This window comes from Oncorhynchus masou, chromosome 9 (genome assembly GCF_036934945.1).
Source record: "Oncorhynchus masou masou isolate Uvic2021 chromosome 9, UVic_Omas_1.1, whole genome shotgun sequence".
In the NCBI taxonomy this organism is placed as follows: Eukaryota; Metazoa; Chordata; class Actinopteri; order Salmoniformes; family Salmonidae; genus Oncorhynchus; species Oncorhynchus masou.
This window is the reverse complement of record NC_088220.1, coordinates 42463857-42587330: the sequence shown is the minus strand read 5'-3', so window position 1 is coordinate 42587330 and position 123474 is coordinate 42463857. Positions and strand designations below refer to the sequence as shown.

Sequence of the window (123474 nt, the reverse complement as noted above, 5' to 3'; positions counted from 1 at the left end):
TAACATGTATTGACCCTGCATGTGTAACGGCCGACTCAAGACCCCCAGCAGCCCACTGGTCAACATGGAGGGTCCTGTTCATATAGACAAAGAGGTTATCTGCATTCAAAATGCAGGGGTGGAAAGAGTAGTGAAATATCCTACTCAAGTAGGACTATTGTTTCTTTAATGACATTTTACTCAAGTAGAGGTAAAATTACTGGTGTCAATTTATTTATTTTTTAAATACATTCAAATTAAAAAGTAGCTCATTTAAAAGTACTCAGAGCAAAAGTAATTTAAAATAAAAACAGTGACCTTGATAATTAGCTAATTTCGCGAAGGTTACCTGAACGTCGTTACACATGAGAGAAAATGTATGTACAGTAAGAACTACGTTTTCATTTATTTTATGAGTTGCAGCAAGGAGAGTGAAAACGAAGGATTTGTCAAAAATATACTAAAAATATACATTTGTCAACTTAAACATTCAAAGCAATGAAGATGTATTGGTAAAAAATATATACAAAATAAAGTTAATAAACAAAGTTGCCAGACTTCTATATACAGTATATATACAGACTCCATAAATAAACATGTCAAATTTTTTCACTTATTCAATCCCTCATTCCCCCCTCTGTTACTTGTTACTTGTCCAGGGTCCTTTCCAATATTCACTCACTCCCCCATTCACACTCTTTCCTTCACTCACTCAGTCCCTCACTCACAAAATGTATCTTTTAAGAGTACTAAAATATCCTACTCAACTAGAAGTACTGTTACTATAATGCAATTTTCCTCAAGTATAAGTAAAATTACTGACTTTCAAAAATATTCAAAGTATAAGTACTTGGAAAAGCTAGTCAATTACAGTAACGAGAGTAGCTGTAATTAGTTAGTTCACACCTCTGTCCAAATGGAACCCTAATCCCTTTATACTGCACTACTTGTAATGAGTCTTGGTCAAAATTAGTGCACTACATAGGCAGCAGGGTGCCATTTGGGACTTCCTCAAAGAGGTGGTTTTCCAGAGGGGCTCACTTCCAGATGATGTGTGTCTAATGGAGATATGGCTAGTCTGTCTCCCTGAGATAGGCCTTTTCTTTCCCTCTGCTCCGTGGAAGGGGAAGAGGGAGGTCAATGGCAAGTAACACATTTCCAGCCAGCTCTGCTTTTCCAGTAACACTCCAGATATCACACATATTTGTCACAATGTTTATGTTAATACTTGTATCATTGCTCCATAGGTTTGTGACATATCTGTTGTTTCCATTTTTTCTTATCCTGGTCCAAAAAAATGATTTACTAGGAAAGGTACATTACCCGAAGAAAGGTTGTGTGCTTGCTTCAGCTGTTCAAATGTAAGAAAGGATAAAAGTAAATAGTAAGTAGTATATCAAATAACAGTAGTGTTGCAAACACATTAATGAACAAATAGTATTTTTACGAGACAGGTTTATTCAAGGCAACTGAAATGCATGCCTGTATCACAGGAGGTTGGTGGCACCTTAATTCCATTCGCTCCGTGTCAGGACCCGGTTTTGAACCTGGGTCTCCGGAGTGAGAAACAGTCACTTAACCAACTGAGCCACGAATAGACAGCAGAACCCAGAAGATGAGGCAGACACAGCAGTACTTAAGACGGTGAATTTAATAAAGAAAAAATCCAAAAATACAAAAATGGCAAATCCAAAAAGGTGGTAGGAAAAACACAAAAGAACTCAAAAGAAACTCACCAAAAATAAACAAAAACAAAAAAACAGAATACCACAAGAACGTCACCCGGAATCGACAAGAGCACACAGAACACTAGGGCAGGGTGCTAACATACAAACACAGAGCACAGAACTGAGGGAAACAAAGGGTTTAAATACAATCAGGGTAAACGAGACACAGGTGCAAACAATAATGGGGATCAAGGGAAAAACACAGGGACAAAAAGCACAATGGGGACATCTACTGACAAAAACCCGGAACAACCCTGGCCAAATCCTGACAGAATCCCCCCTAGGAACGGCTCCTGACGTTCCTACCAGCTCTCTCAGGGTGGAGGACCCTGAACTGACGAATGAGGTCAGGGTCCAGGATGTCTTTGGCAGGAACCCAGGAGCGCTCCTCAGGACCGTAGCCTTCCCAGTCCACCAGATACTGCCAGGACCGCTGCACCCGGCGGGAATCCAGTATCCGGTGGACGGTATAAGCCGGCTGGCCTCCAATGACACGAGGCGGAGGGGAGGTCTGTCTGCCGGGACAAGGGGAGAAAAAACAACAGGTTTTAACAATGACACATGAAATGTGGGATTAATCTTAAGGGATCTGGGTAAGTGTAGGCGATAAGAAACTGGGTTAACTCTCCTGGCAACCTTGAAGGGACCGATGTATTTTTGGGACAGCTTGCGAGACTCCACCCGTAGAGGTAAGTCTCTTGTGGAAAGCCAGACTCTCTGGCCGGGGCGCAGGGTAGGCCCGGGACGGCGACGTCTGTTGGCTTGTTGTTGATACCTCTGTGAGGAACGCATCAGATTAAGACGGGTCTTCCTCCACATAAGCCGACAGCGTCTGACGAACCTCAAGGCTGAAGGCACTCTGACTTCTGCCTCCTGGTCCGGGAACAATGGAGGAGCATAGCCAAACTGACACTCGTGCGGGGACATACCAGTGGAGGAGGAGCGCAAGGTGTTGTGCGCGTATTCGGCCCAAATAATAAAGGATGACCATGTGGACGGGTTGTCACGAGTCATACATCGGAGGATGGTTTCCAGCTCTTGATTCATCCTCTCTGTTTGGCCGTTGGACTCCGGATGGTACCCTGAAGATAGACTGGCAGAAGCCCCCATGAGTTGGCAGAAGGCCTTCCAAAACCTTGAGGCGAACTGGGGACCTCTGTCAGAAACCACATCTTGAGGAATGCCGAAGACTCGGAACACATGATTAATTACCAACTCAGCCGTTTCCTTGGCAGAAGGTAACTTAGTCAGAGGGACGAACCTGGCCGCCTTTGAAAACCTGTCGATTATGACTAGGATAGTAGTATTGCCATGGGATGGAGGAAGTCCAGTAATAAAGTCCAATGAGATATGGGACCAGGGTCTGTGGGGAACAGGTAAAGGATGAAGGAGTCCTTGAGGGCGGAGGTGAGAAGATTTGCCCTGGCAGCACACGGGGCAGGCATTGACGAAAGTGGCAACGTCTTCTCTTATGGTAGGCCACCAGAACTTACGCTGGATGAACTCCAAGGTGCGACCTACGCCCGGATGACAGGTGAGGCGAGAGGAGTGCCCCCACAGAAGGACCTGAGTCCTCACTGCCTTGGGGACAAACAACCGATTGGCAGGGCCTCCTTTAGGGTCCGGTTCGCTAGCTTGAGCACGTCTCACGGTATCCTCAACTTGCCACGAGATCGGAGCCACAATCTTAGCAGCAGGAAGGACAGGCATGTCCGTGTCATCTCGAATGGCAGGAGCGTAGACTCGGGACAGGGCATCCGGTTTGAGATTCTTCGACCCGGGCCGATAGGTGAGGATAAACTGGAATCGATTGAAGAAAAGAGACCATCTAGCTTGTCTAGAGTTCAATCGCTTCGCCTGCTGGATATACTCCAGATTTTTGTGGTCCGTAAGCACTTGAAACGGGTGAGAAGCCCCCTCGAGCCAGTGTCTCCATTCCTTCAATGCCATCTTAACCGCTAGGAGTTCACGATCCCCCACATCGTAGTTCCTCTCAGTCGGGGTAAGCCGGTGTGAGAAGAAAGCGCACGGATGAAGCTTCTTGTCTTCACCCCTCTGAGACAGGACAGCTCCAACACCAACCTCTGATGCGTCTACCTCCACCACAAATGGTTCATCCGTAGTCGGTAGTATCAGGATGGGAGCAGAGAGGATGCGCTGCTTGAGTCCTTGGAAGGCCGTCTCAGCTTCTCTTCCCCAAAAAAACCTTGCATTGCCACCTTTGGTTAAAGCTGAGAGAGGAGCTGCCACCAAACTGAAGTTCTTGATGAACTTGCGGTAAAAGTTTGTGAAGCCCAGGAAACGCTGAACATCCTTAACGGATTTGGGGGTGGGCCAATCCGCTACCGCCCCTACCTTCCTAGGGTCCATTTGGATTCGACCGGGTTCCACTACAAATCCCAGGAATTGTACTCGGGATGAATGGAATTCACATTTTTCCGGCTTAACGTACAGATGGCTGTCCAGGAGGCGTTTGAGTACTTGTCTGACATGCTTAGTGTGTTCTTGAAGGGAGCTCGAAAAGATGAGGATGTCATCCAAGTAAACGAACACAAATATGTTAAGCATATCCCTAAGCACATCGTTTATGAGCGCTTGGAACACCGCTGGGGCGTTGGTCAGGCCGAAGGGCATCACCAAGTATTCATAGTGACCAGTAGGCGTGTTGAAAGCGGTCTTCCACTCGTCACCAGGTCTGATCCGCACAAGATGGTATGCGTTCCGCAGGTCAAGCTTAGTGAAAACAACTGCTTCCTGGAGCAGCTCGAAGGCTGTGGCCATAAGGGGTAGCGGGTAACGGTTACGGACGGTTATGTCATTGAGTCCCCGGTAGTCGATGCAAGGACGTAACCCACCATCTTTCTTGGCCACAAAGAAAAACCCTGCTCCCGCCGGGGAGGTTGATGGACGCATGAGGCCTGCTTCCAGAGAGTCCTTGATGTAGGTATCCATAGCAGCTCGTTCGGGTGGAGATAGGGAAAAGATCCGACCCCTGGGGGGCAAGTGCCCGGAAACAGGTCGATGGGGCAATCGTAAGATCTATGGGGTGGTAGCATGGTGGCCCTCTGTTTGCTAAACACCAGTTTGAGGTCATGGTAACACTCGGGAACTCGGGTCAGGTCGATGGATTCTAAAGACTCGGGAGTAGAACTCGGGGAATTCTGGAAAATACAAGTAGCTTGGCACGTAGGACCCCACTGCTTGATAGTGCCCACAGACCAGTCGATGTGAGGGTTATGACTGTGAAGCCAGGGGTATCCAAGGACGAGAGGGAACTCGGAACAGGAGATCAAATGAAAGTTCATCAATTCCTGGTGTTGTGAAACTGAAAGTCTCAAGGAGGTAGTGACATGAGTGACAAGTCCAGATCCCAAAGGGCTTCCATCCAATGTAGTAACCCTCATGGGGTCACTTAGAAGTTCAGAGGGAACGCCATTCTCCTTCGCCCAGACACCATCCATGAAGTTACCTGCGGCTCCAGAGTCTACCAAGGCTTGAAGGTGAAGCTTGTGGTTGTCCCAGGAGAGGGTGACTGGAATGAGCAGACGGGAGTTGGACGGATGGGAGGAGGTTATGTTTCCCGTTACAGTTCCCCCCGGTCTGTACGGGACAGAGCGTTTCCCTGGAGCCCGGGACACGTGGAACGGAAATGGCCCGGTTTGCCGCAATATAGACAGCGTCGCTCCCTCATCCGGCGGTCTCTCTCAGCCTGGGAGATGCGTCCAATCTGCATGGGTTCCTTTGGAGCCAGTGATGATAAAGGTGGGGACTCGGAGCTGGGACTGATAGGAGCTAGAGGTCTACGGTTGAGTTCTCTCTCTCTCAGACGCTGGTCAATGCGTGAGGCCAACTTGATCAGGGACTCGAGATTGTCCGGTGGTTCCCGAGTGGCCAGTTCATCTTGGATAGTGTCGGAAAGGCCTTTCAGAAAGCACACCGTGAGCGCCTCGTTGTTCCAGCCACTCGCTGCTGCCACCGTGCGGAACTGGATGGCATAGTCCGTCACGCTGCGCCAACCTTGATGGAGAGTCAGGAGCTGCTTGGCTGAGTCAGAACCACTGCTTGGGCCTTGAAACACTCGTTTGAATTCCTCAGCAAAGGCAGAGTAGCTGGCACAGCAGGAACTATGGGCATCCCACACAGCAGTAGCCCAGGCCAGGGCTTTTTCCGACAGCAGGGTGATGATATATGCGATCTTAGACCGGTCGGTGGGAAACGACGAGGGTTGCAGCTCAAAGGAGAGAGAACATTGAGTGAGAAACCCTTTACAAGCACTTGGATCACCTGAGAACCGTTGGGGAGGTGGAAGACGAGGTTCAGCCAGGGGGTTAACTGCCATGGGTACGTGAACTTGAGGTACTGGGACGGGAACTGTTGCCGGGGTAAGTCGATCAGATATTTGCTTAATGGAAGTCAGCATCTCCGACAGAAGATGAGAATGTCTAGCCATTAAGGCCTCTTGCTGAACCAGGGCGGCTTCGTGGCGTTGGACAGTCTCCTGGTGGTGGGACAGCGTGGCAAAAAGGTCCTGGGAACTGGCTGCCTCTGGGTTCATTTTTGGCTCTGTGTTTCTGTCAGGACCCGGTTTTGAACCTGGGTCTCCGGAGTGAGAAACAGTCACTTAACCAACTGAGCCACGAATAGACAGCAGAACCCAGAAGATGAGGCAGACACAGCAGTACTTAAGACGGTGAATTTAATAAAGAAAAAATCCAAAAATACAAAAATGGCAAATCCAAAAAGGTGGTAGGAAAAACACAAAAGAACTCAAAAGAAACTCACCAAAAATAAACAAAAACAAAAAAACAGAATACCACAAGAACGTCACCCGGAATCGACAAGAGCACACAGAACACTAGGGCAGGGTGCTAACATACAAACACAGAGCACAGAACTGAGGGAAACAAAGGGTTTAAATACAATCAGGGTAAACGAGACACAGGTGCAAACAATAATGGGGATCAAGGGAAAAACACAGGGACAAAAAGCACAATGGGGACATCTACTGACAAAAACCCGGAACAACCCTGGCCAAATCCTGACACTCCGTTCCAACCATTATTGTGAGCCGTCGTCCCCTCAGCCGCCTCCACTGACCTGTATGTTTAAAAGATGTGATGCACATGGGAACCAAACCCATCATGCTTCAACTGAGCTATCAGCGCCACTCGGTGCAGTTGTCATAGCAACCAAACATTGATCAATTAATAAAACTGGTGAACTCAGTTGGTACGTAGGTTCACAATTGCGCCAACTAGAGTGAGGATCAGTGAGAGTTGATTGGCTTCTCTCGGATAAGATCAGATAGTTGTTTATCGTGTAGGAGATCTCATAGTCAAACACTGGATGCCATTCAGAAATTACTATCAGCCCTGCCCTCCCAAACACAAACTCCGTCCATAACTCTAGAGCAGTGATTATTAAGAGAGGATGGTCAGGGGGCCGGAACAGAATTACAAATCATTTCTAAACTGCAAATTGACTGCAAGAAACCCAAACCGATTTAATGTTTGACTAAAACATAATCATTTCAAACGTTGCTTACATTTGTATACGATCACGTCTCTCTATTATGCGTGGGAATAATTGAAACAGATTTCATTCATTTAATTAAAATCATCCTGGTGTTTTATGTCCAACAACGAAAATGTAAAAATCTTCTTTTTTTTTGCTCAGAAAACTTGGGAGGACAAAATTAAACCATCCCTGGCCCAAATTCGGCCCACTGGCCGCCAGTTGGGGAATCCTGCTCTTTTTTTTACACCTTTATTTAACCAGGTAGGCTAGTTGAGAACAAGTTCTCATTTGCAACTGCGACCTGGCCAAGATAAAGCATAGCAGTGTGAACAGACAACACAGAGTTACACATGGAGTAAACAATTAACAAGTCAATAACACAGTAGAAAAAAAAAAAAAAAAAAAGAGAGTGTGCAATACATTGTGTGCAAAAGGCATGAGGAGGTAGGCGAATAATTGCAATTTTGCAGATTAACACTGGAGTGATATTTGATCAGATGGTCAAGTACAGGTAGAGATATAGGTGTGCAAAAGAGCAGAAAAGTAAATAAATAAAAACAGTATGGGGATGAGGTAGGTAAAAATGGGTGGGCTATTTACAGATAGACTATGTACAGCTGCAGCGATCGGTTAGCTGCTCAGATAGCAGATGTTTGAAGTTGGTGAGGGAGATAAAAGTCTCCAACTTCAGCGATTTTTGCAATTCGTTCCAGTCACAGGCAACAGAGAACTGGAACGAAAGGCGGCCAAATGAGGTGTTGGCTTTAGGGATGATCAGTGAGATACACCTGCTGGAGCGCGTGCTACGGGTGGGTGTTGCCATCGTGACCAGTGAACTGAGATAAGGCGGAGCTTTACCTAGCATGGACTTGTAGATGACCTGGAGCCAGTGGGTCTGGCGACGAATATGAAGCGAGGGCCAGCCGACTAGAGCATACAGGTTGCAGTGGTGGGTGGTATAAGGTGCTTTAGTGACAAAACGGATGGCACTGTGATAAACTGCATCCAGTTTGCTGAGTAGAGTGTTGGAAGCTATTTTGTAGATGACATCGCCGAAGTCGAGGATTGGTAGGATAGTCAGTTTTACTAGGGTAAGTTTGGCGGCGTGAGTGAAGGAGGCTTTGTTGCGGAATAGAAAGCCGACTCTAGATTTGATTTTCGTTTGGAGATGTTTGATATGAGTCTGGAAGGAGAGTTTACAGTCTAGTCAGACACCTAGGTACTTATAGATGTCCACATATTCAAGGTAGGAACCATCCAGGGTGGTGATGCTCTAAAGGTCAACCAATTCTGAGATGAGTCACACTCTTGGACACTCTTGGAGCGATACAGTAATTCAGATGGAATTCATAGGGGCTTGGATAGCTACACATCCCTGCTTTTTGATCCTATTGAGAAAACCTATTGATCCCACATTTCCAACTTTCCCTTTAAGTTATTTTTACTTGACAAGTGATCCAACATACGCCCCGTTGAAATCCAGAACACCTCCCAATGAGTGTCAAGGCGGTGACTAAGTCCTGTAGGGGAACTCCGCCTATGTCTATCACAGGAGGTTGGTGGCATCTTAATTGGGGAGGACACGCTCGTGTTAATGGCTGGAGCGGAAGGAGTGGAATGGTATCAAATACATCAAACACATGATTTGGTGCCATTCCATTCGCTCCGTTCCAGACATTATTATGAGCCGTCCTCTCCTCCGCAGCCTTTACTGATGTCTATGGCATGACCTCCTATTCTTTCTTCATTGGTAGAGGAAGCTTTGTTACTCTCCATGCTGGCTAATTTCCTGTTCTGGCTGCGGGTTATTTGTCTCATTTCCAGGATTTGTTGGGAGTTTCCATGTCGAGTGTTTGCTTTTTATCCTCCCCCCTCTGTGATGGAAATACCCATCAGACCCTGGGGCGGCAGATACTATATATCTGAGACTAGAAGTACACTGAGCAGAGGTCCATATTGTTCAGTCATTTGTCCCTGGACTACTTGTCTTATCAAGGTTTTAGCCCCTCGGAAGGCATGTGTTTCATGAGCCGTCTCCACACGGCTGAAAGATGTCAGAAATCGGTGAACTCCCTCCCTAGACTTATTTATACTGGGTTTACATATGTACAGCTGGAGCAACTAAATTCCCCGGCAGATGTTGCAACTGTCAACTGATTTCTCACAGATGCACACACTTCAGTGAACAGTGGAACTAAAACCTGGTCTCCAGGGAGGTGTAAAGTGGCAATCATATCAAATTAATTCAATGAATTTGCATCTAGAATATGATGTACTGTAGATATAATAATATAACACCCCGCAGTTTTAATGCTTTATTTGTTATAAGAATGTACGGGCCTGATTAAAAGAGAACAGATCATACATGCTTATGATAACTGCATTATAATGGATTGTCATTGATAACGTGCTGACTGGTTCGTTCATATTTACCTATGTCCTCACAAATAATCAGCATCTCTTTTACGCTTCTGCTGCTCTCTGTTCATCATATATGCATAGTCACTTTAACCATATCTACATGTCTACATATCTACTACCTCAATCAGCCTGACTAACCGGTGTCTGTATGTTGCCTCGCTACCTTTATAGCCTCGCTTTTTACTTTACTCTTTTTACTGTTGTTTTGTTTCTTTACTCACCTATTGTTCACCTAATACCTTTTTTGCAATATTGGTTAGAGCCTGTAAGTAAGCATTTCACTGTAAGGTGAATGCACCTGTTGTATTTGGCGCACGTGACAAATAAACTTTGATTTGATCATTGCTTTATTCAATGAGCTACGGACTTGTGCCTATTTATGGATTATGGACAAACCCTTTTGGTTTTCTTAAAGTTCCCCCCTCCACCACTATACCCTCAGATGGTAACTGAAAGTAAAACTAATCTGCTCCATTCCCTCTACCCAAGGGATGTAGGCTGGGGGTTCTCCCATCATGACACAATGACCCGTGCCTCCACCTCCCCTGTGACTCACCAAGTACCAACATTAACCACAAACACCCATGTGATTTCACTAAAATCATGCCAGCCAGTTTCTACTGCTGGCAAGATATCATGCATTCCTGACATGTTAAAAAGTGTAATTAAATAAACGCTTCATCACAGATGTATTTTTACAGGGATAACAGTTGTAGATCTTAGTTTTATATTAAAGTATCTAACCGTGTAGTCTTAAAGTGTAAGGGGTGCGTAACTGGTGGCATGGAAGTCAGACGCAGGGGAGCAGAACTAGGTAATAGCCTAAGCAGTTTAATTGTAAAACCAACGACATAACGAAATAAACAGACATGGGTACAAAACCCGACGCGCACCAGTAACATGTGCACAAACACTTACTAATAAACAATTCCACACAAAGACGTGGGGGGAACAGAGGGTTGAATACACAACAATAAATTAGGAATATTGAAACCAGGTGTGTAGGAAAACAAGACAAAACAAATGGAAAATGAAAAATGGATCGAAGGTGGCTAGAAGACCGGTGACACTGACCACCGAACACCGCCCGAACAAGGAGAGGAAACGACTTCGGTGGAAGATGTGACATAAAGGTTACTGGCAATTCTGCGCAAATGTCTGAATTTTTCTCCAGAAATCCTTACCATAACACGGCATCAAAAATTTGTGATATATATATTTGTTTCTCATGCGCAATTGGGTCTCATCACAAAATATCCTCATCTGGAAGTCCAGTTACCAAAGCAATCACTTGCTCAAACAGATGAGAGCCACTTGTATGTTAACATTTCCAAATCAAATGAGGTGTTAATGGTTCCCAGTATATTCCAACACAGTACATGCTTTGTCAGGAGCGAGCCAAAAAGTAGAAAGTGTACACTAGTTACTAGTGTGACAAATTATCAAAACAGTGTATTCAATATGGCTATACTGTCAGTATGGGGAATATGATGGCTGTCAGCTTTTTTGTCACATGGTGAAACTATATGTCTACATTGTTTGATTAACCGTTATCAACTGACAAATAATAAGACCTATTTTAGGCTCTCCTCATAGAGAGAGCTTGGCACTGTTTATATAAGGGAGGACCACGCCCATCCTCTGGACCCACCCCCTCCTCTGACTTTTCACAGTGATAGCCTCATGAAGCCCTCAGACAAAGCATGCCAGCCACAAGGGTCTTACACTGCCTCCTAAGATCCATATATAAACCAGCACACTAGAGTAGAACAGATATATAGCAGACTCAAGGGCATAGTGAGGTTTTACTTCAGGGAACTTGGAGTCTTCAGCGTTAAGAGGTTTTGGTTGGGTCTGAGGACACTTGTTGGAAAAACGTTTCTGAACTTGGCACCACACAACACAGCTTTTGGACAAAATGGCACTACGACAGAACTCCGACAAAGACCCGTCTATTGAACTCTTCATAAAGGTCAGTATTGTGTTTAGTTTAGTATTGTGTTTCCTTTAGTTTAGAATAAATATAATAAGAATTTGTATTAATTCTAACATACCGCCTATGAATGTCTATTATTTCAACAATATGTAAAAAGATGTCAATTATGTGATGATTGAAATACAGAAAAACATACCTCAAAAGTGTTTCATGTGAAAGCAAATGAAATGTACAAAATCAAGCTGTAATGTAAGCTTCAGCTACTTCAGCCATAGCATCTGTTTCAAATAAGGGCTCAATACTTGTAGTGTTGTGTTCAGGATTGGTAAAAACTGGAATGTGACCAAGATTTATAGTTCACTTATCAGCCCTCAGCATTGTAGAGGATCAGAGATCTTCATTATGGGCGCCATCAATCCAATGGTTGGCACTCCATGAACGGTCGTCATCTAGGGTTACGTAAAGCCTTGGAGGCTGGTGTGTGTGTGTGTGTGTGTGTGTGTGTGTGTGTGTGTGTGTGTGTGTGTGTGTGTGTGTGTGTGTGTGTGTGTGTGTGTGTGTGTGTGTGTGTGTGTGTGTGTGTGTGTGTGTGTGTGTCTGAGCATACACTCCTCAGTGACAGTGAGAGTGGCCTCTATCCCTGGGTAATGACGCCAGATACTGGAGGCCACCTTATCACCACACGCCCAGGAGGTGCTGGCAGGACGCTGGAGACCCCTGGCCCCCGATGAGACAGACACGCCCACACACTGACAAATATACACATGCTCTATTACACATACGCACATTCACACAAAAATATCAAATAAGAAGACACATACAAACGTATGTTTCTATGTGAAGTCATATCCCAGAAACGTAATCCAACCCTTCGGCGCCAGATCCCCCCTTTTCCTCGTGAGGGGACACGTCAAATCTCAGGGTGTTTGTTCCGCAACTCTGGGCATGTCCATGTATCCCTACTTCCTTTGGAGGGGGAGCCGAAGGGTGTCTGTGAGACAACAATTTTTGGTAAAAGGGAGGTGAAGCCACGGTGCACTCGGAAAGCATTCAGACCCCTTGACCTTTTCCACGTTTTGTTACGTTACGGCCTTATTGTAAAATGGATTACTTTATATATATATATATATATATATCCCATAACGACAAAGCAAAAACGTTTTTTTTATATTTCATATTTACATAAGTGTTCATATCCTTTACTCAGTACTTTGTTGAAGCAACTTTGGCAGTGATTAAAGCCTCGAGTCTTCTTTGGTACAACGCTACAAGCTTGGCATACCTGTATTTGGGGAGTTTCTCGCCTTCTTCTCTGCAGATCCTCTCAAACTCTGTCAGGTTGTGTGGGGAGCGTTGCTTAAAACACACACACGCACACAAAATCAAATTGCGTACAACAGTGAGTGAACAATTCAATTTGTTTCTCAATACCAGAGGCCGTTATCTACCGTTATCTTCCTCTCCAACACAATGTCTGCTTTTTCTATCAAGTAGCAGCTCCTAAAATACCCCAGCCACTCCCACCACTACAAGTGTGTATATTTGTGTCTTTTGTCATGACATGAGATTAATATGAATTGCATGATAGGGTTGGAGATCAGGACTTACTGTAATGGATAACATGGACAATGTCAACATAAAGCTATTGGAATTTGGAAAAAGCACTTTCTTACATGTGACCATGAGTCTTCTGTGTTTGAGGCAGTTATCGTTGTATATTGCTGTCTATGAAATATACTACTGGTAAACTAGCCTGGTCCGAGATATGTTAATATTGTCTTGCCAGCTTTTTTATTTTACCTTTATCTAACTAGGCAAGTCAGTTAAGAACAAATTCTTATTTTCAATGACGGCCTAGGAACAGTGGGTTAACTGCCTTATTCAGGGGCAGAATGACAGATTTTTAACTTGTCAGCTCGGGGATTCAATCTTGCAACCTTTCGGTTACTAGTCCAACACTCTAACCACTAGGCTACCCTACCGCCCCAACTCCTTTGGTATGACAATGACCAAAGGAGTTGGCAATACAGCACAAACAGAACCAGGCTATAACCAAACCTAAACCCAATTATTAATGCTGCTTGTCCTTCAGGCTGGCCACGATGGAGAGAACGTGGGCAACTGCCCATTCTGCCAGAGGCTCTTCATGGTCCTGTGGCTGAAAGGAGTCAAGTTCACCGTTACCACCGTCGACATGAGGAAGTAAGCCCCCCGCCTCCCACCCTTCCACTTCCTGTGCATCTGTTTAAAGATCCCCTTACACAGGGTCATGTCTAGATTATGTAAAATTGACTTCAAAAATGTAATTATTTAGCATTTTAGCTAACCTTAACCCCAACCGTTTCCCTAATCTTAACCTAATTCTCCTAACCAACTGCATGAGTTGTCCTAACCTGCTACGAAAAGTCCATTTTGACATAAACAGTATCCCTTCTAGACAAAACCCTCACTCACGCAGGGCTCTATTAAGAGTTGAGGGAGAACAAGGATGTTTTTCAGAAACCAAACCGTTTAATAGGGGAAAAGTAACACTCAATGGGGTGTGATACAGAGAGGGGATAGAGGGCGGTGCTTGCAAGGCTAAAGCAATAGCAGAATGGTCCGTGTGTAATTGAACAAACATATTTTCTTAATCTAACCCGTGTGAATTTCTCAGGCCCATTATCAGTGAGCTAATAAGATCAGGAAACGTTGAAAGGATGCTGATAACTGATGTCACGACTTCTGCCGAAGTCGTTGCCTCTCCTTGTTCGGGCGGTGCTCGACATTCGACGTCAGCGGTCTTCTAGCCATCATTGATCCATTTTTCATTTTCCATTGGTTTAGTCTTGTCTTCCCACACACCTGTTTTCAATCCCATTCATTACCTGTTGTGTATTTAACCCTCTGTTTCCCCTCATGTCTTTGTCAGAGATTGTTTATTGTCAGTGTAGTGTTTTTGTATAGGTGCACGTCGGGTCTTCGTACCCATATTTATTTTATTGTTCATTTGTCTATTTAGTGTTATGGAGCATGTTACTTGGACTTTATTAAAAGACTCAATTTTACACTCCGTTTGACTCTCCTGCTCCTGACTTCCCTGCCACCTATACACATATGCCTGACAACTAAGTGATTAAGAAAACACACAACATGCACCCTTTGAGCTAGCCACTCCCATGCCAGTGTGTTTTACTTACTGAATCATGGGCATTGTTGGAATCATTCATCAAGAATGCCAACACTGGATTTTTGACATGGCTTGATAACCATTGTGTTCATTGTGATTGTGTCGCTGAATGATCGACATCGTATCTATTGCTATAAAGCTGGAAGGATCACATATATGACCCTGTCTACTCCCTTTCTCCCTCCCCTTTACCCACCTCTCCACCCAACCCTGCCCTGGTACACTCTAGGAAGCCAGCAGAGCTGAAGGATTTGGCACCAGGGACTAACCCTCCGTTCCTCCTGTACAATGGAACCCTCAAGACAGACTTTATCAAGATCGAGGAGTTTCTGGAGCAAACACTGTCCCCTCCCAGGTATAGTGTTATTATATTAAAGAAAGTGAAATGCACTGACCTTCTTCAAAACAAATTCATACTCAGACTCATCTCATATCCCTTCCTTCAGGTATCCACACCTTAGCCCAGTCAACAAAGAGTCCTTTGACGTGGGTGCGGACATTTTCGCCAAGTTCTCCGCTTTCATCAAGAACAACCCAGCCAACACTACTTGTATGTGAAGTTACAGTCAGTCCACATGAATCTATTAGACCATGTCTTATGAGGCAATGGAAAATACGTACTCAACAGAATACACGCTATGGGCGTATGCCTTCATGAAATGTTGGTTTGATGCGAATGTTAGGGACCAGACCATGCCTAATCCTGGCCATGAAAAGCAGGCTCAATGGAGAATCTCAATTGAAAGTGCTTTTTCAACCCAATATATAAACTTAATCTGGGTCTGTGAAAGGTGCCCATAAGGAACACCTCTAAAGCTATAGATATATAATATATGTCTGATATACATACCTGTGTTTCTCTCAATCCATAGTCCAAGAGAAGGCACTGCTCCGGGAGTTCAAGCGGCTGGATCTCTACCTGAACTCCCCCGTCCCAGAAGAGATTGACCACAACTCCAGAGAAAGCATCACCCTCTCCAAGAGAAAGTTCCTGGATGGCAACCATCTCACCCTGGCAGATTGCAACCTGCTGCCCAAGCTGCATGTCATCAAGGTGGGACAAATAGGTCCATACATAAACGGTTTACAATACGAATTTGATTATTTTCTGGTATTAGGCATGTCTTATGAAGTGTAGAACACAACCTACGCAATGACAGGGCCCGTCCTTACTTTCTAATCCTGAGAGAAGTGTAACTTCATTTTTAACCATCGGGAATAAACATTCTCCGTCCTTGTTCTCCAGTCTTCATTATTTAAATAGTGTAACATGACTATTATGGTTTATAGTGTCTCACAATTCAACAGTTTTCCCATGTATTCTGTTTTATATGATAGATTGCTGCCAAGAAGTACTGTGACTTTGACATCCCGGCGCAGTTCACCGGTGTTTGGAGGTACCTGAACAATGCCTACGAGAGGGAGGAGTTCAGTCAGACCTGCCCTGCCAACATCGAGATCGAGAAGGCTTACCTGGACGTGACCAATAAGAGGCTGTAAACCTATAACCAACCTTTATCCAACCATTACACAACATGTCCTCTTTTACTATTACCTTACATGGAAATGGTAACTCATTCACCCCCAAAAAATATAACACATTTCTGGGAGGCCACAGCAATCATTATCAAAGTATCTCAAGTCAATCCTGCATCAGGATGCCTTTGAAATCGATAGGCATTCTAGGAATCAAATCAGTACAGAAGTTCACACCCGCTTAATTAAGGTGCATTATTATTTACAAAATGCCTTGTGTTTTACAGACAATTGACTAATAGGCTGCTACAGTAACTAAGGTCTATGTATGATGTTAATTTCAAGTAATTATACTGCCAATTCCCATTATATGCCACACTAAATAGGCAAAGTGTGCAATTTGACTGTATCTAATTATGTGTTTCTTTGTCCATAGTGTAAATATATATATATTTTTCACATTTAGTTTTTTCACCTGAACACCCATAAAATTAGAATGTATAAGACCATAAGAGTGTATTCTAATTATGTTTGTGTGATTGAATGTAGTGATATACAATCTATTTTAGCAGTTGCTCATGATAACCATAAAGAATAGTCAATTATCATGTAAATAAGTTTAGGTCAAATGTTTTACCATAATACATTACACCTGCCTGATTCTAGTTTTTTCAAACTATGATTTGAACTAAAATAAAATCTATTTCATGAGTCTGACCCGAGAGTGTGTGTGTGTGTAAATCTCTAGGACTGCTGCTCCCTTGTGGGTGTAAAAAGGAAACACAGAAACCATTGCTGATCATGTCAAAGAAATCCATATATACTGTATGTAGTCATATCTGATTTATGTTGCATGATTAACCTAAATATTTATCTACTGTGCATTTCTAAATTTGTCAATTTAAATAAGTTGACAGCTAATTTGTGTTTAATCCTTAAATCTATTGACACACCCGTGCGGCAATCGAAGTAACATAATTACTAACATAAATATCCCCATCAAAATGGGTCTGTTCAATAAGCTAGAGATCTCTTTTTGCATGGGCTGCGTCTCAATCCCCCGATATCGGCCTTCCACATCTGCGGTGGAAGGTGGCCGAGCTACTGTACAGCAGTTTGTCAGACCATAAGACCTCCCGAAAAAACGGTCTTCTTGTGAAATCGTCTGCAGCATCCGACCGGTTTGGCCTATAAAACTATTATGACCACTGTAGAGAAAGGGGAGACACTCACAAAGGGGTTTTACATTTTGCTCTACGACCTCCGTGTCACTGGACTCATCTGAATTCGGTAACACTGAGGTGCCAACTTCTGTCTGTTGCGTCCGATCCGTTTAAGCTACAAACTAATATGACACCACTTTGAAAAGAGGAGACTCTCAAGATAGTTGTAAGGTACAAATGGAAGTATTGTTGTAGTTTGTTCCCAAACAAATAAGGGGTTAAATATGTATATGTATCCTGAGCTTTTTAATATCTCCTAGACATACGACAGACACAAAACCTCATTCCTTATGATTTTTTTTACTGTCTTAGTCTTAGACTAATGTTGTTGACTTCTTTTCGCTTCCAAGCAAAAAGGCATGTTCTAGGCATGTACGCCATGTATTTGTGTAGAAATGTATATGCAATCTGACACAGTGTTGGTCTCAAAAACCAAGTTGTTCCATTCAATCCACATTATACTGTATATTTCATTTTATTGTCAGCCAGCCTCAATGCAAGGCCATTTTCAACTGGATTAAAAAATATATTTCCTACCAATCATTTACTCTAGGTTTCTATGTATGAACAATGTACCCATTGTCTTGGGGCTGTAATTTGAATATTTAATAAGGGACACAGCTTGGGGTGAGGGTGGTGAGAAGGTGTTCTTGTCCAGGTATCGTCAAAAATTATCTTATTCTCCTCCAGCACACAGCTTCTAGTTTGTCACACAGTATTTCCAGAAGCAAGCTATCCAGGGAAGAAAGAGAAAGACAAATGTCAAGATTATGTGCATCAGTTCTGCTTTCATGAGTCCTATCATATCCTGTTTGTATCCTGCAATGCTATAGTTACTCCATCTGACCTTCCACAGAACAATCCTTAGTTAAACATCCTTACCAAACACTTCATTGCATTGCAAATATGCCGGCATATATTATTTCTCTTCTGTTGTTGACGCAACACTGTGTTTTTGATTGTCCTCAGCAAACATCTGTTCTTACTATGTACATAAGGAACATAAAGAAAGGTATGGCAACGGAGTCGGTCCAGGATAACGTTCTTCTTTTATTCACCTCTCTTGTTGGTTTTCGGCAAATTCTGCTCAGACCGAAGGAAGCCCTGAGAGCGAAGCTTGTCGGCTGCAGCGAGCTTCAAGACCACCGCCTTCAGATCATCAACCTACAAAAAGCACAATACATTTTATGAACAGGACAGAATAGAATGGCTTTTCCTAGAGGGTTCTTCTGTATTACATATTCAATAAAAATGTCTAACACTTACCATGTTGACAAATTTATCCTGCTGCACAGAATCTTTAGCTCCTGATGGAAAATTGAGAACATAAACCCAATTCAATATAGAACTAATCATGTTACATGGGTGACTAGCTGTTGAGAATAAAACCAATTGTGCTTTTTGATTAACATATAGCAAAGAGTTATGGGATATCAGAACATTCATGTCCAATCCATGGTGTCTTGATTCTAGGTTTCTCCTCACCTGCTTTATTCCATGTACCCCTGGCGCCACTGCGCTGCATCAGGAGAGGGTAGAGATTCTTCACCTCTCTCTGGTCAGTCAGCTCAGCGTTCTCTCCATCCTCCACCTCCGCCACCAACTTCTGGATCAGCTCTGCTCAGGCATAACAGCTCTCAATTATCAAACCGTATTATCACCATCATCAATACTGAGACCCACGCCATTGCTGAAAGTTCCAGTGAACCCAATGATGTCACCCTAATCCAGACTCGAACTCTGAATTTAACAGTCAAAATAGCTATTGCCTTCAATGTTCTCAGAGACCTACATGGTTATAGAAAACTCTGTCAACAGACAAAGAATTTCAGAGTTCAACATTGCCTTCACAGCATTATGCATAGAGATCTAAGAATGAATATCAGAAACCTGAACACTATCAATTCCACCAAGAAAAGATGAGACCTTAATTGTCTCATAAGGTTCAGCAAGACATGCCCTAAAATAGAACATTATAGACAGACTATTCAGAAATGATCAAATCAAGGGAAATTTTCCCTACACCACAGATTCTCTTGCATACCTTCTTGAGGTTCCAAGCTTGTGTCTGGATACAGTGGTAGAGCATGCGTCCGTCTGGCAGAGCAAATAACAGCCAAAATGTAGAACAGTGCTAAGGACAGCATGATGACAATAGCTTAGGTGGCTCTGGACTGTACTATCTTGCCCTGACTGGGAACTTCACTTTTATATCTTCCTCAACCATCCATCATGACGGGATCGATACGTTATCATGTCACCCAGTCTCAGTCTAAATGGTTTTGATGTAATGGCCCCATCGTCATAGACACAATTCGGGGATTCTGTCAATGTATCTAGGGCCTATCTCTGCTTGTTCAGAGGGCCCTAACAAATGTTTACTCTCCAATAGCAATCAGAGGCCAGTCAGCATCCTCAGATTCTATATGTCTGACTAACACCATTTTCTTGTTCTAATGGGTTGTTCATCCCATCACAGACAACATGATTCACTGTTCTAATCACAGCCCCTTCTACGCACAGAGACTGTTTCTTTTCTTCTCTTAGCCTTGTAGTCATACACTCTCAGAAAAAAAGGCTGTGGTTAGGGTACAGTATTGTTCCTTGAGGTACAAATAGATCAGAATACACAATGTACCTTCAGAGATACACATAATCTTGTACTGTTTGGTACCTTTTAGGGTAGGCCTACATATTTATTTATTTTTATTTTTTTATTTTACCTTTATTTAACCAGGCAAGTCAGTTAAGAAAAAATTCTTATTTTCAATGACGGCCTAGAAACAGTGGGTTAACTGCCTGTTCAGGGGCAGAACGACAGATTTGTACCTTGTCAGCTCGGGGGTTTGAACTCGCAACCTTCCGGTTACTAGTCCAACGCTCTAACCACTAGGCTACCCTCACGCCATTATACTAGATTATGTGAGTAATCTAGTATAATGGTACATTTCTGTACAATCATAACACACACAAAAAACAAATTGATCATTATCATATGTCCCAGCATGCTCTATTGCAGGTTGATTTTTAGAATGTTGTGTTTTTGCATGCACATTGATTGATCTTATGCTACATAAAATTAACTAACCCAATATGAAAGTAGTTCCTCCTGTTTAAAGTGTTTAGGAAGTCTCATTTATACATTGTCCCTATCTTGGCAGTCATTCTAAATGCAGGCTGCTGTTATGTTTACTTCCGCTCCCCGGCGCTCGATGTTGCTAGTTTACTCATTATTACCTACACCTGCCACCATCTTTATGAGCGCCTGAGACTCACCTGGACTCCATCACTTTCCCGATTACCTCCCCTATATCTGTCTCTCCCTTTGGCTCTTTCCCATTTTGGGATATCCTAACTCTGGTTGAAATCCAATAGGAACCATTAATACACATGAGAAACTGTTGAGCATGAAACATTCAGCAGCATTGCAGTTCTTGAAGCACCTGGCACCTAAACTTTTTCAGGACCCTGTCTTTCAAAGATAATTTGTAAAAATCCAAATAACTTCACAGATCTTCATTGTAAAGGGTTTAAACACTGTTTCTCATGCTTGTTCAATGAACCATAAACAATCAATGAACATGCACCTGTGGAACGGTCGTTAAGACACTAACAGCATACAGACGGTAGGCAATTAAGGTCACAGTTATGAAAACTTAGGCCTCTTTAGTGTCCTTTCTACCGACTCTGAAAAACACCAAAAGAAAGATGCCCATGGTCCCTGCTCATCTGTGTGAATGTGCCTTAGGCATGCTGTAAGGAGGCATGAGGACTGCAGATGTGGCCAGGGAAATAAATTGCAATATCCATACTGTGAGAAGCCTGAGACAGCGTTACAGGGAGACGGGAGGGACAGCTGATCGTCCTCGCAGTGGCAGACCATGTGTAACAACACCTGCACAGGATCGGTACATCCGAACATCACACCTGCAGGACAGGTACAGGATCTCAACAACTGCCTGAGTTAAAACAGGAATGTACAATCCCTCCATCAGTGCTCAGACTGTCTGCAATAGGCTGAGAGAGGCTGGACTGAGGGCTTGTAGGCTCACCAGACATCACCGGCAACAACGTCGCCTATGGGCACAAACCCACTGTCGCTGGACCAGACAGGACTGGCAAAAAGTGCTCTTCACTGATAAGTCGAGTTTTGTCTCACCAGGTGTGATAGTCAGATTTGCGTTTATCGTCAAAGAATGAGTGTTACACCGAGGCCTGTACTCTGGAGCGGGATCGATTTGGAGGTGGAGGGTCCATCATGGTCTGGGGCGGTGTGTCACACCATCACCGGACTGAGCTTGTGGTCATTGCAGGCAATCTCAATGCTGTGCGGTACAGGGAAGACATCCTCCTCCCTCATGTGGTACCCTTCCTGCAGGCTCATACTGACATGACCTTCCAGCATGACAATGCCACCAGCCATACTGCTCATTCTGTGCGTGATTTTCTGCAAGACAGGAATGTCAGTGTCCTGCCACGGCCAGCGAAGAGCCCGGTCTCAATCCCATTGAGCATGCCTGGGACCTGTTTGATCGGAGGGTGAGGGCTAGGGCCATTCCCCACAGAAATGTCAGGGAACTTACAATACCTTGGTGGAAGAGTGGGGTAACATCTCACAGCAAGAACTGGAAAATCTGGTGCAGTCCATGAGGAGATGCACTGCAGCACTTAATGCAGCTTGATACCGACTGTTACTTTTGATTTTGACCCCCCATTTGTTTAGGGACACATTATACCATTTGTTAGTCACGTCTGTGGAACTTGTTCAGTTTGTCTCAGTTGTTGAATCTTGTTATCTTCTTACAAAAATTTACACATGTTAAGTTTGCTGAAAATAAACGCAGTTGACAGTGAGAGGACGTTTCTTTTTTTGCTGAGTTTACTACCATACCCCGTTGAAAGGAACGTATTTGTCTTGCCCATTCACCCTCTGAATGGCACACACACAAGCCATATCTCAAGTGTCTGAAAACTTTTTTAAAAATCCTTTAACTGGTGTCCTCCACTTTATCTACACTGCTTGAAGTGGATTTAACCATTGACATCAATAAACGATCAAGCCTTCACCTGGTCAGTCACGAAAAAACAGGTGCTCGTAAGTCTTTGTATACTCAGCATATGTAATATATTGTCAAAAAGACTTACTGAGACACTCACTTGATGAATGTTACACGACTAGGTGCCCTTGAATGCAAAAACCATGTCTCTGTCACTAGCAAACACAGTCATGGGTGGTACTCAAAATGTCACTTGAAATGCACCCTGGGAAATATGCAAATACGGCTTTGCAAACATTTTTAGGGGTACATTTTTGCCACTTAAAAGAAACGGATTTGTAACTCTGGTGGTACCCTAAAATGGCAAATTGTACATTTTCTAAAGGTTCTCTTTTGCACCCTTGGACTATATGTAAGAAAGGTAGCCTACTAACTCATTCCTTAAGGTACACTATTTGCTCTTCCACGGTATGAACTGCAAGGGTATAATTATGTACCTATAACTAAAGGTACAATGGGCGTACCACACAGGGTGCCACTACAGTGACAAATGTTTGTACCCCTTTAAGTACAATTCTAAACCAAGAATACATAATGTTGTGTTTAGAGACCATCATTAGGCAAGCTTCAGGGAAATTACTTATTGGGTGGTCTTCAGCCATTTCTCATTGTCCGAACATGAAGCTACTGACAAAGAAAATTGTGTGCCCTGCTTTCCTAATGTCAGTTTATACGGGAAGCCTGTTGAATGTTATACATAACAAATTAAGTATTATTGTATATGTACTTTCAAAACCATCCTATCATTTACATTTCACACAACCTTGATCATATATAACCTTAGTGATTGTTGAAAAAAAGATCAGAGAAAAGTTCAATAGGGTACAAAGTATGACGTAGTGTGTGGTGTGTCAATGCTCTAGGTTTTAAGGTCTCTTTGTCAAAATGAAAGGTTTTTAATAACAGGAAATAGGAGTATGATCAAAAGGCCCAGACTGTTGTAAGTGATTTATAAGGTTGTCATATGGTTGTCTACAGGTTTCAGAAATTGCTGTTGAAAACAATCTGGTGTCTTGATCTTCCCTCTATACATCATCTCATCTGCTCATTCTTAGGTGAAAAATAGTGATGAAAACAAGCAGGACGAGACTTCCATCATAGAATATTGTATTACTCAATTTCAAAATGAAAAAACAATTATGATGTGTCAAAATCTAATTTCAACATTAGGCTATACAAAATAAAATATTATATGATGAGTTATGGTGATGATATCCATTTCAAAGTGTGTACAATGGCATTGTATCTGGTTCGTGTCAAAATAAGTGAAATTTACTATAGTCACACAAATAGTTTAAAGCGGTAATCAGCAGTTGAAACAATAACTAAGCTTTCTCCCTGCCCCCGTTTCGGTAAAAAGCTGAGGGATGGGGCTGGAGAAATGCAACCACTCTCAAATTCATAGACAGAGCAATAGGAAGCAAGGACTGACCATCCATGATATCTAAATGATAGCTTTAACCATCTTTTGAGGCTATATAGTGTTTGTTCACATTTACTTTGATACAAACACTAGAGTAAATCAAGCTTATATTTTAGGTTCTGATGAGGTACAGTTCAACTAAGCTCATGAGTTATATTTTTCATGAATCAATGGTCCCCCCAAGCCACAGATGTGAGCTATCAAGAGGATTCCAAGAGCAGGATGAACTGAATTCTCAGAGTGAGTATGGAGTGGAGGACTAAATCAAATCAAATCAAATTGTATTGGTCAAATGCATCAAATACAACAGGTGTAGACTTTACAATGAAATGCTTACGAGCATAAATATTAGAGGGGGTCAGTGTAAAGTAAATTGTCCAGGTAGCCATTTGATTAAGCAGTCTTATGGCTTGAGGGTAGGAGCTGCTCAGGTGCCTTCTGGTCACAGACTTGGTGCTCCGGTATCGCTTGCCGTGCGGTAGCAGAGAGAACAGTCTATGACATGGGTGGTTGGAGTCTGACAATTTTTAGGGTCTTCCTCTGACACCGCCTGGTATAGAGGTCCTGGATGGCAGGTAGTTCGGCCCCGAGCAGTTACCATTTCAAGCGACGATGCAGCCAGTCAAGATGCTCAATGGTGCAGTTGTAGAACTTTTTGAGGATATTATCAGCCTCCTGGAAGACTATGGAAGGTGGATGGACTCCAGGACGATGGCGGAAGCGGATGCTGAACTTGAATCTGATGGCAGTGGAAGCAAGGAGAAATTGGCTATTGTCCAAAAGAATGGGAAAATAAGCTAAATTGCTAGTCTTGATAATATCCCAGTGTATCTGTATCTGAGATTTATAGAAAACAGATACACAGAACCAGTCAAAAGTTTGGACACATTCAAGGCTTTTCTTTATTTTTTACTATTTCCTACATTGTGGAATAATAGTGAATAAATCAAAACTATGAAATAACATATATAGAATCATGTAGACACCAAAAAAGTGTTAAACAAATAAAAATATATTTGACATATGACATTCTTCAAAGCAGCCACCCTTTGCCTTGATGACAGCTTTGCACACTCTTGGCATTCTCTCAATCAGCTACATGAGGTAGTCACCTGGAATGCATTTCAATTAACAGGTGTGCATTGTTAAAAGTACATTTGTGGAATTTCTTTCCTTCTTAATGCAATTGAGCCAATCAGTTGTGTTGTGACAAGGTAGGGGTGATATACAGAAGATAGCCAGCCCTATTTGGTAGAATACCAAGTTCATATTATGGCCAGAACAGCTCAAATAAGCAAAGAGAAACAACAGTCCATTGTTACTTTAATGTCAGTAAATACGGAACATTTCAAGAACTTTGAAAGTTTCTTCAAGTGCAGTCACAAAAACCATCAAGCGCTATGATGAAACTGGCTCTCATGAGGAACACCAGAGGAGAGGAAAACCCAAAGTTACCTCTGCTGCAGGGGATAAGTTAATTAGATGAGGCGCGATTTCGCCTGGCATAGAAAATGTGCTCACTCGTCAGGAACAACACATCTTCAAACTGAAGCTGGAAAGAATGAAAATTAGCTGCGTTTTGTTTTTAAAAAAAAACAATTGATTTTTTTGTTGCATATATCCGTAAAATTATGCCAACTGATTCATGATTTCGACTGGCTGAGAAACGCTGCCTGTCTGTCTCGTCCCGACTCCCGACACTATGGGACAGTATGAGATCGAATTTGAATATTGAAACAATGTTGCAAATGTCCGAGAGACAGACAGAAAGGTTTATACAAATCTCCGCTGTTGAAAACGTAATGTTATTCTAAAATAAATATGAGATAATGTTATTGTAAAATACGTGAGATAATGTCTAGATGCTTTTTATAGTGGAGATCAAGACCGATGTGTCATGTTAGACAAGTCAGATTTCAAAATTCCTATGTGGGAATTGTCTTTCTGGACCGAGCGTCAGTTAGACTGCAGTACCGAAGCAAAACTGTAGGAGCAATCGAAACTGTGCTTCTCGACCGGAACCCAGGCCCCTTCATCTGCCACAGCACACCTGACACCGCTCTCGACAGGAGTGGAAACTAAAAAGAAGGGAGGGAATTCTTCGCCAGCGGCAGTCGTTTGTAGGTAAGTGTTTTCTTGATGTTTTGGTTTAAACGTTTGTCTTAATGAGATATTTTGCCATGTTGTGATTATAGCTAAGGTAGCTAGCTATCTGTAATGTTACCTAACAAGCAAGCTAACAAGATTGTACTGACGGTAGTTCGACAGCTTCATTAAGCGTAAATCATAGTCTAGACGCCGAGACGTAAATTAAGCGTAAATCATAGACGCCGAGACGTAAATTAAGCGTAAATCATAGACGCCGAGACGCGATAGTACGGCGTCCCTTTGTAACATGACTACGCGGCTCATAGACCACCATTCTCGGGGGATGCACAGTCCGAGCGCGCACCTCCCCACAATGCCCAACCAACGCGTCTCCCGGTACACTTCCTCTATTCATTTGAATGTGTCGACAGTTTGATTAACTGCTTGAGCTGCTCCGAGAAATTGGTACATTATTTTAGAACACTGCAGTGTTTACGCGTTCGTATACGTTTAGCACTCTGATACACCCTTTACTTGTAAACCTGTTTGTCAAGTTTCATAGCCAGTTAGCAATGAAATAGTTTGATACGTTTTGCACTGACAGTTTATGTCCTTTGCTAGTGTAACGGATGTGAAACGGCTAGCTTAGTTAGCGGTGCGCGCTAAATAGCGTTTCAATCGGTGACGCCACTTGCTCTGAGACCTTGAAGTAGTAGTTCCCCTTGCTCTGCAAGGGCCGCGGCTTTTGTGGAGCGATGGGTAACGATGCTTCGAGGGTGACTGTTGTTGATGTGTGCAGAGGGTCCCTGGTCATTACATTACCCTTGTGCTGGGGACAATAAAAGGCCACTCTAAATTGTGCCGTTTTGTCACACAACACAATATCTCTCAAGTTGATGAAATGTGCAATTGGCATGCTAAGGAATGCCCACCAGAGCTGTTGCCAGATAATTTGTCAGAACGTCCAACTGGCCTGACAACCGTAGAGCACGTGTAACAACGCCAGCCCAGAACCTCCTCATCTGGCTTATTCACCTGCTGATGGAACTGAGTAGTATTTCTGTCTGTATAAAGCCTTTTTGTAAGGAAAAACTCCTTCTGATAGGCTAGGCCTTGCTCCCAAGTGGGTGGGCCAGTCTCAAGTGTTAGGCCTATGCCCTCCCAGGCCCACCCATGGCTGAGACCTTGCCCAGTCATGTGAAATCCATAGATTAGTGCCTCATTTATTTCAATTGACAGATTTCATTATATGAACTGTAACTCAGTAAAATCGTTGAAATTGTTGCATGTTGCGTTTTAATATTTTTGTTCAGTGTAGTTGTTTTTTTACACTCAACTAACATGAAATGACAGTCACTTGTTATGTAGCTAGATAGCCAGCTTCTTTATTTTGAGCCTTTTACCACCATGACTATCCATTTGATTAGTAATAGGGCAAATTAATGTGTGTTTCCTACTTTCACAGTGTGTGCTGCTGACAAACTAACATGTTGTCGGAAGGCAGCTCCTTCATGAAGGGGATGGCCCTGGGAGGCATATTCTGTCTGTTGTTGTCCCTGTTAGGGAGCTTCACACCAGGCATGCAGTCTAGCCCAGAGGACCAGCACCACCACCACCACATCAAGGCTCCCACCAACGACGAGCTACAGAGCCTGTCCGAGCCCCAGATGGTGGAGCTGAGCCAGAAGGTGCGAGTCTATTGCGTCATCATGGTTCAGCCTAAGGTCCTAGTGTATTGGGCCACAGCCAAGGACACCTGGGGTAAACACTGCGACCAGGCTGTATTCTACAGCTCCGAGTCAGCCAAAGCTCTGGAAGCGGTGGACCTTAACGAACAGGACGAGTGGGCCAAGCTGCACAAGGCCCTGAAGCACGCGTACGACAATTCCGGTGACCTGCGCTGGTTCTTTGTGGCGCGGCCTACCACCTTTGCCATTATTGAGAACCTCAAGTACCTCGTTCTGGCCAAAGACCCCAACGAGCCCTTTTACATCGGCCACACCGTGAAATCGGGCGAACTGGAGTACGTTGAGTACGAGAGCGGCATCGTGCTGAGCTACGAGGCCCTCAGAAGGCTGGTGAATGTGTTCAAAGACGGGGAGAAGTGTCCAGAGCGAGGCAGGTCCCTTTGGAAGCTAAGCGAGGAGAAACAGCTGGCTATATGTCTGAAGTACACTGGGGTGTTTGCAGAGAACGGTGAGGACACACAGGGCAAGGGGCTGTTCAACAGTAAGAGTGTGGGTTCACTCATCGAAGACAGCATGTCCAAAAACTCTTTGGATGTGGTGGAGGGCTGTTGCTCTGACTTAGCCATCACCTTTAGCGGAATGTCACCAAACCAGATGCAGGTCATGATGTTTGGGGTTTACAGACTACGCCCGTATGGGCATAACTTCCATGATTCCTTGATATTCCTGCCACCCGAGGGCTCTGACAATGACTAAAGTGCAAGGCTTCCCCCTTTGGGCCAGACATGGAATTAAAAAGACTGCTGCTGTGTGATGTCAAGTCGAACTGTTGAACTGTTGAACGGTTTTCTTATTCAGTTTGTATACATGCGAGAGGGTGGCAAATCTTTAGTCTTTTATACCTTTTGAAATTTGCACTCCGCACAATACAATTGTGGTTGTGAAGAATGAATGAACAGATGTAGGCTAATGCAGTGCTATGAAGAAATATATCTAATTCTTTCACACAATTAATTAATTTACTTTCATTGGTATGTGTGGCTAATTTGGTTTAATTAGGCAAATACAAGGCCACACAGAGTGAACATTTGGTGAAATTGATCAAGTATTGAGATGACTGTAAAAGTCTGTAAACAAATAGTTTGCTCCACATGATTGTTGTCATTGTAATGAAATTAATGTTGGTGGATTTGTTTTGTTTTTTGTTTATTTTGTAACTATTTTACCCACTTGGAAAACCAGGTAAAATAAAAATGGACTGAAATTGACAGCCATGTTTATCCTTATAATACCAACAGCTAAATGAAATGACTGTTCTGTTGCTGCATTCAGAGTGGCAAGTCATAGTTCTTAATTATAAAAAGTGCTAAACCAAATATAGAGCACTGTAAAGCAAAATAGGCCTAGCTCATAGTGAAGCATTTTCATCTTACCCCTTGTTATTGATAAGCAACTATATATATATATATATATTAGACACACACACTTAGGGACTAATGTAATATGGCTAAAATAGACAAGTTTCTGACTAGTAATTACCAGTTGTAGCGCCTTTCGAATAGATTTGTCCCAGGCATATGTGGTAAACAAAGAGAATGATAGCAATACAGTATCAACTTTATACACAGTGTACAAAACATTAGGAACACATGCTCTTTCCATGACAGACTGACCAAGAGAAAGTAGTGATCCCTTTTTTTGTATACCCCCCCCACCACCCATTTTAATCATGGAATCATGTAATAACCAAAAGTTTTAAATCAAAATATATTTGAGTTTCTTCAAAGTAGCCACCCTTTGTATTGAGAGCTTTGCACACTCTTGGCATTATCTCAACTATCTTCATGAGGTAGTCACCTGGAATGCATTTCAATTAACAGGTGTGTCTTGAAAAATAATTTGTGGAATTTATTTTCTTCTTAATGGGTTTGAGCAAACAAGTTGTGTCGTGACAAGGTAGGGGTGGTATACAGAAGATAGCCCTATTTGGTAAAAGACCAAGTCCATATTATGGCAAGAACAGCTCAAATAAGCAAACAGTCCATCATTACTTTAAGACATGAAGGTCAGTCAATCTGTACAATTTCAAGAACTTTGAAAGTTTCTTCAAGTGCAGTTGCAAAAACCATTAAGTGCTATGATGAAACTGGCTATCATGAGGACCGCCACAGGAAAGAAAGACCCAGAGTTACCTCTGGTGCAGAGGATAAGTTAATTAGAGTTACCAGCCTCAGAAATTGCACCCCAAATAAATGCTTCACAGAGTTCAAGTAACAGAACCATCTCAACATCAACTGTTCAGAGGAGACTGTGTGAATCAGGCCTTCATGGTCGAATTGCTGCAAAGAAACCACTAAAGGACACCAATAAGAAGACTTGCTTTGGCCAAGAAACACAAGCAGTGGACATTAGACCGGTGGGAATCTGGCCTTTGGCCTGATGAGTCCTAATTGGAGATTTTTGGTTCCAACTGCCGTGTCTTTGTGAGAAGCAGAGTAGGTGAATGGAGGATCTGCGCATGTGTGGTTGCCAGTGTGGAGCATGGAGGAGAAGGTCTGATCGTGTGGATGAGCTTAGCTAGTGACACGGTCTGATTTTATTTAGAATTCAAGGCACATTTAACCAGCATGGCTAGCACAGCATTTTGCAGCGATACCGAGTGGTGAAAAAAGTACAATTGTCATACTTGAGTAAAAGAAAAGATACCTTAATAGAAAATGACTCAAGTAAAAGTGAAAGTCACCCAGTAAAATACTACTTGAGTAAAAGTCAAAGTACTTGGTTTTAAATATACTTAAGTATCAAAAGTAAATGGAATTTCTAAAATGTACTTAAGTATAAAAAGTAAAAGTATAAAGAATTAAGTAACTTATATTAAGCAAACCAGAATACACAATTTTGTATTTATTTTTGACGGACAGCCAGAGGCACACTACAACACTCAGACCATAATTTACAAACTAAGCATTTGTGTTTAGTGAGTCTGCCAGATCAGAGTCAGTCGGGATGACAAGAGATGTTCTATTGAGAAGTGTGTGAATTGGACCATTTTCCTGTCAAAATGTAATGAGTACTTTTGGGTGTCAGGGAAAATGAAATTGCAACCAGTTTTGTATGGCATGTTTAAGAAAGGACGATAATTCCATCACTTCCCTGATTACCTTCCCTATACAGTGGGGAGAACAAGTATTTGATACACTGCCGATTTTGCAGGTTTTCCGACTTACAAAGCATGTACATTTACATTTAAGTCATTTGGCAGACGCTCCTATCCAGAGCGACTTACAAATTGGTGAATTCACCTTATGACATCCAGTGGAACAGCCACTTTACAATAGTGCATCTAAATCATTTAAGGGGGGGGGTGAGAAGGATTACTTTATCCTATCCTAGGTATTCCTTAAAGAGGTGGGGTTTCAGGTGTCTCCGGAAGGTGGTGATTGACTCCGCTGTCCTGGCATCGTGAGGGAGTTTGTTCCACCATTGGGGGGCCAGAGCAGCGAACAGTTTTGACTGGGCTGAGCGGGAACTGTACTTCCTCAGTGGTAGGGAGGCGAGCAGGCCAGAGGTGGATGAACGCAGTGCCCTTGTTTGGGTGTAGGGCCTGATCAGAGCCTGGAGGTACTGCGGTGCCATTCCCCTCACAGCTCCGTAGGCAAGCACCATGTTCTTGTAGCGGATGCGAGCTTCAACTGGAAGCCAGTGGAGAGAGCGGAGGAGCGGGGTGACGAGAGAACTTGGGAAGGTTGAACACCAGACGGGCTGCGGCTTTCTGGATGAGTTGTAGGGGTTTAATGGCACAGGCAGGGAGCCCAGCCAACAGCGAGTTGCAGTAATCCAGACGGGAGATGACAAGTGCCTGGATTAGGACCTTCTCCGCTTCCTGTGTGAGGCAGGGTCGTACTCTGCGGATGTTGTAGAGCATGAACCTACAGGAACGGGCCACCGCCTTGATGTTAGTTGAGAACGACAGGGTGTTGTCCAGGATCACGCCAAGGTTCTTAGCGCTCTGGGAGGAGGACACAATGGAGTTGTCAACCGTGATGGCGAGATCATGGAACGGGCAGTCCTTCCCCGGGAGGAAGAGCAGCTCCGTCTTGCCCAGGTTCAGCTTGAGGTGGTGATCCGTCATCCACACTGATATGTCTGCCAGACATGCAGAGATGCGATACGCCACCTGGTCATCAGAAGGGGGAAAGGAGAAGATTAATTGTGTGTCGTCTGCATAGCAATGATAGGAGAGACCGTGAGGTTATGACAGAGCCAAGTGACTTGGTGTATAGCGAGAATAGGAGAGGGCCTAGAACAGAGCCCTGGGGGACACCAGTGGTGAGAGCGCGTGGCGAGGAGACAGATTCTCGCTACGCCACCTGGTAGGAGCGACCTGTCAGGTAGGACGCAATCCAAGCGTGGGCCGCACCGGAGATGCCCAACTCGGAGAGGGTGGAGAGGAGGATCTGATGGTTCACAGTATCGAAGGCAGCCGATAAGTCTAGAAGGATGAGAGCAGAGGAGAGAGAGTTAGCTTTAGCAGTGCGGAGCGCCTCCGTGATACAGAGAAGAGCCGTCTCAGTTGAATGACTAGTCTTGAAACCTGACTGATTTGGATCAAGAAGGTCATTCTGAGAGAGATAGCGGGAGAGCTGGCCAAGGACGGCACGTTCAAGAGTTTTGGAGAGAAAAGAAAGAAGGGATACTGGTCTGTAGTTGTTGACATCAGAGGGATCGAGTGTAGGTTTTTTCAGAAGGGGTGCAACTCTCGCTCTCTTGAAGACGGAAGGGACGTAGCCAGCGGTCAGGGATGAGTTGATGAGCGAGGTGAGGTAAGGGAGAAGGTCTCCGGAAATGGTCTGGAGAAGAGAGGAGGGGATAGGGTCAAGCGGGCAGGTTGTTGGGCCGGCCGTCACAAGAAGCGAGATTTCATCTGGAGAGAGAGGGGAGAAAGAGGTCAGAGCACAGGGTAGGGCAGTGTGAGCAGTGTAGAGGTCTATAATTTTTATCAAAGGTACACTTCAACTGTGAGAGACGGAATCTAAAACAAAAATCCAGAAAATCACATTGTATGATTTTTAAAGTAATTAATTTGCATTTTATTGCATGACATAAGTATTTGATATGTCAGAAAAGCAGAACTTAATATTTGGTACAGAAACCTTTGTTTGCAATTACAAAGATCATACGTTTCCTGTTCTTGACCAGGTTTGCACAGACTGCAGGAGGGATTTTGGCCCACTCCTCCATACAGAACTTCTCCAGATCCTTCAGGTTTTGGGGCTGTCTCTGGGCAATACGGAATTTCAGCTCCATCCAAAGATTTTCTATTGGGTTCAGGTCTTGAGACTGGCTAGGCCACTCCAGGACCTTGAGATGCTTCTACGGAGCCACTCCTTAGTTGCCCTGTCTGTGTTTCGGGTCATTGTCATGCTAGAAGACCCAGCCACGACCCATCTACAATGCTCTTACTGAGGGAAGGAGGTTGTTGGCCAAGATCTCGAGATTCATGGCCCCATCCATCCTCCCCTCAATACGGTGCAGTCGTCCTGTCCCCTTTGCAGAAAAGCATCCCCAAAGAATGATGTTTCCACCTCCATACTTCACAGTTGGGATGGTGTTCTTGGGGTTGTACTCATACATCCTCCAAACATGGCGAGTGGAGTTTAGACCAAAAAGCTCTATTTTTGTCTCATCAGACCACATGACCTTCTCCCATTCCTCCTCTGGATCATCCAGATGGTCATTGGCAAACTTCAGACGGGCCTGGACATGCGCTGGCTTGAGCAGGGGGACCTTGCGTACGCTGCAGGATTTTAATCCATGACGGCGTAGTGTGTTACTAATGGTTTTCTTTGAGACTGTGGTCCCAGCTCTCTTCAGGTCATTGACCAGGCCCTGCCGTGTAGTTCTGGGCTGATCCCTCCCCTTCCTCATGATCATTGATGCCCCACGAGGTGAGATCTTACATGGATACCCAGACCGAGGGTGATTGACTGTCATCTTGAACTTCTTCCATTTTCTAATAATTGCGCCAACAGTTGTTGCCTTCTCACTAAGCTGCTTGCCTATTGTCTTGTAGCCCATCCCAGCCTTGTGCAGGTCTACAATTTAACCCCTGATGTCCTTACACAGCTCTCTGGTCTTGGCCATTGTGGAGAGGTTGGAGTCTGTTCGATTGAGTGTGCGGACAGGTGTCTTTTATACAGGTAATGAGTTCAAACAGGTGCAGTTAATACAGGTAATGAGTGGAGAACAGGAGGGCTTCTTAAAGAAAAACTAACAGGTCTGTGAGAGCCAGAATTCTTACTGGTTGGTAGGTGATCAAATACTTATGTCATGCAATAACATGCAAATTAATTACTTAAACATGTGATTTTCTAGATTTTTGTTTTAGATTCCGTCTCTCAGAGTTGAAGTGTACCTATGATGAAAATTACAGACCTCTACATCCTTTGTAAGTAGGAAACACTGCCTATTTTGCAGGTTATCAAATACTTGTTCTCCCCACTGTATATGTCACTCCCTTTGGTTCCTTCCCCAGGTGTCATTGTTTCTGTTTCCTGTCTTGTGTGTTGTCCGTGTGTCTGGTTTCATTTATTTATTAAAACTCTCACTCAATGTGATTACACATTAGTAAGTAAGTACACTGTGATAGGACCAAATAGTTAATCAATGTGATTTTTCCAAAAATAGACAAGTATTTACCTCTCCATGGCTGCAGAATCTTATCTATTTTTTTGCAAACTTTAATTTGAAATTGTTTGTGGAGCCCCCCCGAGTGGCGCAGTGGTCTAAGGTTACGTGGGCACGATTACATTTTGATTGCATTTCAACTCACGTTGTTGTTTGAGCGCCCTCCACTTCTTTCCATTATCAATATTTATATACAGACACAGTAGTAAACTACAGTCTAATCATATTTAAGTTAATTTCAAATTCAAGTTAACTGCCACGTGATTCTCCGTCCATGTCGGCAACCTACTCTATTTCAAAGAGATCACACATACTTGGCGCACTTGAACGCTCACGCCCAAATAGGAGAGGTAGGCTTCTGAAGTTGAAGCTGCGAATTCTGTGTGAATAATGCAAAACAAAAAGTGTTTTTAATACAATAGGGAGGCCAACGCATACAATGCAGATAGAGGATAGTTTCCAAATATTCTGTGGGACACCAAAAAAAAGAATCCCAACATCGTCTGTCTGACTGCCCCTAGCATGAAACGCAGGTCCCGCAAGGGTAACAGATGTTAATCGTACTCTCCTTGCGTTGTGTTTTGTCCAAATAAATCACCCCAGCCAGTGGTCCCAGTTGAGCATTATTTGTAATCTGTTGTTAAATAGGAAACAGCACATTAGTTGTGCAGGGCTTAATGATGTTGATGGCTGTCGATGGTAAAATCTGTAGCATGAAAGCAACTGTGTTAGCAGTGAGCTTATGTGACCATTACATCGGTGCATGCTAGCTAACAGACTTATATACAGCAATCATATACCAAAGCACATCCCAGAAAGCCCCTCAATCCCTAACAGGTGCCATATGTATAAATCAGCAATGGACAGCAAACTTGTACGCAATGGACAGCAAACTTGTACACATTGTAAAATAGTATTCAGAACGTGACCTACCCCTTGCATCACATATTCATACTGGGGAGACCTGACATTCGATCTCCCCCTTTCTGCAAGCAAGCCAATAACAACAGGCCTTATTGTCATCGTGAATTGAACCAACCAACCAATTTTTTTATTTACTTTTTACTTCACCTTTATTTAACCAGGTAAGCCAGTTGAGAACAAGTTCTCATTTACAACTGCGACCTGGCCAAGATAAAGCAAAGCAGTGCGACACAAACAACAACACAGCATTACATATGGAATAAACAAGCGTACAGTCAATAACACAATAGAAGAAAATGAAGTCTATATACAGTGTGTGCAAATGGTGTGAGGAGGTTAGGCAATAAATAGGCCATAGTAGCGAAGTAATTACAATTTAGCAGATTCACACTGGAGTGATAGATGAGCAGATGATGATGTGCAAGCAGTGATTCTGATGTGCAAAAGAGCAGAAAAGTAAATTAAAAATAATCTGGGGGTCAGGTAGGTAGATTGGGTGGGCTATTTACAGATGAACTATGTACAGCTGCAGCGATCGATTAGCTGCTCAGATAGCTGATGTTTAAAGTTAGTGAGGGAAATGTAAGTCTCCAGCTTCAGAGATTTTTGCAATTCGTTCCAGTCACTGGCAGCAGAGAACTGGAAGGAAAGGCGCCAAAGGAGGTGCTGGCTTGGGGGATGACCAGTGAGATATACATGCTGGAGTGCGTGCTACGTGTGGGTGTTGTTATCGTGACCAGTGAGCTGAGGTAAGGCGGAGCTTTACCTAGCATAGACTCATAGATGACCTGGAGCTACTGGGTCTGACAACGAATATGTAGCGTGGGCCAGCTGACTAGAGCATACAGGTCGCAGTGGTGGGTGGTATAAGGGGCTTTGGGAACAAAACGGATGGCACTGTGATAGACCGCATCCAGTTTGCTGAGTAGAATATTGGAAGCTATTTTGTAGATGACATCGCTAAAGTCGGGGATTGGTAGGATAATCAAGGTAAGTTTGGCAGCGTGAGTGGAAGCTTTGTTGCAAAATATAAAGCCGATTCTAGATTTGATTTTGGATTGAAGATGTTTGATATGAGTCTGGAAGGAAAGTTTACAGTCTAGCCAGACATCTAGGTATTTGTAGTTGTCCACATATTCTAGGTCAGAACCGTCCAGAGTAGTGATGCTAATTGGCGGGCGGGTGAGGGCAGCGAATGGTTGAAAAGCATGCATTTGGTTTTACTAGCGTTTTAGAGCAGTTGGAGGCCACGGAAGGAGTGTTCTATGGCATTGAAGCTCATTTGGAGGTTAGTTAACACAGTGTCCAAAGAAGGGCCAGATGTATACAGAATGGTGTCGTCTGCGTAGAGGTGGATCAGGGAATCACCCACAGCAAGAGCGACATCGTTGATATATATACAGAGAAAAGAGTCGGCCCGAGAATTGAACCCTGTGGTACCGCCATAGAGACTGCCAGAAGTTCGGACAACAAGCCCTCCGATTTGACACACTGAAGTCTGTCTGCGAGAAACCAAGGCTGTTGAGTCTGCCAATAAGAATACAGTGATTGACAGAGTCGAAAGCCTTGGCCAGGTCGATGAAGACGGCTGCCCAGTACTGTCTTATATCTATTGTTTAGTACTTTGAGCGTGGCTGAGGTGCACCCATGACCAGCTCGGTAACTGGATTGCACAGTGGAGAAGAATAAGAATGCAATAAGAATGCTTGAACATTAAACACACCTTTCTTTTCAGGCAAGTGGAAACAACCAACCCTGTTACACAAGCATCCCATGGGAAGGCAGCCCTCTTGTGCAGTCAGTACACAAAACTATGCTCATCGTGTCTTAGCAGGATCAGATGGTGACTGGGGTCTCAGCATGCTCAGACAGCCAGGGAAGTCCAGTCTGCAGAGCACAAGTGAATTTTGCAGTATATTAACAATATCAGCGAATGATACAAAGTTCCAACTTGATGGGTAGACCTACAGTAGCTACAGGGCAGTGGATTAAGTTTAAAGCTACAGTGTGGGATTTGGGAATAATGGTCATTTCCATTATTCAACCATTGGTTCAATTCTTGGATAATATAATGTATAAATGTACACCAAGGCAATTCCTTGTCATGCCTCATTTTAGGAAGATCAGATGGTGACAGGGGTCTCAGCAGGGTCAGGCAGTCAGGGAAGACCAGTCTGTGACAGAGGTGAGATACAGTTTTGCAGATACAAACCTTTATTCTCTCTGCGCAGTAAACTCTGGACAAGGACAGGCCAGATGCTATTTTAAGGCAGTATGACAAACCTCCAAACTTGATTTCCAAACTATCAAGGGTTGATAGAAGCTTTTATCGATGACACAAAACATGTAAAACAAAGATGTGAGGAAGACCTGCTAGAAGCTATTGATGATGATGAATGGATACAGATGTGTTTGAATGTCCAGTCGTGTTCGTATCATCTCAGACCTAAATGACTGCAGTTTAAGGCCATCCATAGAATGTACTATATGCCAGTGAAACTGAATTCCATGCACTCAGAAATGTCATTCCTCTACCGGAGGTGTAAAACACAAAAGGGGACATATTTGCATATGTTTTGGTCGTACGAAGGCTGGCTAAATTCTGCCTAATAGTGTGTTCTTTTATCTCAGCAAGTCTACAGAATCTCCCTTCTCCCTGTTTTGTTTGCTTGGAAATGTTGATACTGGAGACTTATCTGAAGAAACTGTGTAACCAAGCATTTATAGCAGCTAAGAAATGCATTGCAATTAATTGGAGGGTTGGTTATCCTCCCAAAATGTCAAGTTATGTATTACTATATTAAGGGTATATTGGGCAACTTTCATAAGGTCTGAATGCCTTATATGGAATACAGTATGACTAAAGATATCTGTATTGAAAACGTGCTCACGTCAGGGGAGATGCCTGTTTAGGCTATCCCTAGCTGCTGGGCTGCTCAGTTCTGGCCCTGGTGGTCTTCCGTCCTGTGGGTTGTCACTCTGGGATTGGCCTAACACACCCAAAACCAATAACGAATGTTTAACTAAGATCCTAAAGCGGGGGTGGGGTGTTGGGGAGCTGTAGGGTGTTAGACCCCTAGGGACAGAATGAGGCGACAGTTATATTGTATGCAACTAAAAAGAGCTCTACACTACTATTAGTCCTATGAGATTAATTATATGGAGGATTTGCAGTTTCTGTGTGTTAATATATATTTGAAGGTGTATGTGTTTTTTTCTTTCTCCAAACCTTTCCCGTGGGAATTTTAAAAAATGGTGTGAACTGGGAATTAAATTGTGTCGAGAGTTGAGTTATTGACAAGACTGGTGGGAGTTGGGCGTGCAGGTGGCTCGGGCTGGCTGGTTGAAATTTGATACAGAGGATGTCTTAATAAAGACAATGTAGTCTGTATTTTTTTCAAGAGTGGAGCATTTGTTAGGCTACTGATTAACAGTGCAACACTTTGTTATTGAATTACCTTTTATCTAGTTCAGTCTTATTAATCACTTAAACATTTTTAATAATGAGCTCTTACTTAGCTTGATGACAATGGGTATTTTTCCTTACTTTTTGTTCTAAATGGAGGAAACATATTGGATTGTGTAAAAATTCAGGAAATTAGCTTTAGTTGCACCCAAAAAATCTGGGGGATGACACCCAGTCCCCCACCAGGTTATGTCCCCCCACTTCTAAAAACCAAAGTGAATAATAGTGACATTGAATGAAAATAAAAGTGAATAAGTCCTGTACAACGTATTTCCATAGCTGGTAAATGACTATAGCACGATACTACACTATTTCTGAAAGATGCCAGTCAGATTTCCATATCAATCAATGTGATAGACCAGATGCTTTGGAAAGGATTCGAAGTCTTAGCATTAATAAATGCAAACTCATGGCTGTCAAAGATTGTGTGACACCCTCATATTGGGGTATTCCAGTGAAAGAACTTACATATTTAGGCATAACCATACTAAAGATTAGAAGTCGAGGCTTCCTACATTTTTAACCCTGCATAAAAATAGATCTTTGTTTTTAGAATATTTGTTCCAAAATATTCTATTGGTGAGCCAACTTGAAAATACAGAGGATTTTTTACTTATGAGGAGTTCTTATCACTGTAACACCTAAAGATTTTGCAATTGTTTTAGATGCCATTCCTCAGGTGTTGATTTATTATTCAGGAATGTGTTAAGACCTGACAAAGCTTGAGAGGATCTGCAGAGAACAATGGGAGACACTCCCCAAATACAGGTGTGTCAAGCTTGTAGCGTCATACCCAAGAAGACCTGAGGCTGTAATCGCTACCAAAGGTGCTTAAACAAAGTACTGAGTAAAGGGTTTGAATACTTATGTAAATTTGATTTTTTTGTGTGCAAAAATGTCAACTGCGTTTCCATTATCATTATGGGGAAACAATTGAATCCATTTTAGAATAAGGCTATAATGTAACAAAACGTAAAAGGTCAAGGGGTCTGAATACTTTCCAAATGCACTGTAAATCCCTTAAGGTCTTTGTGTTCTGTGTTATTGTACCCCTAGCCCAACTGTCGTTTGAGTATTTTTATGTAGGCTCTACTTGTTCTCCGTGTACCTTCATATTGATTATTGTTTTGTTTCCATGGTGAGAAGAAAATGTAGTCGCCAAGCAAAAACTATTGATTAATATATAATAATAATATATCACATTTAGCAGACGCTTTTGTCCAAAGCGACTTACAAGTCGGCTGGGGCCACTACTTTTACATATGGGTGGCCCTAGCGGGAATCGAACCCACGACGCTTGGCGTTGCAAGCGCCATGCTCTACCGACTGAGCCACACAGCGCTCCAAACAAACTATCCTCAACTCGAGTTGCCATTTATAAAAAATGATTTCATTAAACAGTGAATGTGACATTCTTTTTGAATGTTTACCAGTGATGCCTGTCTGTATTCATGCCCCATCAAGCATAATTGTACATCCTGGCATATTTATTTTAACTTTATTTAACTAGGCAAGTCAGTTAAGAACAAATTCTTATTTTCAATGACGGCCTAGGAAGAGTGGGTTAACTGCCTGTTCAGGGGCAGAACGACATTTGTACCTTGTCAGCTCAGGGATTTGAACTTGTAACCTTCCGGTTACTAGTCCAACACTCTAACCACTAGGCTACCCTGCCGGAAGTGTCTGCTAGATTACTTTAGTTTTCATAAATACATACACCTAATGAAGACCATGCGTGCGGAAACTTTGGCAATTAAATGTTCACTGCAAAGAGAGAATGTAACTGACCCCCTAAAAAAATCTGATTTCATCTTTCTTTAGCCTCCAACTCGCCAGAGTATTCTTTATTGATTTCATGTATATACTGTTACATGTATTTATGACATGGTACTATGATCTACAATCCATTTCAGATGTTTTTCTCCTGGTTGCAAGTGAGTCCCAACGACTTTAGCAAAGAAACCATGAAATGTAAAGGCAGTGCAAAAGAATGGAAAATAACTTTAAATGCAGGTTTTTATTTGTGCATCAATTGGAGGTTGGTTCAAAGCCTCCAGCTTTGGTGTAAACAATTGACTGGCAGCCTCGCTGTCAAGAGCTCCATGTTGTCCAGGGGGTGGGTAATGACATCTCACTTATACGTCTTCATGTGCCACAGTCCGTCGTTAAGATAACGAACATTTTCAACTCCTACTCCCTTGTTGACTTTCTCTCTGTCCACAAAAAGTGAAGCGTCAGGAAAGTCTATATGCGTACTGTATATACAAGTACACATGATCAAAAGCATGCGGACACCTGTCTTTCTAACATCTCATTCCAAAATCATGGGCATTAATATGAAGTTGGTCCCCCCTTTGCTGCTAAAATAAGTGTTCCCTTTCATTTTTTTCAGCATTGAGCAAATTTCAGGTCTGCTGAGCCCAAATTGAACATTGTGAAGATTCAGTGCAACTTCCAGCACGTGTTTACTGTGAACACTGAGGCTGTACCCACTTTTTAAGTTAGTTTTAACAATGGCTATGTAGGCTACCGTGGCTATTTTATCATAATGTAGGCCTACCAGAGTGGCCTAAAACAACAGTGAAAATGTATACCATAACATTTTAACAAGGAAATAGCTGTTCTATCATTCAGCCAATGTGTGGTGTTCAATGTGGGTTACCATTCCATGAGACTTTTGGGGGGAAAAACATGCAGGGCTTGACACTAACCTGTCTCTCCACTTGTCCTTCAGATAAGGTGACTGAAAGTGTTGTGTTGTTTTATGCAAAATAAAATAAACAAATAAAATGCATTATTATTCCCATACCATTATTACAGAGAATCAGAACAATTATTCTACCCTCTGCCTGTTGGTTATTTAGGCTTAAAATAAGCTGTGTCAAATTACAACACTGCCACTTTGAGACAAAAAACAAAAGCTTTTACCTGACTCGCTTTTCAAATATGTCTAGAAATGTATTCGCTTTGTGCTCTTGTAGGAAGCAATCACTCCCCTATAGCTGACTACAAATTATCTAGAACTGGGCTAAATAACATATGAACAAAATGTCCACACATGGCTACATGCAGCTCTCGCTTTAATCTCAAAACTCACACTGCTCATACTTTAGCCTTAACACAGTCCAGTTCATAGTGAATGGTCCAGATCCATTTATGAAAGCTGAAGAACATACGCACATCCAGGCACTTACAGCAGGTGCTGAAGTTGTAGGCAAACTCATGGAAAAAAGAAAGGAAAATGCTACATGTTGGGTTGAGGTCAGGGCTCTGCGCAGGCCAGTCAAGTTCTTCCACATTAATCTTGACAAACCATTTCCGCACGGACCTCGCTTTGTACACGGGAGTATTGTCATGCTGAAACAGGAAAGGGCCTTCCCCAAACTGTTGCCACAAAGTTGGAAGCACAGAATCGTGTCATTGTATGCTGTATCGTCAAGATTCCCCTTCACTGGAACTAAAGGGACTAAGCCCAAACTATGAACAGCCCCCGACCATTATTCCTCCTCCACCAAACTTTACATTTGGCACTATGCATTCGGGCAGGTAGTGTTATCCTCTATCGCTCTGAAAGTCCTGCCTCTCCCATCGGTTTATAGAAGCAGGTACCCACGTGCCATCTCATTGGTTATACCCACGTGGTTGATTGAAAGACGAACCGTTTGCCAGTCATCGTGGTAATACTGTCATGACGTTGGCCTGGGGGGTAGGTTTATGAAAATACCTCTTTCCCTACCCTTTTCCTCCCGCTACCCTACTGATGTTACATTTGCAAAAACCTTGGTTAACATAGAGATTATGGGAACATCAGAAGGTGGGGGGAACTGAACTATATTCTGGTAATCCGAACAATTGAACATATGCGGTGGTACTTAATGAAAATGATGTCAGTTTGGTTGTCATCTGAGGCATTCTCATCAATGATAAGATGACAAACTCTACAGTGGAAAGTCTGCACATCAGAGTTATCGGATTTACATGGAATTGTTGTTCAATTTAAATGTTTGAATATGAAATTATTCGTGATGGGATGAAATGTGATTTTAGGTTTTCATAAGATAGGGCTGCTCAATCAGTGGCCCGCCCCTGTGAAGGGACATGGGCTATAAAACTTTTCAAACACGCCCTCTCCCTTCCTATATAAGCCTTTGACGACAATATAACCTCCTGTTCCGAAGATGTGAGGATGACGGTCCTATGTCAGAATGGTTCAGATAACTACAGAACGAAGCCAACATCAGTGTGAGCTTTGGTTGCGAATGGTATGAACTTTGAACTCTTATTCACTACAGAAGTGATACCTCCTAGCCGTTGAGTCAGCAACAGCAGATGCAAACGAGGGTTAGGAAGGAACAGACAGAGTATCCCGTCTATCACACAACGATGTTGCTACAACGTTTCCAATCGACCAGAGACATTCTTCAAAGGACTCGGTTGGGCAATACGGCCTTCCATCTACCACCAACCTACCGAAGCGCAGCTCAGAGTAAATATGTATTGCATTTTCCTTTTCCAAATGGGCAGTAATTTAGAATGCATACGATACTGTATTTACAACAGCACAGCTTCTTCCCTTTGTTCCTCAGTCTTCCCGCTCTTTCACTCAAACCCAGCCCCTTTTCTTTTGTGTAACAAGCTGTCATATCTGTTCTGCCCGCTAGGGACGTTTTCCTTTATGACGTAATGTGTAATCAAGTTATGATTTAAATATGTGTATGTGTAATTCTGTGTGATTAGTTAGGTATTTAGTAAATAAATAATTAAACCCAATTTTTGTATTGCTGATTCAACATGTTAGCCAGGGTTCGTGCAGATAACTAAGAATGTACAACTTTCAGATGAGACTGAATTAAGATGACGATTAATATTGACTGCTATTGATGTAAAATATTACTAGGTCTTTAAGAGTTTATTCGGAAGATAACAGCTCAAAAATATTATTTTGTGGTGCCCGACTCTGAGCTAATCATGTAAATGTAATGAACTAATCAGGTAATATTAATGACAGAAATGATTTTATAGAATAACATGTCATATCACTTAATCCGGCATAGCCAAAGACACGACAATACTATGAAAGTTTAGATGCCGATCACCATGTAAGTTCAAAGATGAAAAAGCCTGGAAGGAGGAAAGACGACTAGAAACGTTTCGGGTTGACCGTTTTATGTGTGGATTAATTGTCAGAGTAGAGGACCTTGTGCATTTCAGGTAAAATAACAACTCAATGTTTATATCCCAGGACAAATTAGCTAGCAAAAGCAAGCTAGCTAAATAGGAAAAATTAGCTAACAAGTGCAAGCTAACTAGCTAAATTGCCAGAGATGTTTGTTTTTCGACCTGTCCCCAAATTAATGTCATTGGTTCAGAGTTTGTTTTGATATTTTAACCCTTGTGTCATCATCGCGTTTGATGTAGGGGGACAAAATAAATGTATGCACAATAGCGCACACGCGCAGCCGGTTTGGGTTCCGTGTTAGGCTTGTGTGCGGCTGCTCGGCCATGGAAACCCATTCTATGAAGCTTCCAAAGAACAGTTCTTGTGCTGACATTGCTTCCAGAGGCAGTTTAGAACTCGATAGTGACTGTTGCAATCGAGGTCAGACGATATTTATGCGCTTCAGCACTCGGTGGTCCCATTCTGTGAGCTTGTGTGGCCTATCACTTCATGGCTGAGCCGTTGTTGCTCCTAGACGTTTCCACTTCACAACAACAGCCCTACAGTTGACCGGGCCACTCTACAAGGTCGAGAATTTGACTAACTGACTTGTTGGAAAGGTGGCATCCTATGACGGTGCCATGTTGAAAGTCACTAAGCTCTTCAGTAAGGCCATTTTACTGCCAATATTTGTCTATGGAGATTGCATGGCTGTGTGCGCGATTTGATACTGTCAGCAACAGGTGTTGAAGGGGTGTCCACATACTTTTGGTGATGTCGTATGTGTACAAGTACATTTCTGTGGTGTAAATAGGAAAGTCGTGATAATTACATGTTTTCTGCAGACATCTTCATGACTCCGACACACAGCGCATATTGCTTGCCCTCTGCCATTATGGCCTGAAACCAATTGTAAAGGAAACACCACCTCACATGCACTTGATACCAACAGGAAGTGTCAAAACACCAATGTTGGTGTATGACAATTACAGGCTGACATAATGGTGCTTTCGGAAGGTTTTCAGGAACTCGTTAAGTCCCAGTTGGTGAGTCATAACTAATGCATTAGTGCTTTTCAACCAGTGGGATTAATGTAGCTATTAATACATTTGTTTGCTTGCTTATATTGACAATGTGTCAAAACAGTGCATTCGGGAAGTATTCAGACCTTGACCTTTTCCACATTTTGTTATGTTACAGCCTTGTTCTATAAAAGAGGGAAACGAGGCGGTCTTCTGGTCAGACTCTGGAGACGGGCACATCGTGCACCACTCCCTAGCATTCTTCTCGCCAATGTCCAGTCTCTTGACAACAAGGTTGATGAAATCCAAGCAAGGGTAGCATTCCATAGGGACATCAGAGACTGTAACGTTCTTTGCTTCACGGAAACATGGCTCACTGGAGAGACACTATCCGAAGCGGTGCAGCCAGCGGGTTTCTCCACTCCTCGCGGCGACAGAAACCAACATCTTTCTGGTAAGAAGACGGGCGGGGGCATATGCCTTATGGCTAACGAGACATGGTGTGATCACAGGAACTGAAATCCTTCTGTTCACCTGATTTAGAATTCCTCACAATCAAATGTCGACCGCATTATCTACCAAGAGAATTCTCTTCGATTATAATCACAGCCATATATATTCCCCCCCAAGCAGACACATCGATGGCTCTGAACGAACTTTATTTGACTCTTTGCAAACTGGAATCCATACATCCTGAGGCTGCATTCATTGTAGCTGGGGATTTTAACAAGGCTAATCTGAAAACAAGACTCCCTAAATTGTATCAGCATATCGATTGCGCAACCAGGGCTGGCAAAACCTTGGATCATTGTTATTCTAAATTCCACGGCGCATATAAGGCCCTGCCCCTCCCTCCTTTCGGAAAAGCTGACCACGACTCCATTTTGCTGATCTCTGCCTACAGACAGAAACTAAAACAAGGAGCTCCCACGCTGAGGTCTGTCCAACGCTGGTCCGACCAAGCTGATTCCACACTCCAAGACTGCTTCCATCACGTGGACTGGGATATGTTTCGTATCCCAGTCCAACAACATTGACGAATACGCTGATTCGGTGTGCGAGTTCATTAGAACGTGCGTTGAAGATGTCGTTCCCATAGCAACGATTAAAACATTCCCAAACCAGAAACTGTGGATTGATGGCAGCATTCGCGTGAAACTGAAAGCGAACCACTGCTTTTAATCAGGGCAAGGTGACTGGAAACATGACCGATTACAAACCGTGCAGCTATTCCCTCCAAGGCTATCAAACAAGGTAAGCGTCAGTATAGAGACAAAGTAGAATCTCAATTCAACGGCTCAGACACGAGGTATGTGGCAGGGTCTACAGTCAATCACGGACTACAAAAAGAAAACCAGCCCAGTCACGGACCAGGATGTCTTGCTCCCAGGCAGACTAAATAACTTTTTTGCCCGCTTTGAGGACAATACAGTGCCACTGACACGGCCTGCAACGAAAACATGCGGACTCTCCTTCACTGCAGCCGAGGTGAGTAAAACATTTAAACGTGTTAACCCTCGCAAGGCTGCAGGCCCAGACGCCATCCCCAGCCGCGCCCTCAGAACATGCGCAGACCAACTGGCTGATGTGTTTACGGACATATTCAATCAATCCCTATACCAGTCTACTGTTCCCACATGCTTCAAGAGGGCCACCATTGTTCCTGTTCCCAAGAAAGCTAAGGTAACTGAGCTAAACGACTACCGCCCCGTAGCACTCACTTCCGTCATCATGAAGTGCTTTGAGAGACTAGTCAAGGACCATATCACCTCCACCCTACCTGACACCCTAGACCCACTCCAATTTGCTTACCGCCCAAATAGGTCCACAGACGATGCAATCTCAACCACACTGCACACTGCCCTAACCCATCTGGACAAGAGGAATACCTATGTGAGAATGCTGTTCATCGACTACAGCTCGGCATTTAACACCATAGTACCCTCCAAGCTCGTCATCAAGCTCGAGACCCTGGGTCTCGACCCCGCCCTGTGCAACTGGGTACTGGACTTCCTGAAGGGCCGCCCCCAGGTGGTGAGGGTAGGCAACAACATCTCCACTCAACATCTCTGATCCTCAAAACTGGGGCCCCACAAGGGTGCGTTCTGAGCCCTCTCCTGTACTCCCTGTTCACCCACGACTGCATGGCCACGCACGCCTCCAACTCAATCATCAAGTTTGCGGACGACACAAGTGGTAGGCTTGATTACCAACAACGACGAGACTGCCTACAGCACATATGTCAGAGTCAAGGCCCGCGGGCCACATCCGGCCCGCGAGAAGGTTTTTTACGGCCCCTGGGATGATCTTGATTTATTATTAGAACCGGCCCGCAGACCGCAGCAAGCCGGCAGCCCGCAGATCTTTTACACGCACCAATACTACATTTCCCACAATGCAACGGTGACGCACCGAGCAGTAGGCTGCTTCATTTCAATATTTATTGGCACAGCAGTCGTCAGCATCACAGTAAAATTAACTTTCAGATACCCATCAAAAATGGCAAAACGGAAGGTGGACACTGAGAACCGGGGTTTCAAACAAGGTGGGAGTCGGAGTATATGTTCACGGAGGTAGCTGGAAAACCTGTGTGTCTTCTGTGTGGAGAAAGTGTGGCGGTACTGAAAGAGTATAATCTGAGACGACATTATGAAACGAAACACGCGGACAAAAACAAGAATATGGACATGGAACAAAGGCTACAAAAGGCAGAGGAATTAAAACGAGGCCTCAAATCTCGACAGGCTCTGTTCAAAAAAGCCAAATCACAAGGCCAGGCTGCTGTCAAGGCCAGTTTTATTTTGGCAGAAGAGATCGCTAAATCAGCCCGGCCATTTACGGAGGGGGATTTCATCAAAAACTGCATGATTAAAGTTTGTGACGAAGTTTGCCCAGAAAAAAGGCAACTCTTTTTAAATGTGAGTCTGAGCAGAAACACCATTGCCGAGAGAGTAGACCAGTTGTCAATCAATCTAAAAGAGCAGCTTGTGAAAAAGGGAAAAGATTTCATTGCATATTCCTTGGCTGTGGATGGGTTCACTGTACTGTTATGTACAGTACAGTGAAGGCATTTAAAACCAAACTGACTCTGTGGGAGACGCAGATGCGGAAAGAAAATTTGAGCCACTTTCCCAGCTGCCAGACCATGAAAGAGAAGCTCTCTACCAGTGCGTTCCCGAGCGCACAGTTGGCTGATAAAATAGGTATGCTTGCCGCTGACTTTCGACGCCGATTTGCTGACTTTGAAGCACAAAAAAGCAGGTTGGAACTGCTCGGTAACCCATTTGCTGTTGACGTGGAAAGCTCACCACCAAACCTCCAAATGGAGTTGATTGACCTCCAATGCAATGATGCACTGAGGGCAAAATATGCGGCAGTGGGTGCTGCGGAGTTCGCCCGTTTCCTCCCCGACACAATGCCCCAGCTGCGCATCCAGGCTGCTCAAACGTTGTCTATGTTTGGCAGCACATACCTGTGTGAACAACTTTTTCTTTGATGAACCTGAACAAAACATCACACAGAAGTCGACACTGCTGAACACCTCCACTCAATTCTGAGGATTTCCTCAGCTCAGAGCCTTACCCCGAACATTGATGAACTTGTGGAAAAGATGGGACACCACCAAGTATCACCCTCAACCTCAAACAAGTGAACATTACTGTGCAATCACATATTTAGAGTTTTTACTCAGTTCAAGTTTAAAAGTTAAAGTTTAATATTTGTTTTCACTGCATGTTACTTCTCCTTAAACAAAGTGTTGTTTTTGATTAATAGATTTTTGCACTTTATTTTATTGTATTTCAATCCAATTATATTTTAAAAATATTTCAGTTGAGTGGATGATAGAAAATTGCTATTATTGTTTTTTTCTTTGAAGTAAATTTAGCCCACTTTTGCTAAAATAGAAAATATAGGCTACTGATGGTGCCTTGAATACCGGTTTCTTTCATTTAATGTTCATGTTATGGGGATTTTTATATAAAGGAAATTTGTCTTTTGTGTCTGTTGAAAATTAAAGATTACTGACAGAGCCATAAGAAAATATTGCTTTATTTATCTGATCATATTGGAATATATTTGTTAGGTTTTCAGTAGGTTCAATTAGGTTCACTAGACTATATGCGTCATTTAAAAATTTTTCAATGAACATTCGAACAGTCCGGCCCTCGGCTTGTAGCTAAATTTTTTATTTGGCCCTCCGTCCATTTGACTTTGACACCCCTGGCCTACAGGGAGGAGGTGAGGGCCCTCGGAGTGTGGTGCCAGGAAAATAACCTCACACTCAACGTCAACAAAACTAAGGAGATGATTGTGGACTTCAGGAAACAGCAGAGGGAACACCCCCCTATCCACATCGATGGAACAGTAGTGGAGAGAGTAGCAAGTTTTAAGTTCCTCGGCATACACATCACAGACAAACTGAATTGGTCCACCCACACAGACAGCATCGTGAAGAAGGCGCAGCAGCGCCTCTTCAACCTCAGGAGGCTGAAGAAATTTGGCTTGTCACCAAAAGCACTCACAAACTTCTACAGATGCACAATCGAGAGCATCCTGGCGGGCTGTATCACCGCCTGGTACGGCAACTGCTCCGCCCACAACCGTAAGGCTCTCCAGAGGGTAGTGAGGTCTGCACAACGCATCACCGGGGGCAAACTACCTGCCCTCCAGGACACCTACACCACCCAATGTTACCGGAAGGCCATAAAGATCATCAAAGATAACAACCACCCGAGCCACTGCCTGTTCACCCCGCTATCATCCAGAAGGCGAGGTCAGTACAGGTGCATAAAAGCTGGGACCGAGAGACTGAAAAACAGCTTCTATCTCAAGGCCATCAGACTGTTAAACAGCAACCACTAACATTGAGTGGCTGCTGCCAACACACTGACTCAACTCCAGCCACTTTAATAATGGGAAATTATGTCAAATAAATCACTAGCCACTTTAAACAATGCTACCTAATATGTTTACATACCCTACATTATTCATCTCATGTATACACTGTACTCTCATCTACTGCATCTTTATGTAATCATGTATCACCGGCCACTTTAACTATGCCACTTTGTTTACATACTCATCTCATATGTATATACTGTACTCGATACCATCTACTGTATCTTGCCTATGCTGCTCTGTATCATCACTCATTCATATATCTTTATGTACATATTCTTTATCCCCTTACACTTGTGTATAAGACAGTAGTTTTGGAATTGTTAGTTAGATTACTTGTTGGTTATTACTGCATTGTCGGAACTAGAAGCACAAGCATTTCGCTACACTCGCATTAACATCTGCTAACCATGTGTATGTGACAAATAAAATTTGATTTGATTAATGGATTAAACCCCCCCTTTCAAGCTACACACAATACCCCATAATGACAAAACAAAAATGGGTTTTGGCAATTTTCAAAATGTATTAAAAATAAACATTTACAAAATTATTCAGACCCTTTACTCAGTACTTTGCTAAAGCACCTTTGGCAGCGATTTCAGCCTCAAGTCTTCTTGGGTATGACGCTTCAAGCTTGGCACACCTGTATTTGGGGAGTTTCTCCCATTGTTCTCTGCAGATCCTCTCAAGCTCTGTCAGGTTGGATGGGTAGCGTCGCTGCACAGCTATTTTCAGCTCTCTCCAGAGATGTTCGATGGGGTTCAAGTCCAGGCTCTGGCTGGGCCACTCAAGGACATTCAGAGACTTGTCCCGAAGTCAGTCCTGCATTGTCTTGGCTGTGTGCTTAGGGTCATTGTTCTGTTGGAAGGTGAACTTTTGCCCTGGTCAGAGGTCGTGAGGATCTCTGTACTTTGCTCCGTTCATTTTTCTCCTCGATCCTGACTAGTCTCCCAGTCCCTGCCGCTGAAAAACATCCCCACAGCATGCTACCACCACCATACTTCACCGTAGGGATGGTGCCAGGTTTCCTCAAGGTGTGTCACTTGGCATTCAGGCCAGTGTTCAATCATGGTTTCATCAGACCAGAGAATCTTGTTTCTCATGGTCTGAGAGTCTTTAGGTGCCTTTGGCAAACTCCAAGTGGGCTGTCATGTGCCTTTTACTGAAGGTGGAGTACTGCATTGATGGTTGTCTTTCTGGAAGTTTCACCCATTTCCACAGAGGAACTCTGGAGCTCTGTCAGAGTAACCATGGGGTTCTTGGTCACCTCCCTGACCAAGGCCCTTCAACCCCGATTGCTCAGTTTGTCAGGGCGACCAGCTCTAGAAAGAGTCTTGGTGGATCCAAACTTCTTCCATTTAAGAATGATTGAGGCCAGTGTGATCTTGGGGACCTTCGATGCTGCAGAAATGTTTTGATGCATTACCGCCACCTACTGTACTGGAGTGTGGGCCAGAGACCGGGAGAAACTAAATCCTACCTGCCAGCCCTGTTGCTCTTAAAAAATATAAAATATTTGAGACTATATCTAATGACGTTCTACTCAATATACCTCAAAACTAATTTCCTGTATCTACTTCTCCCTCATACTAGACCTCAGCCTCTCTTTCCCTCTAAACTGCCCACACTGTAGTGATACATGCTCCACGTCTCGGTTTCCTGGCAATAAAATCACACTTTACTGTTGGATGCTTTCTTATCACATTTAAGGACCGGCTGTGTCCCACCCTTAATCTTGTAAAAATAGCCTCCTCTGTTCTGTCCCTTCCTACAGTCTTCCCCTCACTGACTTTCCTCTGTACTTGAAATAAATGCCTGCCCTTAGCATCTCTATTCCACTGCTCCTGCCATCTCTGCACCATCACGGTCCATATCAGGCTTTTTATCTCTGCCTTGCTCATTGTAACTTCAACATCAACATTCCCACTTCTAAGTGCTTGTTTTGCCAGTACATCAACTGCCTCGTTTCCCTCCATCCCCACATGGGCTGGGACCCAAGTAAACCTATATACCCATCTGTCTAATCCTGCCATGGGTTTTTAGCACCTCATAAAGCAGGTCTTGTCTGCTACGTGACCTAAATGACTTGAAGACTTATCAACACTGCACATGAATCAGAGCAAATAACTACTCCATCTGCTGTGACTTCCTCCACCCACTGCAAGACCATCTGTAATATATGTTTCCTGACTTCCACCCCAAATTCCTGCACTACAAATGCTGACCCAATACGTCCGGTCTTTGGATCTTCTGAACCATCTGTGTATTTGGCTACAAAATCCTGATACACAGTATCCCGACGTCTCTTAAACAAATCAGATAGGGAGGGTGATGATCTATCTTTCTGTCGTCTCTCCAACACTTCTAGATCAACTACTGGAGGCAGGAGTAGCCATGGTGGGTTTGCAGGAATGGCTACCTTTGGACTAAACTCCCTTCCATACAGTCCCATTTCCTTTGCCTGGATATTACCCACCCACACAAAGCTCGTATTCTGTCTTCTCTCATGTTCCCAGCAGGCCTGTAAAATCCCTTTTGCAGGATGAGACCCCATGTCCCTGTAGGTTAACAGAATAATTCATTGCCAGCTGTCGTCTCCTAATCTGCAATGACATATCCCCCATCTCCACATGTAGTGCAGCCATTGGGGACGTCTGAAACGCCCCACTACATATTCTGAGTCCTTGCCCCTGTATGACAGCTAGTCTTTCCAAAGAAGTCCGGGCTGCCGAACTATACTGCCATAGTCTATTACAGATCAGATCAATGCAACATACACTGTCCTCTGAAATGCTCTGTCAACTGTGGGACCTTATATAGACAGGTGTGTGCCTTTCCAAATCATGTCCAATCAATTGAATTTACCACAGGTGGACTGCAATCAAGTTGTAGAAGCATCTCAAGGATGATCAATGGAAACAGGATGTACCTGAGCTCAATTTCTAGTCTCATAGCAAATCAATTTTAGAATAAGGCTGTAATGTAACAAAATGTGGAAAAAGGGAAGGGATCTGAATACATGGTACTATACTGTATGGGTCAAACTGCATTGAAAATGGCTTTGTTTTGCTTCTACACCTGCATTGCTTGCTGTTTGGTGTTTTTGGCTGGGTTTCTGTACAGCACTTTGAGATATCAGCTGATGTACGAAGGGCTATATAAATAAATTTGATTTGATTTTAATTTGTTTTTCAACTCAAACCAAAAGATTAAGGTAAGTGGAGAAACATCACAACTCGGGTATCAACATTCTGGTCTGAGTTTCCCACTTGGAATTCAGATTTACTGAGGGCCGATCTAGTGGTAAGCCATTTCCAACTCTGGAACTCTTGAGTTACTGAAAGCATCATCGTGGCCATAAATGAATAGGATTACATGGACGGAGCCTGATCCTAAGGGCTTGTCCATGTAGCAAACGGGCCAAGAAAGACGTTGTACTGAACAAACAGTGCCTTCAGAAAGTATCCACACCCCTTGACCTTCTCCACATTTTGTTGTGTTACAGCCTGTATTTAAAATGTATTCAATTGATATTTTGTGTCACTGGCCTCCACAATACCCCCAAAGTGGAATTCTGTTTTTTATTTTTATTTTCAACTGAAATGTCTTGAGTCAATAAGTATTCGACCCCTTCATTATGGCAAGCCCAAAATAAGTTCAGGAGTGAAAATGTGCTTAACGAGTCACATAAGTTGCATGGGGCTCACTGTGTGCAATATGACTTTTTTAATGACTACCTCATCTCGGCACCCCACGCATACAGATAATTGTAAGGTCCCTCAAGTCGAGCAGTGGATTTCAAACACAGATTCAATTACAAAGACCAGTGAAGGGCACCTCATAAAGAAGGGCACCTCACAAAGAAGGGCACCTATTGTGAGATGTGTAAAAAAATAAACATTGAATATGCCTTTGAACATGGTGAAGTTATTAATTACACTTTGGATGATGTATCAATACACCCAGTCACTACAAAGATACAGGTGTCCTTCCAAACTCAGTTTCTGGAGTAGAGTTAAACCGCACAGGGAATTCACCATGAGCTCAATGGTGACTTTAAAACAGTTGTGGAGTTTAATGGCTGTGATAGGAGAAAACGGAGGATGGAACAACAACATAGTATTGTGGAGTAAATAATCTAAATGACAGAGTGAAAAGAATGCCTGTACAGAATAAAAAATATTCCAAAACATAAGTCCTGTTTGCAATAAGTCACTGAAGTAAAACTTCAAAAATAAAATTCAAAGAAATGTACTTTTTTGTCCTGAATACAAAGCATTATGTTTGGGGCAAATCCAACAACATCACTGAGTATCACTCCTCATATTTTCAAGCATGGTGGTGGCTGCATCATGTTATGAGTATGCTTGTCATAGGCAAGGACAAGGAATTTATTTTGGATACAAATAAATGGAATATAGCTAAGCACAGAAAAAAAATCCTAGTTCAGTCTGCTTTCCAACAGACACTGGGTGACAATTCACCTTTCAGCAGGACAATAACCTAAAACGCAGGGCCAAATATACACAAGTTGCTTACCAAGATCACATTGAATGTTCCCGAGTGACAATTTCAACTTAAATCTACTTAAATCTATGGCAAGACTTGAATGGGTGTCTTGCAATGATCAACATCAACTTGACAAAGCTTGAATAAGTTTAAAAAGATTGAACAATCCTGGTGTAATCACTGCAAAGGGTGATTCTGACGTTGACTCAGGGGTATGAATACTTATGTGATATTTCTCCATTTCATTATCAATACATTTGCAAAAATGTCTAAACAGGTTTTAACTCTCGTAATGGGATTGTGTGTAGATGGGTGAGAAAAAGCATTTCATAAATTTTGAATTCAGGCTGTAACACAATGTGGAATAAGTCAAGGTGTATGTATACTTTCTCAAGGCACCGTACATGATCAGCTTATCGGTCAAAGGAAGGATACAACTACTGTTTCTGAGGCAGAAGGGTAGAGTTTGGCACCTGGGGATGTCAATCCAGTGCACATGATATTGGCTCCACTTCGGACAAACTTGATGGCCCCTTTACTTGTTGGTGTGGAAGAATAAAAGGGTCTGTAAAATACGAACAGAAAAAAATAGTAACTTACCAAACAGTACAAGTACACAAAGCACATAGGGTAAATCCATTTGAATTCATTCACTATTTGACAGCCTCCCTTTTGATTTAATCAAAACTTTCCATACATGTTTGGCCATGGAAGAAGTGGTCAGAAAGTGACTTTTAGACCTGAATGTCAAAACATTCAGGAGATGAAGGTACTCAAAGTTGACACATTTTGCATACCCCACCATACCATGAGGCATCCATGTCTTCATCACTGGAAAATAAACAGTTGATAACATTTAAACACTTACAAAACAAGGTTGTCCAACTATTTCATAATATCCTTAAAAAATAAATGTAATCATAGAAAGACATTTTCCTTTAACTTGAATGATCTCAAAAAAAAAGAAATTAACCCCCTTTTTTTTATATATTCAAAAAAAATGTTTTACTTTTTTAGATCATTCATGTTAAAGGAAAATGTCAATTTCTATGATTACATTTATTTTAGCTTAGACCCTACCCTAACATCATCTGAGGTTGTGTTGGGTCTGCCCTCGGTTGAGACACAACATGCAGTTGAATACAGGGTGGGTGTCATTACAATAATATGAGATAAAATAGGATCCTGCACGCTGCTCTTGCTAGTATTACACTTTACGTATCAGCCCCAAGGCCTTCGTCAGAGTTTTTAATATGCACCCTTATGTAGACATTGCCCACCCACATCCGTTCAGTGCAGTGAATGGGGTTGGAGTCAAGGAAAATGTGTTTCCAAATATAACAATATAACAACAACATAAACAGGTATAATTCATTGAACGGACTTATCCCTTCAGACCACTGCAATTTGATTTGAAATTTTAACTTTAATTACTACCACAAAGAGGGCCGCGGGTCTGCCCACCGTCAAATATCAACTTAATGTTCATGTCTGTCAGAATACTTTAAGATAATACACAGCGCAGAGGACTAGAGGTCAATAGGGAATAAATGATCAATGGAAATAGTTGTTCATCTGTTTAGAATGTGTGTAGGAATGTCAGTCCTGGACTCAAAGCTACGTTCGTGAGGTTTTCATTGGTTCAAATGGTCTATACATCGAGTCTGAAACAGGATATGTGTAATCTGGCCATTGGCCCAATTTTACTGCAAGGAATTCTAATTGGTCAACCGCAGGCTAGGTTTGGAGGTTTTAAAATTACATCCTGTCTATTTGTTCTGTGGAAGAATCACTGAGGACAGGGGAGAATGAACATCTGCCTCTCGCATAACATATATGATCTGTCCTCTTTGAATAAACCTATTTTTCTCCCCTTGATTTGCTCTGGGGTCTGTGTTATTGAAGAGTAACATCAACTGCTAACATGTTTATTCTATTATCTATATTTCTATGATCAATAGGTTTCCTATGGAGGATTGACAGTATACTTTAAAACAGATTTTCCCATTCAAGTTAACATTTTGGCATAAAGTCACTTCCTGAGCACTTCTACTATGGACAAATATGTATGGTAAGTTTTGTTCAAATCAAAAGGCGTGCTGTCAAAAAGTGATTGAATTCAAATCACAGACAGTACCTACATATCAAAAAGAGTGGAGGTCTTACACTTATGCAGCAGTCGGAGAGTTGGGTAGAACGGTCCTTCTCTTTGTCTGAAGAAGAGCAATTCTCCATTCACTGTCAAGATTTCAATGTGTTCATGGCTGTGGGTTGGATGATGGAACACAAAACATAACATGTCAAACAGTTGCTCTCGTTCCCCTAGGGTGACCTCTTGGGTTCTCAGCCGAAGCATGCAATGCGGCACGGACAATGTGTACAACAGCCCCGACGCTGTCTAAACGTTATTACTTGCAATATGGTTTTGTAAACCTTCGGAACTTTATTTTCATATCATTTCTAAATAAAAAATGTAAAATTAAAAACAGTTATATTACTATACACCTTTTTCAAACTGATCCCAGATGGCCATATTTCCACATATGGAAGAGAAAGGCAACCACCTTTTTCTAATTAGCTAACCAGCATTTCCAAACACCTGTGAATAATGGAAAAGGGAAACTAGAAAAGTGTTATCGGCTGCAACTGCAAATTAAAACCATGTACAGAAAGTGTAATGGATTTGACGCTCTCAAACACAGCCACTGAGAAAACACAGTGCTAAGAAAATGCAGTGCTAAGCAGAGTACAGTGCTGTCTGGCCCTAAATCGACAGTACATTGTGGCTAACTATTTGACCATGGTTACTGATCAAAACCTTAGAAAAACCTTCAAAGTATAGGCTCAGTGAGCACAACCTTGAGAAGGGTAGACACAGGAAAACCTGGCTCCCTGTAGAGGAAAGGCTGTGCAGCCACTGTACAACAGCAGAACCTGAGACAGAGCTGCATTTCCTGACAAAATGTGAAAAATATAAAACAATTAGTGTAATTTCCCCAAATTTGAAACCCTTATTCAAGGTTTCAAAGACCTCTCTGATGAGAGTTGGCTACCCGTCCTGTTGGGGAAGGACGCAGAGAGCTGTGGGTTGGCAGCACACTACATTTCTGCCTGCCATAAATTGAGGGACAGTGTCTGACAGACCAATCAACCTGCACATGTCCTCTACAGTATGCTTATTGTTATTGTTCAATGTATGGTTATTTTGACCCTTGGTTATTGTTGTTACTGTTGTCCCATTGACAATTTTGATTCTCGTTATTTTCATGTAGTAAATATCCAAAGTAAGCTTTGGCAATATGTACATTGTTACGTCATGCCAATAAAGCAGACTGAATTGAGAAGGGGAGAAAATGTTATCTTCTTGACTTACCATCTCACTATTTTGACAGGATCCTTTTTGGCATGCTATGGTTGAGCCTTGACTCAATGTCTGGAAACTGGTCCAATAGCTGGTTTTTGATGCTTTTGATTACCGAGGTCTTCAACTGAATACAGTTGGAAACATTTTCCTTCTCATCAAATCTGAAATGAGAAAATGGGAACACATTCATGTTAGCGTGACTCTTCACTCAATTGAAAGCTAATCAAGAGTTTAGTTCAGGTCTACGTGGAAGACTAACAACATTTAATAGTTAGCTAACTAGCCAAGGAGCTAGCTACCTGGTCATGTAGTTGGCAAGCCTAAACTTGGTAATGTTATTTGTTTAGCTCTACCACATAGCCAGTTGTAACGTAAACCACAAACTGTCAACATTACATTTGAGTATAGTGCTCAATTTGTGGGTGTTGATGTGCACACACGGAACTAATGACCAATGCAATTTGATTTGATTTAGCTGCTTAACTATCTAGCTAGCCATCTGAGGTTGCGATTGGAGCCAGTCCCCATGGTAACGATGCTAGCTTTTAAACATGGTAGCGCTCACGGTGTTTCTTTTCTACCTAAACAAGTCTTTAATCTACAATGTCGCTTGGTGTTTGACAAACAAAAATCCAATAAGATGCAATTCATCTATCAATTAAATAGTCATTCCACGCCAGTTTCGCAGTTTATTGGCCGCAAGTGATGTCACTTGCGACATACATTCGCCGACCAGAACCGGGTCATGGCTTGAAGAGATCCAGCCAGAGACGGAACAGATATTTCACCAGATGAATACATGTGAAGAATCCCCTTTGCGTTTCCACAGTGAGAGGAAATATGTTAGCGAGAGAAAGCCCCGTGGGAGAAGATGGATTTTGGTCGACATTCTGCAAAATTTCTCATCGATTAAACATTTGATCTCTACAGTTTTCTGTTCCCAAAACTAGAATCGGTTATGAACAGAGTAGACTTAACCTTCGCCAAAGTTGTAAAACACAATCGCTTTGTTTCGAAGGAGCGCAAAGGCGAATTGAGTTATTGCACACGCGCACTTCACATAGTAGGCATTCCCTAACGGAAATGTGCGGATGTATGCAAGAACCGGTTTATAGGATATCACTAGCTCGTGCTTGGCCCAGCCCACCTCCTTGCTTGTTCTGCCCACTATGACTCATTTGTTCCGATGAGAAACGACAGGTGGTGGTTTATCTTGATTTAGTTATAAAAATCTTTAATTCAGTTTTTGTTTAAATTCGTTAGATTTGTTTCGAAGCGGATTAGGAGAATGCACGTAACAGTTTAGGGAAATAGTTAGGTTTAGCTAAAATGCTAAACATGTCAACTTCTGTCGTTAATTTGACAAAAGCTGAATCCCTTCTAGCCATGATCCCCGAACCGAAGATCCATAATATTTACGATGTGTCATTCCGTCCCCTCTTCCTTCTATCCTTTCAATACGTTGAAAATATACCATAAACGTTAGACAGTAAAACATAGCTGGGTGCATTAAAACATGATCAGACCATGACATAAATAAATCGGTGTTTTGAGAGATTCTACGACACCGTGATGAATTTACACCGTCTCTGGCGCCATCTCGCGGAAAATGACAGTAAGCAGCTAAAGAAGCTTGCTAACTAGCAGAGGCACTTTTGCAGCAGGAACGTTGGGTAAATGTACTTCCGGTAGGTCATGGAATCGCTTGTAGAAGGTACGTTTTGATACTGAACTTTTCAGTTGTGATTTTATTTCCATTTACCACATTACATATTTCGCCCAGAAATAACATACTTTATTTGTTGCTGATAAAACTAAGTACTGCTTTACAACGTGGATATTCGAGAGAGGCCAAGGCAAGAGGAAGCAGTAATCAACCATCTTTATTCTGCTAGCAGCAACCATAACAAGAAAAGAGAGGATTTTAGTGTGGCTGTAGTTTGCAATTTAATGTATGTTTCTTAGCTACTTGTTTAAAAGACCGGATTCGTATTTTGGAATATAGCAAGATAAAGCTTGGAAACACGACTCGTTCACCCACGGCACACCTGGAGGTTTATGATTAGTAGACTGGCTATATTATATATTTTTTCATGTTTCCAACAGGTTTACCTTCCCCTAATCCCCCACCGCCAACCCAAGAGGCTAGACCAGCAGCTTCAGATGTAAATAACGACAGCAGTAGTATCACGAATTCGAAGAAGAGGAAAATAAACCGTTCTGAGAGGGAAGACATTGATTCAATATCGTCGTCTCCTAAAACCCACAATTCCTCTTCGTCCTCCACTTCGCAACAAATCCAGAAGAAGTTAAGGTTCGAAGATTCCGTAGACTTCATAGGACTGGATGTGAAAATGGCTGAGGAGTCGTCATCTGCATCGTGTTCTTCAAACAAAACCAAAACAGTTTTTTTGGCTGGGGTTGTTGGGCATCATGCAAACGGGCTGACGAAAACTGCAGGCTCCACTACCTTCTCCAGCAGCAAACCTGGAGCTGCAAAGAAACTAGTCATCAAGAACTTTAAAGGTAGTATATTCAAAACGTTCAATTGTTGTGTGCTGTATTCACATTAGTCCCTTCTAGTGAAAGTTTCTACTACATTTTAGGCAAAGTAATTAGCACAATTTATCAGCTTTAGTCTGGCTAATCTAGCTATGCAAGTTTGAAGTGAATATGTGAGTCAGTAAAATCCACAATGATACACTATTCAAATGACTGACATTGATGCAGCTCATTTGTCTGGATATTGTTATAGTTAGATATGTTGTCTTAAACTAATTATGTTTTAAATTAACTGTAGTACAGTTGAAAGGACACAACAGAAAATGACCGTTCTCACACGGTTTCCCGCAAATTTTCTTCACAGAAAAGCCCAAATTGCCTGAGAACTACACACACGAGACCTGGCAAAAACTAAAGGAGGCGGTCGAGGCCATTCAAAACAGCACTTCAATCAAGTACAATCTTGAGGAACTCTACCAGGTACCAGAAAATTCTGCACCTGCCTCATTTCCTTTCAGAACAGTCCTAGGTCATGTTCGTTCGGCACCAAATTGAAGAAAACAGACTGAAAAAATAATTGCCTATTTTCCGTTGCTAAATATTTTATGCTTTGTGCCCTGATGAATACGACTCTGTGGTTGTGGTTATTATTATGATTGGCCACAGATGGGAAGTCTTCATCCTCCCCTGTGAGTTTCATGACCTTGGCTTCTTATTCAAGCCCTGTGATTTAGCAGTCGGTAAGCCAAACACAGTCCGAACAAACAATCTCTCTTTTTTTTTTCACCATGTCTTTCGGCCAGTATCTTGTGAAAGAGCTTGACAATAATTCACGTGATATGTCTGCACTATTTATTAGCTGTGTTTGGTTATGGGCTTTTTAGATTATATGACGTGAGTGTAGTCTTCTGTAGGGTATGACATGCATAGATAATCAATGTTTTAGCCCTAAAATGCAATAAACTTGATAGTGCTTATCTTTCTGTTGTTTAGGCTGTCGAGAACCTCTGCTCCCATAAGATATCTGCCAGGCTCTACAAACAGCTACGGGTGGTTTGTGAAGACCACATCAAGGCACAAATCGATCAATTCAGAGAATATCCTTTTCTGTGTGGAAACAGGTGGTCCTAAAAAGATAACATGTTTAATACACTTCAATATATGTTTTCGATGTTGTTCCGTCCTTGATCACTCAATGTAGGCTATTATCATAAGTCAAATTATTTTGTGTTTGAACTACAGGAACTCAAGTCATGTCCTTAATGTTTGATATTGAATGCATTTAAAAAAAAAAAAAACTTTTTAAAACTTTTTTATATACATTCATTTTGGTTGGTATTTTCTCCCCAATTTCGATCTTGTCTCTTCGCTGCAACTCCCCAACAGGCTCAGGAGTTGAAGGTCAAGTCACGCGCCCTCCGAAACATGACCCTCCTAACTGTGCTTCTTAACACCTGTCTGCTTTACCCAGGAAGCCAGCTGCACCAGTGTGTTGGAGGAAACGCTGTTCAACTGACAACCGAAGTCAGCCTTTCTTTTACCATTTTATTTAACTTGGCAAGTCGGTTAAGAACAAATTTATATTTACAATCCCGGCCTAACCCGGACAACGTTGTGCCAATTGTGCGCCGTTCTATGGGACTCCTGATCACGGCCAGTTGTGACACCGCCTGGGATCGAACCCGGCTCTCTAGAGATGCCTCAAGCACTGCAGTGCCTTAGACTGCTGCGCCACTCAGGGGGCCCTTGAATGCATGTCTTTTTAATCATATGTACTGAGATGACACAGCTGCAGCTTTGTTGTTATGAATATGTACCTGCTACATCCTTGACTCTATGCTCACGGATGTACTGGACAGTACCCTCTTCCTGAAGAAAATAGACAACTGTTGGCAAGATCACTGCAGACAAATGGTATGTCTTTATGACTCTTGTCTTCGACAGGATATCATTTGATAGGTGTTATTCAATGAATTTACAATGAATATGATTGAGATTATACATGATTTCTTTACTGAAAATGTTTATTTTTTGTAAAATATTTTTTTTACAGATCATGATTAGAAGTATATTTTTGTTCTTGGACCGCACCTATGTTTTACAAAACTCAATGCTCCCATCAATCTGGTGAGTTGCTCTTCCTCAAATAAACATTCTGTGTAGTAAACATTGATAATGCCATCTCTAGCCATATTATGTCAATAGTCTTTGGTTATGGTTATTATTTATATAACCCCTGTTCTCTTCAGGGACATGGGCCTAGAGTTGTTTAGGTTTTACATAATCAGCGACATGAAGGTTCAGAGCAAGACCATCTACGGCATCCTGCTGCTCATCGAGAGGGAGCGCAGCGGCGAGACCATCGACCGCAGCCTGCTCCGGAGCCTACTGAGCATGCTCTCTGACCTGCAGGTATGGCTCTGCCCCTTCACACAGGGCATGGGGAAAAGTCTACTCAGTGGAAATCTTGTTCTATTGGCCTGGTCCAGAATCACCCCGTAGCCCCTATACCCACTAAGCACTTGTGTAGATCTGAAAGGATTGGAATGGTGGTTTATCCTGGACCATGCAATTGGTTCTTTAGCTCCAATTCATTGTACTATTCCACATTCAGTACTCCCATACAGTAATACAAAACATTGCTGTGTCTATGAATTTGTTCTTAATTGACTTGCCTAGTTAAATACAGTGAAATAAATCCAAGTCTGACAAAGCAAGGGGTGTTTGTCCGTTGTTATTTGCAATCAGCAGCACCTGTGTCTGGATTCGAGTTGATGTGATCTCAGCTCCGCCACTTGAGAAATAGCTTTAATGACACCCAATGTTCTCCCCGCTCCTGACAGATTTATCAGGACTCCTTTGAGCAGCGCTTTCTGGAGGAGACTAATCGGCTGTATGCTGCTGAGGGACAGCGACTGATGCAGGAGCGAGAGGTGATTTATCCCTCCAGGAAGCGCAACACCGCTAACTGTCGGAGTCTGACTAGAGGCAGCTTTTCGATAGTCTGGTCCCATATCTGTTTGTACTGTGTAGCCAAAAATGACACTACTGCCGAACTTTGACAATGATCATAGGAGTTGGTAAGAACTGTTATTGCTCTCTTGCCAACTTCTATGATCTTCACATTACAATTATGTTACTGCACTGTTGGCGCTAGAAACAACATTCACTCCACCTGCGATAGCTTCTGCAAATCGAAACTTTGATTTTATTTTACTCAAATGTAATGTTTGGCTATACAGCACAAATCGATCTGAGACCAGGTCTGTTTGCATTTTGAGTGTTGTGTCAACTTAGTTACTGTAGTTACTGCTGGTATAAAAAATAATATTTGAACTACTTTGTTATTTTGGATTGATGTGATATGTGGGATGATTTTACATATACTAGATGTTTGTTTCACCCTGTAAGGATAGGCTGCTGTTTGGCTTCGTATGCCAAATGACTAATGTCTCTTCAGGTCCCAGAGTATCTCCATCACGTCAACAAACGCTTAGAGGAGGAAGCGGACAGAGTCATCACGTATCTAGACCAGAGCACACAGTGAGTATTTCTTTTTTTACTTGATTGGATTGCTTTTAGAATACAAGGGGTTAGCCTTTCAAAAGCCCATGAGTATTGTGGTCCTCTGGTTTAAGTTCTACATTTGACTCAATGAGAATGTTTGATTTGCTGCCTTCTTGGCACTGGTCTCAACAGGATCTACCGGTGTACATATAAAGGATGAAAAGAGAGCGATTGACTCATTTCCTCCCTATTTTTATTTTCTTCAGAAAACCTCTCATTGCCACTGTGGAGAAGCAACTACTGGGTGAACATCTCACTTCAACTCTGCAGAAAGGTATATGTCAGAAACTACCGACTTGACACACTGAGACATTTATTTGCTTACAATCGGGACAATTTAACCATGTAAAAATAGCAATGTTATTGTCATCACATGAGGACATCATATATATATATATATTAGTACCATGAACTAAATTGCTATTTTTCCATCTCCAGGCTTGAATCACCTGCTAGATGAGAACAGAATCCAGGACTTGTGTCTTCTCTATCAGCTTTTCAGTCGTGTGAGAGGGGGCGTGCTGGTTCTCCTACAGCATTGGATCGAGTACATCAAGGTATGATTGAAAAGATCAATGGTCTTTAGGTCAGCAATTCCACCACCGACTCAGTCATTTCCTCTTACTAATTAACATTTTGGAGGTGTGGGGACACATCCTTCCAAGTACAAAACAGTAGAAAAATTGGATCATTCTTTTGTATAGTATAGTGGGGCTCCCAGGTGGTGCAGCGGTGTAAGGCACTGCAACTCAGTGCTTGATGTGTCACTACAGACACCCTAGTTCGATTCCAGGCTGTGTCACAACCGGCCATGATTGGGAGTCCCAAAGGGCAGCTCACAATTGGCCCAGCGTCGTCCAGGTTTGGCCGGTGTAGGCAGTCATTGTATATAAGAATTTGTTCTTTAACTGACCTGCCTAGTTAAAAAAAAAAAAAAGTGTCCCTTGACACCTCTATGAACCTCTCACAGGCCTTTGGAAGTACAATCGTCATTAACCCTGAGAAGGACAAGACCATGGTACAGGAGCTCCTGGACTTCAAGGACAAGGTGGACCACATCATCGACATCTGCTTCATAAAGAACGAGAAGTTTGTCAATGCCATGAAGGAGGCTTTTGAGACTTTCATCAACAAGAGACCAAACAAACCTGCTGAGCTCATAGGTTGGTATTGCATGATGATCATCTTATGAATGTAATCCTGGTTCCATGAAGGAAGGAAACTAGATCTAATGCTATCGCTATGGGAGAAATTATGACACTACTACATAAAATGACAGCAAGAGAGCTCCCCTTTTTCAACATGTCTTCATTCATAATGTTTGTGTGTTATGCTCCTGTCAGTTGAAAGCTACCTTATAAAACTATTAAGCAACACTTATTTTCCAGATTTTCATAAGTGAACTACAAAAAAATGTAAATTAAACAATACAGATGGTTATATTTTGTAGCAAAACACGTGGATTCAAAGCTTAGGGCGGGTAACAAGGAGGCGACGGACGAGGAGCTGGAGAAGATGTTGGACAAGATCATGATCATCTTCCGATTCATTTATGGTAATGTCGTCCCAACGTATTCAGTTATGGTAATAATAGTCCCATATATTCAGTCAACCATCTACTTCCAGGTCCTTTTAACTCTCTCCTCTTAGACTTCTAAGAGACCTGTCAATCTTAGTACTTGAACTTTATATTTCCCTTTTGGATTCTCGAATAGGCAAAGATGTTTTTGAGGCCTTCTACAAGAAAGATCTGGCCAAGAGGTTGCTGGTGGGAAAGAGTGCCTCCGTGGATGCCGAGAAGTCCATGCTGTCGAAACTGAAACATGGTCAGTGTGTTCCCCATCAGACCCGGGTTCAAATAATATACATTTTCTATCAAATGGCTGTGCTTGATTGACTGATCCAATGGAATAGTCCCATAATTGCAACACCAACCCTATCCGTCTGACACTCGAGGCAGGCTCAATCAAACGCTCAAAATAATATAAATATTTCTAATAGTATTGAGCCAACGTCTGCCCCATACAATCATCCACCGCTGTCTACATCAGATCACACCACTGTCATTAGCTACTACTATAAACGATACGAATACAACTCTTACCAAACAACTATGAGGCATCTGATACTGAATGAGACCAGTAGCTCGTAATCTTGGTCCTTTCTTTAGAATGTGGAGCAGCATTCACCAGCAAGCTAGAAGGCATGTTCAAGGACATGGAGCTTTCCAAGGACATCATGATGCAGTTCAAACAGGTACGTACACATGCTTCTGGAATAGGGAAGACCATCAGTCGTGATTTTTCAGTTTTTAGGACAACCATATCAAATACATTACGCAGTCAGCTAAAAATATGTAAGGGGGGAAAAGCTTGTCGTTGTGGCAGTATTTGGACATCAAAATAACTTTGAAATATTAGCTTATGTATTTTTTTTTCCTTCCGTTTTTCTCTATTACATGCAGTGTCAAAACATCCCTGGTAACATTGAGCTGACGGTGAACATCCTCACCATGGGATACTGGCCCACCTACATCCCAATGGAGGTCCATCTGCCCGCAGAGGTTACAAATATCGAACCCTTCGGGCTCTTTTTGTTTTATGACCTGATATGTAATACATTTGGTTGTTATCCCAGATGGCACCCTGTTCCCTTTATAGTGCTGTACTTTTGACCAGGGCCCATAGGACTCAAAAGTAGTACACTATATTGGGAATTGGTTTATTATAAAAAGCCAAAATGTAGATACAATTATTATTTTATTTTTTTATCATTGAAATTACAAAGTCATTTGTGGAATATTAGGTTTCTATATTGTGTAAAATCACTACCTATTGACATGCATTGTATGGAAAATGGTACACTGTTTCTTTAAGAATATCAATTTTTGTGAGTGATGACATCTGAAAAAGCTGTCCCTTTTCTTTCTTTCTTTTTCTCAGTGTTTACTGTTTAACACTTGCTCCTCTTGTCCAGATGGTGCGACTGCAGGAGATTTTCAAGACGTTTTACCTGGGCAAGCACAGCGGCAGGAAGCTACAGTGGCAGTCGACGTTAGGCCATTGTGTTTTAAAAGCTGAATTTAAAGAGGTAGCTACCCATCTATTGAATGATGTTTCACTCATTTACACTGAACAAAAATATAAATCCAACACACAACAATTTCAAAGATTTTAATGAGTTACAGTTCATATAAGGAAACGTGACTGGAAATACAAATATGCATCTGTTGGTCACAGAGACCTTAAGAAAAAGGTAAGGGCGTGGATCAGAAAACCGGTCAGTATCTGGTGTGACCACCATTTTCCTCATGAAGCACGACACATCTCTTCCACATGGAGTTGATCAGGCTGATTGTGGCCTGTGGAATATTGTCCCACTCCTCTTCAATGTCTGTGTGAAGTTGCTGGATATTGGCGGGAACTGGAACACGCTGTCATACACGTTGATCCAGAGTATCCCAAACATGCTCAATCGGTGACATGTCTGAGTATGCAGGCCATGGAAGAACTGAGACATTTTCAGCCTCCAGGAATTGTGTACAGATCCTTGCGACATGGGGCCATGGTGCATTATCATGCTGAAACATGAAGTGATGTCGGATCTCGTCATGGTATCTCTGTGCATTCAAATTGCCATCGATAAAATGTAATTGTGTTCGTTGTCCGTAGCTTATGCCTGCCCATACCATAACCACACGGCCGCCAAGGTTCACAACGTTCAGCAAACCATTCGCCAACCTAACGCCATACGCGTTATCCTCCATCTGCCTAGTACTGTTGAAACCGGGATTCATCTGTGAAGAGCACACTTCTCCAACGTGCAACTGGCCATCAAAGGTGAGCATTTGTCCACTGAAGTCCGTTACGATGCCAAACTGAGGTCAGCTCAAGACCCTGGTGAGGACAATGAGCTGAGCTTCCCTGAGAATGTTTCTGACAGTTTGTGTAGAAATTATTCGGTTGTGCAAACCCACGGTTTCATCAGCTGTCCAGGTGGCTGGTCTCAGACAAACCCGCAGGTGAAAAAGCTGGATGTGGAGGTCCTGGGCAGGCGTGGTTACACATTGCGAACGGTTGGACGTACTGCCAAATTCTCTAAAATGACATTGGAGGCAGCTTATGGTAGAGAAAATAACATTAGGTTATCTGCAAACAGCTCTGGTGGACATTCCTGCAGTCAGCATGCCAATTGCCTGCTCCCTCATCTCACATCTGTGGCATTGTGTTGTGACACAACTGCACATTTTAGTGGCCTTTTATTGCCCTCAGCACAAGGTGCACCTATGTAATGAGCATGCTGTTTAATCAGCTTCTTGATATGCCACACCTGTCAGCTGGATGGATAATCTTGGCAAAGGAGAAATGCTCACTAACAGATGTAAACAAATTTGCACAAGATGTTAGTGAAATAAGAACATTTTATTTCAGCTCATGAAACATGGGACCAACACTCTACATGTTGCCTTTGTTTTTGTTCAGTGTAATATATTTAGGCAGAATTTAATTTTTAACTTTTCGTATCCCTGTTTTGTTTATTTTTTTCCCAAATAGGGCAAAAAAGAGCTTCAGGTTTCCCTGTTTCAGACGCTAGTGCTGCTCATGTTCAACGAAGGAGAGGAATTCACCTTGGAGGAGATCAAGCTAGCTACAGGAATAGGTTTGTATGATCACAATGTAGCATGTTCTGCTGAATGTCTCAGTCATCACACAAATCATACTGGTTCAAAATAGAGCAGTCATCTTGAAGTTGATCAATTTATTTTCAGAGATTTTGCTTAAACAGTAGAAACGATCGATATCATCTTTAGTTTTGATGTGAGAACCACAATCTTTTTACATTTACATTTAAGTCATTTAGCAGACGCTCTTATCCAGAGTGACTTACAAATTGGTGAATTCACCTTCTGACATCCTTTTGGATTGAGTTTGTGTTGACCTAAAGTGGGATGTGCGTGCGTATGTACAGTGCCAATAGAAAGTATTCACACCCCTTGACTTAACAAAATACATTTTTGTTACAGCCTGAATTTAAAATGGATTAAATTGAGATTTTCTGTCGCTGGCCTACACACAATACCCCATAATGTCAAAATTGAATGATTTTTTTTTGAAATTCTTACAAATTAATTAAATGAAAAGCTGAAATGTCTAGCGTCAATAAGTATTCAACCTCTTTGTTATGGCATGCCTACATATGTTCAGGAGTAAAAATGTGCTTAACAAGTCACAAAAGTTGCATGGTCTGTCTGTGTGAAATGTGTTTAACATGATTTTTGAATGACAACCTGATCTCTGTAGCCCACACTTACAATTATCTGTAAGATCACTCAGTTGAGCAGTGAATTTCAAACACCGATTCAACCACAAATACAAGGGTTTTCCAATGTCTCACAAAGAAGGGCAACTATTGGTAGATGGTTAAAAATGTATTTTTAAAAAAAGCTGACATTTTAATTATCTTTTTGCGTATGGTGAAGTTATATGTTACACTTTGGAGGGTGTATCTATACACCCGGTCACTACAAAGATACAGGTGTCTTTCCTAACTCAGTTGCCAGAGAAGAAGGAAACTGCTCAGAGATTTCACCATGAGGCCAATGGTGACTTTAAAACATTTGGAGTTTAATGGCTGTCATAGTAGTAAAAGTGTGAGGATGGATCAACAACATTGTAGTTATTCCACAATACTACCCTAAAACACACAGTGAAAAGAAGGAAGCCTGTACAGAATACAAATCACAAAACATGCACCCTGTTTGTAACAGGGCACGAAAGTAATACTGCTAACAAAAAAATGGAAAAGCAAATTACTTTTTGTCCTGAATAGTCTTATGTTTGGTGCAAATCCAATACAACACATTACTGAATATCACTCTTCATATTTTCAAGCATAGTGGTGGCTGCATCATGTTATGGGTATGCTTGTAATTGTTAAGGGCTGGGGAGTTGTTGTTTTTTTTTTTTTTGGATAAAAAGGAAATGGATTGGAGCTAAGCACAGTCAAAATCCTAGAGGAAACCCTGGTTGTCTGCTTTCCACTAGACATTGGGAGATGAATTTACCTTTCAGCAGAACAATAACCTAAAATACAAGGCCAAATCTACACTGGAGTTGCTTACCAAGAAGAAAGTAAGTGTTCCTGAGCTCGCCAAGTTATTATTTTGACTTAAATCTACTTGAAAATCTATGGCAAGACCTGAAGATGGTCAAAAACCAATTTGACAGAGCTTGAAGAATTGTGCAAATATTGGACAATCCAGAAAGACTAACAGCTGTAATTGCTGCCAAAGGTGCTTCTACAAAGTATTGACTCAGAAGAGTGAATACTTATGTAAATGAGAGATTTCTGTATTTAATTTTCAGTAAATATGCTAAAATATCTAAACACGTTTTCACATTATCATTATGGGGTATTGTAATCCATTTAGAATTTTGGCTGTAACACAACCAAATGTGGAATTTGTAAACGGTATGAATACTTTCTGAAGGCACTGTGTGTATGTGCAGAGGATGGCGAGCTGCGACGGACCCTGCAGTCGTTGGCATGTGGCAAGGCACGGGTCATCCACAAAGTCCCCAAGAGCAAAGACGTGGAGGACGGAGACAAGTTCTCCTGCAACGATGACTTCAAACACAAACTCTTCAGGATCAAGATCAACCAGATCCAGATGAAAGAAACGGTAAATTTGCTCACTCACAGCGGGGTTGTGTTCGTTAGGATAATTGTTTTTTTAAAGGTTTATATTGGACTGCAGTTTTTTTTTTTTTTTGACAGGTTCAGGTAGCCCTGCCTGTTCCAGTTTTGGTGCATTTCAAATATGAATATGAGTGCCAGTCTAGTCTAGTTGTAGCGCTGCTGGCACAGAGCTAGCCAATGCCTCCTAGAGGCAGGTGTTCAAATACCAAGTCTGTCATATATATTTTCCACTTCATCAGTCTCCTCCAATAGTTAGGTTTCCTTTCAATTGGCAACAGGTTTTCATGCAAATATTCTAATATCCACATAAATAACATTTTCCCACCAGAGATGTGTTACCATCAAATTGAGTCGTTGTAGGTAAGTCTGTGCGTGATGACATAGTGCATGTAAAAATAACTTTGGCCGTCAGTCAAGCTGTGTTCCCTCCACATTGGTGTGGCTGACTTCCGCGTTAAGCGAGCAGTGTGATAAGAAGTAGGGCGGCCATGCGGGTTATGTTTTGGGGGGGCCCATGTCGTGATTTTTTTTTATCCAACATTTTACTCGCATAAGAAGGTTGGATGGAAACCTGGTACCGGTTTATTTTTAACGTCTATAAAGCAGGGGAAAAAACTAGGGAAAAGTGAACATTAGCCACTTATTAATTTGGTGAGTTGTCCTTGGTAGGTGGAAGAGCAAGCCAGCACCACGGAACGAGTCTACCAGGACCGGCAGTATCAGATCGACGCCGCCATCGTCCGGATCATGAAGATGAGGAAAACTCTGAGCCATAATCTCTTGGTGTCGGAAGTGTACAACCAACTCAAGTTCCCCGTAAAGGTGAGTAAACGGGGAACAAGCATGTTTGAAACACACGACCTTGTGTGCAGGAAGATAACTATTCACTCGGGTGAGGTTCCCAAACCCTTTGTTGCTAATGTGGTATTTTATTTCTCTTGATGGCCCAAACTGTCCCTCCAAAATATAGTACTTTCGGAAAGTATTCAGACCCTTTGGCTTTTTCCACATTTTGTTAGGTTACAGCCTTATTCTAAAATGGATTAAATAAAAACAATTCATCAATCTACACACAATACACCATAATGACAAAGTGTAAAAACTTATTTTATTTTTTTGCAAATGTATAATCAATAACATCTTATTTACATAAGTATTCAGACCCTTTGCTATGAGACTTGAAATTAAGCTCGGGTGCATCCTATTTCCATTGATCATCTTTGAGATGTTTCTACAACTTCATTGGTCCACCTGTGATTAATTCAATTGATTGGACATGATTTGGAAAGGCACACACCTGTCTCTCTAATGTGCCACAGTTGGCAGTGCATGTCAGAGCAGAAACCAAGCCACGAGGTCGAAGGAATTGTCCATAGAGCTCCGAGACAGGATTGTGTCGAGGCACAGATCTGGGTACGGGTAGCAAAAAAATTCTGCAGCATTGAAGGTCTCCAAGAATGCGGTGGCCTCCATCATTCTTAAATGGAAGAAGTTTGGAACCACCAAGACTCTTCCTAGAGCTGGCTGCCCAGCCTAACTAAGCAATCGGAGGAGAAGGGCCTTTGGGTGGTGACCAAGAACCCAATGGTCACTCTGACATAGCTCAAGAGTCTTCTGTGAAGATGGGAGAGCCTTCCAGAAGGACAACCATTTCTGCAGAACTCCACCCATTAAGCCTTTATGGTAGAATGGCCAGATGGAAGCCACTCCTCAGTAAAAGGCACGTGACAGTCTGCTTAGAGTTTGCCAAAATGCACCTAAAGGACTCTGACCATGAGAAACAAGATTCTATGGTCTGATGAAAACAAGATTGAACACTCTGGCCTGAATGCCAAGCGTCACGTCAGGAGGAAACCTGGCACCATCCCTATGGTGCAGCATGGTGGTGGCAGCATCATACTGTGAATGTTTTTCAGCGGCAGGGACTTGAAGACTAGTAAGGATTGAGTGAAAGATGAACGGAGCAAAGTACAGAGATCCTTGATGAAAACCTGCTCAAGACCTCAGACTGGGGCACAGGTTCACCTTCCAACAGGACAATGACCCTAAGCACACAGTCAAGACAATGCATGAGTGGCTTCGGGATGAGTCCTTGATTGGCCCAGCCAGAGCTGTGCAGCGACGGTCCCCATCCTATCTGACAGAGCAAGAGGATTAGCAGAGAAGAATGAGCGAACTCCCCAAATACAGGTGTGCCAAGCTTGTAGCGTTATACCCAAGAAGACTCAAGGCTGTAATCACTGCCAAGGGTGCTTCAGTGAAAATCTGAGTAAAGGGTTATGTAATTGTTTGGAGAATATATTGGCACGGGTGTTTCTTCTCGGGGGCTTTATCACTTTTATTAAATGGGTTACCAACATATTGAGATAATGAAAATATGTCAATGTTGTTTTGATGAATTTATTCATACTGTTTCATCCTTCCACGACATATTGTCCCAATACAAATCTAGGGTTGCTACTCAAGCCAGCAGTTTGTTCATTGTATCGGTTAGGTTGCCATAGTCGTGAAGCCTTGAGTTCTATATCTGTGGATGCGACCCAATTGTTCGTTGTAAATGATCCGTTGCCAGTTCTTATCCCTTGCTTGCTAGCTAATATTGTCACGTCAAACAGTGCAGCCAGAATAATAGCATATAGTTGCTGCTTTTGTGTTCTAACCAGTTTTATATTGAAATTTCTTTGTCATAAAAATCATGCTAATTCATGATTTCGACTGGCTGAGAAGAGCTGCATGCCTGTCTGTCTCATTCCTACTCCCGACCCGTTCATTACTATGGAACAGCTGGAGGTCAAATTTCAATATTGAAACAATGTTGCAAATATCGGAGAGACGGCAAGGTTTATACAAATCTCTGCTGTTGAAGTCCAAAAGAAATGGGAGATGTCTCGATGCTTCTTACAGTGGAGATCAAGTTTATAAATTACCTAGCTGGGCTGATGAGACAGTGAATTGCTGAATAGGCATTTCAACGTCATAGACTTAGCCGGCGGTAACTTGTGGAATAGACATCAGCTGGAAGACTGTTTTTAATCAATCAGCATCCAGGATTAGACCCATCCGTTGTATTAAGATGCATGGAAACTGTACAAGCACTTCATAGTGGACTGTTCCTTTGAGGTTTCATGTTTTTCTGTTTGCTAACACTCATCTTCTCAACAGCCTGCTGACCTAAAGAAGAGAATAGAGTCTCTCATTGACAGAGATTACATGGAGCGCGACAAGGAAAACCCCAACCAATACAACTATGTGGCTTAAAGAGCGAGGGATGAAGAGGAGGGGGGGGGAAGCAGGTGGTCTAGTCAGGCTGAAGTCTTCTCTGAGCACTCGGTACCTTGGATGTCAGCGTTTCCCTCTTCAACCAAGCGACCGACAACTGAATGGATACTGCTCTGCGGGACTTTGTCAGGGGCCTGTTTTCCTGTGGACTGCATGCCCATTAAAACAAGAATATCGTCCATTCTTTTCTCAGTGCCGCTCAGTGAGTATTGGACTTAGCTACCTTGGACAAGAAGAAAAACAGACAAACCAATGTTGTTCAGTTTTCTTTTGTGTTTTTTTTACAGAGGGGGAAAATAAGTTTCTTTTCAAACGTAGATCTTTGTCCATCGGCGTTCTGCCCCTTGTTTTTTTAAGTCACTACTTTTTACTTTTAATTCACTCTGTACTATCCATGCGCAAATGTTCAAATGCATATCATTACTCTTACCATACTACACTTGGAAGAGAGCGAAACAAATAAACTGAAGCTTGTCTCAATGTTGCATGTGAGACCAATGGATAAACATTCACATTAGGGTTTTCTTTTTCTCTGGTGGATTTCAGTGTCAGATGTGGGCACCTGCAGCCAAGTCATAGCTATTAGTCTCAAACTACTTCTGTTCATCAACAGCAATCAATGAGACGATTAAGTAGCTCAGCGATATTATGAGGAATTGACAGTACGTGCCAAAAATTGAGCACTTTTCTTATAGGGGTTGTAAATGCTGCTAACCAAACACTAACTTTTACAAGTTGTATGTATTTAGTTTTCCGTTTCACTTTTGCCCTGATTGTTTCAATGTTTGCTTTTTGTATATACTAGACTTTACAAATGAATTGACATTTTAAGTGCAAACAAACTTCGACAGTCACCTCGCCTTTAGGTCTTGTTCTTAACTCCTAGAGATGATCTACTACTAAAAGCACAGCGACATCAGTCCCTGTTACCCCTTATGTTTCCAAGTATAATATCTGAATTTACAATTCTATTCTTTGTAAGTCCTCTCTGTAGGGCTTATGGCAGGCCTTGCGTTTGGGCATTAATGGAGTTGTTTGAAATCTCAACAGATAAAAATACTTTGTTGTTTGAGAAATCATGCTTGACTGGACTTTGCCATGTGTCTGAATAAATTGTTTGTTTTCTTGCTTCAGATTAAAGTAATTGTCAGAGTTTCTATCTATTAATTTTCCTAGACATTCTTGCAGTTTCTCTTAATGCAAGGCAAAGTTGACATCCTAATAATGAGATGATGAAATGTCTTGAAGAATCAATAATTATGATTTCTCATCGGGACAGATTTGTCTTGTTTAAATACCATAGAAGATTAATATCAGAATTTTAACACTCCTATTACCTTTCTTTCACTAACCTCAAAGGTGTATTTATATATTTCCCCAAGAGTGAGACAGAGTTTTGCATGCAATATATAATATTGGGTTACCAGCTAGAAATATTTTTTATAAAAAGTATAAGACTAGTGTCCAGCTGAAGCTAACAAGCAACAGGTAACGCAATTCCCCGGGAGGCTAATCCGCAGACAGACACAGACAAGACAACTAAGCCTCGCGCTGTAAACAGGTTGGCCCAGCCCGTTCACCCTTATTCGTAGCATGCTGTCAACCTGTAAGAAAAAAGCTTAACGGACGACAAAACACTGCAGAGCGCTCCTGGGAGGAGCAAGCTTCGCCCAAGTTGGAGTATACTCTACACACTCAACGAAAAACACATATGGAGTCTTCTTCATAGGCGATGTTGTTGCCGGTGATGTCTGGTGAGGACCTGATTTACAACAGGCCTACAAGCCCTCAGTCCAGCCTCTCTCAGCCTATTGCGGACAGTCTGAGCACTGACGGGCAGTTGTTGTTGAGATCCTGTACCTGTCCCGCAGGTGTGATGTTAGGATGTACCGATCCTGTGCAGGTGTTGTTACACATGGTCTTCCACTGTGAAGATGATCAGCTGTCCATCCTATCTCCCTGTAGCGCTGTCTTAGGCTTCTCACAGTACGGACATTGCAATTTATTGCCCTGGCCACATCTGCAGTCCTCATGCCTAAGGCACATTCACACAGATGAGCAGGGACCCTGGACATCTTTCTTTTGGTGTTTTTCAGAGTCAGTAGAAAGGTCTCTTTAGTGTCCTAAGTTTTCATAACTGTGACCTTAATTGCCTACCGTCTGTAAGCTGTTAGTGTCTTAACAACCGTTCCACAGGTGCATGTTCATTAATTGTTTATGGTTCATTTGAACAAGCATGGGAAACTGTTTAAATGAACAATGAACAATGAAGATATCTGAAGTTATTTGGATTTTTACAAATTATCTTTGAAAGACAGGGTCCTGAAAAAGGTATGATTCTTTTCTTGATGAGTTGATATTCAGTACCTGTCAAAAGTTTGGAAACACCGACTCATTCAAGGGTTTTTATTTTTACTCTTTTCTACATTGTAGAATAATAGTGAAGACATCAACACTATGATATAACACATGGAATCATGTAGTAACCAAAAAAAGTGTGAAACAAATCAAAATATATTTTAGATTCTTCAAAGTAGCCACCCTTTGCCTTGATGACTGCTTTGCACACTTGGCATTCTCTCAACCAGCTTCACCTGGAATGCTTTTCCAACAGTCTTGAAGGAGTTCCCACATATGCTGAGCACTTGTTGGCTGCTTTTCCTTCACTCTGCGGTCCAACTCATCCCAAACCATCTCAATTGGTTTGAGGTCGGGTGACTGTGGAGTCCAGGTCTTCTGATGCAGGACTCCATCACTCTCCTTCTTGGTCAAATAGCCCTTACACAGTCTGGAGGTGTGTTGGGTCATTGTCCTGTTGAAAAACAAATTATCCTACTAAGCGCAAACAAGATGGGACGGCGTATCCCTGCCGATTGCTGTGGTAGCCATGCTGGTTAAGTGTGCCTTGAATTCTAAATAAATCACTGACAGTGTCACCAGCAAACTACCTCCACACCATGACTCCTCCTCCTCCATGATTCACGGTGAGAACCACACATGCAGAGATCATTCGTTCACCTACTCTGCGTCTCACAAAGACACAGTGGTTGTGGACTCATCAGACCAAAGGACAGATTTCCACCAGTCTAATGTCCATTGCTCGTGTTTCTTGGCCCAAGAAAGTCTCTTCTTATTGGTGTCCTTTTGTAGTGTTTTTTTTTTTTTTGCAGCAACTTGACCATGAAGGCCTGATTCACAGTCTCCTCTGAACAGTTGAGATGTCTTTTAATTGAACTCGGTGATGCATTTATTTGGGCTGCAATTTCTGAGGTGCAGTTAACTCTAATGAACTTATCCTCTGCAGAAGAGGCAACTCTGGGTCTTCCTTTCTAGTGGCGGTCCTCATGAGAGCCAGTTTCATCATAGACTGCACTTGAAATTTTACGGATTGACTGACCTTCATGTCTTAAAGTAATGATGGACTGTCATTTCCCTTTGCTTATTTGAGCTGTTCTTGGCATAATATGTAATATAATACCAAACCTACCTTATCACAACACAAGTGATTGGCTCAAACGCGTTAAGGAAAGAAATTCCACTAATTAACTTAACAAGACACACCTTTTAATTGAAATGCTTTCCATTTGACTACCTCATGAAGCTGTTTAAGAGTGTGCAAAGCTGTCATCAAGACAAAGGGTGGCTACTTTGAAGAATCTCAAATTTAAAATGTTTTGATTCGTTTAACACCTTTTTTGGTTACTACATGATTCCATGTGTTATTTCATAGTTTTGATGTCTTCACTACAATGTAGAAAATAGTCAAAGAAAAACCCTTGAATGATTAGGTGTGTCCAAACTTTTGACTGGTTCTGTGTATTTATATTCCAGACATCAACAGTGAAGAGGCGGTTCCGGGATGCTGGCCTTCTAGGCAGACTTCCTCTGTCCAGTGTCTGTTCTTTTGCCCATCTTAATCTTTTCTTTTTTTGGCCAGACCGAAATATGGCTTTTTTTTGTAACCCTGCCTTGGAAGGCCAGCATCCCGGAGTTGCCTCTTCACTGTTGACGTTGAGACTGGTGTTTTGTGTGTACTATTTAATGAAGCTGCCAGTTGAGGCATCTGTTTCTCAAACTAGACACACTAATGTACTTGTCCTCTTGCTCATTTGTGCACCGGGGACTCCCACTCCTCTTTCTATTCTGGTTAGAGCCAGTTTACTGTGAAGGGAGTAGTACAAGCATTGTATGAGATCTTCAGTTTCTTCATTTCTGAGAACAAGTATAGATTGATGAGTTTCAGAAGAAAGTTCTTTGTTTCTGGCCATTTTTAGCCTGTAGTCGAACCCACAAATGCTGATGCTCCAGATACTCAACGAGTCTAAAGAAGCACAGTTTTATTGCTTCTTTAATCAGAACAACAGTTTTCAGCTGTGCTGACATAATTGCAAAAGTGTTTTCTAATGATCAATTAGCCTTTTAAAATTATCAACTTGGATTAGCTAACTCAACGTGCCATTGGAACACAGGAGTAATGATTGCTGATAATGGGCCCCTGTACACCTATGTTGATATTCCATAAAAAATCTGCCGTTTCCAGCTACAATAGTCGTTTACAACATTAACCATGTCTATACAGTATTTCTAATCAATTTGGTGTTATTTTAATGGACAAAAATGTGCTTTTCTTTCAAAAACAAGGACATTTCTAAGTGACCCCAAACTTTTAAATGGTAATGTACATAATGTGCATTAAGACGCTTCCAATAGAGTCCCACAGTGGAAGAGTCATAATATCCATAAAATCCTAGTGGTCAAAACAGGGAAATGGTTCCAATTTGTTTTTCCACCATACATTTGTCAGAGGGAAGATTTAGAAACACTTAAAATAAGGGCTGTGTTTCGTGTAGGCTTACCCTGGCATGACGATTCGATAACCATGTAAATCTCTCTCGGACAAGGTAACTTTTATCAAAATATTTGCCTGTATTTACCACCCACAAATTAAATGCTAATTACCTGCTAATGTGGATTTCATAAAGAACTACAAATGCCATAATGATCTGGGTGAGACTACCGAATCGATGCAAATGTAAGAATCTCTGGATTAACTAATGTTAGTTAAATTTAGTAATGAATACATTTTTACATTTCTTTAAATAAACAGTTCTGTGAACAAAACAGGGGGCAGGCAAACGACAGGTCAAGGGCAGGCAGAGGTCAGTAATCCAGGGCAGGGCAAGCAGAATGGTCAAAACCGGGAGAACTGGAAAACAGGAACCAACGAGAAACAGGAGTATGGTAGGCTTGACAAGACGAACTGGCAACAGACAACACAGGTATAAATGCACAGGGGATAATGGGGCAAATGGGCGAGAGACAAGCAACACAGATCAGGGTGTGACACCTTTTTCAGTTTGATATTGACATCATAGCGGTTTGTAGAAAATACATTGCAACTGTGAATGTTCACTTTTCTGTGAAGTCCAGACAACTGATTGTGGATTGCCCATTGGGCCTGGTGGCCTACACCTACCTAACCATTTTCGTTAAAATAGGAAGCCCATCCACAACACACCCCATCCACAGTTGATGATAAGCAGCCTGTTTTTGTTTTAGTGTTAGATTTTGTACGTTTTTTAAAGTATGCTGAGTTGTTTTTAAAAAGGAAGAGGCTACGGATCCGACTTTTCTGGACCATGTTTCTTGGTGGTGCAAATAGGCCTACCCGTGAGAACTTTTTAAAATACGTACCACTTCTTTCCTATTCGTCACGAGTCGACATAAAGATACCATTATTTGGAGTGGTAAGCATGAGCCAAAATTTGCCTCACTTGACAACACACTTGAGTGTATCCTCGCTTATTTTGATGTCAAACTCTCCAGTTACATGCTGCTCATCTGATTCAGTTTTCAGAGAGCTTATGATTTCCTCATCTGATAAACCTCATTTGATAAACCACAACTTCCTGTCTAGTTGGTAGTATTCATTCCCAATATCTTTGGTGTCTGAGATTTGATTGCGCTGCACCACTGACACTCCATCTACTGTATGAACTCTTGGCTACATCAGGATGAGAATCAGAAGCAGGTTCTTCAACTTCAAAAGTGTGTGTGCATTTTACACATTAAGTTGGATAACTTGAAGATCTTCTCAGAGCAGTTGACATTCCCTCATTTAAACTCTACAAGCAATAGGTTTTGTACCTGATCCTCATTTGCATTCTCTGTTTGTCTGCATCTGGGTCTTACCTTCATACCAGATACAATGTCAAATTAACAATGGTTTAATAATCCAACAGGAGCAGGCAATAGACGGGTCAAGGCAGGCAGGGGTCAGTAAACCAGAGGTGGGGTAACGGTACCGGATAGCAGGCAGGCTCAGGGTAGGCAGAGGTCAACAATCCAGAGGTGGGGCAAAGGTACAGGTCGGCAGGCAGGCTCAGGGTAGGCAGAGGTCAACAATCCAGAGGTGGGGCAAAGGTACAGGTCGGCAGGCAGGCAGGCTCAGGGTAGGCAGAGGTCAACAATCCAGAGGTGGGGCAAAGGTACAGGTCGGCAGGCAGGCTCAGGGTAGGCAGAGGTCAACAATCCAGAGGTGGGGCAAAGGTACAGGTCGGCAGGCAGGCTCAGGGTAGGCAGAGGTGAACAATCCAGAGGTGGGGCAAAGGTACAGGTCGGCAGGCAGGCTCAGGTTAGGCAGAGGTGGGGCAAAGGTACAGGTCGGCAGGCAGGCTCAGGGTAGGCAGAGGTCAACAATCCAGAGGTGGGGCAAAGGTACAGGTCGGCAGGCAGGCTCAGGGTAGGCAGAGGTCAACAATCCAGAGGTGGGGCAAAGGTACAGGTCGGCAGGCAGGCAGGCTCAGGGTAGGCAGAGGTCAACAATCCAGAGGTGGGGCAAAGGTACAGGTCGGCAGGCAGGTTCAGGGTAGGCAGAGGTCAACAATCCAGAGGTGGGGCAAAGGTACAGGTCGGCAGGCAGGCTGAAGATAAAGGCAGAGGTCAACAATCCAGAGGTGGGGCAAAGGTACAGGTCGGCAGGCAGGCTCAGGGTAGGCAGAGGTCAACAATCCAGAGGTGGGGCAAAGGTACAGGTCGGCAGGCAGGCTCAGGGTAGGCAGAGGTCAACAATCCAGAGGTGGGGCAAAGGTACAGGTCGACAGGCAGGCTCAGGCGGAATGGTCAGTGGAAGATGGGTGACACCTGGAGGGGGGTGGAGCCAATCGCAACGACAGGTGAAACAGATCAGGGTGTGACATATCGTACTGTTTTCTTGAATTTCACCTTGTTGTCTCTAGCATTAGAATGTATAAATGTGTCACAGTCCGCTTTAAGACTAAATCCATTTTTCAATGGGATGTACTTGAACTTGACATGATTTTGAGTTGCATTGAGAATTGGCCCCCATCTGAAGGTAGGCCAATAGAATCAAAGTGATACCAATTTGCACAGATATCACATGCTAACATTGCTTGTTTACTATTATTTGGTGTTTTATAGAAACACCATGTTTACGTTTCGCTGCATTTCTCCTCCCCACTCAGTGTTTGATTGGTGTTTTTGTATCAATTAGTTTGTTTTGACTGTGTTGCACTGACTTACATTTGTGCTGTCATCCTCATCTCCTATCTCATTACATTACCGTGATTGGGAGTCCCATAGGGCGGCGCACAATTGGCCCAGCATCGTTAGGGTTTGGCCAGGCTAGGCCTCATTGTAAATAAAAATGTGTTCTTAACTGACTTGCCTAGTTAAATAAAAAATAAATATATGGGTGACGGGCTCAAAGGCTAGATCAACTCCAGCTATTCCTTAATCTGATTAACAAGATGTTGAATGTTACCTCTTCTTGTCCCACATATTCCTAAGATTATTTAACACTAGTGACAACTGGTTTTCCAATTGGCCATTGAAAAGTTTTTTTGACAAACCAAAATGGATTTTCGGAAGAAGCATTTCGCTTCCTGAAGTGCCACCGTACACAGCAAAGCCATTGGTTATGTCACACCCTGATCTGTTTCACCTCTCTTTGTGCTTGTCTCCACCCCTCTCCAGGTGTCACTCAGCTTCCCATTATCCCCTGTGTATTTATACCTGTGTTTGCTGTTTGTCTATTGCCAGTTCGTCTTGTCTTTGTCAGGTCTTTCCCGTCTTCCTGCTTCTCTAGTTCTGTTTTCTAGTTTTTCCCGGTTCTGACCATTCTGCCTGCCCTAACGCCAAGCCTGCCTGCCGTCCTGATTCTGACCTGATCACGAGCCTCTGCCTTCCCTTGACCTGCCATTTGCCTGCCCCGTGTTTCTAATAAATAATCTGAGAACTGCACTATCCTCCTCCCATGTCTGTATCTGGGTCATATCCTGAGTCGTGATAGTAAGAACAGGCCATGATTGACCCAGCAGATTCTTACCAGCTACGCCGTGTCCTCCAGAACGCCTACCATCTGGTACGGATCTGGGAAGGGGGTGAGTGGAAGACCGCCTTTAACATGGCTAGCGGGCACAACGAATACCTGGTGATGTAGTTTGGACTGGCCAACGCTCCTGCTGTGTTCCAGGCACTGGTCAATGACGAACCGGGACATGTTGAACCGGTTCGTATTCATCTACCTTGATGACATCCTCGTGTTTTCCCACACAGCTCAAGAACATGTCAGACAAGTCCTCCAGCGTCTTCTGGAGAACCAGCTGTATGTCAAAGTGGAAAAATGCAAATTCCATCACTCCACCATCTGGGCTATATCATAGCTGCAGGCAACATCCAGATGGATCCTGAAAAGGTGAGAGCGGTGGTGGATTGGCCGCAACCCACCTCCAGAGTGCAGCTGCAACACTTCCTGGGGTTTGCCAATTTCTACCAATTTCTACCTTTGTCATTGGTCTCCCCCCATCTGATGGCAACATGGTTATCCTTACCGTGGTGGAACGGTTTTCCAAAGCCGCCCACTTCCCTCTCCCCAAGCCGCCCACATACCTCTCCGCAAGCTACCCTCAGCTAAGGAGGTGGCCCAGCTCATGGTGCAGTACAGCTTCCGGATCCATGGATCCTTAGATCCTTCCGACCCGGGTCCTTAGTTCTCGTCAGTTCTGGAGAGAGTTCTGCATGCTCATTGGGTCGTCGGCCAGCCTTCTCCTCCGGGTTCCACCCTCAGTCTAACGATCAGTCGGAGTGAGCCAATCAAGACCCGGGGATGACTCTTCGCTGCCTGGTCTCCGCCAATCCCACCACCTGGAGCCAGTAGCTTTTGTGGGTAGAGTACGCCCACAACAACCTCCCTTGCTCAGCCACTGGTCTCTCGCCTTTTGAGTGCTCCCTCCGATATCAGCCCCCACTCTTCCCGGAGCAAGAGGATGGTAGGCATACCCTCAGCCCAGATGTTCGTCCACCGTTGTCGCTGTACCTAGAGAAGAGAGCTTGGTCAGCTCTTCTCAAGACCACCTCCAGGTATCGATGCCAAGATAACCTTCACCAGACCCCGGCTCCCCGTTATAGTCTCGGGCAGAGGGTATGGCTGTCCAGTTGGGATCTGCCCCTCCAGGTAGAGTCCCGCAAACTGTCCCCCCTGTTTTATCAGCCCTTTCCCCATCTCCAAGATCCTTAGCCCCTCTGCTGTTTGTCTTCTGTTGCCCCTACCTTCTGTATACATCACACTTTTCATGTGTCTAGGATTAAACCTCTGTCTCACAGCCCTTTGTCACCTGTTTCTCCCGGTTCTGACCATTCTGCTTGCCCTGACCCAGAGCCTGCCTGCTGTCCTGTACCTGCCTGCCCTCGACACGCCCTTTGCCTGCCCCCTGTTTCTAATAAATATGGGACCTGTACTATCCTCCTCCCGTGTCTGCATCTGGGTCCTGTCCTGAGTCATGATAGGTTAGGCACTACAAAAAGGTTTACATCAGCAAGAGCAGAGCATGCCAGGGTTAATGTTTGGGATAGTTTTATTTACACCATCCCAGCAGCCCAAAAAAATGAAGTATATTTTCTTCTAAATAACTTTGCCCTGTGCTTCTCCGAGCATGCATTTCGTATATCCTAGGCCTATAGGCTATGGATCATTTGTTTGAGACAACACTACATAGAGGCACACTTGATATTGCATGCCCAGCATAGAATCAGGGAAGAGGGGCAGCACATACACTACCGTTCAAAAGCTTGGGGTCACTTAGAAATGTCCCTGTTTTTTTTTTTTGTTTAAAGAAAAGCGAAAATAAATTGTGCATTAAAATCACAGTGACGAGGTGACTCCGGGATGCTGGCCTTCCAGGCAGGGTTGCAAAAAAAGCCATATCTCAGACTGGCTGATTAAAATGATTAAGAAGGGCAAAAGGGTACTATTTAATGAAGCTGCCAGTATAGGACTTGTGAGGCGTCTGTTTCTCAAACTTGGCACTCCAATGTACTCAGTTGTGCACTGGGGCCACAGGGTACACAGCGTTGTACGAAATATTAAGTTTCTTTGCAATTTCTTGCATGGAATAGCCTTCTTTTCTGAGAACAAGAATAAACTGAATAGTTTCAGAAGAAAGTTCTTTGTGGCCATTTTGACCCTGTAATCAAATCAGCAAATGCTGATGTTCCAAATATTCAACTAGTCTAAAGGCCAGTTTTATTGATTATTTAATCAGTACAACAGTTTTCAGCTCTGCTAACATACTTGCAAAAGGGTTTTCTAATGCTCAATTAGCCTTTTAAAATTATAAACTTGGATAAGCTAACACAACATGCAATCGGAACACAGGAGTGATGTTTGCCGATAATGGGCCTCTGTACGCCTATGTAGATATTCCATTAAATATCAACTGTTTCCAGCTACAATAGTTATTTACAACATGAACAATGTCTACACTGTATTTCTGATTAATTTGGAATTTTAATGGACAAAAAATGTGCTTCTTTCAAAAACAAGGACATTTCTAAGTGACCCCAAACTTTTGAATGGTAGTGTACATCGGCATAATACATTTTACATCGGTTCACAGAATACTTTTTTCTCTATGCCAATATGTAATTTAAAGACCAATGTATTGCATTGGGGGTTATGGAGTGGGTTGAGGAGAAGGTTTTGCTGGGTATTTAGATTGAAGGCCTCCATGAAATAACACCATATATATATTTTATAGACCCTAGTGAGTAATCCCAACTCAACTTTTACTTCGGCACCTAGAATAGTTCCCTGTAACCAAAATATATTTAATATATGTGTGTACATGTGTACTGCATTGGGAGCATTTATTTGACCCACATTTAATGCACATTTCACTTAAATATGAACAAATATTTATCATAGTTAATGTTTAGAAAATAATTTTTCATATATCATAGATAAATACAGATTAAGGACACTTTTTTTACTATTACGCGGGGGACTTTTATTGTTCCAGAAATTCCGTGACCCGGAAGTACTTTTTCTTTCTTTTTTAGTATTGCTGACGAGCGGATGCTCTCGAGCTGCACTTGGAAGGTAGCTGAAGTCGTAAGCTGTTGTCGTTTCCTGAACAGGTCTTTTGGCTACCAAGTCATCATGTTTCGCCGTGCGTTTCTGATTTTGTTCCTTGCTCTTGGAAATGGTATGTTTACAGAATTGAACGAAATATTGCTTTGTGTCATCGTTGGGTAATATTGTAATCCATAAGAGGAAACTTTCGGTGCTCCGTCACTTCGGGCGGCAGGCCTATCTTCAGCCATATTGCTTGAGCTAACTACGTTATTTATTTGCTGCGCCAGTAGCTAGCTAGGGTAGTTAGCTAGTTTTCTGTCAAACATTAGCTGTAGCTAAGTTTAACTCAACAAATAAATTACAAGTGAAGACTTATTCATGTGAATTTCACGCAACTTTACCGGCAATCAAAGACCCAATAATCTAAGACATTAAGTTTATGGCACTGTTGACCTGTCATGTTAAATTAACTAGCTAACGTTCGCTGTGGTTTTAATATATGTCTTAGTTGACAGGTCATGTTACAGAAAGGACTTCTGGGTGTACAGGGAAAGTAACAGCTGTCTCTTAAACGCCAAGTCATGTTTGGCATTGTCTTTCATTTGGCTTAGCTAGCAATATCGTCCTTATGTGTCGTTACCAAACATGTCAACGACAACATCGACCAGCTTCATTCGCCCTGTTCATTTGGAACATGTCTAACATGTTAGATGACTGAAATAGGCTCACAACTCGTAGTTTGCTAAGTAACGTTAGCTACCAGTCACACATTTGCTTAGGTATCAATATGTAAGTTACTAGCTAGACAACGTTAGCGTTACTATACTGTTGTAAATCCAGTTCAATCCAAAATCTCAGCTAAATTTGCGTTAAGGATTCTCACTTCAGTAACGTTAGCTGTATCTTATTTATGATATATGGCTTTGCGCGTTGATCAGGAAGTTGTCTCGTGACCAAGTATCTGCTGATTGACCTTTTGTTATTTAATTGTAAAAAAAAGCTGCACTAACATTTTAAACCTGCACAGTAACCGAAGTGATTGCTATAGCAGTTGCTGTCTATAAACCAACCCCCTTGTTATGATTGATAGAAGGAATTTGCACATTGAGCCTGGATAGGTTTTGGCCTCCTGCCATAGTGTTGCCAGGACTCATTTGATATTCAAGTCAGAATCCTTCCAAGTGTGTTTTTTTTTCCCTTCCAATTTTTTTAATTTTCATTAGAATGTTTTCAGTTGAGAAATGGCCCCAGTCCTCTGTTGCAAGCTAAGGCCTCTGATATCAAGTCACTCAGGGTGACGGGACACAGGGTCACTGGTGATTTACAAAAGCGTCTTCAGGCTTAGTTCATTGTTAGAACCTTTGTAGGAGCATCGTTACATCTCAGCTGTTTCCCAAAATAACCTGTACTAAAGTTTCATTTGGAAACGCTTGTTATTAACTGACTGCCTCAGACCACTAGAACAGCTTAGTGCGTAGTTAGTTTTTTTGGCCTGCCATGTCACTTTGTTCATAGAATATCTCTGCTAAACATAGACTGATAAATATTTAGCTTCTGACTGCTGGTATCTTCAGAATGAAATTGACTGCAAATACAAAGTTGCCAAAGTGTTACAATCAAGTAAAGGATGAAAATATACTTAAAATAAAAACTGAGATTGCATTGACTTGCCGAGTTAAATAATGGTGAAATGTTTTCTAAAAAAAATAGAGTTCTATTTTTCCAATAGGCTAATGTCTGTAATTTATTTTGCCTCAATGTATTTCATGATGTTGTAACATGTGTGCAATGAAATGCCCAATCTATAATTTGGTGCATTGTTGTTGGGAAGCCAAAGCATGATTAGCCACTTCAATATTTGCAGCCATAGGGGCTAATATCGTTCCAGGAGCTAATCTGTCATCAGTTTTGTGGGGTAATTCTAATGTTAAGATTAACACTTCAAACATTCTCTCTGCGTGGTAGGAACAATGCCTCTTTAAAACAATTGTAAACCTAAGTTCCGTCGCAATCTGGAAACGGGGCCCATTTAGTTCCATGTGAGATTGCTCAGATGATGAACACTTTCACAACAATGAAGGTTTGGAAATTGTTAGCATACAGTGTGTTCCCCACTGAGTTTTACAAGAATTTATATCTTTTGGGTACTTGTGAAGGCAACTAGAAAATGACCAAAACTCATGTTAGGCTACCTATGCTGTGTGTTTACTGTGAATTTATTGAAATTTAGTTTGTTTTCAGGAGTCCCCCAACATTCTGCAGCATAACATGTCAAGAAAATGGCTGTTCATTTTTTATTTCAGAACTCCATCGATCACATGGGACTGAAGTGTCAGTCAACAACACAGAGAACAAATTATGCCTCTACGCCAATTTGATGGTCAACTTCTCAGTCACATATGAAGTTGGTGTAAATAAGGTGTGTATTTACTCTTTAAATGTTTTTCTACATGGTAATATACGTAGGCCTATAAATAACTCTTGATATGATTTGTCACTGCTTAATAAGTTTTGAGTTGAGTGTCTACTTTGACAAATATAGTTCTTAATGTAATCTCAGAGTGGACAAGAGGAAGTCTTCTGTCTGTCCAGTGCTTTATCCTGTAATTGTCATGGCTTGTCTTGTTACACCAGGGTTTGTCAAAGTTATTGTCCCTAGCAATAAAAAAGCCTAATTTAAGTGAAAATGCCCTCGGAGGATATATTGGCATGTTGTTAGGCTCGAGATGATGATGAGGGCCGGGTTAGCAATGTAATTAAAAATATTATTTTGATGAATTTATTCATACTATTTCATCCTTCCACAAGAGATAGTCCCGGCACAAATCTAGGGTTGCTACCCAAGCCGACTGGTCGTTTGTTCTCAGTTCGGTTGCTAGAGATGCGACCCAGTCGTTCTGTGTTTATGGACCCGACCCAGTCGTTCATTCTAAATGTTCCATTGCCATACTGGCTGGCAACATGCTTATCGCTTGCTTGTGAGCTAGCCAACTACAGCTAACTTAGTCATTTAAAAAAGCAGCCAGAATAACAGCGAAGTATTTGTATAAGCTGTTTTCTGTTGACATTTATTTGAATACATCCATAACAATGAGCTAATGAGGCGTGGTTTTGCCTGGCATGGAAAATTTGCTTACCCGTCAGGACACCGTTGTTCATAGGAGCTAGCCAACAACACAGCTACTACAATCACTTCCAACTGAAGCTGGGAAGACTGCAAACTAGCTACACTTCATTTAGTTTCACCCATTTTCGGTTAACATTTCTTTGTATATATCCATAAAAATGATGCCAGCTGATTTCATAATTTAGACCGGCTGAAAACCGCTGCCTGTCTCGTCCCTACTCACGATACGTTAATTACTATGAGGCAGATGGAGATTGAATATTGAAACAATGTTGCAAATCTTGGAGAGAAGGATAGCAAGATTTATACAAATCTCTGAAAACTGTTAGTTTAAAAGAAATGTTAGATTGTCTATGCTTTTTATAGTGGAGATCAAGTCTATAAATTGCTTGGCTGGGCAGATGAGACATTGGATTGCGCAGTCAGATGGAACAGAATAAATAGACATTTTACCTTCATAGATTTAGCCAGTGGTAACTTGTGAAATAGACACCGGATGGATGCCGGTTTTAACCAATCAGGATTAGACCCACCCGTTGTCCCAGAATATGAAATATTTATTTTTTCCCCCCTGCTAATCCGTCATTATAATGGACACAGTTATGTTATGTCTACTGTACTATTTTGTCATGATGCGAAATGGCACTGTACCTAAGGAAGTACTTGGCGGGAAATGATAAAAGGGATATTTTAATGACTGTCCAATATATTCGTCCTCTTTCAGAGTGAAACTGTTATTTTGGTACTGCCTGAAAATGTGACAACCGAAGGGAGCGCCTGTGATAACACAACATCGACATTGAAACTCAGTTTTGGAGATGGGCACAGTTGGACAGTGGATTTCACTAAAAAGAACAAAACCTACCAAGTAGATACCATTATCTTCTCCTACAATCTCAATGACTCAAGCGTCTTCCCCAACTCTACATCAAAAGGTAACGAACTAGTGACTACATAGTTATGATGTCATGATACTGTTAATTCGCGATATACAAATTTAGTACTGTAGTTGATATGACACATGCTGATATTTGTCAATCCTTCTTGCTGATATTTGACAATCCTTGCTTTTAGAAACCAAGTCTGTGACGGTGAAGTCAATTATCACCAATGTGAGTGTGGACACCTACTACTCCTGCAAGAGTGCAGATGTCCGGACAGTAGAGTCTGTCATTCAGACACTGTATGATGTTGCTCTACAGGCGTTTGTGATTAACGGCAGCAAAAGTGACACCGGTAGGTAGTACGTGCATCAGGCCATTTTAAGATCAACTGTGCCACAATCAAACAGTGCATTCGGAAAATATTCAGTCTCCTCGACTTTTTCCACATTTTGTTAATTCTAAAATAGATTAAATAATTTTTCCCTCGTCAATCTAAACAAAATAATGACAAAGCGAAAACAGGTTTTTGGAAATGTATTTAAAAACATTTTTTTTTAAAGAAATACCATATTTACCCAAGTATTCAGACCCTTTGCTATGAAACTCGAAATTGAGCTCAGGTGCAACCTGTTTCCATTGATCATCCTTGATGTTTCTACAACTTGATTGGAGTCCACCTGTGGTAAATTCAATTGATTGGGCATGATTTGGAAAGGCACACACCTGTCTATATACGGTTCCACAGTTGACAGTGCACGTCAGAGTGAAAACCAAGCCATGGGGTCGAGTGAATTGTCTGTAGATCCCCGAGACAGGATTGTGTCGAAGCACAGATCTGGGGAAGGGTACAAAAAAATGTCTGCAGCATTGAAGGTACCCAAGAACGCAGTGGCCTCCATCATTCTTAAATGAAAGATTGGAACCACCAAGACTTCCTAGTCTAGGCAGCCAGCTCTAACTGAGCAATCGGGGGAGAAGGACATTGGTCAGGGAGATGATCAAGAACCTGATGGTCACTGACAGCTCCAGAGTTCTTCTGTGGACATGGGAGAACCTTCAAGAATGACAACCATCTCTGCAGCACTCCACCAATCCAGCCTTTATGGTAGAGTGGCCAGACGGAATCCACTCCTCAGTAAAAGGCACATGACAGCCCGCTTGGAGTTTGCCAGGATGCACCTGAAGGACTCTCAGAACATGAGAAACAAGATTATCTGGTCTAATGAAACCAAGATTGAACTCTTTGGCCTGAATGCCAAGCGTCACGTTTGGAGTAAATCTGGTTTGATGGCTTAGGGACATGTCTCTGAATGTCCTTGATTGGCCCAGCCTGAAAAAAGCTGTGCAGCGGCACTCCCCATCCAACCGGACAGAGCTTGAGAGGATCTGCAGAGAACAGTGGGATAAACTCCCCAAATACATGTGTGCCAAGCTTGTCATACCCAAGAAGACTCGAGGCTGTAATTGCTGCCAAAGGTGCATCAACAAAGTACTGAGTAAGGGTCTGAATACTTATGTAAATGTGATATTTGCAAAATTGTCTTAACTGTTTTTGCTTTTTCATTTTTGAATAAGTCTGTAACGTCACAAAATGTGCGAATGGTCAAGGGGTCTGAATACTTTCCGAATGCACTGTATGTCAAACTATTTTACTGTGTTTTCTCCAGGGTTGTGGTCAATTCCAATTAACAAGGGTCAATTCAAGTGAACTGAAATTCAGTTTACTTCCTGAAATGCAATTGATCCCAACCCCATTGGTTCTCTGAACTTAATAGGTTCTCTGTTTTCCCTACACAGACACCATATGCTCCGCTGACATGACCTCCACCACTGTGGCGCCCACCACAACCGTTACCACCACAGCTGCCCCCACTTCTACTCCTACACTGCCCACGCCCACTACTGGAAAGTACAGCATCGCAACCGACGTCAACAGCACAGCCTGCCTGATGGCCACCTTCGGCCTACAGATCGGCTACAAGCAAGGAGACGTATGTATACAAGTAGGATAGCGATTGTAAAATAGGCCCTTTGACGTTTCTTATTTTAGCATGCAATAGTTTGTTCAATGGAACATTTTCAGATATGTTTGTCAGAGAACATGATTTTCTTGTCTATGAAGATAGGTCTTTGTTGCTAGTATGTTAGTGTTGTTTACCGACCTGGGTTTTCCCCTTTATTAGAAAGAGGAGACCATCAACCTGGTGCCTAATATGACTGAAGTGGGCGGAGCCTGTAGGGCCAACAGCAGCGATCTCATGTTGACATCAGATACAATCACCATCGTGTTCATGTTCAGCAACGTAAGGCAACGAAAAAAAAAATGTCAAACCAAGTCCGGTATTATCCTGGTTGTCTGCATTTAGCATGTAGACAATTGGACAAATACAGAGTAGGGTCTGTTTCAGTCAAACTGATAAGTGTTTCCTTGCACGTTACAGGACGGCAAGAAGTTCCAACTGCACACTCTGAATGTCACAGTGATACCAGCCACTGGTAAGCAGCAATGCACTACAAACCCCTTCAGAAACGAAGTCCCTAATTGGATGTTAGGATAGGATCAACTTTATTCTCCCCAAGCTGCCATTTTTCTTGGAAACAGTGCAGCTTTGTAATAAACAGTATACATTACACACTCAGCACCTGCATAGTACATGCAATGCATATTAGAACATTGCTCACTCTGTGTGTTATGTCCAGGGGCTCCCGTCGTTGCAGTCAATACCAACATGTCCATTTGGGCGGCGGCGGTAGGCAGCTCCTACATGTGCAACAAGGAGCAGACCTTAAACGTCACCGACACGCTCACTCTTTACACGTTTGAGCTTCGCGTCCAGCCCTTTGAAGTAATCAAAGGCGAATTCGCTACAGGTAGGTGACTTCCTGAGATGGTGAATTTGCGTCATAACCCTTATGTTAGTGGTATTCTACAGCTTACTAGGATTTCTAAAGCCAAATGCAGCTAACATGCTTGAAACTGAGACATAGACTGTAATAACCATTATGGGCCTCAGTAGAATAGGTTACATGTCCAGTTTGGTGAAACGGGTAAGTATTTGAGGTCATGCTATGCTTCTGCCCTAAAAAGATTTAACCAAATGATCATGAGAAGATGATGTTCCAAGTTGTGCTCATTGATTCTCTCTCTCGTCTGCAGCCCATGAATGTTCACTGGATGACACCAGCATCTTAATCCCTATCATTGTTGGTGCCGCCCTGGCTGGCTTGATTCTCATTGTAGTGATTGCTTACGTGATTGGTCGTAGGAAGACCTATGTGGGATATCAGACCCTCTAAAAGCAATCTGTGATCATGAATCTGTGATAATTAATCAAGAACACAGGTTGATCCTTGTGTGGGGTGGCGGTCCCAACGCCTGGTCCTGGATGGCTGTCTCAGTGCAGTTTTTCAATTGACGACTGACTTGTACAACTGGAATAGTCAGACTGTCACCTCCTTACTTCAGCCACTCTTAAGAGCTGCTCTTAGACTTGAGCTTAGTCTAGCTTTGCTTAGGTAAACCTGAAGACTCAATGCTCTCCAGGACCAGGTTCGACTGTCATACCCCGTTTATTTGTTTGTGATTTCCGTTTTGTTTGATTTGTTTAATCTTTTTTTTTCTGTTGTAAAGGAGCAAGTGCAGGATTATTTGACCTCTGTGTTAGCCAGTGCAATTTTTTGAAACCTTTGGAACCAGTTAAGGCCTTATTTATTGAAAATTCTCAGTGATTGCACCTGACCCATCTGACATTACTCACCGGAGGCTTCTCATTCAGGGTAGGGACGCTTTTTATGAAGTAGCACATTTCATAGAAACACCAGTTAAAGTCCTTGTGCTACAGTTTGCACATTTTCACAAGGAGCTGTGACAATTGGGGGCTGTGCCCTTTTCACTATGAATCATGCACTTGCTCCCTCCCTCCCTTTGGCATACCTTTTTTTGTTTCTTTATGTTCTTATTGAATTTGTGTATTTTCATTCAACCTTTCTTTTGTGGTTTTATTCATCCTCACAATTCATTGTAGCGCTGCACCATTTTGACTGACTTGAACATTTCACATTTGTCTCGCTGCTCAATGAGACATCATTGAGTAGCTTTGTTGATTTGGCTCAGGAACTCTTTTACGAACTAACCAGGATCAAGGTCTGCTGCTTTGCGCTCCTTGCTCTTTCAGGTCGTTACTGATCATCCACTAGTCGGTCATTAGTTTTTGAATTTGGAGATGTGACTTTTTGACTGAAATGTGTGGCCGCAACTCGGGTAAAAAGAAAAGGTGGTATTGCTGGCGTATAGTTCCGTCTCTAAGTTGATTTGACAAAACAAGGCATCCGTCATTTATATTCACGCACAGCAGTACTTGACGTATGGTTGCCACCAATGTCAGTGTCTCTGACTTTGACTGACTGGCTCACATTGTGTAGTGTGAAATCTATCAAGTGTTTAATTAACTTTGAAAAGGCCATGCCTAGTTTGAGGATGTAAAAGACAAACCTGAAAAGAAAGATAACACACAACCCCTCCAGTCATATGTTGGCGTTAGGTTTTATAAAAGGGATAGCTCTGATTATTTGCGGTCATTCAAACCTATTCTTCGCAGATGGTGATTATTCTTTTTTTTTTATACATTTAAATGCACTAAATTGTTCAGTAAGTTTGACATAAATTGAAAATGTGTGCTGAAATGTTACACCTGTGTATATTATAGCTGTTGCTGTGTTGTTGCTCCCGAAAGCTGCCACTTAGTAAGGGGGCACTTGTGACCACGGCTGGGGTCTATTCCATTTCAATTAATAAATTATAATTCCAATTTGCCTCAGCTTTTTCATGAGGAAAATTGGAATTATAATTTCAGTTTACTTCCTGAATTGACTTAAATGAAATGGAATTGACTCTAACCCTGCCTAGTTGACCGCTTGTAAGTTGCACCAATCGATCGAGTAGGAGAAAGGATGATTGTCCACAGGATTTGCAGTACATGTGTATATTGTCGTACTGTTAGGGCAGGTGAAAATGGGTAGTTGCTGTGTATTATCGCTTTGTCGTAGTGAGATGGTCTGCATGAGACATGAAGAAATTTGATTGCCGCCTTTAATTTCTGTTGATCAATCAGTCAACCCCAGAACATTTAAGATGCTGTATATGTGAATGATTTGCTTTTTTTCCCTTTTCAAATATATTATTGCTTTTACATTCCAGTGTGTTGTCTTGGAAAATTGACAGCTTTTGTACAAATTCTGTTTGTTACTTTGGTTTTAAAATTGTATTTTTTTCTTGACCTCGTCAACAATCAGTTCTAAAATACAATTTTGAAAACATTTACTATACCCTATTTTCATTCACTTGACATGATCAAATGTTATGATTGTGACAATTTTGTGCCTTGCTCAACGAAGCAGCTCCATTTTGAGATTCAATCACGTTTGATTAAATTTACATTAATGAATTGGATTATTTGGCTCCTATTTTTTTCTCTCTCCTAGTTTATGAATTCATAAAGCAGCATGTTAAGAAATGGGAAATCACAGGACAGACCCATTCTTCAAATTAAGATACGCTGAACACCTTCCTAATATTTTTTACAAGGTGTCGAAAGCGTTCAACCGGGATGTTGACTCCGCGTTGACTCCGATGCTTCCCACACAATTTTGTCATTCCCGTTCACCCACTGAATGGCACACATACACAATCGATGTCGCAATGCTAAAATACTTATTTAACCGGTCTCCTCTTTTGTCTACACTGGTTGATTTGAAGTGGATTTAACAAGTGATATCAATAAGGATCATACTTTTAATCTGGATTCACCTGGTCAGTCTGTCATGGAAAAGCAAGGTGTTCATAATGTTTAAACTCGGTGTACATTATTTTCTTCTGTGGCGGTGAACAAAGTTAATTTTTGAATTCCTTTTCAATAGGCTTTTTGCTGCAATAAATGGGAATGGAAGTTGTGCATAAACTGGCGTGGACCATTTTTAATATTTAACAATATTATTGGTCCCCGGACATTTTAGTAAATCTCTCCTTTGTTTTCCAACTATTCTTGACTGAGAAGTGTCTTTATGATTGACCATGCATTCACCATTTTGATATTTTACCTTTCTTCCACCCTGCAACCCCCCCCCCCGTGCCCACTTTCTTTACTGTCACCCAGCGGAGGATTGCCAAGACGATACGACAGAGAGCTGGCTTGTTCCTATAGCGGTCGGGGTTGCCTTGACTTTACTGGTCCTCATTGTGTTGGTTGCCTATTTCATTGGAAGAAAGCGAAACCAGGGCACTGGCTATGAGCACTTCTAAATTATCTTCACTATGCTGAGGCTATAACTTCGGTCATCTGGATAATTGTTGATTTAATTTGACTAATATACTGTGCAGAGTTTACTTAATGGTGAAATTCACCGGATGGAAAGCTCTTTCTCATGAAGCAATGACTTGGAGAAGCGGCTGTGTTAACGAAGGCATGTAACAGCTGTGTGTAATTAGAATTTATTGATTTTGATTGACACATCTTATATTCCTCATCACATGGTTGACTATAGATGGCTGATGACCAAATGTTTTCCTAATTGCAATTAATGCCCATGCTCTGACCGACCCCGATGAATATGTCTTGGTTCTGAACTTGCTGCTTTTTAAAAAAAAAAAAATTTCTTCCATGTCTGTAAAGGACTTAACCAAATCCTGTTTCTTCTCTCCTCTTAACTGGTCTTTTCTGCTGGCTAATCACTAGCATGCTATCATTGCTAACCCTTCTTCTCTGTCTCTTCCCTGTGGCAGCCGTGGAGTGCTTCATGGACTCTGATTTGAGCTTTCTGGTGCCCATTGCTGTGGGCGTGGCCCTCAGCTTCCTAATCATCCTTGTGCTTATCTCTTACCTGATTGGCCGGAGGAAGAGTCGCACTGGCTACCAGTCTGTTTAATTCAACCACAGCTGCTTTTGCCTCTACCCATTCCCTCATATCCTCCAAGCCCCTCACAACATGTTGCCTCCCCATCCCCAAAACTTCTATGGCATCCAAATATTTCTTTCCATTTCCCATGTCTTTCCTTGATGTTACCCTCAGCAAATTCCCTTTTCACACTCCTACCCTACTTCTCACCCCACCCAACAGTTCTTTTGAAAGTCCTTTTCGTATGACTGAAGTCCTCAAGCAACAAAACCTGTCAAAATGATCCGTGGTTTTACACCAAGTGTGTTCGGATGTAAATTGCATGGAATATCATGGCTCCTCTTAATAACAGGGCATCAGTTGTTTATTCCCGGAGGTTCATATGAATGGGGCTGTTTTCTCACACTTCTGTTGATATCCTGTAAATTTGTGTACATTTTAATTGCTCTCTTGTATAGAATGGATGTTCATTTTTGATGAATAGAGATGTCAAATTATACTGAGAAAATATTGAAATCGCATTGAAATTTAGAGCCAATGTTATATCTAAGTATCCATTAGTAAATCTTTGCAGAATAAGACAATGCCATTTATTTTTATGAATTCCCTCATTAAATTAGCAGATTCTTAATTGTGATTGTACCTCCTGCACTTATTTCTCTTAGTCGTAGTACGATAAAAGGGTTTTGACTAGAATGGATACAGCTTTTGTCAGATTTGACTTTTCATGGCAGGTTAGGAGAATTAGGTTAAGGTTAGGAAATTGTATTCCTTTCTAGCCATGACCCAATGAAAGGGACACTAACTTTACAAAGACACAGCTACTAACCAGCATTTGGAGCAGTTGCATAAATGTCATTATGATGTTTGTATTCTCACTTATGTTACAAAGTCCCCTCGGAAAGGAGGATGATGGCATAATCTTGGGTCTGGTATCAGAAATGGCCCAGTTAAGAAATCTACAACAAGAACTGGGTCATGTTCAGTAGGGAGAATGTTTTGAAACTTTATAAACCGTGAAGTACTGCCTGAACAATAGAAAAATTCTGTTGCAACCCTTTTTGCTACCGCGTATCCTTCTGAACGCGACCCAGGCCTCATAATAGGAAGTATAAGAATTGACAAATTATTTTATGACCAAAGCCTGGACAGGAAGGAAACTACTTTCTGAACCTCCCCATATCAGAGCAGGTAAATTAACAGCCACTTTTTTTTTTTTTTTTTTTTTTGACAGTAAAATTAATTTGTTGTGTTTTGACCAAGGATGCTATTTCCTTACTGTTCTTGTATCATGCTCATTATTCGGTGTGAACTTCTGTTTTGTACCAATACTTATGATTATACTGATCCTGGTTAAATTTGCCTCTAAGATGTGGTTTTGTGCCTTTTTGTTGCACTACTATTCCCCTCATAACCAAGTCTGTCTCTTATCTCATGACGATTGTGAAATGATGTAAGCTCGTTCAACTAAAGTTGAGGGGAAACGTTTAAATAAAGTTGCTTTCCTGTTTTGTAGCAATTTGCTGACTCCTTTTTCATTAACCACCGTTGGTGTTCTCCTTTCCTTTTTATTGCGCTTGTTAAACCACAAGGACATCACTCGTGACTGCCATTATCTGTGTGTATACAGTTGTAAAACTGGCAGTGTTAGGCAAAAAAAACTGCAACATTCAGGCCCAAAGATGAGACTTTGGTCAGGATCATGACTGTATAATCTCGAATGGCATAATGGCGGCATGAATGTTACCTCTTCAATGACTCCCTGTGCATTCAGTAAGTATTCAGACCCCTCTTAAATAAAAATGACCTTAATCTACACAATACCCCATAATGACAAGGCAAAAACAGGGTATTAGAAAGTTTTGCAAATAAACTGAATGCCTTATTTAAGTAACTATTCAGCCCTTTTGCTACGAGACTTGAAATTGACCTCCGGTGCATCCAGTTCATCCATTGACCATTCTTGAGATTGGAGTCCACCTGTGGTAAATTCAATTGATTGGACATGATGTGGAAAGGCACAAACCTGTCTATATAAGGTCCCTGAGTTGACCGTGGATGTCAGAGCAAAAATCAAGCCATGAGGTCGAAGGAATTGTCTGCAGAGCTCCAAGACAGGATTGTGTCAAGGCGCAGATCTGGGGAACGGTACCAAAAAAATGGGAGATAGGCGAACTTTCCAGAAGGACAACCATCTCTGCAGCACTCCACCAATCAGGCCTTTATATCTTTATGGTAGAGTGGCCAGATGGAAGCCGCCACTCAGTAAAATGGCATAGCCTGCTTGGAATTTGCCAAAGGCACCTAAAGGACTCCGACCATGAGAAACAACATTCTCTGGTCTGATGAAATCAAGATTTAACTCTTTGGCCTGAATGCCAAGCGTCACGTCTGGAGGAAACCTGGCACCAGCCCTACGGTGAAGCATGGTGGTGGCAGCATCATGTTGTGGGGATGTTTTTCAGCTGCAGGGACTGAGAGAGTGGGCAGGACCGAGGGGAAGATGAACGGCGCAAAGTACGGAGAGATCCTTGATGAAAACCTCCAGAGCTCTCAGGACCTCAGACTGGAGTGAAGGTTCACCTTCCAACAGGACAACGATCATAAGCACACAGCCAAGACCACGCAGGAGTGGTTTTGGGACAAGTTTCTGAATGTCCTTGAGTGGTCTAGCCAGAACCCGGACTTGAACCCGATCAAACATCTCTGGAGAGACCTGAAAATATCTGTGCAGCGACATTCCCCATCCAACCTGACAGAGCTTGAGAGGATCTGTAGAGAACAATGGTTGAAACACCCAAAATACAGGTGTGCCAAACTTGTAGCTTCATACCCAAGCACATTCAAGGCTTCAAGTCGAAGGTGCATCAACAAAGTACTGAGTAAAGGGTCCGAAAAGTTACGTAAATGTGATCTTTCAATTTTTGTAATCCTGTTTTTGCTTTGTTGTAATGGGGTATTGTATGTAGATTAGGAGGAAAATAACAATTTAATTTTAGAAAAAGGCTGTAATGTAACAAAATGTGGAAAAATAATACTTTCCAAATGCACTGTATGGGCGATTTTGCAAAGTTTTTAAAAATATTTTCTATTATATTTTTTACATGTTTTTGTGGATTTCACTATTTTCCATTGAGAAGCCAATGGTCCCACACCCTGACTTTTGATATTCTATGTATTTCAACAAGAAAAGTGTTTAACATATTTATGCACACACAATTTTTAAAATAATTTCAGCCAGTAGTTTTGAAAGTGGTGCTCACAAGACAAAAGTGGGCCCCATTTTTGTGTGTGTGCTTCGTCATCAAATTGTGTCCTATGACACACTTTTCCTGTGATATTTTCTGGGGGGGTGGGTTAGGGATATGTTACGAATCTAATTCATACTAGCTATATGTTACGCGTTTATTGTCCGTTAGAAACTAGAGTGTATTTTATATGCAGCTGGTTCGAAAAGTCCTCAATATATATATTTTTTTATGTATACGTCAAGTCACAAAATGTACACGTCAACTCCACTGTAACTGGGAAGTGACAGGGGAGAACAAGGATATGACATGGAGAGAGTGTATGATATAACTTTGAATATGTCAAGATAAGAGTATTTGTATTCTCAGTTATTACCGCAAGTGTTGGCACTCAGCTAGATTGTCTTCTACTTGAAAGAATGCATCTCATTATGTTGTGGTTGGAATTTATGACAGCTGATCATATTAACATTACCTGGCAGATAAATCCCTAAATATTTTGGCAAAATTGAGTGAAATCTATGTATTGTTGATTAAAATGGTCAAAGCCAATACAAGGTTATGGTTCCTGACAAAATTAGAAAAGTATTTCTGTTGATTAAAGTTTATTTCTCAACCAACTTAATTTGGGGAAAATATGAAATGCCAAAAGTGGCCATTGTAAAATCACCCATATATTCTCTATAGGTTCTGATCAAAAGTAGTGCACTATAAAGGGAATATCCAATTTGTAAGTCGCTCTGGATAAGAGCGTCTGCTAAATGACTTAAATGTAAATGTTAAATGGAATAGGGTGTCATTTGGGAAACCGTCCCAGTGCTGTGTGGTGGGTGCAGTCATCACTGGTATGTTGGTAGCTGCCCCAAGTTCATTCTCCTTTTTAAGGTCACATGAGCCTGTCCCTATGGCCCTCAACATATTATAGAGAACAATGGATACATCTCTTATGGAATACACCAGGAGGAGCCGGTTCTGCAAGTACCAGAATTGGCAAAATGTGGAAGCTAAACTGTCCTCTAGGGGCAACGTGAGCACCTATTTCCATCTAATAGGCTTGCGTTTAATCTGTCGCGTTGAAACTGCAGACATCTGCCTAGATCACACCGATAGAGTCATTATGTAAAATGGTACGCAGCATTATCTGGATAGGTGTGCAACATTCACCTCCTGCTTCCATTTCTGTCAAGCCTTCTATGCAAAGTTTGATGCATACGTTTGATAAATCCAGCGTATGCCACACACAGAATGCACTGCAACTGCCTTTGCAACGGAATGCTGCAAGGCAAACACAGCGTTACATTGGAAATGAATGTACTTCTGGTGTACCAAAATGCAATGCTACTGTCGGTGTGATCGAGGCGTCAGGCTCTGAGAGTTGAGTGTTTAATCCTAGTGCTAGACACTTGTTTTTTATTGTTGTTTTAAGTCTTTCCAAACGTTAACCCTTAATTTAACCACTCAGAATTAATGCGTGAACTTAAGTTTAACTGTATCCTTATCCCAAACCTTAACCATTCGAATGAGTCCCTAAACGTTAGTGTTGTTGTTTTACACATCAGTAAGCCTCTCAATGTCATTTGATTTGACTTGATATGTTGTGGTTTGATACTTGACAAGTGTCAATACAGGTCATTTTTTCAGGATTTCTTAACAGTACATAATGACAGATACACATTGTTAAATTAGTCAATTCAGTTTCAAGTTTATTGTATACATTTCCTACAGTGTTATGGTTTTATTAAACAATTTGAATTGGCATAACGCTCACTATTCAAATATTTCTTAGCTCGAATCTCCAATTCTTTAGGCAGTTTTGATAATTGATTGCACCATGTCAACATTATGGAATAAAATTAATAAATAATTCTGCAATGCCTTTGAACATATCTGGGCAAAGTAGACCTATCTTGTTTGTGCGTGTGTAATAGGTTATGTTTAATGTAGTCTGCTTGACAACCAACATAAGAAAAGAGTTTCATGTAAAAATATATCACTACTTAAAACAATATATTTTGGCCTGCTACACAATTAGGTAATACATTCCTATGGAAAAACATTGTTCTTATCAACATTGTATTTATTATAGTATACATCAGAATAAATACAACATGGATACCAGGTTTAGTAGAATCATAGCAAAAATACAGTAACAAGGATTAAGTATAGGCCTATATCAAAATGGCCTGTTATTTCGTTAAGAGCGTGCAAGACTGGTATACAAGTTTATCAACAGTGTGAACTCTGTCTGTTTACAGTGTAGATCTTAGTTTCCATCAGCTAATATAGGGATCAATGTCAGCCAGTCTTGTTGTGTTCATACAAAAGAAAAGGAAACAAAATGGCAGCATAGGGCTTATATATGATCAATACATGGGGAATAAGGAGTTATCAAACAACAAAACCTGAAATGTAACCTAGTCATTTACTGTTTCTTTTTTTACTGTGTAAGTAAAAGTGTCCTGCCATTGTTCATATGGTAGCCTTTGGAGTCTACAAAACACAATAGATATTATGTTGAAAGATACAAAATCAAAAGAAATTAGTACAGAATTTGATTTCAAATCAAAATGTGCTTAACATGTTCCGCTTATATTCTTATTGTACAGTATTGTACAGTTTCTGTCTATTAATGTCTTAAATTATAAATGGATTTGCATAGCTACAGAGACTAACTATAGGGCAGCTTGTACTGTATAATAATATATCTGTGAGATGAACCTTGTATTTCATAAACCTAGCTAGTGGTATTAATCTTGCTAAGTATTCAATGGTAATATTCCGTTTGTCTACTTAACTTGTGCTCAGGACTATTGGTGAGGTGTCTGTGTGGTGTCTGTGCTTATGATCCATTAACATTCAAAAATATTTCGCTATTTTCAGCAAAAAGCACAAGGGTACAGGAGGGAATGGGAGAAGAGAGAAGCTGGTCAACTATTTTATGAAAAACAAGGATTCAACATAAATGAGATTTTTTTCCCCTATATTCTCCTGTCTCCTGGTTGTCATGAGGACATCACACCAACAGTAGGATGGGGAATACTACTATGCGCCCACATCAAAGGAGAATGACACACTGCCTAGGAAGCGATCGGTAGGCGAATCATTGATGATGCCCTTGCCATTGAGTTTGCATTTTACAACGATGTGGGTGTCGTACTGCAGCCCATTGAAGCGCACGGCCACCACCGGCGCTGTGTAGTTCACCTGGGAGAAGGGATATGGGACAAAAGCAACTTGAGTGGCTATCGTCACTATGATCATGCATATAATCTAGATCATGAGAGCAGCAGCGGAAAGCATGCTGCTGAAAATCCTCACTTACGTGTCTCAGCTTCCCATAGAACGGGTAGTACATCAGGTTGAAAATGCTCTTGGGGAAGAACTGAAGTTCTCCCAAGCTTTCTGGCACTCCTTTCTGAAAGAGTGAGAGGTCACAGTGAGTCGTGTTTTTGTGACTAACACCATGTCCCATAAGCAGTTATGATATTCAGTCAAGGAGAGATCTTTTACAGCCCCGGTTATGGTTGAGATGTTTGGAAGGGAAGAATGCTGTCGGTTACTGTACCTTGACTCCACAGGTCACATTCACTGGAGTGCCTTGACCAGGTAAATAGCCAAGAATCTACAGGACGAGAGCAATAAAAGGGACCCTTGTATTGTTATATCATCATTTTTGTTGAGAAACAATGTTGCAAAACTATGCATATTTATCATTCCCAGTGGCTGTCTTCAGTTTTCTTCAGAGACTTTTCACCAGTCATGACATCAGGTCTCATCCACATAATGTTGGGTTGAACGTATCCATTCTAACCTCCAGCTGAGACCAGCTGAATATGGTATCTTGTTCAACTTTACCAAGTCAGGATTTATTAACATTTAATTTTTAAAAATGTGTCTAATCATCTACCTAGCAATAAGATTCATTTTGGATATCCCCACCAGGTTTCACTCTAGACTTTTCCAAATGGGGACAAAACAACTTTAGGCTACAGTATATAATGGTAACAATGACATTGACTAGTCACAGAATTGCTGTAATCACATTACAATAACGTTTTCATCTGCTCCTCACGATGGCCACAAGATGTCACTGAAATGTCTGCATCTATCTCAGATTACCTCAATGGCATCTTCCTCCATTTCATCGATAAACTCCACTTTACGACTATAACAAATAACACTACCTCTTAGCAATCGCTGATTATATATGCAGCTATAGGATGAAGTCCGTGTTACTTGACTGATGCTATAGAGTGATATCCTGAGCTCAGATCTGTTTGGACTGTCATTCCCAACTCCTATGAACGTGCCAACCATGTTTGGCATGACAACGACTACAGGAGGTGTTCTCTCAGCACAAACAGATCTAAGACCACGCTAACAGAGGGGCCCTCCATAGCATGACAATGACCACAGGAGGTGTTCTCTCAGCACAAACAGATCCAGAACCAGGCTAACAGAGGGGCCCTCCATGGGGGAGATCTCATCAAATCTGAGCTGTGTCTTACCCGGTTCATTCGGAGGAGAATGCAGGGTTTCCCCTGGGAGAAGCCAAAGTGGGGGTCCTGGAGCCCTGAGCACTCGCCCAGCCAGGATCTCTTGAACTGGCACGACTTCCTCTCTGCGCTCTCCTCCTGATCGTCCTGCATGAAGTACGCATCCTGCGGACACTGGATGTTCCTCTGCTCTTGTAGGGCATCATTGTACGCTGAAAGAGAGACATGAAACAATTATTTTTTGTTTTTTAATGGGGGGTTAGTGGTTAGTACTGAAACACGGAAATGGAGAATGTTAAAAAACGAGGGACATGAGGGGGGAGGGGGGGGTCCCATAAATAAACCGATTGCTCCGCCGGGCCTCTGATTCAGGCAGTCTGACAAAAGCGGACCGCTGAAGAACGGAAAAAAAGCAGCAGAACTCAATGGATATGCTCTGCCCACAAAGAGGCTTTCCCTTCCCAGCATGCTGTTCTCCCAGTGGCAGTTGGGACAGGGGACAAAGGTAGGGAAGGTAAGGAGGAGAGGATTAACTAACTGTGTGCCTGCTCTGTTTCAATGTTATACCCCCAACATGTCCCCAACATTTGAATCCCATCGAACCCAGCAATAATAAACATTATCTTCAGCTAACTTTCAGACCATACTCCTGCAAGTTACTATTCAAGTTTGGCAAAATGCCAACTATTCCACCATGTTTGGTATCTGACTCACATCTTAGCTGTTCCTCCATTAGCTTTGCATACTTCTTCCAAGACTTGTGGTCGGAGGCGTTGAAGGCGATTTCATAGTGCCCATCCAGTTGTGGGGACATCGTCATACCTGCCAAAGGAAACCCATAGACAGTCAACTGTGCTTACTTTCAGATAGAATGGACAGATAGAGGGATGGAGGATGAATAGAGGGATAGAATGAGAGATAAATAGGGAGTGGGGGGTTAGAATTCATATTTACCTGGTGGCATCACCCTGTCGTTGTGGGTTGGGTGGTAGGGGCTGATGGACAGCATGAGGCACCACATACAAGCACCAAACATGGCCGCCAGGAAGGCATACAGTGCAGTGTAAAAGAGGATGATCAGAACTAGAAGGAGGTAACATGGAGGTCAGATATAGAGAATGAATTACATTCACGGTCACTGTAATTCAGTTTAATGGAGATCATTAGAAGAACGGCAAGGGTAATAGTTGTGGTTATGGCTATCAGTGTGCATCAGAATGGAAATTCTTTGATTTGAGTTGGGGAAAATAATGAAGTATAAAGAATCTCCAGTTATTATGTTGGAATTTGGAACTGTCTGGGCTGTCTAGACACTTCTACTGTCTTTGCTCAGGATGCTCACCAATGTGACTAAAGTGTTGCCTCTCCACGTCTGTAAATGGAAATCACTCCAATCAGTTTGTACTTTGTTACGAAACTCTTTTGTTAACAAACTCATTCAAATTACCTGAACTGTGTGAAAAAGGAAACCTTGAGAACTACCATTGTTCTCCCCGAATTACAATTAACAGTCCATTAGCAACTAATCAAACCCAAATGTGCCCTAAATTTAAATGGCTTTTGCTGCGCAGGCAATTTCACAGGAGGCTGGTTGCAGCCAGCTTTGCGTCCCCTGAGTCCACAAAGGCCTTTCTGTTTGAGCTCAGTGAGAATTCTCCCAGCTGTCCTTTCACTCAGGAACACAGTGAACCTCCGGTTGCCATCATAGTGACGGTCTTTTGCAGCCATAGAGCCGCGGCCAGCTCCAAGGAGCCACGATCACCCCACTCTGGTATTGTGTCCCCCTCTCACACTCCTCTCACACAGGACACACATCATCGACTTCAAACTCAGTCCCCCCTCCTTTCTTGCCAGGAGGCACATGGGGCCCCATTCCTTCACAAGTGTGCACACATTGCTTTCTTAAGCAATCGCTTCCTGTCTTGAGCCTGGCCTCTTGTCTTCTTCAGTACTGGGCACGATGAGGGAAAAAAACACTAATTTTCAGACAAGGAAGGAGGAACATGCTCTTGCTTGCGTCATTTTCTCAAATCTTGGCCCGTTGGACCGGTCTCGTATGTTAGTGCTCTCGTATGGTAGTGCATTGGTTAGGTTTGAGGGAGTTCAAACCCAAACGAGTCACATAGTAACGAGGCTGTCAGATCGCATAGCAACCAGGCTGTCGGATAAAGAGCCCTGCTCCATCATCACCGCCTCAACAAACTCTAGGTAACAGCCTCTGCCAATAAAGTTTGTCTGGCGGACTGCGCAAAACTGGCAATGAAATTTGACAACTTTTTCTGTCTACAGAAAAAAAACTTGCTTGTCTACTCTTTACGTGTTCGCCTGCGACCGTGGGGCCACAAGCACGCTAGGGTCAAATGCGAAGGTCACGAGGGCTTTGTGAAAAAGGCAGTGGAAAGCTGGGTGAGGGGTATGAGGAATGTGATTCCTGGCCAGCGTGTGACTCAGAACACCGCACTCCTACCGGGAAGCCGTCCCCAGGCAGCCTTGTTTTTGTCCGCATCGGGACAGAGTCGTCTGTGCACCTATGTAAACATTGAGCTTGGACACACACACACTCGCAGTACAGTGAGCAGGGCCGAGGGACTGGGGAGACACGTTTCTTTCTACCCCCCCCTCCCCCCAGCCCACCCACTGCCCCAGCCCACCCCAACCATCATCCAAAAACAATAAGCCACGAAACCAGCACTTTTGCCTTCAACCATTGGCGATTAAAATTGTAATGATTACAAATGAGAGAGAAGTTAATGGATTTTTATAGAAATTAAGAACAAATGTGTCATCAGGCCTGTTGCAGCTTTGAACACAGAATTTGTTTTCTTGTGGGTGATATATTTTGTATGATATGATTTGCATGGGCAAGCGCAGTTACTACCGCTACTACTGAGCTCTTCTGCAAACTGAGCACTTCTACTTACACCAGCTATGCCCAGTGCGGCCCATGAACTCTCTGGTCTCAGCGTTCCATAGATATGTCTTCACATCAAACGCTTTCTCGTGGAGCGTCCTCTTGGGTTTTGGCTTCGGCTTCCACTTCTCGAAGTTCAGGTCTTCCTGCTCCAGAGGTTGATGTTCTATCAACTCCTCCTGCACCTCTTCCAAGGCCTCTGCCACCGCGTGCTTGCCAGGCGCCACCTCGGCAGACTGGCACAGGGAAAAATTAGACAGGAAAAGGAAGGTAAGAATCTTCCCAGTCTGACTTTGCCTTGCCACGATGTTAACAATCACTATCTATTTGTTCCAACTCATTACAGAAAGACATATTTTGATTATTATAATCAACCATGTTTTTTTAGGTTAACCGCCATGTTTATTATTTAGATAAATGCTATTATACCCTTTGTATCAAGTATTTACTTTTTTTAAAACGGTATGGCATCCACTATAGCAACACTACTCCGCGATGGTCCTGTCTCATCATGTTCCATCATGTCCCACCATGTCCTGCTAAATTGACATTCACCGTGACCCCAGTGGCCCTCTTTGGGAGATCTCTCCTCCTCAAGGCTGACCTTCCTGCTTGGAGAAACAGCTGCAGCCAAGCTGGAGGGTCACGGCGACAGCCAGATGTTATACACTGATTCTCAGCATCGAGAGGCCCCAGAAAGATCCACAGCGTTCAGTGGAACCCCCTGGGGTTTTTAGAATGTCACTTCCTTAATGAAGTGGAGTTTTGTTTTTAAGAACTCTCTATTCTATTGTATCCTATTATATTATATTCAGACAGAAATGAGAATTGAATTAATTATTAATTCAATTCATGAGGAATGGTACCCCAAACCTCTTGTGACATGCACTTGTAGACAGTAGAATGAGTCCCAGAAATCAATTCGTTTTCATGTCATCCTCTGTATTCTAAAGCAGACTTACTGGATTTGGTGAGTAGTTTCCATGGTGCTCTTCCTCAGCCCCTCCCGCAGTACAATTGGGCTCCATAATTCTTCACAGGGGAGAAAGGTACTTGTTAAACCAATCACATCTACTAGCGTCCCCAAGAAATTAAAGGGACACATCCTAACATCCTTAGAAAGTTATGGAAATACATTGCAGTTTTTTAAGTTTGAGGACCAAACATTGAGAAACTATTTAAAACATTTTTGGGGCTCAACTCCTGGGTCTGAGTCCCCCTAAATATTAAAAACTTATCTTGACATACCTGAAGTTTTCTTTTGCAGGGAAAGTTCTGTGATTGTCTTGAATCCCTCTTGACCCTAAGTAGAACGAATTCTAAATTGGTCAAAAAGTAATTTTTGATTTCATTAGAAAGTTTAACGCAAACAACGGGAGCTGGGCACAGAGAATCTCCTCTCAACTAGGCGAGCATCATATAATGAATGAGTGCACACTGAAAAGAGGAAAACTGGTGTGGGGTGGGGGGGGTGGGCAAGGGCTTCTTTTTTTTCGGAGAAGAACTTTTGGCAACAGTGCATGGGCCGATGCACGGTATTCTGCACACGCACACCAGAGCACCATTGTCTGTTGAACTGAGCTGAGACTCAGGGAAAGCCGCAGCACACCAAAAATGATTTTTCTGTCATTCCCAACATGCTACCGTCAGTGACCATCGTGCACAAATCTGGATTAACTGGGGTTTTATCACTAATTTTGAATCAATGTTTGTGCTTTTTTAAATGGCCATTGTTTGATGAAGGCTAGGCGAAATGGCATGCAACTGGTACATTTCAATAGTGTATTGATGATCGTGCATTAAGTATCTGCATCTCACTCTGAAAGTACAGACCCAATGTGTGCAACCGCCCATCACCGACTGATCACCATAAACGTCGTTCTGCGAAGTTCAAATATATCTCATCATCAAGGGCTATCTATCTGCACGCCAGTCACGTCCCGATCTGCTCGCCCATGGACTTGCTGTTTTTTTTGTTTCGTTTTTGATATTGTTTTACATGAAAGGAGGCATGTCGTCATGGAAAAACATATTTTATTTACCATTGTGCTCATTTTTTCCCCTTATTTGTGAAGGGAAATTTTCTCGCACGCACCAAAATAGTTATTTTAACACTTTGCTTATAAATCAAATGTAGATAGTCATTTTAACACTGCTTCTTAATCAAATGGTTTGCTTGTTAGGCCCACTGAAGGGTGATATATTTGTTATAGGCCTAGATAGTTATTTTAACACTTTTCTTATTAATCAAATGTAGATAGTTATTTTAATACTGCTTATTAATCAAATGGTTTACTTGTTAGGCCTACTGAAGAGTGATATATGTGTTATAGGCCTAGATCTTGTTACACAATATAACGTTAGCCTATATCATTTTTGCTTTACTTATATTTTATCATGTATCTATTATGTACCCTGGTATTGGTAAATTAGCCTAGTTACATTATCACGGCTTAGCCTTTTTATGTGAGATGGTCAGGTGAAAGGCCAGGTAGATGCCCTAAACAGACCATAGGCTAATTGAATTAAAATCATTGTCAAATATTATTAGATATTTTTTTTAATAAATCAATTGCGTCCACATTGACTGTCCAACCAGATACAGCATAATGTCTGCCTCTGTGCCACACGCCACGCAACATCGTATGATTAGGTTTGTAATTCATCATGGGTAGTAGGTCTATTAGCGCAGATCACAATGAAAGGGAACACTTTGAGGACAGCTGAAATAAGTAGGCTAATAGTAGGCTAGTAGGCTAAGTAGGTTTTACTATGTAAAACCCTGCAGTTTATAGGAGTTGATGGCAACTATTTTCAGTTTTGACATGGGGTGGCGCTCGAACATCTCAAATTGTCAATTTTAGTCCACTCTTGCGTTAAACGAGCCTCTTGTCAGCTAATATGTATGTCGTCCTGTATGATCAAAATAATTGTTACAACTAGGCTACTGTATTATAACAATAATTTAAAAATAATTAAAAAAGCAGAAACGAAATATGTCTAATTATTTGGGATTTAAAAAACTATGCTAAAACGAGTGTTTGCCTTTTTCAGATGTAGTCTATATGAAAATGTTCCCATGATGATTTTAGGACTGATTTAAATGTACTTTTGTCTTGAGTTGGACTGTCTGATATGTGGTCGCGTTCCTCGCTCAGACGTTGCACGCATCAACCAATGGTTGCGTGCCACGTTATCGATGATGTCATCGACTGACAGATTTGTATAACATATGATGTGGTTAGCTGATACTTAAAAACCTTATCCAGGCGTTGTAAGATCTGGCATGTGTCGGCAACGCCTGGGCAGAGGACGAGACCTGTAAACTGGAGCGTGACTCATGTTCCAAACTGTGCACCTATTGATGCTCCGCTGTTCACGAAAGATGAAGAGAGTGGATATGTCAATGTTTGTTAACGTAAAAGCGACAACAACCGTAACGGTGTGGGGACGTCTGCTTTAGAGTATGCTACTGCATTCAAATATCACGCCTGTATTATTTCATAGCAGTGAACAAGTAGGCCTATTTGTTCTGCTTGTCAGGTATCTAGAGTTTATCCTTGAATCATAATTCTGGGCTTATATCCAGCTCCTTCGTTTGATTAGAAAATGCCTCTCGTACAGAATCAACAACCCGGAATTCTGACTGAAACCCCTATAGGTATGTGTGTGCAAGATCAACTGCGTGGTTGCAGCAAAAACAATATAGGCTACTTGGTAACGTCGAAGCATATGTTGTGCGGTTATCTGGGTGGGCGACAGCAGCATTTTTGTCTGTAGCCTATTGACTGCTGTAAGCTATATTGAACTGTCAGATTGTTTATCTTTGTGTGGTGTTGTCAACATTCTAAAAGGAAGGTACAATTTGACGACGTGGTCCTATTGACAGGATAAATTATTTAGATATGATGTAATACTGACTATGTGGGAATAAAATGTGTTTGACACGAGCAGAGCTGTACATCATTCAAATATTGGAAAGCGCTAGTTTACATTAGCTAAGTAATTGATGTGCTTCTTGCTCGCAACCAGCAACGTTATAAACCCAGTGTCGTTACAATATAATGTAGCCAATAAGTGTTTGTTTGTGATTCTGTTTTTACTACATTTTTTTTACTACATTCAAACACGTTACGGTTACATTGTATTTATATTCCTTACAAAGTAGTTCCATGAGATGTTATAATCATTAATTAATTACATTGTAGGCCTAATAACACCTGATTCTACATCAGATAATTATTGAAATCATGAAAATCACCAATAGACCTATTGATTCAAATGAAGAATCTAACAAAGACGGGTATTTTCAAAAGGTAGACTACCATGCATCATCACATGCGCTGATGTTAGCGGTGGTGCGCGCTAATAGCATTTCAATCGGTGACGTCACTCGCCCTGAGCCCCTGAAGTAGTTGTTTCCCTTAGTCTGCAAGGGCCGCGACTTTTGTTGCGCGATGTGTAACGATGCTTCCTGGATGTCAGTTGTCGATGTGTGCAGAGGATCCTTGGTTCAAGCCCAGGTAGGCGTGAGGAGAGGGACTGAAGCTATACTGTTACACTGAGTGTACAAAACATTATAAACACCTGCTCTTTCAACGATTTTTTTGTTTTTTTGTTTCACCTTTATTTAACCAGGTAGGCCACTTGAGAACAAGTTCTCATTTACAACTGCGACCTGGCCAAGATAAAGCAAAGAGGTGCGACACAAGCAACAACACAGAGTTACACATGGAATAAACAAACATACAGTCAATAACACAATAGAAAAGTCTATATACAGTGTGTGCAAATGAGGTAAGATAAGGAAGGTAAGGCAATAAATAGGCCATAGTGGCAAAATAATTACAATTTAGCAATTAAACACTGGAGTAATAGATGAATGTGCAAGTAGAGATACAAAGGAGCAAAAAAATAAAACACAATGGGGATGAGGTATCAAGGATCGGTAGGATAGTCCGTTTTACGAGGGTATGTTTGGCAGCATGAGTGAAGTTGCAAAATAGGAAGCCAATTCTAGATTTAATTTTGGATTGGAGATGCTTTTTTTGTGTGTTTTTTGTTGTTGAATTTTTACCCATTTTTCTCCCCAATTTCGTGGTATCCAATTGTTAGTAGCTACTATCTTGTCTCATCGCTACAACTCCCGTACGGGCTCAGGAGAGGCGAAGGTTGTAAGTCATGCGTCCTCCGATACACAACCCAACCAAGCCGCACTGCTTCTTAACACAGCGCGCATCCAACCCGGAAGCCAGCCGCACCAGTATGTCGGAGCAAACACCGTGCACCTGGCAACCTTGGTTAGCGTGCACGACTGAAACAATCAGTCGTATATTGCACAAATCTGGCCTTAATGGAAGAGTGGCAAGAAGAAAGCCATTTCTTAAAGATATCCATAAAAAGTGTTGTTTAAAGTTTGCCACAAGCCACCTGGGAGACACACCAAACATGTGGAAGAAGGTGCTCTGGTCAGATGAAACCAAAATTGAACTTTTTGGCAACAATGCAAAACGTAAAAGCAACACAGCTCATCACCCTGAACACAACATCCCCACTGTCAAACATGGTGGTGGCAGCATCATGGTTTGGGCCTGCTTTTCTTCAGCAGGGACAGGGAAGATGGTTAAAATTGATGGGAAGATGGATGGAGCCAAATACAGGACCATTCTGGAAGAAAACTTGATGGAGTCTGCAAAAGACCTGAGACTGGGACGGAGATTTGTCTTCCAACAAGACAATGATCCAAAACATAAAGCAAAATCTACAATGGAATGGTTCAAAAATAAACATATCCAGGTGTTAGAATGGCCAAGTCAAAGTCCAGACCTGAATCCAATCAAGAATCTGTGGAAAGAACTGAAAACTGCTGCTCACAAATGCTCTCCATCCAACCTCACTGAGCTCGAGCTGTTCTGCAAGGAGGAATGGGAAAAAAATTCAGTCTCTCGATGTGCAAAACTGATAGAGACATACCCCAAGCGATTTACAGCTGTAATCGCAGCAAAAGGTGGCGCTACAAAGTATTAACTTTGTAACTTAAGGGGGCTGAATAATTTTGCACGCCCAATTTTTCAGTTTTTGATTTGTTAAAAAAGTTTGAAATATCCAATAAATGTAGTTCCACTTCATGATTGTGTCCCACTTGTTGTTGATTCTTCACAAAAAAATACAGTTTTATATGTTTATGTTTGAAGCCTGAAATGTGGCAAAAGGTCGCAAAGTTCAAGGGGGCCGAATACTTTCGCAAGGCACTGTATCATCCTTCCCAACCTGCCCTCCAAATACACCACTGCTGTCTTCAACCAGGATCTCAGCGATCACTGCCTCATTGCCTGCGTCCGTAATGGGTCTGCGGTCAAACGACCACCCCTCATCACTGTCAAACGCTCCCTAGAACACGAGCAGGCCTTTCTAATTGACCTGGCCCGGGTATCCTGAAGGATATTGACCTCACTTCGTCAGTAGAGGATGTCTGATTATTCTTTAAAATATCTTTCCTCACCACCTTTAATATGAATGCCCCATTCAAAAAATGTAGAACCAGGAACAGATAGAGCCCTTGGTTCACTCCAGACCCGACTGCCCTTGACCAGCACAAAAATATCCTGTGGTGTTCTGCATTAGCATCGAATAGCCCCTGCGATATGCAACTTTTCAGGGAAGTTAGGAACCAATATACACAGGCAGTTAGGAAAGCAAAGGCTAGCTTTTTCAAACAGAAATTTGCATCCTGTATCACAAACTCCAAAACTTTCTGGGACACTGTAAAGTCCATTGAGAATAAGAGCACCTCCTCTCAGCTGCCCACTGCACTGAGGCTAGGAAACACTGTCACCACCGATGAATCCACGATAATTGAGAATTTCAATCAGCATTTTTCTACAGCTGGCCATGCTTTCCACCTGGCTACCCCTACCCCGGTCAACAGCCCTGCACCCCCCACAGCAACTTGATCAAGCCTCCCCCATTTCTCCTTCACCCAAATCCAGATAGCTGATATTCTAAAAGAGCTGAAAAATCTGGACCCCTACAAATCAGCCGGGCTAGACAATCTGGACCCTCTTTTTCAAAAATGATCCGCCACAATTGTTGCAAACCCAATTACTAGCCTGTTCAATCTCTCTTTCGTATCGTCTGGAATCCCCAAAGAATGTAAAGCTGCAGCAGTTATCCCCCTCTTCAAAGGGGGAGACACTCTAGACCAAAACTGTTACAGACCTATATCTATCCTACCCTGCCTTTCTAAGCTCTTCGAAAGCAAAGTTAACAAACAGATCACCGACCATTTCGAATCCCACTGTATCTTCTCCGCTATGCAATCTGGTTTCCGAGCTGGTCATGGGTGCACCTCAGCCATGCTTAAAGTCCTAAACGATATCATAACCACCATCGATAAGAGACAATACTGTGCAGCTGTATTCATCGACCTGACCAAGGCTTTCGACTTTGTCAATCACCACTTATCGGCAGACTCAACAGCATTTGTTTCAAATCAAATCAAATTTTATTGGTTACATACACATGGTTAGCAGATGTTAATGCGAGTGTAGTGAAATGCTTGTGCTTCTAATTCCGACCGTGCAGTAATATCTAACAAGTCAGCTAACAATTTCATAACAACTACCTTATACAAACAAGTGTAAAGGAATGAATAAGAATATGTACATATAAATATTTGGATGGCCGAACGGCGTAGGCAAGATGCAGTAGACTGTATAGAGTACAATATATACATATGAGATGAGTAATGTAGGGTATGTAAACATTATATAAAGTGGCATTGTTTAAGTGACTAGTGATACATTTATTACATTCAATTATTAAAGTGGCTAGAGATGTTGGCAGCAACCACTCAATGTTAGTGATGGCTGTTTAACAGTCTGATGGCCTTGAGATAGAAGCTGTTTTTCAGTCTCTCGGTCCCTGCTTTGATGCACCTGTACTGACCTCGCCTTCTGGATGATCGCGGGGTTAACAGGCAGTGGCTCGGGTGGTTGTTGTCCTTGATGATCTTTATGGCCTTCCTGTGACATCGGGTGGTGTAGGTGTCCTGGAGGGCAGGTAGTTTGCCCCCGGTGATGCGTTGTGCAGACCTCACCACCCTCTGGAGAGCCTTACGGTTGTGGGTGGAGCAGTGCCGTATCAGGCGGTGATACAGCCCGACAGGATGTTCTCGATTGTGCATCTGTAAAAGTTTGTGAGTGTTTTTGGTTACAAGCCAAATTTCTTCAGCCTCCTGAGGTTGAAGAGGCGCTATTGCACCTTTTTCACTACGCTGTCTGTGTGGGTGGACCTTTTCAGTTTGTCCGTGATGTGTACGCCGAGGAACTTAAAACTTTCCACCTTCTCCACTACTGTCACGCGATGTGGATAGGGGGGTGCTCCCTCTGCTGTTTCTTGAATTCCACGATCATCTCCTTTGTTTTGTTGACGTTGAGTGTGAGGTTATTTTTCTGACAGCACACTCCGAGGGCCCTCACCTTCTCCCTGTAGGCCGTCTCGTTGTTGTTGGTAATCAAGCTTACCACTGTAGTGTCGTCTGCAAACTTGATGATTGAGTTGGAGGCGTGCATGGCCACGCAATCATCGGTGAACAGGCAGTACAGGAGAGGGCTGAGAACGCACCTTTGTGGGGCCCCAGTGTTGAGGATCAGCGGGGAGGAGATGTTGTTTCCTACCCTCACCACCTGGGGGCGGCCCGCCAGAAAGTCCAGGAACCAGTTGCACAGGGCAGGGTAGAGACCCAGGGCCTCGAGCTTAATGACGAGTTTGGAGGGTACTATGGTGTTGAATGCTGAGCTGTAATTGATGAACAGCATTCTTACATAGGTATTCCTCTTGTCCAGATGGGTTAGGGCAGTGTGCAGTGTGATTGCGACTGCGTCGTCTGCGGACCTATTGGGGTGGTAAGCAAATTGGAGTGGGTCTTGGGTGTCAGGTAGGGTGGAGGTGATATGATCCTTGACTAGTCTCTCAAAGCACTTAATGGTGACGGAAGTGAGTGCTACAGGGCGATAGTCGTTTAGCTCAGTTACCTTAGCTTTCTTGAGAACAGAAACAATGATGGCCCTCTTGAAGCATGTGGGAACAGCAGACTGGGATAGGGATTGATTGAATATGTCCGTAAACACACCAGCCAGCTGGTCTGCGCATGCTCTGAGGACGTGGCTCGGGATGCCGTCTGAGCTGGCAGCTTTGCGAGGGTTAACACATTTAAATGCTTTACTCACGTTGGCTGCGGTGAAGGAGAGCCCGCAGGTTTTGGTAGCGGCCATGTCAGTGGCACTGTATTGTCCTCAAAGCGAGCAAAGAAGTTGTTTAGTTGGTCTGGGAGCAAGACCTCGGTGTCCGCGACAGGGCTGGTTTTCTTTTTGTAGTCCGTGATTCGCTGTAGACCCTGCCACATACCTTTCGTGTCTGAGCCGTTGAATTGCGACTCTACTTGGTCTCTATACTGATGCTAAGCTTGATTGATTGCCTTGCGGAGGGAATAGCTACACTGTTTTGTATTCGGTCATGTTTCCGGTCGCTTTGCCATGATTAAAACCAGTGGTTCACGCTTTCAGTTTTGCGTGAATGCTGCCATCAATCCAAGGTTTCTGGTTGGGGAAGGTTTTAATATTCACCGTGGGTACCACATCACTGGTGCATTTGCTAATAAACTCGCTCACCGAATCAGTGTATACATCAATGTTATTGTACGACGCTATCCAGAACATATCCCAGTCCACGTGATCGAAGCAATCTTGAAACGTGGAATCAGATTGGTCGGACCAGCGTTGAACAGACCTGAGCATGGGCGTTTCCTGTTTTAGTTTCTGAGCTGGTCATGGGTGCACCTCAGCCATGCTCAAGTTCCTAAACGATATCATAACCGAATAACTGCCTCTGCTGGTTCACCAACTCCTTCTCAGGACTGAAATGTTAATTAGGAAATTCTGAAAACTATTAATAACATTCCATCCATGAGGCCACTAGAGGATGAGTTCACGTGAAACTCACACTAAGTTCACGTGAAACTCACATTTGCAGTTTCATATGTGAAAAACTTCCACATGATTGTTTTTCAGATGTGAACTTGCAATTCCACATGTGAAAGTTACATTTTCACGTGACATTTTTTCACATATGGAACTGCAAATTAGATTTTTTACATCCGTTTGGTTTCACATGTGAACTTGACATTCCACATGTGAAAGTTAAAATCAATTTTTCAGTTTCACATGTAAGAACTCCTCATGTGAAAATCTCACTTTCACATGTGGAATTGCAAGTTCACATGTTGGGTTAAAATAATATTATTCTCCTCACATGTGAAAAGATTGTGTTAGCATGTTGCAATTGCAAAGTTTCCACCAGTGGAATTGGGGTGAGCACATCTACAGTATTTCTGCTGTATGAAGGTCACTGCCTGTTAAAGGTGCGGTCCTTAGTTGTTACATCCATTTTTGTACTTGATTCTTGAAAAATGTCATGTATTTTGCCTCATGAGCGTAGTTGAACTGTTGTACCCCATCAGAACTCAAAATATAAGCTTGTTTTACTCCAATGTTGGTAAACAAAGTAAATGTAAACAAAGTTTAAATCTATTATTTTGATACCATAGATCAGGTTTTCCCAAACTGGGGTATGCGCAATCCCGTCGGGGGTACGCCAAATAAAAATGTGATTCACATTAAAAATGATTACCACTTAAAAAGAGGAGAGGCCTGTAATTTTCATCATAGGTACACTTCAACTATGACAGACAAAATGAGAAAAAAAATCTAGAAAATCACATTGTAAGATTTTTAATGAATTTATTTACAAATTATGGTGGAAAATAAGTATTTGGTCAATAACAAAAGTTTATCTCAATACTTTGTTATATACCCTTTGTTGGCAATGACAGAGGTCAAACGTTTTCTGTAAGTCTTCACAAGGTTTTCACACACTGTTGCTGGTATTTTGGCCCATTCCTCCATGCAGATCTCCTCTAGAGCAGTGATGATTTGGGGCTGTTGCTTGGCAACATGGACTTTCAATTCCCTCCAAAGATTTTCTATGGTGTTGAGATCTGGAGACTGGCTAGGCCACACCAGGACCTTGAAATGCTTCTTACGAAGCCACTCATTCGTTGCCCGGGCGGTGTGTTTGGGTTCATTGTCATGCTGAAAGACCCAGCCACGTTTCATCTTCAATGCACTTGCTGATGGAAGGAGGTTTTCACTCAAAATCTCACGATACATGGCCCCATTCATTCTTTCCTTTACACGGATCAGTCTTCATGGTCCCTTTGCAGAAAACAGCCCCAAAGCATGATGTTTCCACCTCCATGCTTCACATTAGGTATGATGTGTTTTTGGATGCAACTCAGCATTCTTTGTCCTCCAAACACGACGAGTTGAGTTTTTACCAAAAAGTTCTATTTTGGTTTCATCTGACCATATGACATTCTCCCAATCTTCTTCTGGATCATCCAAATGCTCTCTAGCAAACTTCAGACGGGCCTGGACATGTACTGGCTTAAGCAGGGGGACACGTCTGGCACTGCAGGATTTGAGTCCCTGGTGGCATAGTGTGTTACTGATGGTAGGCTTTGTTACTTTGGTCCCAGCTCTCTCCAGGTCATTCACTAGTTCCCCCCCCCCTGTGGTTCTGGGATTTTTGCTCACCGTTCTTGTGATCATTTTGACCCCACGGGGTGAGATCTTGCGTGGAGCCCCAGATCGAGGAAGATTATCAGTGGTATTGTATGTCTTCCATTTCCTAATAATTACTCCCACAATTGATTTCTTCAAACCAAGCTGCTTACCTATTGCAGATTCAGTCTTCCCAGCCTGGTGCAGGTCTACAATTTTGTTTCTGGTGTCCTTTGACAGTTCTTTGGTCTTGGCCATAGTGGAGTTTGGAGTGTGACTGTTTGAGGTTGTTGACAGGTGACTTTTATACCAATAACAAGTTCAAACAGGTGCCATTAATACAGATAACGAGTGGAGGACAGAGGAGCCTCTTAAAGGAGAAGTTTGAGGTCTGTGAGAGCCAGAAATCTTGCTTGTTTGTAGGTGACCAAATACTTATTTTCCATCAAAATTTGCAAATAAATTCATAAAAACCCTACAATGTGATTGTCTGGATTTTTTTTCTAATTTTGTCTGTCATAGTTGAAATGTACCTATGATGGAAATTACAGGCCTCTCTCATCTTTTTAAGTGGGAGAACTTGCACAATTGGTGGCTGACTAAATACTTTTTTGCCCCACTTAACCTACTGGAGCGCGTGCTATGAGTGGGTGCTGCTATGGTGACCAGTAAGCTGAGATAAGGTGGGGCTTTTCCTAGCAGAGACTTGTAGATAACCTGTAGCCAGTGGGTTTGGCGACGAATATGAAGCAAGGGCCAACCTACGAGAGCGTACAGGTCGCAATGGTGGGTAAGTGTATGTTGCTTTAGTGACAAAACAGATGGCACTGTGACTGCATCCAGTTTGTTGAGTAGAGTATTGGAGGCTATTTTATAGATGACACCACCGAAGTCGAGGATTGGTAGGATGGTCGGTTTTACGAGGGTATGTTTGGCATCATGAGTGAAGGATGCTTTATTGCGATATAGGAAGCCAATTCTAGATTTAATTTTGGATTGGAGATGCTTAATGTGAGTCTGGAAGGAGAGTTTACAGTCTTACCAGACACCCAGGTATTTGTAGTTGTCCACGTATTCTAAGTCAGAGCCGTCCAGAGTAGTGATGCTGGACGGGCCAGCAGGTGCGGGCAGTAATCGGTTGAATAGCATGCATTTAGTTTTACTTGCGCTTAACCTCTAGCGTCGAGCAATCCCGTATCCGGGAGCGTAATCATAGCCTCAAGCTCATTAGCATAACGCAACGTTAACTATTCATGAAAATCGCAAATGAAATTAAATAAATATATTGGCTCATAAGCTTAGCCTTTTGTTAACAACACTGTCATCTCAGATTTTCAAAATATGCTTTAACCAAAGCTACACAAGCATTTGTGTAAGAGTATTGATAGCTAGCATAGCATTAAGCCTAGCATTCAGCAGGCAACATTTTCACAAAAACAAGAAAAGCTTTCAAATAAAATCATTTTCCTTTGAAGAACTTCGGATGTTTTCAATGAGGAGACTCAGTTAGATAGCAAATGTTCAGTTTTTCCAAAAATATTATTTGTGTAGGAGAAATCGCTCCGTTTTGTTCATCACGTTTGGCTAAGAAAAAAAAAACGAAAATTCAGTCATTACAACGCCGAACTTGTTTCCAAATGACCTCCATAATATCGACAGAAACATGGCAAACGTTGTTTAGAATCAATCCTCAAGGTGTTTTTCACATATCTATTCGATGATAAATCATTTGTGGCAGTTGGCTTTCTCCTCTGAACCAAATGGAAAAGTGGACGCAGCTGGAGATTGCGCAATAATTTCGACGGAGGACACCAAGCGGACACCTGGTAAATGCAGTCTCTTATGGTCAATCTTCCAATGATATGCCTACAAATACGTCACAATGCTGCAGACACCTTGGGGAAATGACAGAAAGTGTAGGCTCATTCCTGGCGCATTCACAGCCATATAAGGAGACATTGGAACACAGCGCATTCAAAATCTGGGGCAATTCCTGTATGAAATTTCATCTTGGTTTCGCCTGTAGCATTAGTTCTGTGGCACTCACAGACAATATCTTTGCAGTTTTGGAAACGTCAGTGTTTTCTTTCCAAAGCTGTCAATTATATGCATAGTCGAGCATCTTTTCGTGACAAAATATCTTGTTTGACTTCTTGATCGTACCCATACCGGATCCGGTATTGTGAATACAGCCTCAGGCTCATTACCATAATGCAACGTTAACGATTTATGAAAATCGCAAATGAAATGAAATAAATGTGCTAGCTCTCAAGCTTAGCCTTTTCTTAACAACACTGTCATCTCAGATTTTCAAAATATGCTTTTGAACTATAGCAAAACAAGCATTTGTGTAAGAGTATTGATAGCTAGCGTAGCATTTAGCGGGCAACATTTTCACAAAAAACAGAAAAGCATTCAAATAAAATAATTTACCTTTGAAGATCTTCGGATGTTTTCAATGAGGAGACTCTCAGTTACATAGCAAATGTTCAGTTTTTCCTGAAAGATTCTTTGTGTAGGAGAAATCGCTCCGTTTTGTACATCACATTTGGGTACCAAAAAAACCCGAAAATTAGGTCATCAAAACGGCGAACTTTTTTCCAAATGAACTCCATAATATCGACTGAAACATGGCAAACGCTGTTTAGAATCAATCCTCAAGGTGTTTTTCACATATCTCTTCATTGATATATCGTTTGTGGAAGTCTACTTTCTCCTCTGAATCCCATGGAAAAATACTTGCAGCTGAAGATGACGCACCAATTTCGACGGAGGACACCGGCCGGACACCTGGCAAATGTAGTCTCTTATGGTCAATCTTCCAATGATATGCCTACAAATACGTTACAATGCTGCAGACACCTTGGGGAAACGGTAGAAAGTGTTAGCTCGTTCATGGCACATTCACAGCCATATAAGGAGACATTGGAAAACAGCGCTTCAAAAATTCTGTTCATTTCCTGTTTGAAGTTGCATCTTGGTTTCGCCTGTAGCATTAGTTCTGGGGCACTCACAGACAATATCTTTGCAGTTTGGGAAAGGTCAAAGTGTTTTCTTTCCAAAGCTGTCAATTATATGCATAGTCAAGCATATTTTTGTGACAAAATATTGCGCTTAAAACGGGCACGTTTTTTTAATCCAATAATGAAATAGCGCCCCCATAGATTCAAGAGGTTAATACGGAAACGTTTTTTTATCCAAAATTTAAAAGAGTGCCCCCTATTTTGAAGAAGTTAAGAGCAGTTGGAGGCCACGGAAGAAGAGTTGTATGGCATTGAAGCTCGTCTGGAGGTTAGTTAACATAGTGTCCAAGGAAGGGCCAGAAGTATACAGAATGTTGTCGTCTGCGTAGAGGTGGATCAGAGAATCACCAGCAGCAAGAGCAACATCATTGATGTATACAGAAAAGAGAGTCGGCCTGAGATTTGAACCCTGTGGCACACCCACAGAGACTGTCAGAGGTCCAGACAACAGGCCCTTCGATTTGACACACTGAACTCTATCAGAGAAGTAGTTGGTAAACCAGGCAAGGCAATCATTTGAGAAACCAAGGCTGTCGAGTCTGTCAATAAGAATGTTGTGATTGACAGAGTCGAAAGCCTTGGCCAGGTCGATGAATACAGCTGCACAGTAATGTATTTTATCGATGGCGGTTATGATGTTGTTTAGAACCTTAAGCGTGGCTGAGGTGCACCCATGACCAGCTCTGAAACCAGATTGGATAGCGGAGAAGGTATGGTGGGATTCGTAATGGTCAGTTTTCTGTTTGTTAACTTTGCTTTCGAAGACTTTAGAAAGACAGGGTAGGATAGATATAGGTCTGTAGCAGTTTTGGTCTAGAGTGTCACCCCCTTTGAAGAGGGGGATGACCGCGGCAGCTTTCCAATCTTTGGAAATCTCAGACGATGCGAAAGAGAGGTTAAACAGGCTAGTAATAGGGGTTGCAACAATTTCGGCAGATAATTTTAGAAAGAGAGGGCCCAGATTGTCTAGCCCGGCTGATTTGTAGGGGTCCAGATTGTGCAGCTCTTTCAGAACATCAGCTGTCTGGATTTGGGTAAAGGAGAAATGGTGGGGGCTTTGGCGGGTTGCTGTGGAGGGTGCCAGGCAGGTGACCGGGGAAGGGGTTGCCAGGTGGAAAGCATGGCCAGCCGTAGAGAAATGCTTATTTAAATTCGCAATTATGGTGGATTTATCGGTGGTGACAGTGTTTCCTAGCCTCAGAGCAGTGGGCAGCTGGGAGGAGGTGCTCTTATTCTCCATGGACTTTACAGTGTCCAAGAACTTTTTTGAGTTAGTATTACAGGATTCAAATTTCTGTTTGCTTCCCTGAAGAGTTGCATATCACGGGGGCTATTTGATGCTAATGCAGAACACCACAGGATGTTTTTGTGCTGGTTAAGGGCAGAGAGGTCTGGAGTGAACCAAGGGCTATATCTATTCCTAGTTCTAAATTATTTGAGAGGGGCATGCTTATTTAAGATGGTGAGGAAAGCACTTTTAAAGAATAGCCAGGCATCATCTACTGACGAGATGAGGTCAATGTCATTCCAGGATACCCCGGCCAGGTCGATTAGAAAGGCCTGCTCGCAGAAGTGTTTCATTGAGTGTTTGACAGTGATGAGGGCATCAAGCTTAGTTTGTAGGATGGCCGGGGTGTTAAGCATGTCCCAGTTTAGGTCACCTAGAAGCACGAGCTCAGAAAATAGATGGGGGCAATCAATTCACATATGGTATCGAGGGCACAGCTGGGGGCAGAGGGAGGTCTATAGCAAGCGGCAACAGTGAGAGACTTGTTTCTGGAAAGGTGAATTTTTAGAAGTAGAAGCTCAAATTATTTGGGTACAGACTTAGATAGCATGCAGAGTTCTGTATTACTATCTTTGCAGTAGATTGCAACACTGCCCCCTTTGGCAGTTCTATCTTGGCGGAAAACGTTATAGTTAGCAATGGAGATTTCAGGGTTTTCGGTGGTTTTCCTAAGCCAGGATTCCGACACGGCTAAGACATCTGGGTTGGCAGAGTGTGCTAAAGCAGTGAGTAAAACAAACTTCAGGAGTGGCTTCTAATGTTAACATGCATGAAACCAAGGCTTTTACGTTTACAGAAGTCAACAAATGAGAGCACCTGGGGGGTGGG

The 123474-nt window shown here is 42.3% G+C and overlaps 6 protein-coding genes and 2 long non-coding RNA genes across 13 annotated transcripts; 4 read left to right on the top strand and 4 right to left on the bottom strand.

Moving 5' to 3' along the window:
* Positions 1 to 11326: 11326 nt before the first annotated feature.
* clic2 (chloride intracellular channel 2) lies at positions 11327 to 16947 on the top strand. Its single transcript, XM_064974057.1, has 6 exons — positions 11327 to 11616; positions 13673 to 13782; positions 14979 to 15104; positions 15196 to 15299; positions 15622 to 15803; positions 16088 to 16947. Exons 1-6 carry the CDS (start codon positions 11563 to 11565, stop codon positions 16247 to 16249), a joined length of 738 nt encoding a protein of 245 aa, XP_064830129.1. The 5' UTR covers positions 11327 to 11562; the 3' UTR covers positions 16250 to 16947.
* A 1060-nt stretch (positions 16948 to 18007) lies between these two features.
* urp1 (urotensin-related peptide 1) lies at positions 18008 to 19603 on the bottom strand. The gene is made up of 5 exons (XM_064974058.1): positions 19493 to 19603; positions 18964 to 19065; positions 18715 to 18755; positions 18507 to 18612; positions 18008 to 18180 (listed from the first exon to the last, which is right to left on the bottom strand). The coding sequence occupies exons 1-5, from the start codon at positions 19593 to 19595 to the stop codon at positions 18149 to 18151; spliced, it is 384 nt and encodes a 127-aa protein (XP_064830130.1). The 5' UTR covers positions 19596 to 19603; the 3' UTR covers positions 18008 to 18148.
* A 4589-nt stretch (positions 19604 to 24192) lies between these two features.
* Positions 24193 to 25706, bottom strand: LOC135546004 (uncharacterized). The gene is made up of 2 exons (XR_010456534.1): positions 25384 to 25706; positions 24193 to 24667 (listed from the first exon to the last, which is right to left on the bottom strand). It is a non-coding gene; the product is annotated as an uncharacterized LOC135546004 (long non-coding RNA).
* A 219-nt stretch (positions 25707 to 25925) lies between these two features.
* Positions 25926 to 28972, top strand: c1galt1c1 (C1GALT1-specific chaperone 1). Of its 2 annotated transcripts, none has more exons than XM_064974056.1 (2): positions 25926 to 26048; positions 27482 to 28972. In XM_064974056.1, the coding sequence occupies exon 2, from the start codon at positions 27504 to 27506 to the stop codon at positions 28458 to 28460; it is 957 nt and encodes a 318-aa protein (XP_064830128.1). In that variant the 5' UTR covers positions 25926 to 26048; positions 27482 to 27503; the 3' UTR covers positions 28461 to 28972. The 2 variants fall into 2 exon arrangements, with proteins under 2 accessions (XP_064830128.1, XP_064830127.1); XM_064974055.1 differs by having other exon boundaries at positions 25927 to 26052.
* A 7662-nt stretch (positions 28973 to 36634) lies between these two features.
* LOC135546002 (uncharacterized) lies at positions 36635 to 58804 on the bottom strand. Of its 3 annotated transcripts, XR_010456532.1 has the most exons (5): positions 58715 to 58804; positions 57746 to 57897; positions 56539 to 56636; positions 54846 to 54937; positions 36635 to 37202 (listed from the first exon to the last, which is right to left on the bottom strand). It is a non-coding gene; the product is annotated as an uncharacterized LOC135546002 (long non-coding RNA). The 3 variants fall into 3 exon arrangements; XR_010456531.1 differs by lacking the exon at positions 36635 to 37202 and having other exon boundaries at positions 53914 to 54937; XR_010456533.1 differs by lacking the exon at positions 36635 to 37202 and having other exon boundaries at positions 53914 to 54937; positions 58036 to 58795.
* Positions 58805 to 59366: 562 nt separating this feature from the next.
* Positions 59367 to 74936, top strand: LOC135546000 (cullin-4B-like). The gene is made up of 21 exons (XM_064974054.1): positions 59367 to 59450; positions 59843 to 60262; positions 60603 to 60718; positions 61232 to 61335; positions 62083 to 62152; positions 62292 to 62365; positions 62488 to 62650; positions 63082 to 63171; positions 63699 to 63781; positions 64012 to 64079; positions 64244 to 64362; positions 64776 to 64968; positions 65256 to 65360; positions 65521 to 65631; positions 65976 to 66061; positions 66270 to 66368; positions 66782 to 66895; positions 68359 to 68464; positions 70315 to 70487; positions 71174 to 71326; positions 73667 to 74936. Exons 1-21 carry the CDS (start codon positions 59432 to 59434, stop codon positions 73760 to 73762), a joined length of 2562 nt encoding a protein of 853 aa, XP_064830126.1. The 5' UTR covers positions 59367 to 59431; the 3' UTR covers positions 73763 to 74936.
* Positions 74937 to 85151: 10215 nt separating this feature from the next.
* Positions 85152 to 97574, top strand: LOC135545999 (lysosome-associated membrane glycoprotein 2-like). 3 transcript variants are annotated; one of them, XM_064974051.1, is made up of 9 exons: positions 85152 to 85287; positions 87461 to 87576; positions 89009 to 89219; positions 89359 to 89520; positions 90966 to 91159; positions 91352 to 91471; positions 91610 to 91664; positions 91869 to 92039; positions 95947 to 97574. In XM_064974051.1, the coding sequence occupies exons 1-9, from the start codon at positions 85158 to 85160 to the stop codon at positions 96087 to 96089; spliced, it is 1302 nt and encodes a 433-aa protein (XP_064830123.1). In that variant the 5' UTR covers positions 85152 to 85157; the 3' UTR covers positions 96090 to 97574. The 3 variants fall into 3 exon arrangements, with proteins under 3 accessions (XP_064830123.1, XP_064830122.1, XP_064830124.1); XM_064974050.1 differs by having other exon boundaries at positions 95321 to 96064; XM_064974052.1 differs by lacking the exon at positions 95947 to 97574 and adding an exon at positions 92326 to 95125.
* Positions 97575 to 100981: 3407 nt separating this feature from the next.
* Positions 100982 to 108139, bottom strand: LOC135545997 (protein ATP1B4-like). Its single transcript, XM_064974049.1, has 9 exons — positions 107963 to 108139; positions 107677 to 107746; positions 106725 to 106950; positions 104758 to 104886; positions 104518 to 104625; positions 103816 to 104015; positions 102873 to 102929; positions 102630 to 102722; positions 100982 to 102511 (listed from the first exon to the last, which is right to left on the bottom strand). The coding sequence occupies exons 2-9, from the start codon at positions 107740 to 107742 to the stop codon at positions 102350 to 102352; spliced, it is 1041 nt and encodes a 346-aa protein (XP_064830121.1). The 5' UTR covers positions 107743 to 107746; positions 107963 to 108139; the 3' UTR covers positions 100982 to 102349.
* Between the last annotated feature and the right edge of the window lie 15335 nt (positions 108140 to 123474).

Bases quoted from the DNA above. Each gene is read 5' to 3' on its own strand.
- LOC135545999 (XM_064974050.1), top strand. From the start codon at position 85,158: ATGCTCTCGAGCTGCACTTGGAAGGTAGCTGAAGTCGTAAGCTGTTGT. The intron at 91,472-91,609 runs GTAAGGCAACGA...TGCACGTTACAG, and splicing joins TCGTGTTCATGTTCAGCAAC to GACGGCAAGAAGTTCCAACT. The intron at 92,040-95,320 runs GTAGGTGACTTC...ACTGTCACCCAG, and splicing joins CAAAGGCGAATTCGCTACAG to CGGAGGATTGCCAAGACGAT.
- urp1 (XM_064974058.1), bottom strand. From the start codon at position 19,595: ATGCTGTCCTTAGCACTGTTCTACATTTTGGCTGTTATTTGCTCTGCC. The intron at 19,066-19,492 runs GTATGCAAGAGA...ATGCCTGAGCAG, and splicing joins AAGCTTGGAACCTCAAGAAG to AGCTGATCCAGAAGTTGGTG. The intron at 18,613-18,714 runs GTAAGTGTTAGA...TGCTTTTTGTAG, and splicing joins AGGATAAATTTGTCAACATG to GTTGATGATCTGAAGGCGGT.
- clic2 (XM_064974057.1), top strand. From the start codon at position 11,563: ATGGCACTACGACAGAACTCCGACAAAGACCCGTCTATTGAACTCTTC. The intron at 11,617-13,672 runs GTCAGTATTGTG...CTTGTCCTTCAG, and splicing joins CTATTGAACTCTTCATAAAG to GCTGGCCACGATGGAGAGAA. The intron at 13,783-14,978 runs GTAAGCCCCCCG...GGTACACTCTAG, and splicing joins ACCACCGTCGACATGAGGAA to GAAGCCAGCAGAGCTGAAGG.
- c1galt1c1 (XM_064974056.1), top strand. From the start codon at position 27,504: ATGTTGTCGGAAGGCAGCTCCTTCATGAAGGGGATGGCCCTGGGAGGC.
- LOC135545997 (XM_064974049.1), bottom strand. From the start codon at position 107,742: ATGGAGCCCAATTGTACTGCGGGAGGGGCTGAGGAAGAGCACCATGGA. The intron at 102,930-103,815 runs GTAAGACACAGC...CTCGTCCTGTAG, and splicing joins TTCTCCTCCGAATGAACCGG to ATTCTTGGCTATTTACCTGG. The intron at 102,723-102,872 runs GTACAGTAACCG...TCACTCTTTCAG, and splicing joins ATGTGACCTGTGGAGTCAAG to AAAGGAGTGCCAGAAAGCTT.
- LOC135546000 (XM_064974054.1), top strand. The intron at 62,651-63,081 runs GTATGGCTCTGC...CGCTCCTGACAG, and splicing joins GCATGCTCTCTGACCTGCAG to ATTTATCAGGACTCCTTTGA. The intron at 64,080-64,243 runs GTATATGTCAGA...TTCCATCTCCAG, and splicing joins CACTTCAACTCTGCAGAAAG to GCTTGAATCACCTGCTAGAT.